Source organism: Dendrobates tinctorius, unplaced genomic scaffold (assembly GCF_039654945.1).
Source record: "Dendrobates tinctorius isolate UK_male_01 unplaced genomic scaffold, ASM3965494v1 ptg000203l, whole genome shotgun sequence".
NCBI classification, from domain to species: domain Eukaryota; kingdom Metazoa; phylum Chordata; class Amphibia; order Anura; family Dendrobatidae; genus Dendrobates; species Dendrobates tinctorius.
The window spans coordinates 312,587-456,765 of record NW_027361870.1 but is presented as its reverse complement, the minus strand read 5'-3'; the positions used below and the strand labels follow the sequence as shown (position 1 = coordinate 456,765).

At 45.0% G+C, this 144,179-nt stretch overlaps 1 protein-coding gene across 1 annotated transcript; it reads left to right on the top strand.

Moving 5' to 3' along the window:
• Positions 1–54,658: 54,658 nt before the first annotated feature.
• On the top strand, positions 54,659–116,414 carry PELI1 (pellino E3 ubiquitin protein ligase 1). The gene is made up of 7 exons (XM_073553761.1): positions 54,659–55,000; positions 92,653–92,789; positions 93,383–93,512; positions 94,632–94,733; positions 95,056–95,253; positions 95,371–95,559; positions 110,530–116,414. The coding sequence occupies exons 2-7, from the start codon at positions 92,719–92,721 to the stop codon at positions 111,094–111,096; spliced, it is 1,257 nt and encodes a 418-aa protein (XP_073409862.1). The 5' UTR covers positions 54,659–55,000; positions 92,653–92,718; the 3' UTR covers positions 111,097–116,414.
• Positions 116,415–144,179: the final 27,765 nt, after the last annotated feature.

Sequence of the window (144,179 nt, the reverse complement as noted above, 5' to 3'; positions counted from 1 at the left end):
CGAACTGTCCGCTCACTACTGAACCCATGCAGTGCGACGTCACAGACTCTAAAAACCGCATGTCTATGGTTGCACGGGTAGTGAGTGTGAATGCCGGTCAAAAGGATGTGGAAAAACACTTGTGTGATTTAACTGTTGATGGCAAAAATGTGGTGGCATTGTTAGACTCGGGAAGTGTGGTGACTCTGGTGAAGGCCAGTCTGGTGTCAGCCCCGTCTGGACCATCAGACAAATTTTCTGTAACGTGTGTGCATGGAGACACCTGTTCGTACCTCACCACGGTCATATGCATTACTACTTCCTATGGGTCTGTGCAACATAAAGTGGGACTCGTCCCGGCGTTATTGCATGATGTTATCCTGGGCCGGGATTTTCCCCACTTCTGGCAATTGTGGGAGAATCAGTTGATGCCCTCGGGTAATAGTGTACATGATTCTTCTCCCAGGGAGCGTGTGGGTCCCGAACCCCTGGAAGAGGTCTCCCCGGAAGACTCGGGGGAAGAGTCTGCGGGAAATGACCTGCAGTTCCCATTTTCAGTCATGGCGGGTGATAATGAGGAGACCGGGGAAGAGGAGGAGGCTGACAGCCGTCCACCTCCCCGTTTGCCGGATTTAGAAGTTCAGAAAGATGACTTCCAAAGCGAGCAAATAAAGGATCCTACCCTTTCTCAGGCTAGGACAAATGTAAAAGTGATAAATGGGGTACCCGTAGAACCTGGCTCTAGGCTGGCATATCCTTACATGGTTCTGGAGAATGATTTACTCTATCAGATAGAGAAAAAGGGGGAAGATACGGTGCAACTATTAGTCGTGCCAAAACCCTACCGGCGGCAGGTGCTGGACCTGGCCCATGGACATGTGATGGGAGGTCACCTGGGAGTCCAGAAAACCACCGAAAGGATATTACACTGTTTTGTTTGGCCAGGCATGCATCATGATATTCGTGTATATTGCGAGTCTTGTCCTGACTGCCAAGCCTCTGCACCTAAGCCCCGGTTCTGTAGCCCTTTGGTACCCCTACCTATTATTGAAGTCCCGTTTGAGAGGATTGGGATGGATTTAGTTGGGCCCCTTCCACGGTCTGCACGTGGACACCAACATATCCTGGTCATCTTGGATTATGCCACTCGTTACCCGGAGGCCATCCCTTTGCGTAACACAGCCACCAAGACGATTGCCAAGGAGCTGGTGCATGTGTTTAGTCGGGTCGGTATACCAAAACAGATACTCACCGACCAGGGGACCCCCTTTATGTCCAGGGTAATGAAGGAGCTCTGCCGATTGTTACAAATCGAACCGTTACGCACATCCGTGTATCACCCTCAAACAGACGGGTTGGTTGAACGGTTCAATAAAACTCTGAAGCAGATGCTGAGAAAGGTGATAGACAAGGATGGGAAGAACTGGGACTATTTACTTCCGTATTTGCTTTTTGCCATCAGGGAAGTACCCCAGTCTTCCACGGGATTCTCGCCTTTCGAGTTATTGTACGCCCGACGTCCTCGCGGACTGTTAGACGTTGCAAAAGAAACCTGGGAGGGTCAGGTCACTCCATTTAAAACAGTGATAGATCACGTCACACAAATGCAGGACCGTATTGCGGCTGTGATGCCTATCGTCAAAGAACACATGATACAGGCTCAAGGAGCCCAAAAAAGAATCTATGATAGGGGCGCCAAGATCCATACGTTTGCACCCGGAGATAGGGTGTTGATCCTGGTCCCCACGGTGGACAGTAAGTTCCTGGCAAAGTGGCAGGGCCCCTTTGAGATCAAGGAAAGAGTTGGTGAAGTAAACTACAAAGTATACCAGGCAGGTAAACGGAAACCTGAACAGATTTATCATGTAAATCTGATAAAGCCCTGGAAGGATCGGTCTGCCTTGTCAGCGGAGCTGGCCCGTCCTGTCTGCTCGCATACCGTACCGGAGGTACGGGTTGCAGAGACTCACTCGGAGCGGCAAAAGACGGAAGTCAGGCAGTTTCTACTTCACAACCAAAAGTTTTTCTCAGAAAAACCCGGGCAGACTATGCTAATGAAACATGACATCGTAACGGAACCTGGTGTCACAGTTCACGTAAAGCCCTACCGAATCCCGGAAGCGCGCCGTGAAGCCGTTTCCCGAGAAGTGAAGGCAATGTTAGAGTTAGGAGTCATTGAGGAATCGCACAGTGCGTGGTCCAGCCCGATTGTGCTAATTCCTAAACCGGACGGCACCATCCGGTTCTGCAATGACTTCAGGAAACTGAATGCGGTCTCAAAATTTGATGCCTACCCCATGCCCCGGGTCGACGAGTTAATAGATCGGTTAGGAAAAGCCCGGTATATTACGACCCTAGACCTAACAAAGGGGTATTGGCAGATCCCTCTGGTGGAGGCTGCCAGAGAAAAGATGGCATTTGCTACGCCGGAAGGTTTATTTCAGTATGTGTATATGCCGTTTGGACTGCACGGGGCACCGGCGACCTTCCAGAGACTGATGGATCGAGTCTTGAGGCCACATAGGCGGTATGCTTCGGCCTATTTGGATGACATTGTCATTTACAGCTTGGACTGGGAGACTCATCTCCAGAAAGTACAAGCTGTGATTGACGACCTGTGGGAGGCAGGTCTAACCGCGAACCCCAAGAAATGTCACATCGGGCTAGAAGAAGCCCGGTATTTGGGGTATGTAATTGGGAGGGGTGTTGATAAGATTCAGGCGGTTCAGGACTGGCCACAACCTGTCAACAAGAAGCAGGTGCAAGCCTTCCTGGGGATCGCCGGCTATTATCGCCGGTTCATACCCAATTTTGCAGCCATCGCTACCCCCCTGACGGATCTTACAAAAGGGAAAGACTCCGTCATGATTAAATGGAGCTTAGCGGCTGAAGAAGCCTTCCATAGCCTAAAACGGGCACTTTGCTCTCAGCCCGTACTGGTGACTCCGGACTTCCGCAGTGAGTTTGTGGTACAAACGGATGCCTCTGATACCGGTATCGGAGCTGTACTCTCACAAGTGAGGGACGGAGTGGAACACCCAGTCCTCTATCTCAGCAGGAAGCTGAATAAACACGAGCAAAGGTATGCAGTCGTAGAAAAAGAGTGCCTCGCCATTAAGTGGGCTCTAGAGGCCCTCAAATATTACCTGGTGGGCCGAAAGTTCAGGTTGATCACTGACCATGCCCCTCTCAAGTGGATGCACTTGAACAAGGAACGGAATAGCCGGGTGACCCGGTGGTTCCTTGCCCTGCAGGCCTACACTTTTACGGTGGAGCACCGCCCAGGGGTACAGATGGGAAATGCAGATGCCCTGTCCCGAGGGCACTGTTTGGCGGGTGTCATTGCTCGACCGGAGTGGTCTGAGCAGAAGGGGGGGATATGTGAGAATCATGTGGGAATAGTGGATGAGGGCAGGTATATCTCGCCCAGATTCCTTTCCTATGTGGCCTAGTCTGGTCAGTATCGCACCTGCTTACTAATGGATATAAAAGGATGCAAGGTGGTTGTGTGAGTGTCTCAGCCTGGGAACACAGAGAGCCTGTCTGTGTGAGAGACACACGTGAGTGGAAGCAGTGCCCACTGCAACTGTGGTTTGGCTGGATGGGAGAAGCCCGCCAGTTGGTAGTTAGGTTGTCCATTGTTTAGTTAGTGCCGGACAGGCAAGGATTTGTTTTATGTTTTATTTCCTTTTGCATTGCTTTCACCGTTAATAAACCTGACCCAGGGTCAGTTATACACGAATCCCAGCTCTGCGCCTGAGTTTCATGCTGAATGCACGTGACCTTTGACCCCAGCAAAGGCGATCCCGGAGTGTTTTATCACAATATATATATATATATATATACACACTACACAGTACCACTCCTCCTGTCCTGTATATATATACACCGCACAGTTTCACTCCTCCTGTCCTGTATACTGGGTATAATTCTCAGCATCTGTATTATTTTGTATATACTGTATTTTCATTGTTAAGGCCCAGCTGATTTCTGAAACTGAAACCATACAGTGAGTAGTATTCTTAAAATCCTTTATTTTCTCCTACTTAGGCCGGTTTCACATTTGCGCTTTATAGCGCAGCGACGGCCTGCGCACGGCCGCCGCTAAGCTCCGCCCCCTGCCGGCTTCCTGCCCGCCCCATCTGGTCATCGCTGCCTACTAGCGCACATGGACGCTTGCGATCTGCGCACCCTATCTTTAGCATAGGGTGCGCAGATCGTGCGCTGGCCGTGCGCTAGCTGGATTTTGCCGTGCACTGCGCACTTTTGAAGGTGCCGAAATGCAACATGCTGCGTTCGGCGCACCTTCAAAAGTGCGCAGCGCACAGCAAAATCCTGCTAGCGCACGGCCAGCGCACGATCTGCACACCCTATGCTAAAGATAGGGTGCGCAGATCGCAAGCGTCCATGTGCGCTAGTAGGCGGCGATGACCGGATGGGGCGGGCACGGAGTCGGCAGGGGGCGGGGCTTAACGGCGGCCGTGCGCAGGCCGTCGCTGCGCTATAAAGCGCAAATGTGAAACCGGCCTTATACAGAACTTTAACAAGTGTAAAGATCGATGTTTCAAATATATTCCCATTTAAAAGTGTATGTACTTATGTACTTTACATGTGCGTCAGGTTAGGCTAGTAAAGAGTAAACCAGATTTATTTGTACTGATTTTACTACGGGGGGGGCGTTTTGCAGTTTGCCTCCTGCAGCAGAGGGGCTAGGTTCACCCCTGTTCACAAGTTTGCAGTCATATAGACTGACAACAGACTCATACCCCTATAAATAACTATGTTGATGCAACAGCGTAGAGAATGTAGACTCGGTGATAACTCAAAACACTAAGAGTTTATTCACTTACAGAACCGGGTGCGGTGCCTGGGGCACAATGTACAAAGGGAAAGGCAAACAATGGAAAGACAGTAAGTTATTTTACAATGGAAATACCACAATTTGGGTATTGACACAATTCTAATCACATGCTTTTACTTTCCTACTACGAATAAACAACTATCACAGTCTATGGTGCATTGGTCCTAATGTCCTAGGCTAAAGTACGTCAGTTAATCTCGTACTCATCAATGTTGTCACCCTATCATTCTATCGCTCTTTCTACAATACTGTTTACTCGGTTCTGGGTACTCGGCTCTGGTTCCTCAGTTTTTGGTACTTGGCATCAGTTCCTCAGTCCTGGTTACTCGGTTTTGGGTCCCTGGCTTTGGTTGCTCGATTCTGGCTACGCGCTTCTAGTCACTTAATTCTGGGTACTCGGCTCTGGATCCTTGGTTCTGGTTACTTGATTCTAGGTCCTCGGCTCCGATTACTTGGTTCTGGTTACTCAGTTCTGGGTACTCGGCTCTGATTACACGATTCTGGGTACTCGACTCTGGTTATCCAGTGCTGGGTATTCGGCTCTGGGTACTCGGCTCTGGTTACTCCGCTCTGGGTACTCGGCTCTGGGTACTCGGCTCTGGTTCCTCAATTCTGGGTCCTCGGTTCTTATTACTTGGTTCTTGGTACTCAGTTCTGGTTCCTCTGTTCTGGGACCTCGGCTCTGGTTACCCAGTTCTGGGTAGTTGGCTCTGGTTCCTAGGTTCTGGGTACTCGGCTCTGGTTCCTCAGTTCTTGGTACTTGGCGCCGGTTCCTGGGTTTTGGTAACTCACTTCTGGTTACTTGGTTTTGCATCCTCGGCTTTGGTTGCTCAATTCTGTTACTCGGCTTTGGTTACTCTCGCTTCTAGTCACTCAATTCTGGTTACTCAGCTCTGGTTACTCACTTCTGGTAATTCGGTTCTAGGTCCTCAGCTCTAATTACTTGGTTCTGGCTACTCAGTTCTGGGCACTCGGCTCTAGTTACTCGGTTCTTGGTACTCAGCTCTGGTTATTCGGTTCTGGGTACTCAGCTCTGGTTCCTCGGCTTTGCTTCCTTGGCTCTGGGTACTCTCGGCTCTGGTTCCTCAGTTTTGGATACTCGGCTCTGGTTATTCAGTTCTGGGTAGTCTGCTTTAGTTCCTCAATTCTGGTTACTTGCTTCTGGTTACTCGGTTCTGGGTCCTAGGCTCTGGTTTCTTGATTCTGATTACTCAGCTCTGTACTGTGTATACATAGGTGTAGGATTAGGGATAGAAGTTAGCATTGAGTTACAGCAGGGTTAGAATAGAAGGGGGCACATTAGAAAATAAATAGGAGTGTTAGTTGGATGCAGGCAGCATAGGGGTTAAACAAAGGGGAGGGTCCACAGAGCAGAGTAGCACAGTGTAGGGAGGTATAGGACGGGCACTTCAGCAGGCTTGCCCAAGGCAAGGAGTAAGCAGCAAATGAAGCAGACTGCCGGCTGTGGGGATAAAGCTGTTATGGCAGTAAAGAGCCCCAGGCAGAAAATAGTGCAGCCGGGCACCAGCTCAACAGGATCCGGGATCTATGACCGGGGCGGGAGCCACTGAGATGGCACTCCCGGCACCTTTCCCTATTGGCACCAGACGAGGGTCTGACAGGGAGCTGGTGACGTTGGCGGCTTGGATGGGACATGAATTGTCCAAAGAGATGGCAGGAATTGCTGGGAGGAAAGGGAGAGAGAGATTACGGAAAGAGTAGAGTCTGCCCGGAAGGCAGGGAAATCGCAGGATACGTGGCTCTTTTTGAATTGTGCTGCCAAGGTGATGAGTGCCCTTTTGATAAGTAAAGTTGAGCTGTTCGAAAAAGACTGTGAATCTGAGGTGTTTTATGAAACTTGGAAACATGGAGCCGGAGTGACAGAACTGGAAGGAACTCTGATAGTAACCGTAAGTGTTCTGCTGCTCACGCTGCATGTGCAGCAGAAGCGACATTGTTATTTATCTGTAGGGCCCCAGGGTGTGGAAACCGTACAGCCCATTGCCACGACTAACACCCTGGCCGTCTAACAGTTACTCGCTTCTTATCACTCAATTCAGGGTTCTCAGCTCTGGTTCCTCGGTTCTGGATACTCGGCTCTGGTTACTCGCTTCTGGTTACTCAGTCATAGGCATTCAGCCCTGGTTACTTGGTTCTGGGCACTCAGCCCTGGTTACTTGGCTCTGGGTACTTGGCTTTGGTTACTCTGCTCAGGGTACTCGGCTCTGGTTATTCGATTCTGGGTACTCGATTACGGTTACTCGCTTCTGGTGCTGGCTGCTCAGCTTTGCTTTGCTCATCTTTTGGTTCCTCTCTAGCAATGGTGGCCATAAGCCAGCGCAACTGCTTCACACATCTGTCATGTTACAGGTTCAGGTCCCAACTCTGCCCTCTTCTGCTCTTCTGGGCCTTTTTTAATTCCTAAATGTGACACAGCTATCACCTGACGTGGTGTCCCCGCTAATACCTTCCTATCAGAACCACAAGCTGGCCTCTTCTGTTCCTTTTGGCGCAATTTCCTTTGCTTACCCTTTTTTTATGGTCTTTGACCAACAGATGGTGGTGTTCACTTACAGACACTCTGTTATACTTTAAAGGGGTTGTCCACTGCTTGGCCCCCAATAAAATAAAAAAGCCTAAATTCACCTCCTATTCGGGAACTGTTCCCGCAGTGTTGCTATCCCCTGAGCTCTCGTACGGTTGTTGTGACATGTGACACCAGCGTCCAATCAGTGCTGGCATCATTGTCCCCTCCTGTTGAATTGAACATGAAGAGGAAGTCAGGTAATCTGCAGCCCGGACTTCCTCTTCATGTTCAATTCAACAAAAGGCAGAGACAGTGACACCATTGCTGATTGAGCACTGAGGTCACGTGTCACAACAACCGCACGGGAGCCCCAGTGAAGAGCAAGTGTCAAGACCATGCGCGGGAATGGCGTCTGCATGGGAAGTGAGCATGGGCTTTATTATTTTATCGGGGCCAAGAGTGGAGGCCTTCTCGCTATTCCATCTCCTTACACCTCAAGCCAGGACAACCACTTTAAAGTTAGAGAGTAAATTATGTGTATACCAGACTACTGATCTGTACACAGAATGCAAATCTGTGCATTCATTGCATTAGTAAGGAATGCTGGGAGACTACCTCTAGAGTTTATTGCTCTCCTCTTACTCAATAAGGTAAAAAACGTTCTAAGATTTACTGCTCTTCATTTTATCCACTTCTTCTACCCTTTGCTGGTAGGAACTTCATGGACATATGTCTGTTTTCCACCATACTATACAATTAAGTCATGGTGTCTTGTCGTTCTTCACTTTGAGTTCTTTATTTTAGAAGTTTTCTATTCTGAACCCCCATTTTTTTTTTAAGCAGCCAGTTAACTCCTCTCCTGGAATGGAACTACTATACACTCCCAGCCAGGGTTTGGCGGCCATGTAAATGAGCTGTACACTATGAAAGATAAATGCTCTCATTACAGTAGAATGACTTTAGATAGAAAAAGCAAGTCAATTGCAAACTTTCTTATTTTCATACTGTAACTAAGACAATTTAAGAACTTGAGAATACCTTTTTAATGCAGAATTTTCACTAGAATAAATTATTACGATAAATTCTTTGGTATATATCCCACAATTCCTGTTATAATCACTAGAATCATAATTATGAGATAAGTACATACCTTTATCATAAGAACAAGTTTTTCCATTTTTTAAATGAATCAGGTATAATGGGGAAAAAAATAAGGTAATGTAGGCCAGATTTATCATTAGATATTTTTTTAAGTTGTTTTTATTTCTTTGACTTGTGTTAATTGTTAAGATTTTTGTGCCAAGTTCTTCAAAATGGCACAAACAGCTCATACATTTTGTGTAAAATAAAAAATTCATTTTATTTTTTTGTCAGCTTGTTTTACGACTGTTTAGTACAAAAAGTCGTGCGTTACACTAACTGGGTAAAATTTGTGCAGACATTTCTGGAATGAGGACTGAAGTACATTTGCTCAAAAATCTAAAAAAAAAAATACCACATTTGTAATTCATGAATTGGCCGAAAACATCTGGAAACCTCAAACCATGCCCACAATGATAAACAAAATAAAAAAACAAACATGTGAACACAGGGCCAGCCTCAGCACTCAGCGTACCCGGGCAAGAGCCGGGCCCCTGGCAAGACGGGGTGCCCACTCACGCTGTCTGGGATACCCGCCACCATGCCCCCCATGCACCGACCCCTTCCTCGCCATCCCAGGGACCCACCGCAGCCTGCAATGAGTCATTGCTGGGATATTCTCTTCTGGCACAGGACCTGTGATGAGGTCACAGGAGGGGAGGAGTCAAGGGTCACATGATCAGAAGCCTCGGTGTCTGCAGGACTCTGCTGTGCTGGTGGTCGTCATGGTGCTGGATGAGGGAAGTTTATGTGTGGGGTCAGGAGGGGTTTACAGGGGGATGTAGCAGAGCTGTGTGTGTACGAAGCAGAGCTGTGTGTGTACGGAGGGGAGCCGCATGTGTACAAGGTGTACCGGAGCGTAGCTGTGTCCACGAGGTGTGCGGAGCAGAGCTGTGTGTGCATGAGGTGTACAGAGCGGAGCCATGTGTGTACGAGGAGTGCGTAGCGGAGTCGTGTGTGTACAAGGTGTACAGAGCTCTTCAGGGAATGCTTCAGATCCATCACCGTGTCCTCCTCCAACAGCGCGAACAGCGGGATCGCCTTGGAATCGGGGATGCCGGCCATGTGAGCGGATCATGATATGGCCTGCATCGGGAGGCTCAGGTGGGCACTACAATGGGAGCCAGGCTGCTATGGTATCTTTATAGAATATTTATTTCTCTCTCTGTCGCTTTCTCTTGCTCTGTTCTTTCTTTCTTTCTCTGTTCTTTCTCTTATGGTAGGGGTCGGGATTGGGGGGTGGACCGCTGCTTACCCTGTCCGGATGACACAGACACCAGGCGATGCAAGGATGAGGCGGAGACAGATTTCGGTTGTAACAGTTCCGGATTTATTTGTCGTCCTCCTGACGACCACAGCCACGCGACGAAGCGACTTTACAGTTCTCTGTCTCCAGGCCCGGGTACCAGCACCTTTGCTCCAGTCGAAGTAACGTCCCTCACGGATCTTTTTCGCTGTGGCTGTCCTAGACCAATCTACCGCCAGCGCTTCACCTGCCTGACGTCATCGTCCAATCGGTACCCCCGGGGCCTCGTCTGTCCTGCGGTCCGTCGGGTCAGGGCCACCCCCCTGACTGTCTCTTCTCTGTCAGTCCCCTGGTCGAGCTCTTCCACTGTTTCCGGTCTTCTGTCCTGAGTCTTCCTTTCCTGAGCTCCTCCTGGGACTAGCCTGTCTGGAACCCCAGCCAGTTTTATTTATCCCCTCTCTTACTGGGGAATTCCCCTCTTGGGTTCCAATCTCCCCGCCCCCATGACTTAGCGTTTTCTTGAGCCATAAGCTGATGTTCAGTCCTGAACTACTCTCCCCTGCCATCTTGTGGTCATTTCTCGGGAATACACCCTCCTATCTACCTTTCCCAGCTGTCACCCTTCTATCCTGTCAATCTCCGTCTCTGGTGCACAAACCGTCCCCTCCTACTGCCAGTCACGTCTGTCCATCAAGTCACCTTCCCCACACTCTAATCTTTTTTTTTTTTCTTTCTTTCTCTCTGTTCTATCTTTCTCTCTCTGTTCTCTTTCTTTCTCTCTGTCCTTTCTCTCTCTGTTCTTTATTTCCTCTCTTTCTCTCTCTGTTCTTTCTTTCTCTTTCTCTCTCTCTGCTCTTTCTTTCCCATCTTTCTTTCTCCCTCTGTTCCTTCCCCTCTTTCTTTCTCTCTACCACTCTGTTCTTTCTTTCTTTCCCCTCTTACTTTTCTCTCTCTCTGTTGTTTTTCTGTCCACTCTTTCTTTCTCTATTTGTTCTTTCTCTGTTCTTTCTTTATTTATTTCCCCTCTTTCTTTCTCTCTCCCTCTCTGTTCTTTTTTCCCTCTTTCTTTCTCTCTCTGTTCTTTCTTTCTTTCCCCTTTCTTTCTCTCTGTTCTTTCTTTTGTTCCTTTCTTTCTCTTTCTCTCTGTTCTTTCTTTCGCTCTGTTCTTTCTTTCTTTCTTACTTTCCCCTCTTTCTTTCTCTACTTGCCGCTGTTCTTTCCCTCTCTCTGTTCTTTCTTTCTCATCTTTCTTTCATACGTACACTACTAGTAAATACCCTCCACATGAACGTGTTTTGCCACAAAGCGTGTGTCCGTGTGGATCAGTCCGTTTTTGGCCGGCACCACGGATGCCACACGGCATGAATCGTGGTATGTGTTAAAGGGGGGGCCCACTGAGACTCTTTCGCCCAGGGCCCTCAAAAACCTGGAATCGGCCCTGTGTGAACACATAAAAAAATAGACTTTAGAAAAAATAATTAAAAGAATAGCCTTTTAAAAACAGCCAATTAAAAGATAGCTAGACTATGAGATTTCACTAGTGTCTTGGATGTATTGTATTTTGTACCATTTTTGTACCCAGTATCATGGCTGAAGCAGATGTGGATTGTCATAATGTTATTTTTAAGCTTCATTATCTACAGTTATCTAAGTTCTTTAGAGCAGTGGTCCCCAACCTTTTTTGCACCAGGGACCGGTTTCAAGCAAGACCATTCTTCCATGGCCCGGCAGGGCGGGGATGGAGGTGTGGCAGGGGCGGGGCTTTGGTCATAAGGGGGCGGGGCTATGGACACGGTTGTAGTGTAGCAGTGCATACTTATAATTAAATAACATTTATAATGTGACAACTCACCATAGGTTTTGAATAAGTGCTCCATCACTCCCTTCTCCCCATCACTGCCATCTCTCCATCATTGCCTTCACCCCATCACTCCCTTCTCCCCATCACTGCCATCTCTCCATCATTGCCTTCACCCATCACTCCCCTCTCCCCATCATTGCCTTCACTCCATCACTCCCTTCTCCCCATCATTGCCTTCACCCCATCACTGCCATCTCTCCATCATTGCCTTCACCCCATCACTCCCTTCTCCCCATCACTGCCATCTCTCCATCATTGCCTTCACCCCATCACTCCCCTCTCCCCATCATTGCCTTCACCCCATCACTCCCTTCTCCCCATCATTGCCTTCACCCCATCACTGCCATCTCTCCATCATTGCCTTCACCCCATCACTCCCCTCTCCCCATCATTGCCTTCACACCATCACTCCCTTCTCCCCATCATTGCCTTCACACCATCACTCCCTTCTCCCCATCATTGCCTTCACCCCATCACTCCCTTCTCCCCATCTTTGCCTTCACCCCATCACTGCCGTCTCTCCATCATTGCCTTCACCCCATCACTCCCCTCTCCCCATCATTGCCTTCACCCCATCACTGCCGTCTCTCCATCATTGCCTTCACCCCATCACTCCCTTCTCCCCATCATTGCCTTCACCCCATCACTGCCATCTCTCCATCATTGCCTTCACCCCATCACTCCCCTCTCCCCATCATTGCCTTCACCCCATCACTCCCTTCTCCCCATCATTGCCTTCACCCCATCACTGCCATCTCTCCATCATTGCCTTCACCCCATCACTCCCCTCTCCCCATCATTGCCTTCACACCATCACTCCCCTCTCCCCATCATTGCCTTCACACCATCACTCCCTTCTCCCCATCATTGCCTTCACCCCATCACTGTCGTCTCTCCATCACTCCCCTCATGGCCTTCTCCTCATGTCCCCATCTCTTCCAGGGCCAGGCTACACAAACACAGACCAACACACACACACACACACAGACATACATGTACACACACAGACAGACATACATACACACACACACACACACCACCTCTCTCCTCTCACCTGCCCGCCGCCCGCGCTTCCTCGCTCTGACACAGCAGCGGCCGCGCTCCTCTCAGTCAGAGACAGGAAGCGCGGGCGGCGGGCAGGAAGCTGGACGGGTCCTTGCAGCTCCGCTCCTGCTATTCCCTCTTGCAGGCAGCGGAGCTGCTTGATCGCTCCCTGGCCGCCGCTAAGAACTGCTGCGCGCCGCCCCAGCCCCCGCTACGCCACTGACCGCCCCTGGCTCTCCTTGTGTCCGCGGACCGGCAAGGGCACTGCAGCGGCCCGGTGCTGGGCCGCGGACCGGCGGTTGGGGACCCCTGCTTTAGAGGCACAAGACTGAACTTTTTCAGAATTACCTTAAGAGAAGGGAACATTTCTTATGTAATGTAATACAGATCTAACAGAATATGACCTCTAAATATAGCAAGTTGTCATTTGGCTCCCATAGGAAATTTCATAAACAAAATGATAGTGACTGATATCTGATATACGTAGTTCTGTCACTTAACCAAAGATGATGAGTGACATCTGATATAGATAATTTTGTAATTTAAACACTGCAGCTTAGACTCAGCTTTGGTGTTCAGTACTGATGACATGGAAAATGTAGCTAAAATGTCAGAAAACAAAGTAGAATAGGGTAATTATCACGCTGATTGTCATTCTTGGCTCTCTCACCTCCAAACGGTGCGTTAAAATATACCTGCAGTGATAAATATATTTATAGAACACTTACTACATCATGTATACTTGGTTTCGCCTATCAGCTATTTGTGCTGCAGATCTCTTGATAGTGCTGAGGTTGCTGTGATCACAAGACTTTATTTATTCAACAGTTTTCTCTATACTGTAGATTCATGTGAATATTTAAGGTTGTGGGCTGTAATAATCATCTAGGCAGGTTAATGATGCAACTATGTTTTATTCCTTACGTCCATGGTCTTACAGCATTTCCGGTTAGATGACAATGCAATACCTCTAGTCTACCAGATCCCAACCCAGGCCGGTAGTTCCACTGCCCCATATTAGGCAATACCCACTGTCTCCCAAATTTTGTTTGGCCCTCAGCTTTTGTATCTCCCACCAGTATAGTCTATAGTCACAGTCTATGTTCCGCCAGACAACAGATACCACGATCGTAGCACGTATATCCAGCTCCACCCAGTGACAACATATAGTACAGTCCCAGCAAGTACATAAAATGGTGTAAATGACAGAGTCCCACCCTTCCGCTGGCTCGCCGTTAATTAAAACATCTGTAACTTCGAGGCTTCCAAGGCCAAGTACCTTAACCAGTGGCACCCCGCTTTTGGCTGGCACCCACAGAGAGGAAGTAGAGGTAAGCTTAGGAAGTATGTGGCCAGGTGACCTGATTGTCCCACCCTGGATTCTCCAAATGTCTTTGAGGGTTCAGTGATGGTCAATGGAGCAGATGTGCATTACTCCAGCTGGGGCTGTGGTCCCTTAAGCTGACGTCCTGTAGAGTTAAATCTGTATTTCTCCAGTTGGAGTCATGGTGATTTGGCTGCTGTTGTATAGAGCCTCCCAAAACAGAGGCAGATCCTCCTTTAATAGTTCACAGCTCTTATTCAGGCATTTTTCCACAGAATTGGGGAAGATGTGAGGAGGTCATCTATCATTGTTTGAGTGTTCAAATAACCTACATAGTTTGTCCTTCAATATTTGCGGAACAACAAGCCTATGTCCCATCCCATGATGACGCCGCTAACATGGTGAAACATGTTGGGAGGACGTCTGTGCTAAAATCTACTGTCCTATTCTGCCAGATATGTGCTAGCATTCCAGGTGCTATACACTATGTGGAGGAAACAGGACCCGTTCCTCCCACGTCACCAATGTGACGTAACTACACAGGTACAGCTCTCCGGCGCCCCCTTTGTCTCTCAGGTCAGTAAGGGAGCTGCACCTAGAGCAAATGGCCACCAGGGAGGATGTCCTGTTACCCGCTGGGTATTCTAAGATTCGTAATCAGAGTAGAAGCATCAGCCCAAGATAAATTTTATGGTTTAATTGCCTTAAGGGCGCTCTAGATAACTACAGAACTATACAGTAAGCTATACAATGGAATTACAGTGGATTTGCAGTCAGAGTAAAATATAACAATAAGGGTACAAGACTTAGAGATATTAAGCTGGAGGTCAATTTACCAGATTGTAGGTTGCATGTGGGTGCCGGGAGCTCTGCAGTCCACAGGTACAAGAATCTTAGTTGCCGGACAGACCCCAAAGCGCGGGCGCTGCTCCCCTTGGCTGATCTGTCCCCAGTTCCTTCTTAGATCATCATCGTCTGGTTCCTCTGTGAGTGTGTGAGACTCTCTGCCATGTGCTGCTAGTTAAGCACGCTAGGTTCCTCCCCCTGTGTCAGAGGGTGGGCTAATAATCTCCACCTTTTAGCTCCCTGCAGAACTTATTCCCAATATCTAAGAAAGGGGGTAACTTTCAACAGCATGATCGGATCAGGACATGAGAGGTACCAGTGAATGCGGTTTGTTTTGCCTGTCGTGTGGAGAACAAACATGACCCCATTGGGTCACTGTGGGGGGCCAATCTATGTATCTCAGGCCCCAGAACTCTCATCACCTTAGGAGTCGCACTGCCAGATGCGCGATTTCCTCAGGGACACTCAAATATTTTTCATATGTCCATAACTCGAAAGATGTGCTCATAATCCATGATCCTAGGATGGAGCCGGAGAGGCTGGGAGAGACAATGGATGTGTATTTCTGAGTCTAGCTGACAGGTATATTCTAATTGAAGCCCCCAGGCCCCTTCCTACCCCATGCTGGCGTGGCTCCTGCTTAAGCTTTGAAGTTCTGTTTTGGGCCTTATCTCATTATCATACTAAAAGGCCTTGCTATTCAACATTGGGCACTAAATCCTACTTTCTTCAATAGGAGCAGTTAAATCCTTTATCACACCTCCCTGTAATTCTTGTGAACTCAGACCAAAATGGACAGGCCAAGCTCAGACGTGAGGCAAGCATTAGGCCCCATATCCAAAATGGCGGCTGCTCCTTCATCACACACTACATTAATACAGAGCAGCAAGCACTTTGTTAAAATAATAATCAAACTAATAAAGGCAGATCGGGGACAAAATTGTATACCCTTTTGGTCACATTTTAGTTTAAAATTAATAGTTAAATTTTAAAGCCTTCTAGTGAGGGTTTAATTTGGGTTCTCACCAATTTGTTAACTCTGCATACGGTTTATCACTCCAAAGGTTTTTTGTTATCCTCAAATTGTATATTGGTTTAGAATGCTATTAACCTGCAGATTGACCCCATATCTGCAGGTTAATAGCATTTTCTGACATGACAGTTTCCCTGTAATATATAAGCATTTGTTTTTATTTTTTTAACTGGAGTTACACAATGAAGCATTGGTGGAAGGTTAAAAAAAAAAGCACCTGTTTTCCTTGGATCTTCATCTGGCCATTGCTTCAGAACAGCGTAGGTGGGCATATGCCGGTGGGACTTTTTGAGATCTGTGCAAACTCCTTGTGGAAAAACAGTAGCAGATAAGAGAAATCTGATGCAATTACTGCATGATCTGAGCAACTATACTGGGCGGTAGAGGGGGACAGCCGAGGACAACCTTTACCAAAGATTGCAGTCATATTTCACATGTTACTTTTCTGTAGTTTATTTTTAAGGTATCTTCAAAATGCCTAAAACTACATGGTATGTTGTAACAAGTTAAGGCTGGTATGTGGCACAGTGATTACATTGTACTGCTATTTCCGATTGGCTGCACTACAAAACTAATAGCATTGTTGGTGCGTGATTATTTTTCTAACATTGGAGCTAGATTAACCTGCTGTATAATGTGATCACTATTGGATAAGAGTCACGTGAAATCGGTACCATACACACTGTGTCCTGTATTTGTACTTGCAAAGTACTTATTATATCCTATGTAAGCAAAGGAATCACATGGAAGACAATGATAGGTTTATGTACAGGAATCTTACATCTCACAACCTAAGGAAACTATTCATTGTTTAACCACTCTTTATATGGGGTATAAATAATTAACGTGTTTGTATGTTTCCCTTATCATAGAACATGCAATGGCTCAGGAACACTCATACCTATCATTTTGTCATTGCACATCATGTGCCATCAGTGATGGTCAGAGGTCCACATGGGCAATACAAACAGTCTGTGGTTAAACAATACTTTGCTCCTTATGTGAATCAATGAGCATTTGGTGCCCAAAACCACGATAATGATACAACAGTTGTCCTTTCTTGGACCATTCTAGGTACGTAATAAACACTATATACCAGGAGCACCCCACGAAACCTGTTGTTTTGGAGATGCTTTGAGCCAGTCATCTAGCCATTACATTTTGACTCTTTTCAGAGTAGCTAAGATTGCTACGTGTAGCGCCCGCATCTCTGCCTGTAGTCCCTCTCTCCCTGCAGAGATATCAGCGTACTCACCGCCGAGGCTCCTGTTCAGGTCCTTCCGGGTCTGCTCCTGTCCGGGGTGCATGCACTCCTAGCAGGTCTCCAGACTCTGTGCTTAGAGCGCGCCCGTGCACCCTTCCTCTTTCTTAAAGCAGCCAAGCGTGTTCCTCTGAAGTGTCCCCAGCCAATAGATGGAGATCTCTTACTATTTAAAGTGCCTCCTCCAACATGGAGGTGTCTGTGCAATGTGTTCCTAACACACTTGTCAGTTCTCAGGTCCCAGTACTGGTATCTTGCCTGTTGCACTCGCCAGTGCTTTCCTCAACAGCAGTTGAGCCAGCTGCACCCACCAGTGCTCACCTCAACGGCAGCCGAGCCAGCTGCACCCGCCAGTGCTCATCTCTCCATCAGACTGTCCTGTCTGCACCTACAGTTTCTGTCATCTTCTCTGCCTGTCTGCATCTGTTGTACATTCCCCTGGGCCATCCCAGCTACCTGTTCCTAGGGGTCAGCTGCCATCTACCCAAGCTCAGTCCTGGAGTAGCACCTCGATCACTTCCCTTGCCTCTCCACAGACCTCTGTGTCGTTGCTGCTGCATGTCCTTGGTCAAATTGGGTGAGGCTCCTAGTCACGCTCATCCATGTCTTCCTTGGGCTTTGGCACAGTGGTTCCACTACCCAACCCGTTACAATTGTCCTTGTGTTCAGTAAGATATTTATTTAAATCATACTTTTCAAAGGGCATGTACTCACAATGTTCAATACCATTGATAGGCACAGTGTCCCATACATTTAAATGCACTGGAAAACCTATTCCAAAGTTATTTCTATTTTCTGTTTTATTTTTTGATTTAATATTTCTATTAATTAACAAAGTAGATGTGGATAATGGTAGACATTTTGCTTACACGTAGCTGTACACTCACCGCACTGCTAGTTGGGCTAAGAGCAGTCGTAGTTAGGCAAGTTTCACATTTGTGAATGGAGGGCTGCAGACTTCCTCCTTGAAGCCCCGTGGATTGCCCCATGCCAGGGCTGTGGGGTACTCGGTTCCCGGGCCGTTGCTTTCAATGGGAGATGTCACGGTAGCTGTGACCCGGTCCGTGGCCCTGGGCGTCCATTGTAAAAGGGGTTAAGTGATGGAATAAAGTTTATGAGTGAATAATAATCGTGACGCCACCTGTGGTGTTCGGCAAAGAAGATGTTAAGCCGACGCTGCAGACAGATCCTCTGGGACAGATGGTGTGGTGCAGCAATGATGGTGTAGCCCTCCACAGGTAGGGCTGTAGTCCCAGGGCAGAGTAGATGAAGAAGATAGGTGTTAAGGGAGAGAGTGTAGTGTCCGGCACCAAGATGTAGCAGTGCTGAGTGGGTTGGCGCAGTAATAAGCGGAGGACACCAGGGCATGTAGTTCCAAAGCTTTACTCACAGTCTGTTGAGCATACAGGTGCCCGCCTCGGTACCGTGTCCTCCAGGTCAGGGGCTCAGCCAACCTCCAGGCAAGATGAAGTACTCCGTTCCAACATATCGCCAACATATGTGCCTTTTCTGAATGTCTCCTCTTACAGCGCCTTTGAATGAAGTACTCCTAGTACTGAGTTACACTGGAGTTCCTCCTGTCAGATGTTCCTATGAACTCTGCTTGTACGGTAGACAGCTGTAGCCTGCTTCGGGGACTCTTTGCTACTAATTCCCGGCTCACTATCGTTGCTGTTGTGCCCCCAAGTCTTGTGTGGGAATAAAGTGGTGACAACTTCTATTCCTCCGGTGTCTGCTGCAGGACCATTAGTATCCGTACAACCTCGGGGACCGGACCCCGGCCTTGCGCTGTGAACTTGGGAAGGGTTCTGCTCTAACCCTAATCTGTAGTCCTCCTCTCCTTATGTTCTGTACTAATCCTTCTTTCTTGTGGAGAGAGTCAGGCTTTCCATCAGTGTCTCTTTCCTGTGCCAGCGGACCCAGGTCACTGAGGTCGGCTGCAGCACTTCCTTCATCCATCCCACTCAGGGGATCTTCACTCTTCCACTCACTCTGTCAGACTGCCTAATTGACTGACTCCTAAGCTCTTCCCGCTCTTTTGGTGCCAACTAACTCCACCCGCCTCCCAGCACGCTTCGTGTTCCAAGCAGGGAGCCACCAAAGGGTGCTTTGCTACACTACTATGTTGTGTGGGATGCAGGTGTTGGAGCGTGGTCAGGTGTCTATACCTTACCTGGATGGTGGGGTACCACACCTCAGGAGGAGGTGCAGTACCTCTGTGGCGACTGAACCCTCAGGGGCGCCACACCTGCCCCTGCCGCGCCTCCTCCTGTCAGCTCCTCCTATTTCTGCATGCGGCTTCATGTGGTTTGTGTACCCTATCTTTAACATTGTGTACGCAGGCCGTGCCGCAGTATGCGGATGCCGCCGCATGCATCGTTTTGATGATGCGGCGCCCGCATAAAATTGCAACATGATGCGTTCTACGCGGGTCGCCGCACCATTAAAACAACACATGCGGCGGCATCCGCATACTGCGGCACGTCCTGCGTACCCAATGTTAAAGATAGGGTACACAGGCCTCATGAAGCCGCATGCAGAAATAGGCGGAGCTGACCGGAGAGGCGCGGCAGGGAGCGGGTCTTCACAGAGGAAGTCCACAGCCCTCTGTCCGCAAATATGAAACCAGCCTTAGCAGTTCACTCTGCGATTTACTCTATTTGCAGCATTGATGTCCATGATAATCTTTTAATGCATGCCTGGTCAGAACTCATAGATAAAAACTCTGCATATGAGATCTGGCTTCACACTCAGATATTTATCAGCAAGACATTCTGTGCTAACAGTAGAGAAAATGTGCAAATTGCTTCTTCAGAGAGGAAGAGGACTTGAACTATAATGTCTATTGGAAGCAGCGATCCTAGCAGTCAATATTGACCCTTTAACGCGCCTTGCCACATGACTGAGGATAAGAAGCTAAAACAGATAATTTATTTACAGACACGTGTTACTCCTCCTGCAAGGCAAGAGATCTGATTTGGCAGCTTGCATATTTCATTTCGAAGAGGAGTGTTGCTTGGCTTATAAGTCTCCTTACCCTGGCATATCAGACATGACACTCACCACAAGGAGAAATATTACCCCTAAGAGTAGAGTAAATCACATTGGTATTGCGAGTCCCAGTGGGCCCATGTTTGCTTTCAAATTTTTCCTCCCTACCTTCCAAGAACTATAACTTTTGTTTTATCTTTAATAGAGTTGTATCATGGCTTGTTTTGTTGTGTTATGAGTTATAGTTCCTATCACCATCATTTTGGTATCCATTCAACTTTTTAATCTTTCTGGGAATACAGTGACAAAAAAACATCATTTCTGCCATTTGACCTTTTTATTTCGGTGTTCCCAGTACCATTGGAACCATGTTCTGATATTTTATTAGTTTGGATAGTTCCATGGACATTGGTATAAAAAAACCATTTTAGATATGTTTTTTAACATTTTATTTCTTTTCTGGGAAGGAGGGGGGGTAAAATGAACTTTAATTTGTTTTTACATTTTTATTAGTTTTCCTATGGAACCTGAACAAGGGATCACTTAATTACTTTTACAATACACTGCAATACTGTAATTTTGCAGTATATTGTATCTATCCCCTATGAAGATATACAAAGTATACAAACATGGCTGACATAGGGCCTAGGGATGAGAGAACGTGCTCGGTTATACTCGGTTATCACTCAAGTATCACGGTGCTCGGATGTGATCGTTACTCAGTGAGCAATGGGCGATCCTCGATGTAAAACTCGAATGCCCACCCGCATCTATGGTGCCTTTTATGAAGCCAATTGCTTACGAGTTACTGTAATCAAGGGCGTAACTAGAACTGATTGGGCCCCATAGCAAACTTTAAAACGGGGCCCCCTCAAAGACACCCCCCCTCAAAGACACACCCCCTTCAAGACGCACCCCCTTCAAGTCGCACCCCCTTCAAGTCGCACCCTCTTCAAGACGCACCCCCTTCAAGACGCACCCTCTTACCGATAATGCATACTAGAGTCACATTAAGTAACAGAATTAGAATTCTGAGGGCGAGGCAAGAAAATCATCAGGCTAGCTGAGTGGCTGGCATTAACTAAGCTGAGACAGTGAGGGCTGCCTGCCTTCCTCCGCGCAAACCGACCTCCAGGAACTACATTTCCCAGAGGTCCATGCGGCAGGCAGCTCTGCAGAGAGCTAATAGACAGCGAGGGCTCAGGGAAGGGGAGGGACTGAACTAGTCTGAAGCAATACACTGGCTGCAGGCAGGGAGGTGGGCCCAATATGTGCTTTGCTCCGCACAGCAGGCACAGAAATGCAGCGTAGGCTGCAAAATCATAGTGTACATTTTTTTCCGCCGGGGCGCCGGATTCCCTACACTACATGCACCAGGCTGGTGGGCCCCCAAGACAGCGTTGGCCAAAGCACCCGCTGGAACGCCGCAGTAATGTAACGTATATACTCGTGTATAAGCCGACCCGTGTATAAGCCGACTCCCCTAATTTTGTCACAAAAAACTGGGAAAACTTATTGACTCACGTATAAGCCTAGGGTGGAAAATGCCGAAGCTACTGGTAAATTTCAAAAATAAAATGGGCCCCATAACATGCTCCATAAAGTTCATGATGGCCCCATATAATGCTCCATAAAGTTCATTATGGGTTCCATAAGATGCTCCATCCAAAAATATGCCTAATAATGCTGCACAGTGAATAATGGTGGCCCTATAACATGATACATAATAACATATGCCCCATATAATGCTGCCCAGTGATTGGTGGCCCCTTATAATGCTGCACAGTGATTAGTGGCCCCTTATAATGCTGCACAGTGATTGTGGCACCTTATAATGCTGCAGTGATTGGTGGCCCCTTATAATGATGCACAGTCATTGGTGGCCCCTTGTAATGCTGCACAGTGATTTGTGGCCCCTTACAATGCTGCACAGTGATTAGTGGCCCCATATAATGCTGCACAGTGATTAGTGGCCCTTTGTAATGCTGCACAGTGATTATTGGCCCCTTGTAATGCTGCAGTGATTGGTGGCCCCTTATAATGCTGCAAAGTGATTGGGCGGGGCCCTGGCCCTTGTAATGCTGCACAGTGATTAGTGGCCCCTTGTAATGCTCTACAGTGATTAGTGGCCCCTTGTAATGCTGCACAGTGATTAGTGGCCCCAAGTTGTAATGCTGCACAGGCCCCTTACAATGCTGCTGCCGCTGCCTCAATTAAAGAAAAAATATATATATACTCACCTCGGCTCCTCCCTGCTGCTGCAGCTGCTTCTCCTCAGCGTTGCCGGCTCTGCACAGTGACTGTTCAGGCAGAGGGCGCCTGCTAACTACGTCATGGCGCCCTCTGACCTGAACGTCACTGCCAGAGGAAGCAAGACAGCAGAGCGATGCGCAGTGGTGGAACGGGGGACAGGTGAATATGGTTCCCCTGAGCAGGGTCGGACTGGAGTGTCTGGGGCCCACTAGGGGAATGGACTCTAGGGGCCCACCCTACAGTTATATGCAAATATCTGTCAGTTGTTATCCCCATTATAGTGGAGCATCAGCTGTAAAACACAGGCGGCTCCTGCACATCTACTGTGAGCCCCTGGGATGTATAATTACAGTAGCTTACATTAATGGGGTTCTTTAGTTAAAACAAGTTATCACCGATCCATGGGCTCCACAGGATAGGTGATCGCTTAGGTCCGATCATTAGACACTGCACCGATTGGAAGAGTGAGGAAGTTTTATCCCTGATAGGACACTTATCCCCATTTTAAAATGGAGTGGCAGGTGGGATATCTGACCGAAGCTCCATTCATTCTCTTTGGGGCTTTTATAAAAAAACAAGTTCCGCCACTGAGGGAATGAATGGATCAGTGATCAAGTCAGACATGCCATTCCAGTCTAATGGGGATAAAAGCTCCACATTCTGCCGACTGGGTCCACATAGTCCGCCATACAATATTATGGGCAACCACATAGTCCACCATACAATATTATGGGCAACCATATTGTCCGCCATACAGTATTATGGTCACCACATAGTCCGCCATACAGTATTATAGGCACCACATAGTCCGCCATACAGTATTATGGGCACCTCATAGTCCAGTATACAGTATTATGGGCACCATTAGTCCACCATACAGTATTATGGGAAACCACATAGTCTTCCATACAGTATTATGAGCACCCACATAGTCTGCCATACAGTATTATGTGCAACCACATAGTCTGCCATACAGTATTATGGGCACCTCATAGTCCACCATACAGTATTATGTGCCCCATATAATGCTCCTCCATACAGTATTATGGGGCACTTGCTCCTTCATACAGTATTATGGGCCCCCTGCTGTCACTTCACCGCCAGACTCAGGGCCTGCTGTCCCGGCCTCGGCCAGTAGGAGGCGCCGGACTATCACATCACCGTCAGACTCAGGGCCTGCTGTCCCGGCCTCGACCACTAGGAGGCGCCGGACTGTCCTATCACCGTCTGACCCGTGGCCTGCAGTCCCGGCCTTGGTCTCTGGGAGGCGCTGTGCTTCAACCCCGAGTGATGGCGGTGATAGTCATGAGGCTCCTGCGCAGGCGTCCGCTGGACGCAGGCTTCGCTCCTCGGTCAGTCATGAAGGGGCTGGTGCATCACCATCCAGCCTGGTCCTGGGGGCGGTCCGGATGACATCATCAGCCCACGGGCCTGTGAGGGATGATCTGATCCCTCAAATACCTTGGGACTGCTCTTGCAGGCCGCCAGATATATTCTTGGTTCCCCTGCGTGTTACTGTGTGTATTACTGTTGACTGACTCTGACTTTTGCCTGGACTTCTGACCCTTCTTCTGTCTAACGATTCTGTACCTCTGCGACTCTACTGGTTTATGACACTGATTTTGGCCTGGATTCTGACTCTGCTTCTGCCTAACGATTCTGTACCTCTGCGACTCTCCTGGTTTATGACACTGACTTCGGCCTGGATTCTGACTCTGCTTCTGCCTAACGATTCTGTACCTCTGCGACTCTCCTGGTTTATGACTCTGGCTTCGACCTGGTATCTGTCTTTGCTGCTGTCTACCGTTTTTATACCTTTTCTGCCTGACTGGTTTAGTCTCGGATATCATTGCCTTTGTGTCCTGTGTTGGAACACCTTTCTGGCGACCGTCCTGCTCTGGTCATTGCTCCTATTCAGACAGCACCTCCTGGGCTCTGCTATAAATCCAGATCCCTGTATAGGGGTAAAGGGTATCAGTGTTTCTCGGGGTGTTGTCTGGCTGCAGCCCAGACCGCAGGCAGACGTTACACCTGCTCCTTCATGCAGCACATTATGGCCCCCCTGCTCCTCATTGCAGCACATTATGGCCCCCCTGCTCCTCCATGCAGCACATTATGGCCTCCCCTGCTCCTCCATGCAGCACATTATGGCCCCCGTGCTCCTCCATGCAGCATACTATGGCCTCCTCTGCTCCGGCACAGCTTCCAGCGAGCATGGTGACGAGAATGATATACTATTAAACTGCGTAGGCGACAACCATGGGCCCCCAGAAAGCTATTTTTCCTCTCAGTGGGACCCCATCAGGTAGCCGGCACTTCCAAGGAGGATGGTGACGTAGTATTAAAACAGCATAGGGGCGACCACCGTTGTGTGGGGCCTGTTATGAATGAGTCACCGTAGGAGGCAAAAACAGAAATACTAGCTAAGTCCAGAAAACCAGAGAAGTTGGCAGCTATCGGATTGCAGACCCCTGAACCTAACAACAACTAGCAGTAGCCGTGGGGGGTTCCAACGGTGCCCTAGACCCCTCGATCACAGCTGGAGAACTACGTATCCTAAAGACAGAAAGGGAAATCTAAACTGCCCCAGAGCAGACCCCAAAGCAATAGGCAGCCCCCAACATATAATGACGGTGAAGCATGATGAAAAAACACTCACACAGATAGAAAGATAGGCTGAGCAAATGATGGGGCCCAAGCTAACTAAATAGGACAGAATAGAAAAGCTGCTGTCTGCAATCCGCCAAAACCCTCTCAAAACAAGAGCCAACAGACTGATAGGGAAAAAACCCTGAAGACGCTAGGCTTCAAAAAGACTATATCAGTACTCAGGTATTTTCTGAAGACAGAGCAAAAAGGAATTCAGCTCACCCAGCAGGGAAAGGCAGAAATCCAGAAAAACAAGGCAAAACAAAACCAAAACACAAATGCAAAAAGTAGAGCAGAAAACTTAGCTTTTGAGGAGCAGGAATCAGACTGGTCTCCAAGAATCCCTCAGAGTAATCACCCGCAAGGCAGAAGGGCGTCGGCTGCCTTATATCCAGTCAGCAATTCCAGTCACCCAGTTATCATCATTCTGTTCAGGTGCTTTGTAATCAGCCTCACTACCTTCCTTCACCAGAAGAGGGAGTTCATCAGACCTCAATGGTGAAGGGGAAAATGAACTCAGAACAGGGGCCCCAGAAACCTATTTTTCCTCTCATTGGGGCCCCATCACCAGGGAGGGTGCAGAGACAGCAGAGCAGCTCACCACACCAGGCTAGCCAGCTCTACACAGGGCAGGCCACAGGGCAGGAGTCAGACAGAGGGAGCCCGGCGGAGAGCACACAATCACACACCACCACAGAGCGGGGCCCGGGCCGGCACTGCAGGACAGTGGTAGTCGAGAGCCGGCAGAGCTGTATGACCGAGGAGGAGGACACTGGACACACTGAGCAGGCTGCAGGGCTGCAGGAGTCAGACAGGGAGCCCGGGAGAGAGCACACAACATTACCACAACCACCACACAGCCGGGCCGGCACTCTCCGGCACTGCAGGATAGCGGTAGTCGGGAGCCGGAAGAGCTGCATGACCGAGGAGGACACTGGACACACTGAGCAGGCCGCAGGGCTGCAGGAGTCAGACAGGGAGCCTGGCAGAGAGCACACAACAGCACCACCACCACACAGCCGGGCCGGCACTGTAGGACAGCGGTAGTCGGAAGTCGGCAGAGCTGTATGACCGAGGAGGAGGAGGACACTGGACACACTGAGCAGGTCACAAGGCTGTAGGAGTCAGACAGGGAGCCTGGCAGAGAGCACACAACAGCACCACCACCACACAGCCGGGCCGGCACTGCAGGACAGCGGTAGTCGGGAGCCGGCAGAGCTGCATGACCGAGGAGGAGGACACTGGACGCACTGAGCAGGCCGCAGGGCTGCAGGAGTCAGACGTGGAGCCCGGCAGAGAGCACACAACACCACCACGACCACACAGCCAGGCCGGCACTCTCTGGCACTGCAGGACAGCGGTAGTCAGGAGCCGGCAGAGCTGCATGACTGAGGAGGACGACACTGGACGCACTGAGCAGGCCGCAGGGCTGCCTGCAGGAGTCAGACAGGGAGCCCGGCAGAGAGTCCACCTCCACCACCACCGTCCACCACCACCACCACACAGCCGACAGAGCAGAGAGAGTCCCCCACCCACCACCACACAGACACAGCCATCAGCCGAGGACATTGGACTAGTCTGTGTCACTGTGTGACTGTCTCCCGAGTCCCGGCCCTAGTGTCCCCTGCTGGACCCTTCCCCCTACTATTTTATACATTGATCGACTGACTAGTCACTAGTGTGACTCACTCACCGGACCCGCTGACAGGAGGGCTCAGGGATTGCGGCAACACTACAGTCAGACAGACATGAGTGGGAGCAGCAGCACAGGATGAGCGCCTACGACATCCTCTGCTCTGTGTGCTGGCGCTGCTATTAGCCAGGCAGCAGCCAGCTACAGGAGAGGAAAGAAACGCGGGACGGTGACTCACAGCCCGCGCGAACCACTGCAGACAGCAGAAGGACCAGGTCACGTGGCGGTCAGGGCCCAGGAGAGTAACTCACCGTCACGTGACCAGACACAAACAGTGACTGTCAGGAGCCGCCGCTGGAGACAGCCAGCCAGGGAGCCGCCACCCGACCACGCGCACAACCTAAAAAGTAAAGTGCACGCGCGCTCTTTCATTTAAAGGGGCAGGATTCAGAAATCTAAAGGGCCCCCCGCGACCCTCAGGGCCCACCGGCGCCGGGCATTTACCAGGTAGCCCGCCAGGCCAGACGGATCCTGCCCCTGAGCCTCCCCTCCGTTATACTCAGTCACCTCTCTCCAGCCTCTGTCTCTTGCAGCCCCCGGCCGGTGCTTGTTCCATCTTCTCAATCCATTCTCATCTCAGTGCTGTTCTACTTCTTCCTGCTTTCAGCGTCCACGTGGTGCTGCGCATTACATATGCGCATATGTATTGAGCCGCTCATTACTTATGCACATAGTTAATGAGCGCACTCTGAAAGCAGGAAGAACTGCGCTGAGAACTGAAGATGGAATAAGCACGGGGCTGCCTGCAAGTGCAAGAGACATGCTAGGGGAGGAGTTGTAGTTAATTGCACTACCCGGGTAGCGCCGATTGGAGCCGGGGACCCGGGCCCCTATATGGGCCGGGCCCCAAAGCAACCGCTTTGGCTGCTACCCCGGTAGTTACGTCACTGACTGTAATGCTGTAGCCATCCTGGTTGTAGCATTACTGTGATTGGCTGGCCATCTGACATCATCAGGGATTATAAAAGAACAGGCGCCACCCGGAACACTGATGCCATTGCACAGCTTTGTGACACTTCGTATTGGAGGGAGAGAGTGGTTGTCTAGGACTGTGGGTGCACAGTATAATGAATCAGAGGCCTGCACTGTTGATTTTGGTGCTGAAGCTGAGCCATCATACTAACAGTCCTTCTAGGTCTGATCGTTTGCTTTGCTGTTTGTATCACACAGTGATGCTAGTCTCTTCTCACAGACAAGCCATGAGTCGGGATAGCGAAAGAGTCCAAGGTCAGAAGCCAGGAGGATACGTCATAAAGAGAAGGAAGAGACAAAAGCGTAGTCAGGCAACGTTTCAAGGTCAGAATACCAGGAGGATAGAGGATCAGATCAGAAGGGGTTAAACAGACGGATAGTCAGAATGAGGTCCAAGGTCAAGCAACAAAATATTAACATGCAGAACACAAGAAACAGAGAAACAAACTACACTTAGCTGAATGTATGTCTGGCAGAGGTCTGGGAGAAACAGCTCAGTTAAGTAGCTTGGCAATTATCTGGGATAATGAACACTTGGAGACAGCCAGCGCCTCCCAGTCTCAGATAGGACAGTTGAGCTGTCGGTGCTTAGAGATCAACACACCCTTTCTGTGATCTCTAAAACTGAGAAAAAGCTTTTAAAAATTTTGAAGGCTTCCATTTCTCAGCTATAAAGTGTTATGTGGTCTGTGAACATTTCCGTCATCTCTAAAACTGAAAAAAGCTTTTAAGCAGCTGCCCCTACCCCAGGCCTTGGAACAGAAAAAGAAAGTTCCCAGCCAACCACCCAAAGGCCCAAATGCTAAAAGGGCACATTTCCAGGGTGCATGCATTAGAAATGTTGCCATTTAGACTGGTAGACACGGAGGATTTCCACCGATTCATGGCGGCAGCCTTTCCTTGGTACTCGGTCCCCGACTGCCACTTTTTCTTCTGGTGTGGCATCCTCACCTTCTACCAGCAAGTTTCCAGGAACATCACCCGTGCCCTTACCAACGCACTTTCTGGCATTGTCCACTTAACGACCGACACGTGGACAAGAGCTTGTGGCCAGGGACGCTACATTTCCCTTACCATACAAAAGAATTTTGTGGATGTCATCCGCGCTGCTGAACAAATGAAAATCTGGAAGTATTGAGGAAAAGGAATAGTGGCTTTATTCAATGCATTTCGAAGTCTATATATGACTTCCTCCTCACATATATGTATGTGGTATTTTCTGCGGAAGAAGTCACATATAGACTTCGAAACGCGTTGAATAAAACCACCTTTTTTTCAACACGTCCGGATTTTCATTTGTTCAGCAGCAATTCTTTTGTATGGTTCCTGATATGGTCAACTCCTGACCCGTGGATCTGCGGCAGCTGATACCTATATGCCTTATCGAGGGGGCACCAGGTGAGCAGTTTTCTGAATAACAGATTCTGAATTTATTTGATAAGACCCTATTTGCGCTTCTTTTCTCGTAGTTTCTTTGATTTACAATTCCCTTACGACACACTGGGTGGACATTGTGGAGGCTGGGGCTGAGTCCAAACCTGGCATGATGCATGTGCTCATCGCCCACTTCAGCCAGAACTTGGAAACTCTGCAGCACTGTCTCAGTGAAGTGGCACCTGGCTCTGCTGAAGGTAATTTGTCTAGGAGACAAACCGTACATCACAGCAGTTACTTAAAGGAATAATAGACCAGACAGATCTGTGGTTTTTGAACTTCCAACCAGGCAAAGTCATATGTTATAATGGGCGTAGCCTGGTGGCGGCTATGAAGCTTGGCAAGCATGCACATGCACCATGCTTTTCCAGAGCTTCTGGTCAAGGTACCCTGCGTCACCACTCATTTCCGCACGTTGGCGACAGCTGTCTCCGCTCTGGTAGTGCTGCAGCAGCGCATGCAAGTGCCAACTCCCCGACTGGTGTGCAACGTCACCACGCACTGAAATTCCACACTGCACATGCTGACAAGGCTTTGTAAGCAGAAGAGGCCAGTGGTTGTGTAACAGCTCCTACACGCTCATCGGTTTTCTGGTCAGCCTCCGCACATAACAAATGAAGAGTGGGCATGGATGTCTGACATTTGTTTGGTTCTCCAAAACTTTGATGACTCCACAAAGATGGTGAGCGTTGATGACACCATAGTCAGAGTAACTATCCCACTTCTGTGCCTACTTATACAATCGCTGCTCACAATTAACCCCTTCACAACATGCGCCGAACATGTACTGCGCATGTTGTCTCCCCCTTTGATGTGGGCGCAGAGCCCACATCTTTCCTGACACATGTCAGCTGTTTTGAACAGCTGACATGTGCTGGAAACAGCCGCGGGTGGAATCGTGATCCACCCGCAGCTACTAACCCGTTAAATGCTGCTGTCAAACTCTGACAGAGGGATTTAACAAGTGCTTCCGGCCATCGGGATGAATATCCGCCCATTGGTGACCCCCGTCACGTGATCGCGGGTCACTGATGGGTTGGCATGACAATCAGAGGTCTCCTACCCGGTGGTTGGCGGTTATGGCAGCTTCTAGTCTCCCATGGAGACTATCGAATCATGCCAAGAGTGAAAAAAAAGTTTTTAAAAATATTTAAAAAATATATAAAAGTTCAAATCACACCCCCCTTTTGCCCCATTCAAAATAAAACTATAGAAAAAAAACTCAAATACACACATATTTGGTATCGCCGGGTTCAGAATCCCCGATCTATCAATGTATAAAAAGTTAACCCGATCCCTAAACGGCGTAATGAGAAAAAAGTCAAAATGCCAGAATTACGTTTTTTTAGTCGCCGTAAAATTGCATTAAAATGTAATAACGGGCGATCAAAAGATCATATCTACATCAAAATGGTATAATTAAAAACGTCAGCTCGGCACACAAAAAATAAGCTCTCACTCAACCCGAGATCATGAAAAATAGAGACGCTATGGGTATAGGAAAATGGCACAATTTTTTTTTTTTAACAAACTTTGGAATTTTTTTCAGCATTTAAATAAAAAATAACCTACACATGTTTGGTGTCTATGAACTTGTAATGTCCTGGAGAATCATAATGGCAGGTCAGTTTTAGTATTTGGTGAACATGGTAAAAAAAAAAATCTAAAAAATTGTTAAATTGCACTTTTTTTTTCAATTTCACTGCCCTTGGAATTTTTTCCCGATTTGTGAGTACATGATATGGTAAAACCAATGATGTCATTTAAAAGTACAACTCGTCCCGCAAAAAATAAGCCCTCACATGGCCATATTGACGGAAAAATAAAAAAGTTATGGCTCTGAGAAGAAGGGGAATGAAAAACAGAAACGCAAAAACAAAAAAGGGCTCCGTCTTGAAGGGGTTAAATATGAAGTTTTGCATGCGGACCAGGTGGGGATGGAGGAAGACATAGCACAGAGAGTTTATAGCTAGACCAACCTCATTTCATCTGCTCACCCCGGATTGGGTAACAATGAGGAGGTGGACGCTGAGGTGGAGGAAGAGGAGGAACAGGAGCTGGTGGCTTAACCAAACAGAGAATAATACCCACACAACCTTCGTCCAATTGGTCCTACGTGGATGAGCCGAGGATGGGAATGAAGAGGATGAGAGGGAGGATGAGGAGATGGAGAGTTGTTATCATGGTGGAGACAGGGAAGTGTTGACTGTATGGAGCTTGGCACATATGGCCAATTTTACCAATTTTATGTACTGCTGCCTTTCCCGTGACACTCATGTTACATTCATCTTGGCCAAAAAAAAGTACTGGTTGTTCACCCTGCTAAACCCATGCTACAAGAAGAACTTTGCACCTCTTCTTCCTGAGGTTGAAAGGTCTTCTAAAATGGTGCTATACCAGAAAGCAATTGTTGAAAATAGGTTGAAAAAATTCCCATCAGACAAAGTGAACAAAGCCAAACTTTTCCACACCACCAGACAGCAGCACATAAAGTGTTTTTAATATTCAATATTTCAAAGTGAACCTGTCAGCAGTTTAGGCCGATATAAGATATGCCCACTACCTTTCAGGGCTTATCGACAGCATTCTATAATGCTGCAGATAAGCCCCCGATCCGACCTGCAAGATAAGAAAAATAAGTTTTATTTTACTCACCCGGGGGGGCGGTCCTGTGTGGTCAGGTCCGATAAATGTCGCAGGTCCAGGTCCGGTGCCTCCCATCTTCTTGCGAAGCCGCCCTCCTGCTTGCTTCATCGCTCCCCGGCATCGTGCTCCTATGCAGGCGTACTTATCTGCCCTGTTGAGGGCAGAGTAAAGTACTGCAGTGCGCAGGCGCTGGGTCTCTCTGACCTTTCCCAGCGCCTGCGCACTGCAGTTCTTTGGTCTGAGGGCAGATAAGTATGCCTGCGCAGGAGCGCGATGCCGGGGAGCGTTGAAGCAAGCAGGAGGGCGGCATCGCAAGAAGATGGGAGGCGCTGGACCAAGCCCTGCGACATCCATCCGACCGGACCGCCAGGGGGGAGTAATAAAACTTATTTTTCTTCACTTGCAGGTCGGATGGGGGGCTTATCTACAGCATTATAAGATGCTAAAATAAAAATAATGACAAAGGGGAAGCTAGGAGGTGGCAGGGAAATCAATATGATAAAATAGAAAATGGAAAACTGTGGAGTGAATAAAAGATAATAACCCTGCAACCAAGAAGCCGGACAGAAGTAGTGACTAATGGACAGTTGGAATTGAAAAGGACAAGAGCAAAAACCGCAAAAAAACCGCAGAGAACCGAACAAAGAGTCCAATAAATTATAATGTAAAACCACAATAGTTTATTCAATTGATCAGGTACAACAATGGAAAAAACATCAATAAAATATTACAATAAGTTTAAAAACAACAAGAACGCACCCAGAAAAAAATACTAAAAAAATTGCTGAAAAAATATATGCACAGCAAAATATACGATAGAAATTTGTGGAAATAAATACAAATATATAAAGTGCTAGTGCAAACGGCAAAGGGGAATCTAGATCATTATTAATACAGTACAAGTGCATTGTAAATATAAAATAAGTGAAAATCATTTAATTCAAAGTGCTCATTGTAAATGTAAAGCAGTCATGTGTAAAGTGCAGCACAGTGTGAAATATATATAGCTGCGCATAAGTATAGTAATGAGAAATATATATGGAAAAAGTACAAAAAGGTAAAATAATTCCCCAACGCGCGTTTTGGCACGCTGACGAAGGCTTATCTCTAATAGGGACATTTTGACGGATCCCTGGCTGCCATGACAATGTCATCTGCACCCTGCAATCATGTGGCAATGGTCAAAAGTGCATTGCAAGTAACATCTTCCCCCATTTCACAACTGACAGCTGCAACCAAGAGGTTAGACTGCTGCTTTCTGAGTTAGCTCCACTCTCAGTAGTTAAATTTGGGTGTCAAGTGTATGGCACAGCGTCTGAGTTTGTTCCATGCAGATATATACAGTATGGAGCAGTTAAGCACTTTCCTTAAGAAGCACCCGAGCCCGCAGGCTACATGTGTTATCACTTGTTCGGGAATGTATTGAATACTGTAAACTATTTCACAGACATTTTTGATCATATCACGTGCGCATTTTCAATAAGAAATTATTACTCATTTATTCCAGATAAGTCACTCAAATTGCACACTCATCAAAATCCGAATAGCTGAGATATGATGTTTTACAGTCTGTAAACATTATATAATCATATTATTAGCACTCCGTCCTGCCCTGCCCATGGTGAATGTTTCACTGATGACTTCATATTATTGGAAACAGGTTGGGTAAGCCTGCAGCATCCTGGGTCCTTCTACTTTACAGGATCTGGAAATACCAGAACTGGAAACGTCACAAACTACCCCACGAGTAATTGAAACAAAAGATTTACAAGCCTGAGCTGTGCGTCTCCTTGACATAAATTGTGACCAAATAATTGTACTTCATCTAATGGAAAGAAAAAAAGCTGACACCCAGGGGAAAAAAACATATCTGATTTTTGGAGGCTTTATTCAGTAATGCTTAATATTCCAAACTGAATTAAAAAAAAAAGTTTTACAAAGTTGATCGGGGGCTGGGTATTTTCCTTTTCACACAAACCCATTGACAGATTAACCAATCCCACAGCAGAAGGTCAGATAGTCGGATCATTGTGAAAAATCCCTTTTAGGCCTTTTTTCGACTTTGGTTTTCACAAAAGAAGAGAATGTACAAATAATTTTTTGTCTGATAAAGGTAACTGAGGATGCCTATGGAAGTGTGCCCTATAGGAGCAAACCATATAAATACTGCGATGACTTACTGTAACTCACTAATAATCAGTCTTCCGTTCACCAACCTGTTGTAATGGCAGCAACCAGACAGACTTATTTTAAAAAGGATCAAAAGTGACCATTTTTTTGGCTCTTATTTTATGCCCACTACTCTTCTGAGTCTTGTTCTTTACAAGACGGCGTGGCTCAAGAAGTAGTAATGCAGAGCAACCTAAAGACATGCCCAGAGAGAATCCTGTTACCCATACCCCCCTTGTAAACACCATAAAGATTAGCACTAAATAAAAAAGCCCATATTTCTGAATCCAACAAAAAAACACAATACTAAGGGCAGAAGTGGGAATGTAATAAGAGCAAGAACTGCCCTCATTAAGTCGAACCTGTAAACTACTATCCTGTGCCAGTCACTGCACAGGTTGCCCACTAACCTCAGAATTACTCTCACCAACAAACTGTGGCATAACTAGAGTCCGATGGGCCTCAGTGCACAATTTGTACCTGGGCCCCCACCTGCATGTTGGTCAGATGTATGGGCCCTCTTAGCATTCTAGAACTTGTAAAAACATGCGTATTTGCCCGCGTTAATAATAATGTCCCCCATCCTGTCTCCTTCCTGTAATAATGTCCCTCTTACTAATCGCTTCCTGTAATATTGTTTCCCATCCTGGGCCCCTTCCTGGTATAATGTCCCACTGTTATGCTTGTGTAGCAACTCACTCGGTTAAAACGGTAACAAACTAAAAACTACAAATGACCCTGACGGTTCCTGTACAGACTAGAGTTCCTAACCCCGCAGTGGTTGCTGCGTGAGCTGAGATAGTCTTGACCACAGACTAGAAGATGGCAGCTCGGAACTAAACTGCCTGAAAGTCTGGTGAGCGCTTCACATTCCTTCTAAAGAATTCCTTTGGAGGGCAGAGCAAAGTGCAAATTACCTACAGAAGGGAAAGTGTGCAGAATTAAAAAATAGATCCCAGAGTGAGTAACACAAAACAAAAAATAAAATATAAAGTATGTATTGTTAGATTATAAGCCGCCTACTTCCTAAATAGAAACAGAAGGTAGGCGCAAAGTAAAGAATAGAAACAGCAAAGAGAAAAACTCTAGCTGGAAATTCTCTGGCTGGTTTTAAGTTATAGCAGAATAGCTGAAAATCCAAATGAACACTATCACCAGCAGAAAATGCCAGCAAGGGGAAAGAATATAAAGCTGCACCCAAAAGGTGATAAGGCAGACAAATGAAAACACATGTTTTAAGCTAAACAGACTGCAACCAGAACAGCAGAACCAAAGCACCCAGAGGTATGTCTGCTGTGGCTCGGCAGAGAGAGAAGCTAATCACAAAACAATGGCTCACGGGTTTGAATCCAGGAGCATGACACCCACATCTTGGGCACCTTCCTGATAAAAAATCTTGCATCCTTGTCCCCTTCCTGGTATAATGTTCCCCATCCTGGTTTCTTCCAGTAATAATATCACAATCCTGGCCCCTTCTTGTAATAATTTCCCCCATCCATCCTGGGCCTCATCTTATAGCAATTTCCCCCATCCTGATCCCTTCCTGTAATGCTGTCCCCATCCTAGGCCCTTCCTTCAACAATTCCCCCTCCATCCTAGGCTCCTTCCTAGTATAGTGTCTCCAATCCTGAGCCCCTTCCAGTAATAATGTCCCTTGTTCTTCCTCAACACATTTTAAAAAGAAACAAACAATTTAATGTCCCCCTCCATCCTAGTAAAATGTCCACTATCCTGAGCCCCTTTCAGTAATAATGTCCCAATCCTGGCCCCTTCTTGTTATCCCTTGTTATTCGAGCACACCGAAGTCACTCGATTAGGACCAGAGCCTGCTTGGATAACACGTTATCCGGGCACGTTCGCTCATCACTAGTAACTACCTTACATGCCTAGAACACATTTATTACAATAAAGAAAAAGTGGACAACCCCTTTAATTCCATTTTTTAAATAGACCCTTAAAAATGTTCTAAATATGGTTCCTTTGAAGTGCGGAAGTGAGATATGTACGGAGTACAATACAACCATCTGTATGAGGGATGAGGCTGGTGTCTGTGAAATCGGGACCGTGCCCGGATCCCAAAACTTGTCCCAACCGACAAGTTTCCTGACCTGAGCTAACTGCATCACAGACACAGTATGGAACAGATATCCCAAGGTCAGGAGACACGGCGGTCCGGTAGGGTATCGCTATCAGGCTCGGTCCTTATTTCATGGACACGTGAGACCCGCCATCCTCTGTAGAACTACATGTGCTACTATACCAGCCTTCAGGACTCACAGATCAGCAGGCAACGTTATCTAATAAAGGAAGGAATGACTTGTGGAAGAAAGCATTGTGCAGAACAAATGTGAAAAGAGATGATTCAGAAAGGGATGGGGGATGTTACTGTTCTGATCCCTCGGTGATGTGTGCCTCTTTGTGACATCAGATCGCTGGATGACATCTGCGGCTGCTGAACTACTGTACTCTGTTCCTGGAAGTGAGATAATTCTCCCACAGCGGGATCTGAGGGATTCTTCATACAGGCGGCAGCTGTCTGTGACTAGTGGGAACCAATCTATTATATATATACAGTATACAGTATAAACAGCAGAAATGCTTCATAAAAGGAACTGGGCCAAAGTATGTGCTACCCCCGAAACTGAAAAAATCCTGATGTCGCCCTGCATTGTGGCTCCAAATGTTGCAGAGTCTGGACCGCCCGAGCAATAGGGGCAACGTGACACTCCTCAGCCTTAATGAAAAGTCTGTAACAGGACCCTCCAACTACCATCTATAATACTGGTGTCGCCTTATAAATAATAATCTTTATATAGCGCTAACATTACAGTTTGCACACATTATCATCACTGTCCCCAATGGGGCTCACAAACTAAATTCCCTATCAGTATGTATTTTGGAAGGAAACCAGAGTACCCAGAGGGAACCCAACACAAACACAGGGAGATCATACAAACTCCTTGCAGATATTGTCATGGGTGGGATTCGAACCCAAGACTCCAGCGCAGCAAGGCTGCAGTGCTATCCACTGAGCCACCGTGCTGCCCATATGGGCAAAGACACCTGCAAAGCCCTCCAGGGATGAGGTGCAATTGTTACCTCTGTACCTTCAATAACTACGTCACGAGATTTCCGCATCTCGCTCTATGGCAAGAAAATACTCATGATCGTGCCATGGCATGTTGGGATATACTGTATAGCAGACATCACAAGTGTTTCTGGGTCGCCCTCCCAGGGCCGCAGGGTACTCGGTACCGGGCCGGTATCGGCGGGACGTGTCACAGCAGCGGTGACCCGGACCGTGGCCCTGGGCGCCCAATGAATAGGGGGATGTTGTGAATGGTGAAATGTAGTTAGATGAATAGTTTGTGACGCCACCTGTGGTGTTCGGCAAGGGAGGTGTTAAGCCGACGCTACAGACAGATCCTCTGGGACAGATGGTGTGGTGCAGCAAGGATGTTATAGCCCTCCACAGGCAGGGCTGTTGTCCCAGGGCATTGTAGATGTGGAAACACTTAGAAGGTGCAGTGTTTGGCGCAGGGGATGTAGCGGTGCCAGGTGGACGGACGCAGGAAGGAATGGAGGACACCAGGGCATGTAGTTCCAAAGCTTTACTCACAGTCTGTAGTGCCCGCTTCTGTGCCGTGTCCTCCGGGTCAGGGACTCAGTCAACCTCCAGGCAAGATGGAATGCTCCCTTCCACACTCCGCCAACTTATGTGCCTTTCCTGAACGTCTCCTCTATAGCGCCTTTAAGTGTGAAGATCTCCTAGTACTGAGTCACACTGGAGTTCCTCCTGACAGATGTTCCCAAGAACTCTATTTGCACAGCAGACAGCTGTAGCCTGCTTCGGGGACTCTCTACTCCTAAGTCCTGGCTCTCTATCCATGTTGCTGTTGTGCCCTCAAGTCTTAGATGGGAGTAGTGCATTTACAGACCACTACTCCACCGGTGTCTGCTGCAGAACCATTAGTGTCCATACAACCTCGAGGACCGGGCCCCGGCCTTGCGCTTAGAACTTCTAGGCAGGGTTCTTCCTCTAACCCACGTCCTCTGTGTTCCCTTTTGCTCCTATGTTCCGTACTTGTCTTTCTCTCCTATGGAAGCTCAGGCTTCAGTTCAATGTCTTTCTCCTTCTTTCCTTTCCCGTGCCAGCTGGCTCAGATAACTGAGGCAGCTGCAGCACTCATTCCTCCATCCCTCTTCCAGGGATCCCCACTCCTCTCCGAGTGGCTTCCTCTCTCCTCCTCACTCACTGACTTGAAATCCTAAACCATCCCGCTCTTTTATGTGTTCTAAACTCCACCCACCTCCCAGCACGTTTAGTGTTCCAAGCAGGGAACCACCAAAGGTGCTGTGCCTCTCTCTAGGCAAAGAGCTGCAATGTGGTTTTGCTGAACTACTCTATTGTGTGGGGTGCGAGTGTTGGAGCGTGGTCAGGAGCCTCCAACTTACCTGGATAGTGGGGCACCACACCTTAGGAGAAGGTGCAGTACCTCTGTGGCAACTGAGCCTCAGGGTCGCCACATTGCACTATGACTGCAGGAAGCGCAGAGGTGGGCCAGGAGCTTGGAAACCCAATGGCTGGGTTTATTGCTAGTTATATGGGCAGTTTATGCCACTACTTACATAGTTGTATGCACTGGGTGGCACTGTGCAAATGTTAAATGATAACAGATTCCCATTAAAGCATCACTCTGGTGTTTTTTTCCTGTTTCTTGCCCATAGTAAAATACTTACAAGCCACCATCTTCTGCTCTTCCTGGTGCCATCCTGGTCTCTCTCTTCCAGCTTGTGACTGCAGCTCCTGACTCAACGTAAGTCAGAGGTAACAGTCACAAGCTCTCAGTGTCTATGAGTCCCTCATACTGACCCCGTTCTGGCTCTCATAGACTTACATTGAGAAATTACTTCTGGATCGCCCATCAAACACTGGAGAAGACTGCAGAAGACCAACTGGAGTGGCGCCGAGAACGGAAGAAGATGGCAAATGGTGAGTATATTACTATAGGCAGGGAACAGACATCAGTGATACTACTCTTGCTAAATTAGGAAGACCCCTTAACTCCAGCTGAATGCAGCCAGGTTTGTCTTTGTAAAGTAAGTGCCAGCTCCTCGGCTTAGTGCACTCTAAATGATCGCTTAGCTCTCCTCTGTATATGGATGATGTTTTGCTAACTTGGTACAACTCCTTTAGAGTTGTAGCATCTGGAACAATAGATGAGAATCTCATAATTGGGACATGTATCTCAAAAATGGAGCTCCATCAGCCACCACCAGGCGTGTAAGCACCACTCTCCAGCCACTTATATGGGATTTAGGAAAATTGTCAAGCAAGATGGCTCATCAATTTTTGGCACTTTATTACCACCAGAGCACTACAGGGCCCCATCTGTGAGCTAGATGTGGGTGCCACAAATGGGACCCTCATCTGTCACACAATTGTGACATCCTGTGGATATGTATATGCCATAAATGTCTCCAATGTGGAACTTTTCTTAAACAGAGTGGAGATCTAAGTAATGACTGTGAGTTTTGAGAATGTGCGGGATAACGTCTGACAAGACGATGGAATGTTCTGTGTAACGGAGAAGCATAGGGGTTGAATACTGTGTCTTTTCAATTGTGCGGTTCCATGGAGGGTGAAAACTGATTGCACATCCTCATTAGTCACACAGTATTAAGCTAAATAGAAAAAGCTGGAAAAGTACAATGTAGGAGAGATTTCCTGCATTCTGGTAAAGGAAATGACACAGGAAGCCATAAGAAATCTGTGTATGTACAGAGCAATGACCCAGAATATCCCTGGTGCAGCACAGCATGTCCGTCTCATCTTACTCAGCGTTACAGCTCTGATCACCAAAAAAATCATGGAAATTCTAGAAATCATACTGTACGAATCGAAAAGAATAAATTCCACCATAGTAAAGTTTTAATGTGAAATCTTAATTCATTAAGCAGCAACACCCAAGTGGAGATGATGGGATACAACCTGAGGTTAATGTATCACTTTACCAATGCTCTTTATTAATGGTAGAGACATCCACAGTAGCGTCGCCACTTCGTACTCCGACACACGATTCACACTAGAGAAATTCTAAGCAAAGAAAAATTAGATTTGGGGATTATAGATGTGTTTTCCTTTGGACCACCATTTTTTGGAAATTCAGGTTGATCCATACTTAAGGGTATGTCACACTAAACGAGATCTCTAGCGATATCGTTAAAGCGACACAGATTTTGACGCAGCAGCGACATCGCTGGCGATGTCGATGTGTGTGACATGTAGCGGCGACGTGGCCCCTGCTGCGATGTCGCTGATCGTGCATGAACGTTCAGGACCATATTTTGATCGTTGGCGTCCCGCTGGTGACCCTGAATCGTTGTGTTTGACCCCTTTTGTGAACGATGGGCGACCTCGTTGGCGACTAATATATGACAGCGGCACAGGCGGGACTAGGTTTCTTTTGTAACGCCCCTCTACTCCGATTGGTGGCCACAACATCACCTCAGCAATAAATGAAAACGTCTAAGTGCGCCCCCATCCATTGTTCCAGCGCGCTTAGTGGATAAACCAACGTTCTGTTTCTAGTCCTTTGTGCGTTGTTGCGAGGATAGTATCGTGTGTGGCTGGTTTTGGATCCTGTCGGAGTCACAACTGCGCTTCATCTGTAATTTCTACCATCTGGAATTTGAATTACCTTTGCAAGGTACATTTTTTTTCCCTTTTTTTTTTACATTTTTAAACCTTTATATACTTTTTGTTATATCTACAGCTGTTTGATACCCTTTGCCGCGCCCACCCCTGCCATTTTAGTTGAGGTAGTCTATTTGTAATATTTGTTCCTCAATAACATTTTCAAAGCTAGCAATCTTTTCACAGCCGCGCCAGCTCCCGCCATTTTTGGCTTTTCAAAGCTCGTTTTTTTTTTTTGGTGCATTTTTCTAAATCACTTTTCTCTTCTTAACCGGGCAGGTTTCACATAATGTACATGTCCACCGCAGAGCGTGTGATTGTGGCGGCAGCTTTACTGATGGAGGGAGATCGACAAGAAGAGGCGCGGGTGGAAGAGAGGCGCTCCAAACGAAAGCGTCGCATGTGGACCAGAGAATGGCTGGAGCAGCGGTCCAAATTCACCCACATGCATCTAGTGAGGGAGTTACAGGAGAAGAATCCGCAGGATTTCCGAAATTATCTACGGATGTCGGAGGAATCATTCAAGCTCTTACTGGAATGTGTGAGGCCACTCATTGAACGGCAGGATACACGGATGCGTGCAGCAGTTTCGGCTGAGGAATGTCTGGCAGTAACGCTGCGATTCCTGGCAACCGGACGTTCAATGAAAGATTTGGAATTTTCAGCTGCTGTTTCTAGATCACTACTCAGCGTGTTAATCCCTGAGACATGCAACGCCATCGTCCGCAGATTACGGAGCTACATGCCTTTTCCAAAATCCGTGGCGGAATGGAAACAAATTGCTTCGGATTTTGAGCGTATTTGGCAGTTCCCAAACTGTGGGGGTGCTTTGGATGGCAAACATGTTCGTATCACGCAACCAGCCAACAGCGGCAGTTTTTTCTATAACTACAAGGGCTACTGCAGCGTGATCCTCATGGCCCTTGTGAACGCCAATTATGAATTTTTAAACGTTGATGTTGGCATGAACGGGAGGGTTTCAGACGGAGGCGTTTTGGAGCACACTATTTTTGGGGAACGGTTGAATAACTCAGAACTGCATTTACCAACCAACATGGACACCACCCAGTGGCATAGCTACTGTTTGTGGCGCCTGGGGCGGTCGAAAAATTTGCCGCCCCTTTGGTCGTTGATAATCCGGAAGCATCCAAAGAGCCCACACTACACTCAAAGATCTAATTTTTAGTCTGCTACTAACTCTGCTGTTATTATTTCTAGACTTTCATCTTCTTGCAGTTCTCTATATACAGTCATATGTAAAAGTTTGGGCACCCCTATTAATGTTAACCTTTTTTCTTTATAACAATTTTGGTTTTTGCAACAGCTATTTCAGTTTCATATATCTAATAACTGATGGACTCAGTTATATTTCTGGATTCAAATGAGGTTTATTGTACTAACAGAAAATGTGCAATCTGCATTTAAACAAAATTTGACCGGTGCAAAAGTATGGGCACCCTTATCATTTTCTTGATTTGAACACTCCTAACTACTTTTTACTGACTTCCTGAAGCACTAAATTGGTTTTGTAACCTCATTGAGCTTTGAACTTCATAGCCAGGTGTATCAAATCATGAGAAAAGGTATTTAAGGTGGCCACTTGCAAGTAGTTCTCCTATTTGATTCTCCTATGAAGAGTGGCATCATGGGCTCCTCAAAACAACTCTCAAATGATCTGAAAACAAAGATTATTCAGCATAGCTTTTCAGGGGAAGGATAGAAAAAGTTGTCTCAGAGATTTAACCTGTCAGTTTCCACTGTGAGGAACATAGTAAGGAAATGGAAGAACACAGGTACAGTTCTTGTTAAGCCCAGAAGTGGCAGGCCAAGAAAAATATCAGAAAGGCATAGAAGAAGAATGGTGAGAACAGTCAAGGACAATCCACAGACCACCTCCAAAGACCGGCAGCATCATCTTGCTGCAGATGGTGTCACTGTGCATCGGTCAACAATACAGCGCACTTTGCACAAGGAGAAGCTGTATGGGAGAGTGATGCGAGAGAAGCCGTTTCTGCAAGCACGCCACAGAGTCGCCTGAGGTATGCAAAAGCACATTTGGACAAGCCAGTTACATTTTGGAAGAAGGTCCTGTGGACTGATGAAACAAAGATTGACTTGTTTGGTCATACAAAAAGGCATTATGCATGCGCTGTATTGTTGACCGATGCACAGTGACACCATCTGCAGCAAGATGATGCTGCAGGTCTTTGGAGGTGGTCTGTAGATTGTCCTTGACTGTTCTCACCATTCTTCTTCTCTGCCTTTCTGATATTTTTCTTGGCCTGCCACTTCTGGGCTTAACAAGAACTGTACCTGTGTTCTTCCATTTCCTTACTATGTTCCTCACAGTGGAAACTGACAGGTTAAATCTCTGAGACAACTTTTTGTATCCTTCCCCTGAAAAGCTATGTTGAATAATCTTTGTTTTCAGATCATTTGAGAGTTGTTTTGAGGAGCCCATGATGCCACTATTCATAGGAGAATCAAATAGGAGAACTACTTGCAAGTGGCCACTTTAAAAACCTTTTCTCATGATTTGATACACCTGGCTATGAAGTTCAAAGCTCAATGAGGTTACAAAACCAATTTAGTTCTTCAGGAAGTCAGTAAAAAGTAGTTAGGAGTGTTCAAATCAAGAAAATGATAAGGGTGCCCATACTTTTGCACCGGTCAAATTTTGTTTAAATGCAGATTGCACATTTTCTGTTAGCACAATAAACCTCATTTGAATCCAGAAATATAACTGAGTCCATCAGTTATTAGATATATGAAACTGAAATACCTGTTGCAAAAACCAAAATTGTTATAAAGAAAAAAGGTTAACATTAATAGGGGTGCCCAAACTTTTACATATGACTGTATATGTATGTATTAGCTTGATGATGCTGGATGAAGACCTAATGGCTTTTAATAATAATTTTTAATAATGTGACAGACCTTACATATTGGATTATATAGAGCCCTGTTTTGTATTACATACCGTCCTGTCTTGTTAGCTGTATAATGCAATGATGGCTGATGGAGCATGGGAAAGCTTCCTTTCTAATGGAGGAGCTGATGGACTGGTAGTTTGGTCACCGGCTCCTCGATCAGCAGTCATTTTATATCTAAAAAGAGAGGGGACTATGTAATAAAAGAGGGCGCTGTAAATAACAAAATTAACAAGAATACACTATGTAAGAGACAGCACTATACATAACAGCAGAGGAAGCTATATAATAAGGGACGGCATCATATATAACTAGAGAGGATGGTACGTAATAAGGGATGGTGTTATACATAATAAAAGAGGAAACTATGTAACTAAGGATAGTGTTATACAGAATTAGTGAGTACACTATATACTAAGGGACTGTGTTAGACATAATAAACAATAATGTCTTCCTCCACCTCCCCCTGTTCCTAAGGCCATTATAAGTCCCCCTTCCTCCTATTCCAATTCCCCACACCCCTCATTGTCCTCCTCCCCTCACATCCCATTATTGTCCTCTCCCCCACCCCATCATTGCCCTCTTCACCACCTCCATCATTTCCTTCTCCCCCACCACTATCTTTGCTTTCTCCCCCACCACTCCCATCATTGCCCATTCCACCACCTCCATCATTTCCTCCTCCTCCACCACCCCCATTTATTGCCCTTTCCACCACCACCGTCATCGCATTCTCCCCCACCACCCCATCATCATTTATTTTTCCCCCACCACCCCATCATTGCCTTCTCCCCATCACCCCCACCCTTGCCTTCTCCCCATCATTGCCTTCTCCTTCACCCTATCACTGCCTTCTCCCCATCACTCCCATCATTGCCTGCTCCATCACCCCATCATTGTCTTCTCCCCATCACTCCCATCATTGCCTGCTCCATCCCCCATCATTGTCTTCTCCCCATCACTCCCATCATTGCCTTCTCCATCACCCCATCACTCCCATCATTGCCTGCTCCATCACCCCATCACTCCCATCATTGTCTGCTCCATCACCCCCATCATTGCCTGCTCCATCACTCCCATCATTGCCTTCTCCTTCACCCCATCACTGCCTTCTCCCCATCACTCCCATCATTGCCTGCTCCATCACCCCATCATTGTCTTCTCCCCATCACTCCCATCATTGCCTTCTCCATCACCCCATCATTGTCTTCTCCCCATCACTCCCATCTTTGCCTTCTCCATCACCCCATCACTGCCTTCTCCCCATGACTCCCATCATTGCCTGCTCCATCACCCCATCACTCCCATCATTGTCTGCTCCATCACCCCCATCATTGCCTGCTCCATCACTCCCATCATTGCCTTCTCCTTCACCCCATCACTGCCTTCTCCCCATCACTCCATCATTGCTTGCTCCATCACTCCCATCATTGCCTTCTCTGCATCACCCCCATCATGGCCTTCTCCCATTACCCCCTCATGGCCTTCTCCCATCACCCCAGGCCCAGGTATTATGGCCTTCTCTCTCCCCATCACAGTCTTCTCATGTCCCCATCTCCTCCAGGGCCAGCCTAACCTACACACACACAGACACACACACACACACACAGACAGACATACACACACACACACACACACACAGACATACATACAGACACACACACACATACACACAGACAGACATACACACACACAGACATATATACAGACACACACACACACACACACACAGACAGACAGACATACACACAGACACCACCTCTCTCCTCTCACCTGTCCGCAGCATCGCCCGCGCTTCCTCGCTCACACAGCAGCGGCCGCTGAATGATGACGTCATTCAGCGGCGCAGGAAGCGCGGCCTCCGGACAGGAAGCATGGCCACCGGGCAGGAAGTAGGACGGACCCTTGCAGCTCCGCTCCTGCTATTCCCGCTTGCAGGCAGCGGAGCTGCTGTGATTGCTCCCTGCCCGCTGCTGCACTCCACTGTGCCTCACTGCCTCCGCGCTTCTCCCACAGAGAGAAATTGCTGCTGCTGCGCCACCCCCACACATGTGCCGCCTGGGGCGGACCGCCCCCCCCGCCCACCTCACGCTACGCCACTGACACCACCGCGAACCTTAACTTTGTGTTTGTGGCCGATGAAGCCTTCCCCCTTCATGTGCATATGTTGAAGCCGTACCCACAAAAGACTTTGACAGAGGAAAGGCGCTACTTTAATTACAGACTGTCAAGGGCACGCCGCGTAGTTGAGAATGCGTTCGGCATCATGGCCAACCACTTCAGGATTTTCCACACTCCAATCAACATGAAGCCGGAATCTATAGACTCCGTGGTGTTGGCCTATTGCGTGCTGCACAATTTCCTACGGCAACGCGATGCTGCAGCTTACAGTCCGCCAGGCTTCATGGACTCAGACAGCAATGGTGACGTGGTGCTGGGAGAATGGCGAGACAATGATCCCGCTATTGCAGGACTTCAACCAGTAAATCTTGGCCGGACCAAGGACGATGCAAAGGCCTGCCGAGACTAGTACTGCCAATACTTCAACGGGCCTGGTGCTGTGACTTGGCAGCATCAGATATAGTTATCATGTTAAACTTTAATTGGTTATCATGTTTAACTTTTTTTTTCTCAAATAAAAAAAAATTCCTTTAAAATTTTATGTTGTGTCATTGTAATTTCTACAATGTGGGAAAAGTGTGTGGATATCGCAAAAGGGTGGTCAGATGGGGAGGAGGGAGTGATGGGGTGTAGGATACTCATTGGTGTGATGGGGGGCAATAATATCGAGAAGGCAAAAAGAGGTTAGAGATGGGGAGGGTGGAGTACAGGGGATAACAAAAAAAGAGGGGTGTGGTAGAGAGGGTGATGAGCAGATGACAAGATAAAGGGTGTGATTGCGGCAGTGAGAGCAGTGGGCGGATGGAAAAATGATGCAAAGCCCACCAACTTGCATCCATTGTACGTTCTAAAAGAGGCCGCTGGATAACAATGACGCATCTGCGTTCCCGTGGGCCGTGACGTCATGACGCAGGGGTGGGCGGCGTTAATGCGGCCTAGAGAAAAAGTACTCTAAAAAATATGGCGTCCAGGCGTTCTGTACCCTGGGGAGAGCCAGAGGTTCGCTTTCTAATCCAGGAGGTCGATGCACGAGATTACAATTGTGCCACACATTCCCGGCCCATGCTCCATAAAAAAAGGGTCTTAAAAAAAATAAGAAGAGGTCTAATGCGCAGGTTCGGTGTGGAGCGCACAACGACACAGATACGCAAGAAACTTGCGGATCTGCGCTACCGGTCCAGTAACCGAATAGACAACATCAGGTCCGCCAACCAAAGTGGAGACGGTGAGTGTTTTTGAAAGGATTAGCCATTTTTTTTAAAATTTTGTTAATTTGTCTATTGACGTGTGCGTTACCGCTTCATAGCCGACATTGCACATTCTGCACAATTATGTGTTTAATTGTTAACACATTGCAAGATGGCATTTGGTTATGCTCGGACCTTGCAAAATGGTGAACTGAAAGTGAAATTTTAAAGAACTTTTCATGTTGTTTTTTTTTTGGGTCACTTAAAATTAAAGATGAACTTCTGTAGTTTTTTAATAAATTTTTTGTCAACTTGTAAAACAAAACTATTGTTTTATTGGTGAGGGTTAGAAGCGCAAATCAATAAGAGTACCATATAACATTATTTTGAAGAACAGGTATACTTGTTATTATAAAACAGCTGTTACCGTAGTTGAAATAACGGTGATGATTTCACATGTTGCAGAACTATATTTAACATGCTGATATCTATGGATTGTTTTCCCTATCTCTAGGACAACCATCACCAGCAAGCCCACCATCACAGGCTGCTGTAACAGCCCCAGCATCTCCGGGGGATCAAGAAGGGTCACCACCTACCCCTTCGCCCGCTGCCAGCCAATCTCCAGCATCACTCGAGGATATTGTCGTGGGCTCTCCATCCGGTAAGTTATGCAATTTTTTTTTCAGAAGAAAATATGAAAATTAACGGAACTTAAACTTTTGTGTTTGGATAGGGTGTAAGGTTGGCGCCACATAATTTTTTTTTTTTCCCCATAGCCGTTGGTGGCTATTAGCCCCTCACCAGAGAATACAGACCCCCCACAATTCCGTAAGTATAAAAAAAAAAACATGTTCCTTTTGTTTGTTGTGTTTGAATTGTTGACAGGTTTACGTTTTCTCATTTCATCAACAGAAATACCCACAGCACAAGCTCTGCTGGCATCTCACCGGCGGATGAGAGCAGCTATGGCTGTCACTCTGGCAGCCATGGACGTGCATGGAGTGATGCTGGAGAGGTTCTTGGCAGGCCTACAAGAGGGTGGCAGTAGGCAGTAATTTTTGGGGGGGTTTTTTATTTAATGTTTCTTTTGGTTAACACAATTGTTTGTCAAGTTCAAAAACAAATTAACAAATATTATATTAAAGTTGATCAGAAATAAACATTTTTATAGTTTATGATTATAAACGTGTCTGGATCTTATTTTGAGTAAAAGATGTTCCTGTGTACGGACATCTTTGTAGTGTTGTCAACCACAATGTCGAAATAACAAACAAAGCAAAGAAAACCAGACGTCTATTAATGTAAAATATAATATTTTTAATAAAAAACACTTTAACAATTTTTAAAAAAACATATACATATAGAAAACCAAACAATTTAGAAAGAATATATATACAGACAAAAAATAATGTAACAAAAAAGTGAAAAACTACAATTGATGGTAATATGGTTCGTTTTCTGGTCCACGTTGCCTAGATGGCGTATAATAAGAAGGTGGAGGAGCAGGGCTTAGGTTGGATTAGGTTGATGGTACCTCCACATTGTTTGCTCGAGAGGCTCTGGATTGGCCGACCAATTGTTTTGCGGCCACAGACGTCTGTCCACGAAAGAAGTTGTGTCAGTGAGTTTTCCGCTGGCAGCTTTACTCAAAACTTCAAGCATTAGCCTTTCAGCGTGTACACGCTGTTCTGGATCCAGTGTTGGCAACTTCTCGTTTGCATAAAACGCAAAGCCTGTCAGGTTATTTGGTGTTGTCAGAACTTTTTTTGCCAATTCGATTAATTCTGGGGTATCCGTGTTGGGGGCCTTCCTTTTTCCACCCGCAAATGCGAGTCGCCTCAGCACAACAGTAGATGGTGCAGATGTGGATGGTGTCTCAACGGTTTCCTCCACTTGCAGTATTTCTATGGTGTTTTGTTCGGGAGTTGAGATGACTGCCTCTTCTGTGTCCTGTGTGAACAGAAAATACATGTTACATCACATAGCAGAACAAATGAATCTTGACACTATAACAGTTAAAACCAAGAGAAAAAATTTATAACGGGAATTGTATCAGAGGTTATTAAATGTCCTGCACCGGAATGTCAAACTGATAGGCCTGAAACGAGTAGCTTGACAAATCAGTACGTTACGTGAAAAAGTGATATTGTGTTTTCATTTGTCCTTTTTTTTTATGCAATTTCTATTCCAAATGGGCATGTACATTGCTATGTGTTGTACAAGAACAGGACTTACATCAACGACAGGGGAGTCCTGCTGGGTCACAGGTTCAGGTTCCAAAAAACATGCCATTTGTCTTGGTACTTCTTGGTCCCTAGTGAAAGAAAGAAGTTCGAAGTACCATAGTTTGGGGACATAAACTTCTTCAGAACCCGCTCCAGACTTTGTAGAGCTCTCTACTTTGTTTAGTTCTTTGCGGTATACAGTCCTGAGAGCCTGGATTCTTTTTTTGATTGACGATTCATCAACTGCCTCATTGGGGTAATGGGTTTTTGTAAGATCCACAAGCTTTTGGTAAGCCTCTTTTTTTAAAAGCCGGTTGCTATAATCGGCTGATTTTATTCGCCATAAGCAAGGCAAGGAGCGGTAGAGCTCGATAAACTCCCGCATGAACTCTTGCTTATCAGCCATCTGCAATAAAAAAAAAGGATTATGTGAGAATGGCACAATACAAGTTACATTTGTTTTATTGAAAAGTATGAAAAATAAAAATGCGTACATAGCCTACAAGTTATAACACAGGTAGGATCATAAAATGAGGGAGTTGGCCGCGGCTGAAGCTAAAATGGCTGCCCCACTAACAAAATGTTGATGGACTACAACAGTGTACACAACTGGGTAAAATGGTGGTGCTGGGCGCAGTAGAAAACAAAATACCAGCCGAAAAAACAAATTAGTGATGGACAACATCGGTTAATACAGCTGCATAAAATGGCGGTGCTGTACGCGGCTGAGGCTAAAATGGCTGCCCCACCTTACAAAAAAAATGGTGATGGACAAGTACAGTGTACACGGCTTGATAACACGGTGGGGCTGGGCGCGGCAAAAAAGAAAATGGCTACCCCAAAAAGATATTAGTCATGGACAACATCGGTTAAAGCTGCATAAAATCTTGGAGCTTGAACCCAAAAAATCCAGAGATAGCTCACAAGTGTTAAGACTGAGGGCAAAAAAAAATAATTTTGTGCTGGGCGCGGCTGAAACAGAAATGTCCGAAAGATGTGAGAGTGGAGGGCGGTGGAAGGGAAACTACCAAGGCTGGTGTATATTAAGACAGATAAAAATATTAAATATAAAAGAAAGTTCAAAAAATGATACACCCAAAAAATATTTACATACGATAAATAAATGCCTACCTTACTATACTGTATATAGATCCAGATGTAATCCGTTAATCAGGGCAAAACACAACAGCGCCACAGAATGGATCGCCACAGGTCACTGGAGCTGCAAAGCACAGAAGAGTAGCAGAACGCAATATGGATCGCACCACTGCGCTCTGGAACAATTGAAGGGAGCGCTACTACGTCGTCCTTCTATTGCGCGGTCATCCAATCACCAAGCAGGAGAGCTGTGACAATAAACTGTCATGCCATACACTGACCACCAATCTGTGCAGAGGGGCGTGGAAAAGGTTGCGCTCTATCACGCCTATCTAGGTCGGGGTCTTTTACAATACATGCAGTGTGACAGGTCCCAACGACCGCCGAAGTCGTTATACAGATCGCTTATCGCTGATGTGAAGTTAATGAGATTTTTGTGTTTGGAAGCTAACTAGCGACCATATAGCGATGTACTAACGATCTCTGCCAGGCCATGTCGTTGTCGTGATCGCTGGTGTGATCGCTTAGTGTGACAGTACCATTAGAGGTTGTGCACTACTTTAGCACTGATGACTTATCCTTAGGATAGGTCATCAATGTCTGATCGGTCGAAGTCTGACACCCTGCACCCTCGCTGATCAGTTGTTCTTGGTGTTGGTATACTCACTGGCGGAGCTGCTCCGTCTTCTGATTGTGGCCTTAGTAGGGTACTGCTCATCTGCCTCCTATTCAAATGGACACTGAGGACAGCTGATCGGCAGGGGTGCTGGGTGTCAGACCCCAACTAATCAGACATTGATAATCTACCCTAAAGGTACTGTCACACTTAGCGATGCACCAGCGATCCCGACCAGCGATATGACGTGGTCAGGATCGCTGGTGCATCACTAAGTGGTCGCTAGTGAGCTGCCACACAGGCAGATCTCACCAGCGACATCGCTGGGGATGGGGATCGCTACTTACCTGTCAGACGAGGCGATCCTGACGTCCTCCCGCGCGCGTCCACGTCTCGCTCGTCGGCGCCACAGGAAGCCCAGCAGGATGCTGACGATGAGAAACGGCCCAGGACGATCTCGCGCGATCAGCGATAACCAGCGGGGGAGCCGGTCGGAGGTAAGTATCACATGTAGCGATATCGCTAGCAATATCGCTGCTACGTCACAAAAACCAGTGACATTATAGCGATATTGCTAGCGATATCGCTTAGTGTGACAGGCCCTTAAGGATAGGTCATCAATGAAAAAGTACTGGACAACCTCCTTATTTTCTTTTTTTTCCTCTTAAGAACCCAAATATTTTTGTTGTGTTGTTATAAGCAAAGTTCCACAATCGAAAATGTTATGGGGAAAAAAAAAATTTGTTCTTGTATCTTTCTAAAGGAGGTGGTGGAACCAAACAGCAAAAAACTTGAACTTTGTAACTGAATTGTCCCTTTAATAGTTAAATCACTAAGGCCGCGTTCCCATCATGAGTTTTTGTGGAGTTTTGGAAGTTGCAGACTTTCTGCACCCATTAAGTAAAATAGATTCCTTGCATTTTTTCAAAAGTATACAGAGAAAATAACTCACTAAAAGCTCATTGTGGGAACATAGCCTAACACTGCGTCCTCTTGTTTCCCACTGATACATTTCTAGAGAAAAATAACAATTTGTGGATAAAAAGCCATTGGTGTGCAAATAACTTAGATTCACAGATAACTAAATCTGAAGGTCCGATTTTAACCTCTTGTGATATTTTACATAAAATGTCCATTGCTTTTTAAAGGGTCTTTCTGTGTCTTAAAGGGGTGTTCCAATCTCCTTTCTTCAGGAGCACATCGCTCCTCTAACTCCCAACTTGCTGCTTGCCAGAGAGCGGCGTGATCCTAAAGATTGACAGGTCTGACCAGCGGCATGGGCGCGAAGCGGATCTGAGCTGTGCGCTCTGTGATGGTCCAACAAAGGCAGCTTTGTCTCTGCATCATCGGAAGAGAGCAGTCACTGAAGCTGGCGGGATCCAGCGATCCGACCAGCTACAGAGGAGTGACTGCAAGTTGTGAAGCAAACAGATTGCAAGAACACGATCCTGGACTAGGAAACCAGACTCTCTCATAGACTGCAGAGGTAGTCGGTAACCTAGGCAATGAGCAATAAACTATGAAATAAGAAATCCCTCTGTACCTGAGATTGCAAAGTTGCTTCTTTTTGCAGATATTTAATAATTTTAAAGTTTGTATCCTGTTAATATATTGCAGCCATCATATTATATAGCACTTTGCACTTAAAATTGCTCATTTTGCCTTTCTACCCAGCTAATTCTTCTCTTTTTCATTAGGTCTATGGCATCACATGATTAATAACTGACTAGCTGAATCCTTCTAACCTCTATGTAGAAACTGGAGGTCAATTTTCCCTGTATGAGTCATAAGTCACTGCAAAAGTCTCTGGCAGGGGGAGGAGTGAGCAGCTGGGACAGGAGCTGAAAAGGGGAATGATAAATGCAGGGACATGAGACTTCCTGTTTCTACAGACAGCAGAGAAAAGAGAAGAATCAGCTGGGAAGAAAGGCAAAATGAGTAATTGTAAGTACACAGTGCTATATAATATGATGACTGCAATATATTAAGAGGATAAAAACTTTGATGGGAGGAAGGATTCTTTAACTTTTTAAGAAGTTTAGACAACCCCTTTAAAACTGATGACTTCTCCTTAGGATTGGTTACCAATACCAAATCGCTGAGGGTCTGACACCCGACACCCCCACTATTCACTCATTCTAAGCTCCTGAGTGGTCAGATAGTGTGCAGGGTCGGACCAGCGCCGCTCCGTACACGTGTAGTGGCCATTCTTGGGTACTGCAGCTCAGCTATTATTGAATAGCAAGGGGGATGTGAACTTGAAGTCATGGAGGTGGAAATAATGTACGGACTACACTTGTTTTAAAAAAATGTATCCATACTAAATATTGTATAATGTATTAATTGTAGAAAGTACAAGAAACTTCAGCAAAACCAAAGAAATGAGTTGGAGCATAAATTGGTGCACATGCAATGCGTAAGAGCATGTTCACACTGTGGCCATAATTTTTTTTCTTGGGTTTTCTCTGTGAAATGGCCACAATGTGATTGAGCTCCTACACATTGTTCATTTACCAACGTATGCTTCGGCTCATTTCTTTGCTTTTGCAATTATTGGCCACTTATGCAGGAGTCGGATTGTGGAAAAATAGAGAAGATGGCACTTTGATTATCGCCTCCATATCCCTGGCGAATAGGAGCAGATCTGCAGTTCACTGCATTCACTGCATACACATGGCACTGAAAACAGCTGATCGGTGGGGTTGTCGGACCCCACTATTCCAGGGGAAGGACATCTATATGATATTGCCCGGGGGAAAAAACAGGTTTTAATGATGTGAGGCCTTATTTTATCATTTCTGCCCTTCTAATTTTCATAAACCCATTGCTTATATTTATAACGGAGGGAGCGGCGCTGGCACTGCCTCACTGGTCCCAGCAATCACATGTTCGCCCTGTGACTAGACTTTTTACGATTCTTCTTTCCCTATAACTGGAGCCACTTTAGCATCTGCAGTTATTGTGACAAAGAAGTCAAAGAAAAATCTCAATAAGAATATTTAGCACGGTGGCTCAGTGGTTCGAATCCCACCAAGGACAACATCTGCAAGGAGTTTGTATGTTCTCCCCGTGCTTGCGTGGGTTTCCTCCGGGCACTCCGGTTTCCTCCCACACTCCAAAGACAAACTGATAGGGAATTTAGATTGTGAGCCCCATCAGGGACAGTGATGATAATGTGTGTAAACTGTGAAGCGCTGCGGAATATGTTAGTGCTATATAAAAAGAGTATTAGTATTATTTATTATTCTGATTGTAAAAGGGGCAAGTGATATAATAAAAATAACAATATAATAATGTAATAAAAGAAATAATAATAATGCCAATAAATATAATACAAATAAAAATAGAAATTAAAAAATGCAATAATAATAATAAAAATAATAATATACTAAAAATAATAAAAATACAAATAATTAAAATAATGTAAAATAATAAAATTATAATATAGTAAACATAATATAATAATAATAATACAAATGATGATGATAATAATAATAGGAAAAAGTTAATTTTGATCAATTAAAATGTCGACTAATTATATACAAAACCCTGATGTAATATCTTGAGATATATCAATATTTCTAACCACATTAGAAAATTGAATTGACTTTGAAGAAAACAGAATTTGTACTTTTTACACACAATTAAAATAAAATGAATACGTTGAACATCTAAAAAAAATAAAATAAAAACAATCAGAAAACTGTACACGTCTTTAAAGCTCAGAATACAACTATAACCGGCTTGAATTAGCAGTAAAATAAATAACAAAGTGATTCACTGTCCCTTTAAATGTTTTGCTCCTGAAACTACATCTCCCATGATGCCGTTCTCTGGCCGTGCGTCATGACGTTGCACGTAATGGTGCTCTCCTCTGTGTTTATGGCCCAGCGTGCTGACGTCACCGCCTAGCGATCCCTTCGCCTCCACCAGCAGTATCTCCGTCGTTGTCGCTGTCGCTGTGTAGTAGTTCCTGCCTTGCAGCCGGGAGTGGTGGGCGCGGAGCTCTGCCGGGCGGCCCCGCTCCAGCCTTGGGAACCTCGGAGGGCGGAGCCCCGTGTTTCTGTCCCTGCCTCGCTGCTATTACTGACCTTATTCCGGGGGAAGCTGCTCCAGAGACCGCCGTCATCGTGACAGCGCCGGGCCTGTGACTGCTGCTCCCGTCCGCTGAGAGGAGCGCCGCACTCTGTCGCTGTAAGTCGTGGAGCCGCCGCCTCCATTGTTACTGAGGGCTTTGTTCTGCCGCTGAGGAGGGCGCACTTTACGGCCTGCAGCCCGATCCCCCCACTGATGCGGCGATTTCTCACTCCTCCCCGGCGGATAGCCTCTGATATTCGCTGCCTTTCTGCACATTTATGGCGCCGTGTTGGACGTTTCAGTGGGGTGACTAAAATCCAACGTGACTAATGGATTTTAGCTGCAGATTTACCGTTCTCTGTGGTCGCCGTATCTGAGCAGGTATCGCACTCTGGGGTAGACATGGCCGCTGCGATGTCTTGCGTTTGCACCTGTCCTGTTTTCTATAATGTCTTTATACTGACGTGATGGTGACCCCAGCCGCGTGTTACGTCACCTCCGTATAAGCCACGTCAAATTTATTTTTTGGGGGGGTGTTTTTTTTGGCCAAAGGCCGCAAATCGCTGCCACATCGCATCCTAACGGGTGTGAACAGGAATCGCGTCGTCTCCTACCACGATGTGCAAGTCACAAAAAGCTGTGACTGGTTGGATTTTTTTAGTTTTTTTTCACGATTTGTGCGTCAGACACTCGCACTAGGCTGCGATCTGTGCCCCTGCCCCAGCCGTAAAAAATGATAAAAAATGAATGCGCTCTTAAGGGGTCACTGTAATCCTAGTAATAACCGCTCATAATGCAGTGATCGCCTCCGTGCCCGCACTAGTGCTGACGTGATCGTTACCGCTGAGATCCCCCGTAATGGGGCACGGTGGGTGGGCTGTGTCATCGTGCATCATCTTTGGGATCTTGGTTTGAGTCGATGTAAAACTTGTGCTTATTTCTTCGCTGGGGATCCGCAAACATTGATTATTCCGCTGATTGTGGATGTGTGCGGTTCCTCCGTAGCATCGGTCAGTGGTCGTCCCCGACTCATTATTGGCTTTTACACGAAGAATGATCCGAGTCAGGATAAATCAGTCACAGCCCGTACACCCAGGCAGCGTCCCGGCACACGAAGGGTTATCGCGCGCATGACAATGTCTGCCCTCGGCTTTTCCCAAGTTGGCTCGTGCTGTTGATCTGGTCCTTGGTTTACGTTGTGTTACAGGGAGGTGGAGGACAGCGATGTTTTGGGGAGGAGGGGGTTAAATTGTGCTTTGTTGATTAATTCGGAGTGTCCCACGCTGCCCCCTCAGTTAGGGCTTACATCTGTCTCCCTTGGCAGGACCGCAAGTCTTTGTCACGAAAGCTGCCGTCTTGGGATTCGGTTTTTGGAGATCGTTCCTGGACGTATCCCCCCTTCCTATCATTCCTGGGGGGGGGGGGGGGCTTTATTTATTTTATGACAATCTAGTTTTATTTATTCTTTAGTGTTTTGGTTACATTTCCTGCTCCTCTTGGTTTTCTTATTTTGACATTAGCAATAAGGAAATGTGAGTAAAATACTGTAATCTGACTGCGAGCAAAACAACGGAGGAATATCACATGTCCAGATTGGAGCGATACTATGGGCTTTTTTATTATACACTTTAATAATTTTTCCCAAGTTCTTATCATATAAAGCTCCCTGTAGTCATTAGGTGGCTGACAGTTCTCTCCTCTAACTACCCCTATACAAAGCGACTGCTCCTGTGTTCTCTGAGAGAGCCGAATACGCCGGTTTATCTGCTGGAGAACAAAAGGATCGGCCTTTGGAAACCCAACCTGAAACCTTCTTCCCCAACAAGATCTGTCAGAGGAGATATAGGAGAACTCCCCCTCCCCCCATATACATTAGATTGTCAATCCATCCCACCAATATCAGTTGGTTCTGCCGATTTTTAGTTTGAGGTAGAGCTGAGCAAAAAGATTTTCAGAGCCCTTGTATAGTTCACAACCACTGGACCGTAGCCTTGCGACCTCCTCCTACCTGCTGGCATCGTTGGTGCATCTTCTAATTAATAGGCATATTGCAATATCATTTTAGCGGTGTGACACGCAGAAGGCCATGCAAAGCCCCTACTATTCAATAGCGGCACCGAGGACTCTGGTCAGGCGACCACAGACTACTGACATGGCCTTTACACCAGGGTCCTATGCCTCATTTTGCTTTTTCCATATTTTGGTGTATGGTACTTCATGTGCTACAGAGTAGCCTTGTGATGTCCAGTGGATCAGAATTCATCAAAAAAGGTTCTTTATACCTCTGTATGAAATCTGAGACGCCTCAAGATGTGCTGGGCTATATAGATGTCTACAGGTGTTGCATTGTATGTACAACTTGGAGGTTGACTCCTTTAGCTTGCTATGGGTAAATATGAGATCATTGATACTTACCCCCCTACCTCTCTTCCCCCGATTGTTGGTTGGTGACATTGCTACACCAGAGTCATCTTGGCCACTACAGACAATCATTGGGTTTAATGTAAATAGCACAAGACCACACTGAGCCCAGTGGATAGACAAGCTTAAGTTAAGGATAGGGTCACACCGTGAAAATCGGTCTGATTGTGCTAATCACAGTGTGATCTGATTTTCTTGAATGTGGACAATATGGGGGGGGGGGGGGGGATCTCCCAATCTTTCTGTTCTTTCAGTCTGTACAAATCAGACTGCACTCTGATGTCACCCAAGTGTGGTACTATTTCTTTTTTTGGAACGGACCCATTGACTTGCATGACCAAGTGTGATCTGATTTACGTGTTCAAATCGTGCATTCATTCTTTTTTTTTTTTGTGTTTTTTTTGTAAATTCTTTCCTCATACATTCTTGGTGTCATGACACAAAATTGGACATGTGCACAGCCGCATAGAATAGCATAGGTCCAAGTGCGATCTGATGTTTTGTCAGGCTTCACTCGGACCGAAAATATGGTCGTCTGCATGAGCTCTCATGGTGGAAAACCATTTTTACATTGCATGTTCTAGGTGGCGTTAAAGGGATTGTCCACTACTTTTTCATTGATGATGGATCATCAAGGAAAAAGTAGTGGACCACCTCTTTAAAGGCTCAATGTTTGGCTAATGGTAGTGGATAACCTTGATTATGTATAAGACCACTATACAGATCAGGGTGAATCAGCGGGTGTGGGGTCCTCTATGCTCTTTATAGATGCCATAACAAAAGATGGCAACTTGGGTTGTCCCCATCCCTACCCTTATTTAAAGAAAAAAGGCTGAGCATTTTCTTGCAAGTAAATGGCAAATAAAGTTACACATGGGAGCGCTTTCCAACATATGCAGCAAATGGGTACTGTAAATGCAATGTGAATAGAGCCTGATAACTGCACTGGATACAAGCTTTATTATAAGAGAATTCGTCATCTTGATGCCTACTTTGATCATCACTACATGCGATGCTTAAAGGGGTTCTTCAGCGCTGCTCACTTCGTACTTGAATGACATTGTGTCTGGAGATGCCTGCCATGATATAACCTCATTAGTGCCAATCACCTTCGCATACAAAATTGAGTGGCATCTGACGACCCCCTCACTCTCCCTTGTGGTGGCCCTGCATAGCTATAACTTACTGCCACGATTGTCACCAGATCACCGCTGATTGCCAGCATGGGGACACCTTATTGTCGTGGAACCCAACATGCCCTGTCCTTGGCCCCTCCAACGTGAATTCCGCCTTAAGGAAGTCTGCTGATTGTGATTGTTTTGGCTGCATTATCCGCGATCATCTTCTACACGTACCGCTGTTATAAATGACGTACATTATCAGACCACAGTGCTGTCATCGCAGCCACATAAAAAGCCGCTGATTGTATAAATGGAAGGTGATTATTGCTTGGCGAGCATTGCCACATAACATAAGATTGGGTTGGGTCTGATCGCTGAATATAAGGAGCATATGACCTTCTGAAATGTGAGCAAAACCATGTAAATGACATTAAGGGCACGTTTACATGTGCCCATCACGGGCCTTACAGGAAGGACGATCAGCTACATTTAACCCAATTCTGCGGTCACTTATCGTTTTTTGACAGGCTGATGAACACTTTAGGTTCTGAGAACATCATTTGATCATCAGCACGTGTGCTGTGCTATGTACTGCTGATAACTATATTTGTTACTGGCATATTCTGATAGTGATAAGAAGGGCTGACATAGGGGAAAATAATGTTTTGAAGTCCTAATTATAAGGCTATATTCACACGTCACAGATTTTCAATTTAATACGTTCACACAGGACCTTTGCTCTGCAAAAAGACAGCATAAAAATCCAGTGTGAAGTTTTGTTTTGCGAAAACATGTGAATCTTCTGCAAATTTCACACTTAACGTGGCGAAGGGTCACATTTTGGTGGTCTACAGCCAAAATAAACCTTTAAATTACCCAACTCGCCTCTGCACCATTTTAAGCACAGTGAGAAATCTTCTTGTAGTTTGTAGCAGAATCGTATGTGAAAATACATTGCTCCGTCTCTGATCGCCCAAGTTCATGGCTAAATCCAAGGAGTATTTTCCATGAGTCGCATGAGATGTCTCTGATGGTTTTCACTGGCAGATGGCTGGACCGTCTTCAGAGAGTTTCTCTGAGAATTGTTTTTAGTACTTATTTAGCCGCTCAACTTGTCTTCACAAGCAATTTATGTCTATGCTAAATTTGGTAAATGAAAGTAGTAATGGCCCCACAATGGAAGAACATCAGTGGGATTCCCCGCCTTTCATCTCGAGCAATTATTGACCCAACAAGGCCTTTTTATGTCAGAAGTTTCCTATGACACTATTTGCTCTGTGCTCAGGCGATATCCATCCTACTCATTGACTGGTAACATGGCTGCTCCAGCATTTCTTTCGAGGCTATATACCGTATTTTTCGGACCATAAGACGCACTTTTTCCCCCAATAATTTTTGGGGAAAATGGGGGTGCGTCTTATGGTCGCAATATACTCCGTTGCTACAAAGCGGTGGTCTTCAGAAAGATGGCCGCCGGGAGCGGCGCATACTCAAATTCAAATTTCGTCAACGAGATCTCGGAAGTCGGAACAAGATCTCGTTGCGGACATCTGAACCTGAGCAGCGGCCATCTTTCTGGAGGCTCCTGGCAGCCATCTGTCCGGAGGCCTCCGCGTCGCAGCAACGGAGCTGCGGGGGGCTTTCGGGCTTTAACGAAATGCCGGCGGAGCCCCCCACGCAGCACAGAGCCCCGACACCACAGAGCACAGGGAGGCTACATTGGGACCACCGCCACGGGACCGCCGCAACAAGATTTGTAAGTATATTGTGACCAGAGCACAGTCACCCCACTTAGAGCACCCCTGCAACACAGAGCACCACCACCGCACCAGCATGGACCACCGAACGACCCCTGTGACCACTCCTCTACCTGTGCTGATCCCTTCGCTGATAAGCTGAATTCAGACTGTAAGACGGACCCCCATTTGACACATTATTTTTTTCCCTATTTTCCACCCCAAAATTTAGGGTGCGTCTTATAGTCCGAAAAATACGGTTATCAAATTGCATTCTTAAATGAAGCTGACCATAGACAGCTGCCGGTCAGTTGGACATATGTCTAAAGCTCTTCCAGCAACTTCCGTTAATTGAAGTCTATTAAAGGAACTTGTCAGAAACTTTAACTTTTTAAAGATAAGCCAGTCATTCCCGTTATGACCCTTCAAAGTGAGAAATTGGGTCTTGCAGTTGTGTGAAAGCGCATTAGGGCGTGACGATGCACTTCTAGCTTCAGGGGAGGCTGCTAGGTAGGAAATGCAGCGTGAGGCTGAGAGGTAGGGGAGGTCATCACGCTTAACAGCATCCTGCAATCGTGTAACGGGAGCCAACAAACGGAACAGCCACCCCCCCCCCCCCCCCCCCCCATAACCCCCTTCCTTTATTGCGCCTGAGAATAAACTGGATGGGCTTGCATCTGTGATTCTGCGCGGTGCCCCCTTCTGTTATTTCTTTTTGCACAGGCATTCGCACACGCAGGGCTGTTAAGGGGAACATGGTGCAAAATCGGCAAAAATTCCCCTTTATGCCTTTGTGGTTGTTGCTCCCTTTGAAGGTGTTTTTTTTTTTTTTTTCTTAAGTTCTGTACATGACCATTCCCCCCCCCCCCCCCCACCCTTCTTTTTTTTTTTTTTTTTTTTTATGTACAGAATGGAGCCAAATTCACCAGCAGACCCAGAACTTTCCATTCCATAGGTTACATACTTTTAATTTATGGGCTGTTATTTGACGTCCCAGCCCTCTGTAATGAACAGTGCTTGGCTTGGCTTCTGAGATTACAGCCTCGCTTCACAGGACAACCTTGGAAGGCTTGTGCGTGTATATATGTGTATGTATAGATGTTACTATTACTATACTGTTTTTTTTCTACCTTAGGCCTGGTTTACATTCGTCAGTGGCTCTATTGGGGCTTACATCTGAAGCCCTGGAAGCTGGATTTGGACATTAGCGTTGATGGGGCCACTGACTGATGCAGACGGAGTCGCATTGTGCTCCGAAAATGTTATCCAGCAGAGCTACAACGCAACGTGAAAATAGCCTTAACTATGAGAATGACATTTGTATTTAGAGTATACCAGTTGGGTTGCTTGACAGGGTGCGGATCAGATCTGGATGAGTGTTTGGTACTGTTGGTGTGATTGCGATCCATGCACAATGATCTTCAGAGCGGATACATCATGTAAGGAAACAACGTAGAATGACCCGCCTTATGACTGACGTACACGATCGCACTTTTGTATTAGGTCGTATATGTTAACTGTGACCCGTTTCCTTCCTGTCTGACAGTCACTTTTTTTTTTTTTTGCCTCCTTGGAGAAAAGTTTCTTTTCTGTTCATGAGAGAGATTTTGCTCTCCTGTGCCTGAATGCAGTTTATAGATCAACCACAAGTTTTAGTGCAGAACCGTAAAGTGCCACTCCAGTATCATAATACCACACTCAGCCTGAGGGCAATGGCTGTACTCAGGTAGAGTGTGCTATTATAGCTCCATCTGATTCACTTCAGTGGTGCTAAACTTCAATACCAGGTACGACCATGGACAAGAGTGGCGCTATTTTTTGGAAGAAATCAACAATATTTTTGTAAACTTGGAACAGCCCCATTAATGACTTTCTTTCCCCCTTTTCTTTTTGCCTGTAATTACATATGAGTCTGTTTCTTTCGTTTAATGACATGGGGAGTTGCACATCTACATATGACAGTAGATGAAGTTATAAGGTTTAACTTTTTCCTCATTAGTAAATCAGGGGCTTTCCTACAGTATTACATTATCAGATGTGTAATACATTATACCAGTATATAATGCAGCCACTTAGAAGCTAGGCAGATGCATCCGCTTCTGAAGGGTTAATCTTACACCTGCCTGTAGTTCTGGATTGAGTGCAGACAGTCCCACAACACACTGAGGAGGAGCTGTGACCAGATTCTACCTCTGTTGTTGCCTCTAGCCCCTCATGCTGATCCATAGTACAGCAGAATCCATGTTCTCTTCTTACATACGGTAACTACATCAAGCATGATGTATGATTCCTGCATAGATCTCTCCTGTTTCCATGCTGCAAAATCCCAGTCTTCCCCCAACACTTTGTTGTGTCGCAGTTGAGATGCAAGAAGTCTCATTTGGGTATCAAATAGTGAGACAACAGAGAGCCCAACTCAGGTCTGTTTTTCTTAGTTTTCCTAAGTATATACATTTTGAGAGGTTTTATATTTTACATTCCATTTACTTCATGTAGTTTCTTTTCATGGCTAGCTTGTCTCTTTATCAGTTGTGTTTATTATGGCATTACAGATTCATTAAAGGGGTGTTCCCATCTCCGAAGATCCTATATCATTATGTAGGTGGTGTAATAATAATAGCAAATACCTCCAATTAGAAATGCAATATAGTTCTTCTGATTCGCTATGCCACCTAAACTACTGTAATGCCCTGCACATGGGGTAAGCGACATAGCGAATCAGGAGAACTATTCCACATTTCTAATTTTAGGTATTTTGCTAATATTTTTATTATACCTTTCTACATATTGGGATAGGATCTTGGCAATGGGAATGCCCCTTTAACGTCCGTCAGATATAAGAATGATGTTCTGTCTACAATACATTGCCCGTTGTTACAGCCCCTTAAGATGCCCACACAAATTAGATGATTGCCGATTTCGATATCACGGACCTGACATCTAATATGGGGTGTCCTGAGTCTCCCCCTGATGGTATATGAAAACACGGTTTTCATTTCCGTATCCTTTTTATTTTCTCGTACGCTCTTGTGGTATAGTGGCACACATTGGTTCTCGTACGCTCTTGTGGTATAGTGGCACACATTGGTCTGGCTGAGGCTTAAATGTGCTCTTTCTTCTAGTGAATGAATCCACATGGGTATACTGATGGCGTACAAGCTTTGCCCGATGCACACGCTAAGCCTGTATTGCTTCTGTGCTGTGACCAGGGCCACGGTTATGTGCACAGAGGACTTTACAGATTGTCATTGGTGGCTGCTGGGCAGATCCATTGCACAAGCACCCAGAATCTAATGATTAGTCCACTTGTGGTGTGTGACCTCTTTACTTGGCTTATATCCTGTTTGAAAGTAATATGAAACCTCTGGATCCGCTTCTGGAGTTTTGCTGCTTTTTTTCAAACCTCCAGGGAAAATCTGAAGGTTGCGTTCCCAGTTTCATTTTAGTAACTTGTCATGCAGTTCCCTCAAGTGTAAAGGGCCTGTCACACTAAGCGATATCGCTAAGTCTGATACTTACCTCCGACCGCTCCCCCGCTGGTTATCGCTGATCGCGCGAGAACGTCCTGGGCCGTTTCTTGTCAGGCGCTTCCTGTGGCGCCGACGAGCGACGCGTGGACGTGGGCGGGAGGACGTCAGGATCACCTCGTCTGACAGGTAAGTAGCGACCCCCGACCCCTGCTATGTCGCTGGTGAGATCTGCCTGTGTGGCAGCTCACTAGCGACCACTTAGCGAAGTACCAGCGATCCCGACCAGCGATATGACGCGGTCAGGATCGCTGGTACATCGCTAAGTGTGACAGTACCTTAAGATCTGGAAGACATTGGCCATTTGCTGTAGTAAAGATGTGAGGCTAGTTTCACATTTGCGCTTTATAGCGCAGCGACGGCCTGCGCACGGCCGCCGCTAAGCCCCGCCCCCTGCCGGCTCCCTGCCCGCCCCATCCGGTCATCGCCTCCTACTAGCGCACATGGGCACTTGCGATCTGCGCACCCTATCTTTAGCATAGGGTGCGCAGATCGTGCGCTTGCGCAGATCGTGCGCTAGCAGGGTTTTGCTGTGCGCTGCGCACTTTTGAAGGTGCGCCGTGTGCGCTGAAATGCAACATGCTGCGTTCGGCGCACACGGGCGCACCTTCAAAAGTGCGCAGCGCACGACAAAATCCTGCTAGCGCACGATCTGCGCACCCTATGCTAAAGATAGGGTGCGCAGATCGCAAGCGCCCATGTGCGCTAGTAGGCGGCGATGACCGGATGGGGCGGGGCTTAGCGGCGGCCGTGCGCAGGCCATCGCAGCGCTATAAAGCGCAAATGTGAAAATAGCCTAAGACAAAGAAAAAATTGCTGGTTAACAAAATTAAACGGATTGATCATGAACTCCTCTTTTATTTTAAATAAGGCAAGGGCACCGGGTGACAGGCAGACTAGTCGTGGTAATATTGGCACCTCTGTGTCCCCCTTATAAAGCGCGACAATCATTGTGATTGATTCCCATGCATACACACAGTAAAGCTGTCCTGAGTGGTGGGACGTGCCTTATAAATATCGCATGTAAGGGTAGTGCATCCTCCCCTCCTCCTCCCATCCCTTGGGTCGTTGATTGACAAGCAACCATGTAGGCACACATACCGGGAGAGGCGGGAGTAGCTCCCCTTATAGTTTTAAGCCTTGTGTTTTCTTTGAGCGTTCCTGTAAGCCAAAGTACTAGATCGGCGTCTTAAGCAAGAACTACAAAGGGAGCCATCCAATGGAAAAGTGTTGTGTGTGTTTTTTTTTTTTTTTTTTATATAGGAGTGTCCCTTAAAACAAACCGAAAATCGCAGACTGTTTCTTTCTCCAGGATTTGCAGTTCCTGTCTGTGGAGTTCTTTCTTGACTTCCTCTAGTTTAACACAAGACGATCTCCCGCTTCCTGTTGGGTCGGTGTCTTCCAAAATAAATGTGTCTGCGCTCGGGTTTCATGTCCCGTTCAGACCAGTGTGGCTCAGTAACTAGGTCAACGAATCAGAAAGCTGCCCCCTTCTCAGATCGATTGTTCACATCTGAGGATTAGGCAGGCATTCTTAGCATGATTTGTCTTGGTTTGTGTACACGGCTGCTCTCCAAATCCATGTACAGATTTGTTCTAGGGTCAGAGCGGCTTATTCCTTGCAAAACAGTACTGTACATGGGTTTTCCTTTGGCAATAAAAGCCCTTGGTGTGTGTGTGGGGGGGTGCAGACATTTTAAAGAGCCAGATGCTTAAATTTATGTAACATCCAATAACAATCCATTAAAAGTCTTTTTCCATTAATGAAAAAATATACACTAGAATGGGGTCCGCCAGTCACCGTCTCGCGTTCAGCTCTCTATCCACTCTGGAATTTCCAAAATCGGTGGAGCACGAGTGGCCTCCCCTTAGTTCATATTAGCTACCAGATATATTTTCCAAAGAGATGAGGGACCCTCACTTATCAGACATTTAAAGCGTTTCTTTTGGGTATGCCATATATGTTTAAGATGCGAACAACCATTTAAAGGGATTTTCTCATCATTGCACATGGGTAACATTGTAAAGTGCTTGTATAAATAAGTAACTTTGCAAACCAACTTTTATTTAAAATCTTCTCTGTTCTCACGAATGGAGGGGTTTTTAATTCTATTTACTAGCTTAGATCAGGAGTACAGCACTTTGCCCTTCAAGCTCTATAGCATTGGTCTAAGGGGTAGCATTTCTCCTTGTGGAGAGTGACATGCCAGGCTAAGGAGACTTATAGGCCATGCATGCATGCCCCTATGGAAAATAAAATATGCAAATTACCTCTTCAGAGAGGAAGAGGACTGAACTCTAGTGTTACATATTGGAAGCAGCAATCCTAAAAGTCAATATCGACCCTTTAACGCAGTGGTCCCCAACCTTTTTTGCACCAGGGACCGGTTTCAAGCAAGACCATTCTTCCATGGCCCGGCAGGGCGGGGATGGAGGTGTGGCGGGGCTTTGGTCATAAGGGGGCGGGGCTATGGACGCAGTTGTAGTGTAGCAGTGCATACTTATCATTTAATTATAACATTTATAATGTGACTCAACTCACCATAGGTTTTGAATGAGTGCTCCATCACCCCCATCCTTGCCTGCTCCATCCCCCATCATTGCCTTCACCCCATCACTCCCTTCTCCCCATTATTGCCTTCTCCATAACCCCATCAATGCCTTCTCTCCATCACCTCCATCATGGCCTTCTCCCATCACCCCAGGCATCATGGCCTTCTCTCCCCATCACGGTCTTCTCCTCATGTCCCCATCTCCTCCAGGGCCAGACTAACTTACACAGACAAACCCGACAAACACACACAAACACACACACACACACACATATATATTTTATATTATATATATATATATATATATAATATACACACAGACACCACCTCTCACCTGTCCGCAGCATTGCCCGCGCTTCCTCGCTCTGACACAGCAGCGGCCGCTGAATGATGACGTCATTCAGCGGCGCGCTCCTCTCTGTGTCAGTCAGAGACAGGAAGCGCGGGCGGCTGGCAGGAAGCTGGACGGGTCCTTGCAGCTCTGCTCCTGCTATTCCCTCTTGCGGGCAGCAGAGTTGCTTGGATCGCTCCCTGACCGCCGCTACACATGAGGGCAATCTAGGAATTGCTGCGCCCCGCCCCCGCTACGCCACTGACCACGGCTAGGAGAATCAGCTGCTGCACCACCCCTGGCTCCCCTTGTGTCCACGGACCGGCAAGGGCACTGCAGCAGCCCGGTGCTGGGCTGCGGGCCGGCGGTTGGGGAACCCTGCTTTAACGGACTTTGCCACATGACTTGGAATAAAAGCCAAATCAGGATCTCAATTTGCAGACAGTGTTTCAGGGTGTAGCCCCTCATCAGTGCAAAGCATGGGATCTGATTTGGCTGTATGAGAGGCCTCTGACAGGGGATTAAAGGGGTAAAATTTCTCCTTGTGGAGAGTGACCTGCAAGGGTAAGGAGGCTAGCAGGCCATGCAGTGCTCCTCTGGTAAACTAAATATGCAAGCCCTATAGCAAAAAGACTGCTCTGACACTGGCCGGAAACATCGATCTGCCCAGCTTTTTGTTTGCAGGATTGATGAGCATTTGGGCAAACGGCGCAACCAAGTCATGGACCGCCCCCGACACGTTAACCCCTTGCACACCGCGATCAAACACGATCGCGGTGTACCGGGGGTTAAAGGGAAGCATCGGCAGGGAGGGGGCTCCCTCCGTGCTTCCCTGAGCCCCCCACGGCAGCGCAATGTGCAGCGCTGCTGCGGGGGGGCTCCTTTCCTGCAGGCCCCCGAATCCAAGATGGCGACGGGGGCCTGCAGGAAGCTGGCTTCCTCAGTGCCTGCAAAGCGCAGGCAAGAGGAAGCCTTCTTCAATGCCTGTGACAGATTGCTGATCTGTCACAGTGATCTGTGATGTGACAGATCAGCGATCTGTCACAGGACAGTGATGTCCCACCTGGGACTATTTAATAAAGTTAAAAAAAAAATTAAAAAAAAGTGTTAAAATAATTTAAAAAAAATCGCCAAATAAATTAGAAAAAAAAAAAAAATATTCCCCCAAATAAATCCATTTTTTGGAAATAAAAAAAAACAATAAAAGTACACAGGTATCGCCGCGTCCGTAACGACCCGCCCTATAAAACTGTCCCATTAGTTAACCCCTTTAGCGAACCCCTTAAAAAATAAAAAACGAAGCAAATAATAATTTATTATCATACCGCCAAACAAAGTGTAATAACGCGCGATCAAAAAGACGCATATAAATATCCATGGTACCGCTGAAAACGTCATCTTGTCCCGCAAAAAAACGAGCCGCCACACAGCATCATCAGCGAAAAAATAAAGTTATAGCTCGCAGAATAAAGCGATGCAAAAATAATTATTTTTTTATATAAAAGTTTTCATTGCATAAAACCGACAAAACATAAAAAAAGACCAAAATGAGGTATCGCTGTAACCGTACTGACCCGAAGAATAAAACCGCTTTATCAATTTTACCACACGCGGAACGGTGTAAACGCACTCCCCCAAAAGAAATTCATGAAACGCTGGTTTTTGTTCATTCTGCGTCCCAAAATTCGGAATAAAAAGCGATCAAAAAATGTCACGTGCCCGAAAATGGTACCAATAAAAACGTCAACTCGTCCCGCAAAAAATAAGACCTCACATGACTCGGTGGGTCAAAATATGGAAAAATTATAGCTCTCAATATGTGGTGATTCAAAAACTATTTTTACAATAAAAAGCGTCTTTTAGCGTGCGACAGCTGCCAAACATAAAAACCGCCATAAATAGTAAATCAAACCCCCCGTTATCACCCCCTTAGTTAGGGAAAAATAAAAAAAATGTATTTCCGTTTTTCCGTTAGGGTTAGGGCTGAGATTAGGGTTAGGGGTGTGTTGGGGTTTGGGTTGGAGTTAGAATTGGGGGTTTCCACTGTTTGGGCACATCAGGTGCTCTCCAAACGCAACATTGCGTCTGATCTCAATTCCAGCCAATTCTGAGTTGAAAAAGTCAAATGGTGCTCCTTCCCTTCCAAGCTATGCCATGCGCCCAAATAGTGTTTTACCCCCACATGTAGGGTATCAGCCTACTCAGGACAAATTGCAAAACAATTTTTGGGGTCCAATTTCTCCTGTTACCCTTAGGAAAATAAAAATTGGGGGCAAAAATATCATTTTTGTGGAAAAAAATGATTTTTTTATTTTCACGTCCGAGCGTTATAAACTTCTGTGAAGCACTTGGGGGTTCAAAGTGCTCTCCACACATCTAGATAAGTTCCGTGGGGGGTCTAGTGTCCAAAATGGGGTCACTTGTGGGGAGTTTCAATAGTTTAGGTACATCAGGGGCTCTCCAAACGCACATGACACCCGCAGACCATTCCATCAAAGTCTGCATTCCAAAACGTCACTGCTTCCCTTCCGAGCCCCGACATGTGTCCATACAGTAGTTTTCTCCCACATATTGGGTGTCAGCGTACTCATGACAAATTGGACAACAACTTTTGGGGTCCAATTTCTCCTGTTACCCTTGGGAAAATGAAAAAATTGGGGACTAATTGATCATGTTTGTGGAAAAAATACGATTTTTTTTATTTTCATGCCCTGGCATTATAAACTTCTGTGAAGCCCTTGGGGGTTCAAAGTGGTCACCTCGCATCTAGATAAGTTCCTTAGGGGGTCTAGTTTTAAAAATGGGGTCATTTTTTGGGGGGGTTTCCACTGTTTAGGTACATTAGGGGCTCTCCAAAGGCAACATGACACCCGCAGACCATTCCATCAATGTCTGCATTCCAAAACGTCACTACTTCCCTTCCGAGCCCCGACGTGTGCCCATACAGTAGTTTTCTCCCACATATGGGGTATTGGCATACTCAGGACAAATTGGACAACAACTTTTGGGAAAATAAAAAAATGGTGACTAAAAGATCATGTTTGTGGAAAAAATACGAATTTTTTATTTTCACGCCCGGGCATTATAAACTTCTGTGAAGCACTGGGGGGTTCAAAGTGCTCACCACACATCTAGATAAGTTCCTTGGGGGGTCTAGTTTACAAAATGGTGTCATTTGTGGGGGGTTTCCACTGTTCAGGTACATCAGGGGTTTTCCAATCGCGACATGGTGTCCGATCTCAATTCCAGCCAAAAACGTCAAATGGCGCTGCTTCCCTTCCGAGCTCTGCCATGCGCCCAAATAGTGGTTTACCCCAACAAGTGGGGTATCAGCGTACTCAGGACAAATTGCACAATAACTTTTAGGGTGCTGTTACCCTTGGAAAAATAAGAATTGAGGGTGAAAAGATCATTTTTATGGAAAAAATATGATTTTTTAATTGTACCGCTGTACGTTATAAACTTCTGTAAAGCCCTTGTGGGTTCAAAGTTCTCACCACATATCTAGATAAGTTCCTTGGGGGGTCTAGTTTCCAAAATGGGGTCACTTGTAGGGGGTTTCCACTGTTTAGGTACATCAGGGACTCTCCAAACGTGACATGGCGTCCGATCTGAATTCCAGCCAATTTTGCATTGAAAAAGTCAAACGGCGCTCCTTCCATGCTGAGCTCTGTCATGCCCCGAAACGGTCGTTCCCCCCCCACAAATCAGGTATCAGCGTACTCAGGACAAATTGCACAATAACTTTTGCAGTCCAATTTCTCCTGTTACCCTTGGTAAAATAAAAAAAATTGAACCTGAAGTATTTTTTTTGTGGAAAAAAAAAGTTAGATGTTCATTTTTTTTTTTTAAATATTCAAAAAAATTCCTGTGACGCACCTAATGGGTTAATAAACTTCTTGAATGTGGTTTTGAGCACCTTAAGGGGTTCAGTTTTTAGAATGGTGTCACTTTTGGGTATTTTCTATCATATAGACCCCTCAAAGTGGCTTCAAATGTGATGTGGTCCTAAAAATAAAATGGTGTTGTAAAAATGAGAAATCGCTGGTCAACTTTTAACCCTTATAACTTCCTAACAAAAAAAAATTTTGGTTCTAAAATTGTGCTGATGTAAAGTAAACATGTGGGAAATGTTAGTTATCAAGTTTTTTGTGTGCCGTATCTCTGTGATTTAAGGGCATAAAAATTCAAAGTTGGAAAATTGCGAAATTTTCAAAATTTTTGCCAAATTTCCGTTTTTTTCACAAATAAACACAAGTTATTTGAATGAAATTTTACCACTAACATGAAGTACAATATGTCACGAGAAAACAATGTCAATCACCGGGATCCATGGAAGCGTTTCAGAGTTACGACCTCATAAAGGTACAGTGGTCAGAATTGTAAAAATTGGCCCGGTCATGAACGTGCAAACCACCCTTGGGGGTGAAGGGGTTAAAATTGATCCTTTAATTTATTATGTGGCCAGGGCTCCAAGGCATTGTCACACACTAGACCAGGGGTCCTCAAACTTTTTAAACAGGGGGCCAGATCACGGTCTCTTGGACCATTGGTGGGCCGGAATATAGTTTTAAAAAAATTAGCACCAAATTCATATGCACACTGCACATATCTTATTTAGAAATCATAAAACAAAATAGGAACAAATACAATATTAAAAATGAAGAAGTAAAGTTAAATCATCAAACTTACTGATTCTTTTGGGTTCTTCGAATATCCTACACTTCGAGTCAATTTTTTCTCTTTCTTGATATCATTGTTTCCTATGGATTCAAAATTGCTATTAGTAAAATACCAACATATATACAGCGCTACAAAAACAATATACCAACAATAAAATTGCCCATACAGATGCACTGCCCAGCAATGCAGCCTGATCAGTGCCCATCAATGCAGCCTCACCAGTGCCCATATTGGTGGAACTCCACTTTTACCTCAGGCTCAGACTAGTGTGGTGCACGAATCACCAAGAGGCAGCATTGGTCCCTAAAAGGCAGGTAAATGTCCCCAGTAAGCAGCACAGGTCCCAAATAGGTAGCACAGGTCCCCAATAGGCAGGAACAGGTCCCCAATAGGCAGGAACAGGTCCCCAATAGGCAGGAACAGGTCCCCAATAGGCAGGAACAGGTCCCCAATAGGCAGGAACAGGTCCCCAATAGGCAGGAACAGGTCCCCAATAGGCAGGAACAGGTCCCCAATAGGCAGGAACAGGTCCCCAATAGGCAGGAACAGGTCTCCAATAGGCAGGAACAGGTCTCCAATAGGCAGGAACAGGTCTCCAATACGTAGCACATCTCCCTAGTAGGCAGGTAAACATCCCCATTTTGCAGCACAGGTCCCCAATAGGACCCGGAGTTAAAAAAAAACAAAAAACCAGTACTCGCCTATGTCCCCCACTGTTCTGAAGAGGCGCCCGCTCGTCTCAGTCTTCTTCCGGCACAGGCGGCGTGACATCATTAGGCCGCGCAGCCGGCGTGATGACAATCACGTGGTCTGTGTGGTCTCTGCTTGAGGGCTTCACAACGCCTTTCCTCGGCGCCTCATCCCGCCCGCGAGTTTGCACTCTAGTTCTTTAGTGGGCGTGTCAGGGGGGGTGGCAGTGTTTGTGAGCTGCAGCGCTGATTGGTTCATCACGGCTGCAGCGCTGATTGCACCGCCCTCACTGCCGTGGTGAACCAATCAGTGCGGTTAATGTCAGCCTGGCCAGGGGCCGGGTAAAAGTCCTTCGCGGGCCGCAGTTTGAGGACCCCTGCACTAGACACTAGCGATCCCTTCTTTTAGCCTACGTCAGAGGTATACAATGATGGATATCCGATTGTGAAAAGGTTGTGTTGTGTCCAAATATGTAGGCTTTGGATGAGATATCGACCATAGGCTTCTACTGTAAAAAGAAAAATGGCATACCGCACTGTATACATTTCTTTTACTGTTCTGGGAAAGCATGGTAGATTTCGTGTTCCCGTACAGTGTGAATAGTGGCCGCAGTGTGAATAGTGGCCTGTTATGAGCTCATTCTCTCCTCCACCAGTTGAGAGTTCTCCTTCCGTTCTCCCTCTGGTGGTGACAGGAGGTAGTGAGGTTGGTTTAATTGGTAGTGATCTGCCACCTGATGAGGAAAATAATGATTGGATCTCTGGAGTATCAGACTGGATATAAGACAGCTGACGGCCCTATCCTGTTGCTGGTGATTCAGTCTGCTTCTCAGGTCTTGGACTCAGCTCTGTTCCAGTCTTCTCAAGTTAAGTTTGTTTTTGCTAATGTTCACACTTGCTCTTGTTGGTCAATTCAGTTTTTTTGTGTGGTCAGCCAGCCAGGCTGGGCTGTGCTGAATTTCCACTCTTATTTATCTGTATTTGCCAATTTGCCTTTTTTTTGTCCCTTATTTGATTGGCCTCTTTTTGCTCTGTCTCAGAATATTTCAGAGTGCTGATATAGTGGGAGAAGTCTAGTGATTTCAGGGTTAATTTTGCTATCAGTTGTGTTGGACATTATTTTTGGTAGGGTTTTTGGCAGATTGCAGACAGTGGCTTTCCTTTCCTGTCCTTTCTAGTTAGTCGGGCCCCATCGTTTGCTCAGCCTATTTTCCTGCCTGTTTTTGTGTTTTCATCTTGTTTCACCGTCAATACATGTGTGGGGCTGTCTTTCCTTTGGGGTCTGCTCTGGGGCAGTTAGTTTTCCTCTCTTCCTGCTTTAGGCTTATGTAGCTCTCCGGTTGTGACAAGGCGTCTAGGACCAACGTAGGAACGCTCCACGACTGCTGCTTGTTGTGTGGTTAGAATCAGGGATCTGCAGTCTGCATAGTTACCAACTTCTCTGGTTTTCTGAGACTTAGCTTTTGTTTTTTTTCCTCGGTGACCCATTCATAACAGTGGCCGCAGTGTCAATAGTGGCCTATGGTCCATACTCAGTTTACACCTCCAACCTGTAGGAGAGAGCAGTGAGCATAGCTTTATTACAGTGGGAGCAGGCCATCGATTACCTCTAATTTTAAGTGATGAAGGGATTCGTAAAATCAAGCTGCTGTATGTTGTCTTTTTCTATGTCCATCCTCTCTCCATTATTTGTAATGTTTGGGATACAAGCCACTTGTCGTTTATCTGATTTAGACATGAAATGAATCCCCCCTTTGTGGACATTCTTGCTCCCGATGACGACGAGGAGTATCACATGACGGCGACAGGCTTGTGTTCCTCGTGCTCCCTGCCGGCTGTCTGTGCGATGTAGGAGGTGTGTGTGTGTGCGAGGAGCTGCTGCCGAAGTCGTGCATCCATCCTTTCACTTCCTTTTGAAGCCACAGATGAATGTGTGGCAGCTCCCGAGCAATGAGTCAGATCACAGGCTGTCTTATTGGTTGCGGGATGCTGTTTACCTGTTTTGCATAGTGCCTACCCACCCGTCTGAGTCAGAACCCTCGCCAAACACATAAGTAAAAGAAAGCAGGCAATCAGGACATTGTGCGTGCCAGCAGGCTAGCAGGAGGACTGCCACACGTCGCTCTGGATTGTACTGCTCACTTCCTTTCTGAGTGCTTACAGAGGTAAGTGAAGGCATCCGCCTACCAGTTCTGTAGGTTTTCTCAGGTCCGGCATCGCACATAGGCTCACCGAGATGTCAATAAAGTCCATGTAGAAATTGTCGGAGTCTTCACTGCCTGCTTGAGAGAGCTGACCATCTGAAAGTGAAGTCTGTCTCCCCCTGACTTTCTGTGCATCCAACACTCTGAGTGCTCATATTGTTAATGAAGTGTGGGAAAGTGTGTAATTGGGTGCTCTTCTGGGTTCTGTCTTTTCTGATTGTGACTTAGGAAATATGTTTTCCTTTATCATGAGGCCCTAGTGTTGTCCGTGACGGATGAGGCGACATATCGGACACTTGCCATAATTGTATAGTATGAGTATTGATCAGATCTGGGTATAAATGGGGGTACACTTGTCAATATTACAATTATACCTACTGCCTCATACTTTGCCCACCCTCCTCAGGGAGATCTGGTCATATTGGTTGTCGCCCAGCTTTCCCTGGAGCGATGGCCTTTTACCAAGAGAAAAGGACAAAGCAATGATTTATACTGTCTTGTTTTTGTTTTGTTTTTTATTTCCAGCCTGCACAATGACTTGGCTGATATCTTGCACATGTATTTCATGTTGTACACTGTCATTACTACCTGCCGGGCAGATCTGCAGGCAGAGTTTCCTCTTAGGAGCCTGTAAAGGGGTTCAGCAAACAGCTGCATGGTCTCTGCGGTGGGGGGGACAGATGGCTTCATTGCGGAGATCCTCCCACATTTTGCCACCTGTCACTGATTTTTCCAAGGTGTAAATTCAGGCAGTGGAGATAATCTGGAGCTGAGCTCTGCGTCTCTTCTAAAGGTTTACATTCCTCCCGGTGACGTCCGGCCGCTCTCACATCTATAGGGGAAATCCCAGACTATTGCGCATGTCAGATTGTGCTTAAACCAGGAACTTGTCGGATTTACTGAAGTGCGTTCCTCAATCCAAGTGTTCATCAATCTCTCCAGCATAAATTCTTACATTTTGCTTTTTCTGTAACAATTTCTGCAGCCAGATAGTATTACATCTAGGTCTGCACGGAAAGCTTTAAATGGGGCACCTTTGCATTTCATTTTTTTTTTCACCCATGCAGTTTGAGGTATGTCCACACAGGACAGAGACACAGCAGAATCTCCACGTGCTGATTTCATTGCAGAACTGTTACGGATTTCCTTTCATGCTCAGCATTGCAAAAGCTGAAATCGGCAGTGAAAAAGCATAAATTCGCATGCCATGGATTGAAAATCTGTATCGTAGGTAATCGCTGTCGTGTATGAGATTTTTGATTTTGTCTACTGCAGATTTTCAGCCTGCAAATCTAAAGCAGAAAAGCCCAAAATTTGCTAGAATAAACCCTGTTGTGCCGGAAATCACACCGAATAGAGAGCTGTATCCACATCCAGTGAAAGTCTAATACTGTTCCTTTTTGGGTCAAATACTCTGGAATTTAAGCAAGGGGGACACGCTCCTAAAATGCTATTAAACTATAAAAAGGCTACTATGAAAAAATTACACGTGACATATGACAAGAACATTGCCTTGCCAGATGACTTAGATTGGCCCAAAAATATGATGAAAAGCAATTGCGAATTGGTGCTAATCGGTCAATTTTTGTTTCTGAGCATGACTGGAGAAGAGGCAGCACGTGGTGGCCTCCATAATTGGTACATACACAGCCAATTCTCCACTAATGGTAGATGGGGTCCTGCTTGTCCACATCACCACAACAGGAGAGACATTTATCACTTTACCCCATTCACAGGTCGGAGAGCCGCCTATCTGATTCCTCATATCCTAAGATCCGAATGGGGTGTTTCTTCTTCGTGCCTTTTTGGTTTCCCGTAGCGGTCGAGCTGATGTCAGCTGGTTATACGATGGCATGCACACACAGATCAGATGGGTTTCGTCACGTGTTCAGCTCGCTCTGTCTGTGGTGGGACAATGACAGAAAGTGTGTGATGTGGGCCCCGCTTTGTAATGTGGGCATTCTTCTACTTGTTACGTGTGGGTTTATCTCTTTGGTTCTGGTGCCAGCTGCTTTAAATATCCATCTTATTAATATGTTCAATGTTCCTGGCAGCCCACACATCGATCTGAGATACGGCAACGTAATGTGGAGGAAGACAGCGCGTCTTCATGACGGGGCGTCAGCTGTTCGCTTCAGCTTTCATACAGGGGGGCGATACGTTTTACAGAAGATGGTGTCATATATTGGGGTACATTAGAGGCTCTGCTGCTGCCTTTTTTTTTTTTACATAAGTCCTGGTTCGCATATGTCTGACTCATGTCCCTGATTACAAAACTGATCCAGTTGGGCCCTATGAGGTCATTTCTGCAGTGAGATAGAAAAGAGTTGGGTACTGCTATGGTCACCAAACTGGTGCTAATGTTACACATCATCTGACTTGCTAGGACAGAAAGTATGCAGGTGTCAAGATGGAAGATTTTTAGCAGCTGTCTGAAGGATGGTCAGTGTTAAAAAGTATTATCAGTGTCTTATGGTCCCAATACACAAGATGAAAATGGGCCGATGAATGATTGGTTCTAAGTGGCTCAAAACACATTAAAAACTACATCAATTATTATTATTTTTTTTTTTTTTTGCAAATTTTTTAGCTGTGTTTTGAATGATTACCATTTATGTAGGTCGGCATTTGTGCCACTGAACCAGCTGATGATTGTCCGTTATGATTTCAACTGGCCATTTCGTTCAACTTTATATAAATGTGTGGACTCGCTTAGACTCCTCATTGCTGTGTTCCTATATCTGAAGCTTTCTTCTTAACCTCTCTTTGCGTTTTGACATCATTATGATCCCGGATTACATAGTCACTCAGAAGTGGACACGTCACTGCTCGCTGCAAGAACAGCACAATCCTCTTCTGATGTAATGCTTATTGTGAATATGTCAGTTGTGTGGTTAGACTAAAGTACCACTCCGGAATTTATTTCACCATCAGATGGGTATCAGTAATATTCCCTGTGTGTAGTAAAATACTTATTGGTTGCAGTCTTCTACTGTTTCCTGCACCGCTCCAGTATCTCTCCGCCATCTTGTGACCACAACTTTGACTGGTCGAAAGTCATTGCCACTGATTTTTATCTCTCTTTAATGTAAGTCGTTATGAGTCTTCTAGCCTTACATTGAGTAAGGAATAAATTCTTGGACTTTAAGTGCGCTGCCAGACAGATTCAATAACCACACAAGGTTAAAAAAGTTAACCCTTTAATCCCTACGCGTTTCGAAGCATAACGCTTCTTCAGGGGTTGATGTATCAACCCCTGAAGAAGAAGCGTTATGCTTCGAAACGCGTAGGGATTAAAGGGTTAACTTTTTTAACCTTGTGTGGTTATTGAATCTGTCTGGCAGCGCACTTAAAGTCCAAGAATTTATTCCTTATTGAACTGTGGTGCGGTTCCGCTGTGGACCGTTGGACGTGCAGCAGGCTGACTTACTATGCAGGCTTTACTTTCTCTTTGAGAAAGTGAGTATAATACTTGCAGTATTTGTACATTTTACCCGGATAAGACCCTATTGTGCTTTTGTTTCAACCCTTTAGTGAATATAATTAGCCTTACATTGAGAACAGATTTCCAGTCCTCACAGTAAACACTGACGTAACCCAGCCAGTAACACATCTTGTTGCAGAAGAGTACTGGAGCGGCACTGGGAACAGCTGAAGACTGCGACTGGTGTGTTACTACACACAGGATCATACATTACTGATACTTATCCAGTGGTGAAATTAACCCAGATGCTGCGTACTGGTTAACGCCTGCAGTGTGAAGCACTTCCAGGCCTATCCTTCCTAGTAATTATTTCTTATTCCCTCTTAAATTTTTTTTCTCGTCTTTCAGAGACAAAAGCTCCATTTTTGCTATTCATGTACTGACGAGTGCAGTTAAAGTGGATGTCTGGACTTGTAAAAGTCTGGCATATAATACAGCTATAGCACACACGTGTCAGGGTTCCCTGTCACTGATCCAACTGACGACCATTGCAGTCAGCCTGACGTGGCTGCTACCAGGGAACATAAAGTTGCATTCAGCCACGCAGATTGCTGCTCTTTACTTACTGCTGTGTGCTTTGCTCTACATTAAGGCCCCGTCTCACTAAGCAATCTCGGTAGCGAGATCGCTGCTGAGTCACAACTTTTGTGACGTAACAGCGATCTCACCAGCGAGATCGCTATGTGTGACAGCGATCAGCGAGCGGCCCCCCTGCCGGTATCGCTGATCGCTGGAAGAAATCTCTGGACATTTCTTTGGTCGCTGGTCTCCCGCTGGCCAGCACGCATCGCTGTGTGTGACAGGCGGGAGACCAGCGATCAGGTGTAAAAAATAATAAAATAAAAAATATAGTTATTCTCACCTTCCGATGTCCCGTTCAGCCATCCTGCCTCTCTCCACGCTCCGGTCCCAGTGATCCTTTGCACGAATGACCGCGAGACTTTGTTATCCCGCGAGACTGTGACATCTCGCGGTCATTCGTGCAAAGGATCACTGGGACCGGAGCGTGGAGAGAGGCAGGATGGCTGAACGGGACGTCGGAAGGTGAGAATAACTATATTTTTTTATTTTGATTCTATTTTTTACAGGATGGCCAGCGATGCCGGGCGCTCGGCATCGCTGTGCTGATCGCTGGTGAAGCTGTCTGTGTGACAGCTCACCAGCGATCACATAGCGACTTACCAGCGATCCTGACACCTTGATATCGGTGTCGGGATCGCTGGTGAGTCGCTTAGTGTGACGGGGCCTTTAGTCGCTGATGGCGCGGGTAATGGCAGTTGTCGACACTGATAGAGGTTTAGGTATTGTGTTTTTTTTTTTTTTTCTTTTATGGCACTGTACATGTCATGCTACGGATATATGTAAGAGCAAGAAATGTAAATTGCACACACTTTTTTTTTTTTTTTTTTTTTTTGTTTCCCTGTCTGCCACTACCATAGTGGCCAAAAAAGACAGCACGGCCTCCGTCATGTAATGAGCGCCTATAGATTTGTGGTGTCTGCCTTAGAACTTTCCTGGTGTCCTAAAGGAACGTGCCTCAATTTGGTAACGGGGAGTGCCTGCGGAAAGTGCCATGTCTTCTAGGCCTTCACACCACCCTCTGCAGGCTGTACTAGGAGCAGAATACAGACTACCTAGAAGAACTAACATGTATGGTGGCCTACCTATTTCCTGATGGTTGATGTGGGAAAGAAGAGATAGACATGTTTAATTCTTGTCCGATCCTTTCTTTCTTAGAGAAGATAAACTGTTCTTGGCAGCAGCTTATCCCCCTCTCCCCATTGAGAACACATACTCGGCAGGCCCAAACATTCGTGTGTATTGGTGTGTCGGAGGGATGCCTGGCCTGGTGTCTGGTCAGGTAACCTCTGTGCATGTCCTGGGTTAGCAGATCAGCCATTCAAGTCTGTGGTGTCCATTACAACTGGATGCCACACGGAAACCATCCATACACTTTTTTTTTTTTTTTTTTTTGCAGATGCAAAAACAGGCACAATTGTGTGCATAAGACTTTAGATTGATGGCTATATAAGATGTATGGCTGTCTGTAGTGTGTATTTGAACCAGTAGTAGCTATAGTTACTAAAAAATATGAAATGTAGATTCCTCTAAGTCCATATTTTGTTACCAAGACCGTTTTCGGATTACAAAGTGGTATGATTTTATTGTAAAGTAATATGTGGTATAATCTTAAAAAATCACTCCCGTGTGTGTGTGTGTGTGTGTGTATATATAATATGTGTATATATATTTTAATTAAGTGTCTTTATATATGCGTGTAGTGTGAGTGTGTTAATATACTCTCCTACCTCCACTCTCTCCCGTGTCCAGTGCCGTTCTGCTCCTCTTCAGTGACATCACCGCAATTGCGACTATCTGGTTTACTCTATCTTCTGTTTGAGCCAGAAGTCTCTTTTACAGTGTAAACCTATGGCGTCTTGCTCTGCCACTTCATATGCTTACATTGTAAAAGTCACTGCAGAGCGCAGTGTGACCCGGAGAGTCTGCAGAGCGGTGACGTCGCTGAGAAGAGGAGAAGACCGGCACTGGACACAGGAGTGCGCAGCGGACGGTGAATGTATTAATACGCACACAAACGTTACAATACATTCATTTTTTTTTGTGAAATAAGTGTGTAATGTGTGTGTGTGTGTGTATATATATGTATAATATTATATATTTGGTTTCATATAAAAAAAAATATACTTTAACTTTAGGAATTGTATTCCTCATATTTATGGTGGTCCTCATTTTCATAGTTTTAAGGCCCCTTTTTACCAGCCTATAATTTGTCATAAGAACGTGGATGCTCATTGGTGTATGTAAACATGCTGACAAACAAGCTAACTGCTCATTCAGAATAGGCCATTTATGTTGATTCTATAATGAGCGTTGTTTGCCATACACCTCCCCGTGCAAACAATAGGCAAACTGTAGACTGAATGAGCACATTGACTGTCCCCATGCAATTTGCATCAGTCTAGGTAAGGTGTGTTTAAAACGAATCTGTTATCAGGTTTGTGTTAACCCTATCTGAGCGCAGCATGATGTAGGGACAGAGATCCTGATTGTAGAGAGAGATAGCTTAATGAGATGCTTGTTGCAGTCTTGATAAAATCCCTGTTTTATCTGATGCAGACCTACCAGTCCTCTGAATGCTGAGCTCTGTAGCCCCACCCACACTATTGATTGGCAGCTTTCTGCCAATCAGTGTTGGGGGCGGGGTTATACAGAGCTTAAAAATCTGGAGGACTACCTGGCTTCAGGTTTACTAGTCCTCTAGAGAGAATCTTAGATTGATTAAAAAAATCAATGAAAACTACAGCAAGCAGCCCAGTAAGTGACACATCGGTGTAATCAGGGTCTCTGTCCCTACATCATGCTACTCTCAGATTGAGTAGCAAGCACCTAGTGTCAGCTTTCCTTTAAACGAACACTGATCCACATGTCTAAGGGCCCCGTCACACATAGCGACTCACCAGCGATCCCGACAACGATATCAACGTGTCAGGATCGCTGGTGAGTTGCTACATGATTGCTGGTGAGCTGTCAAACCGGCAGCTTCACCAGCGATCAGCACCAGCGACGCCGAGTGCGCGGCGTCGCTGTGTTCGTTAGTTACCAGCGCGCTGATGCAGGGAGCTGGTAACTGAGGTACACATCGGGTTTCTAAGTGACGCACGTCCCTTAGATACCTGATGTGTACGTTAGTTACCAGCTGATTGCTGGTCTCCCGCCTGTTACACGCAGCGATGCGTGCTGGCCAGCGGGAGACCAGCGATCAAAGAAATGTCCAGGGCTTTCCAAGAGCGGTCAGCGATACCGGCAGGGGGGCCGGTCGCTGATCGCTGTCACACACCGCGATCTCGCTGGTGAGATCGCTGTTGTGTCACAAAACTTGTGACTCAGCAGCGATCTCGCTAACGAGATCGCTTTGTGTGACGGGGCTCTTACAGATAAACTTATCTGGAGCCCATCTTTCCCAGGTAATCACTGTCTGAAGGAGTCAGTCTCAGATAATGACTCTGCTGGTCCCCATTGCAGACAAAGCATTGAATCAACCTCTTTTACATAGGGGTACTTCACATATAGCGAGATTGTTAGCAAGATCGCTGAAACGTCACAGGTTTTGTGACACAACAGTGACCTCGCCACCGATCTCGCTACGTGTGACACACAGCTGCGACCATACCCCGCTGCGATCTCGCTGATCGTGCTCAATGTCCTAGGCCATTTTTTGATTGTTGGTGTCCCGCTGGCCAGCATGCATCGCTGTGTTTGACACCATAACAACAACAACGATCTAACTCATTGAAGCACGCCTATCGAGGTCTGAGTCGTCAGAATAGCTGCTGTGTGACAAGGTCCCAACGACCGCCGAGGTCTTTACACGGATCGCCGTATTGTTGCTGCGTCATTGAGTAGATCTGCCTGTTTGATAGCTCACTAGCGACCATGTAGCGATGCACCAGCGATCCTTGCCAGGTCGTATCGTTGTCGGGATCGCTGGTGCGTCTGTGTAACGGGACACATAGTCAATGATTTTCATACACTGCAGAGATTGTATTGTACAGTGGAGGATGCTATTAAGGCGACTGTTGGTAGTTTTTGTTTATTTTTGGACTTTAGTGACCCTTGAAGACCTGGATGTTACCACACATGAATATTGAGAGCAGGGCTTGTGTATATGTTGGCTTAATAAAGGATCAGGTGCAGACGTCCATACACAGTGCTGCCTCTGTGAGCTTCTGCGTAGAGCCGTAACTCCTGCTGGAAAGCAGCGAGCTCTGTGTGTCTTCCAGAACTAATGAGTTTACCTTCTAGGAATGACTGCAGCGTCTCTTACCTTAGTTGGTCTTCACTGCCGTTACGATGGGTAAAACCTAACAAATGCCGCCTTTTTATAAGTGCCAGCTATTGGCTTCAATATAGAGGCTTTACTGTGCATTGTGGACTAGACTTAATCAGAGCATTGTGTAAGGTTGTGCAGAATCCGGCACATCTGGGGCTTCATTATTCACGAACATCATTATTCAGAAAGAGCTGTAGATGCGCCCTACACCTGGATTCTAAGTCGCTTGCACTCGATATATGAAAAAGCAATATATTGTATTGCGTTGGCATTTGGCTTGAATATGCTTTTTCTCTAGTCACCCTCCATAACCGCACCATAGGAGGATCACTACCCACCCTAATGGGGGACAGGAAGCACATCCTCTCTCTAGTGGTTTTCCTGTCCCTATGGGGCATAAAGAGGTCCTCCTGATGTGCTCTGTGGCCGGTGGCAGAGCCTCCTGTATACCTGGAATTCGAGCCGGACAGCGGAGAACACTCGCTGCACTTTCATCCTCGCTTGCTGCTCCTGTCTCCTTCAGGCACAAGACTGTGCCATACGTCCTGCGCCTTTGGACATAGTGGAATGGCTGGGGGCCTCCCTGAACTCCCCCAGCCTTACTGCTCCCTCCTCCGTCACGTGCGTTTCGGGGTGATTGTCTTCATTCAGCGTTGCAGCCAGATCTCATGGAGGGGACTCAACGGACAGTCTCTCTGCTGGCGAGTGCAAGGGATCCTCCCTTGTTTTCACATTCAGACCAGAGGGAGGAGTATCACCGGTGGGATGAGGTCGCGCTGGGTCCGGTCACTCGGATATAAATGCCCTGGACAGAAGACACCCTAAGTTGTAGAACCTATCCATTGGGCTTCTTGAGGGTTTGTTAGCCCAATGCTAACCCAGTCCCAGTAAGTTTCCTGGCAATGGTAGGTATTTCTTTTTGGTGCAGATTGTATTTCTTTAGCCTAATCTTCTTCCTTCTCCCCTCTCGTTCAGGGGAACAAGGATTCTGCACCAAAAAGTAAAGTTAAAGTGGCAAGCTGTAAATGTGCAAGTTGTGCTAGGAAGCTTTCATCCTCCCATAGGAAACCACTATGGCAGGAATGCACGGACAAGGTCGTCAAAGAGGAACTGCCTTTCTTAATGGAAGAAATTAAGGGGATGGTTCGCCAAGAAATTGAATCTTCCCTCTTTTTCTCAGTCTGCATCCTGAACTACTTCAGGGGCTATAAAGAGGAAAATTAGTCTAGAAGACTCAGACTCAAACTCTCAGGGAGATCGTGTGTCTATCCCCGAAGAAGTGCTGGAAAAGGGTGAATTAACCTCAACCCCAGACTTGGCCTGGAGAATAAGAAATATTATTTCTCATCTGAAGATATGGAGGAACTCCTTGCATCAGTAAGGAATGCTATTGAAGTGGAAGAAGGGAAGACCTCTTGACCGTCCAGGACAAAATGTTCGGGGAATTCATGTGGTGCTCTGATTAGGTATTCGTGTATGGCTTCCCTCATTGACTTGCCCCCTATTTTATATGATTAATATTATATACTGTATATCTTGGGGGTGGAGGGGAAGAAAAACCCTTCTACGGGCAGGCGGTGGACCTGCTCTGCCTTCAGTCTGATCTCATATGTACTTTATTTTTATTTATTAAATTCTTTGCTGTTCTCCTGATGTTCCTAAAAAAAAAAAAACGCATTTGAAAATGTTGCCGGCCATGCCTGCGTAGTAGCAGCTATTGGTGATCCGACAGCTGCTACTTAGCCAGCAGCGCCATCTTGCTAGAGAGAAAAAAAAAATTCCTGCCACCAAGATGGCGCCGCCTGCGCAGTAGCAGCTATCGGCGATCACTGATAACTGCTACTGCGCAGGCAGCGCCATCTTGGAGGAGTCTTTTGGTTGCAGTGAATAGAAAGATGGTCTTATATATTCATAGCTTTAACCATTGACTTCTATGGTAGTTCCTAAAACAGCTGAGTAAGTGAATGTAGTGAGTCCGCCATACACAGCCACCCCTCCACTCCCTCCCTCCGCTGGTCCTGTTCTCGAGAGACCTGCACATCCCAGCGCCGGGGTCTGCACCTATCGGTCATGTGTAATATATTGTCATTATGCTGTGACACACGGCTGCTGTGATGTCATGCTCTTCTGTCACTTGAACTCATCGGCTGATGACGAACTGTATGCGGATGTAACTCCTGAGTGATGCGCCACCCCAACGGTGTGAGATCATAAAATCTTTGTTTTGAGTCAGTAGGGCAATGTGTGTACACTCCCAGATAACCTCTTAAATGGCCACTGATGTTTAACACACTGCTTAAATCAATCGTAGAAGAATCCTAATATCTTGTCAGATATTCTTCTTTCTCCACTTATGACATACTGCTGAACCCCTCAAACGCATTGGAAAACTAAAATCCTTCTTGACGAGACATGTAGGCATAAGAGGTTGAATATACAAGTAGCCTCTTGAGCGAGAAAGAAGACCGGATCCTTAAAGTCGCCTATTGGAAGTAGCAACCTTTAAAAGTTAATATTGACTCTTTAAAGGGCTTTGTCACATGACTCAGTTTCTGGTTTGGTTTCTTAGTCCCAAACCATGTGCCTGCAAATAGGTTATGTGTTACATAGTCATAGGAGAGCTGAAGTCCCTCTTGTCTGTGTGTGCTGGGTATAGGAGACAGATCAGTTAGTGTCAACTCACTAGCTCAGAGTCAAACGAAAACAATAGAGCGAGTCTGCCAAGGGGAGAAACTGATGCAGAATGTAGGATACATGTCAAATCGTGGGCAGAACAAGTGCTCTTTATGTACAAGAGCCATTTAGACATACACATCTTCAGGGGCCACAGCAGTGTTCTGTTTTTGCTTTACTAGCCTCCATATTATAGCTGAGACACCAAAGCCCACCAAAGACACATTATCCAAGACATGCTAACTAAAACTTTGTGACTTGAGTCCTTGGTCCTAGCTGCTGTAATCCGCTATTAAGCAGTCGCTGACCAGCGCTGCTACCGGATATATCTGCGTGGCCTCTTTCTGTTAATGGCAGGTCCTTTTCTCTGTCGGGATGTTGGCGAGCTCTTTGTACAATAATATCCCAGATAATGTCCTCCAGAGCTTTATGTTCCTTCCCATGCTGAATTAATGGCACAGGTATATAATTGAACCACACATCACATCCTCCGTTTTTACGAACATGTCGCTTGTAATGAAGCAGCCGGGGTGCATTGTCAGGTCTGAATCATGGTTCACGGGAGCCTGTAATGATGGTGCAATAACTCCCACTTCTCCATCGCTCTTTGTGCCACAGACGTCTCTTGATTTATTGCAACCAACTAAGTTTATGTCTCCCGTGTCGCTGCTGCCGGTAGTTACAGTTGCTATGTTCTGGAAGTTGGTTTGACACCGCACTGAGGAAATGTGAGCCCAGAGTTTCCTTGCCAGATCCATGCAGGGCTATTCTGCCTTTCTGATTAACCGTTTGCATGTTGCAGATGAGGACGAATGTCAAGGTTACATCTTTAAATTCTGTTGGTCTCAGGACAGGAGTCATTACATATGTGAACTATCGCATATGTGACATTGATGGCTTCCAAAGATGACAGCAAGTACCGAACGTCCAACCTCCCCCCTCCCCCATGGACATGTCTTCAACAATGGGAAGGGAGAAAGTCATCGCTGGATGCCATGATTTCCAAAGCTGTAATGGAGACCCTGCTGAGAAGCATCGAGGCTGGACTGTGCATCTAAATGATATAGTGGGTGATGCATGATATTACACCCAGAACATTGCATTTAAGGGCGCGTGTCTTCCAAATAAAACAATAAATTGACCATGGTATGGCAGCACACATCCCTACAGCTCCATAATGCCATATTCATGCACTATATGGACAAAAGTATTGGGACTCTGCCACATTTACACCCGCAGGAGCTTTTCACCTCTTTCTATATCAAGAGGCATTAATATGGAGTCAGTTTCTTCCTAATTATAACGGCTTCCACTTACCAGTTTTTGCTTATTTTTCCAGAACAGCATTTGTAAGTTCAGATGCTGATGTTGGAGGAGCCAGCCAGGCTCACGGTCTCTGTTCTAGATCATCCCAAAGAATGTTTCTTGGGGATAAAATCCAGGCTCTGTGCGGTTAGTTAAGGTCGCCACCCCATAGAACTTGTTGCCTTTACTCCTGTGCTCCAGTGTTGGCGTGCTTTATACCACTCACTCCGGTCTTGGCATTGTGCTTGGTGATGTAAGGCTTGTATGCAGCTTCTCAGCCATAGAAAGGCCTGAAGGAAAAAAAAAAGTAATCTCCAGACAGGGATTTTTTTTGTCCTGGTCAATTCCAGGGGGAGTTTGGAGTCAGGGGAGTGTTGGTGACCTTTATGCTCTCTGCTCCTCCACACCTATTACAGGACCTCGCTGGTATCGGTGAGCGCTTTAGGATGAGCCATTCTGTCACCAATGTAGAGGCAGACAGCACTGTGGTGGGCCGGATGTTATACATCGGGGGCAATGACCGTATAAGAAGCTCAGTGATAAGAATCTCTGGCTTTAGTGCAGCCATGGCTCTGCCCATCGATTGTCGTCCTGCCTTCCCCAGTAACCTGAGGTTAGTAGTAATAACGATGTATACATTATGAGCAATGTTCCCGTCGCCATTGCTTGCACAATGTTTGGTGAGGGCTCTTCATTTTGGGAAATACCCGGAATAACGTGTCACTGCCTGATGTGGAAGCGGAGAAACCCCTCTCCTTTCCCCTCATAACCAGCCCTTTTTAAAATATTTTGAGGAATAGTTTAGATAAGGTCAGGAGCGCTGGAGAACAAAACGGTCCATGTGGAAAGCGAGACCTACACTATATACGTTGTGTTATGGGTTCCGCTCTTCGTCCCTGCGCTGCTTTTTATTTCCTTTGGCGGTATGCAACCTGCGATACCTGAATTTTACATGTCTATTGCGAGAAAACTGGAGTGCAGGGTCTGTAGGATGTCTGCAGAGATTAAAGATGACACATCAGGCTCCGTTACTGTCAAGGTTACTAATTTAAGCTCTGACACAATCCAGAATGTAATCTTCATGCCTCCATGTATAATTCATATTTCATTACTATGAGATGCGTCTCACCCAGGCCGAACATCCGGGCCGGCCGTCATTTCACTACATCTGCCATGGATTTAATGAAATAACAGCTAAACTCCTCAATTATGTTGGTTCTGTACCTTTATTTAAAGGCACAGTAACCATAACCCACAAATCGCCCATTACATAAGCGCCCTTTTATTTAAGCACTGCCTAGAACAAGTTTCTCTGTCATTCTGCATGTGATGTGAGATCTGGTCTGATCTCTTACATGGACCCAAGTCATTATAGTTGGTCCCTAAATTTTTTTTCTTTTCCCCTCGAATTTACATATTCTAGCACTTAAAGGGGTATTCCCGTCTCCAAGATCCTATCCCAATATGTAGTAGGTGTCATAATGTTAGCAAATTATAAATGTATAGTTTTTCTGAATTGCTATGTCTTTCCTAATTTGCAGGACTTTAGGAATCCATGGTTACTACCACTATCAACTAGCTAACTAATTGTAACTATATCAGTGGTCCTAACCATGGATCCCTAAGATCCTGCAATGCCTGAACATGAGGACATAGCTAATCAGAAAAACTATACCACATTTCTAATTGAAGGTATTTGCTAATGTTATTACACCTACTACATACTGGGAAAGGATCTTGGAGATGGGAATACCCCCTTTAAGCACCTGTTTTATAAGTGTCCTTTGTGGAACACATACAGAAGGAGTGCTTTTAACTTTATGCATCAAATGGCCAAGTTCTCCAAAAAAATGACATAGTTGTCATGGGAGATTTCAACTATCCAGACATTTGTTGGGAATCTTTCTCAGGCAAAACTAACAGGTCAAGGAAATTCTTATCCTCTCTTGCTGCCAACTTTATCTTCCAAAAGTTAGGGAAGAAAACAAGGGGAACTGCTACCTTGGATCTAATCCTTCTAAACAGGGAGGAAATGGTTGAGGAGGTAAAAGTGGCTGGGACCCTAGGAGGTAGCGACCATGCTATTTTAGAATTTTGGATAACTAGAGGAGGAAGACCTGTGAAGACTGAGACGTCAAGGTTAGATTTCAGAAAGGCAGATTTTAAGGGATTCAGAAAGAGAATTGGAGGGATCCAATGGCTGCATATCCTTAAAGACAAAAATGTCCAGGAAGGATGGGAAATCTTGAAAAATGAAATTCTCAAAGCACAATTAACAATTCCGAAAAGAGGGAAGAATAGGAAGCATTTAAGGAAGCCAGGATGGATGAACACAGAACTTAAGCACATGCTAAAAAGGAAGAAAAAAATGTTTCTAAAATGGAAAGAGGGAAGCATATCTAAAGAAGAATATAATGCTGTCTGCAGAACCTGCAGGGCACAAATCAGATTAGCTGAAGCTGACAATGAATTGAGGCTTGCAAGAGATGTCAAAAGCAATAATAAAGGATTTTGGGGATATATCAAAAGTAAAAGAAAAGTCAAAGATGCTATAGGATTTTTACAGGATGAAAATGATGAAATGGTATGACAGGATGTTGAGAAGGCCGAACTTTTAAATTCCTATTTTGCATCTGTTTTCTCTCAGAAAGGAAATGTAACATTAACTGTTCTTCACTGTCCTATTAAGGGAATAGAAGAATCCAGGATATCTATAACCAGATAGTGAGGAAACGCTTAGCTAACCTAAATGAATTCAAGTCTCCAGGTCCAGATGAATTACACCCCAGAGTACTGAAGGAGATAGCAGAAGAAATTTTTGAACCCCTCTCCATAATCTTTGAAAATTCTTGGAGAACAGGAGAAGTCCCAGAAGACTGGAGAAGAGCAAATGTTGTTCCTATCTTCAAAAAGGGGAAGAAGGTGGACCCAGGCAACTATAGGCCGGTGAGTCTGACTTCTATACCAGGAAAGATCTTTGAACAAATTATTAAACAATATGTATGTCAGTACCTGGATAAGAATGAAGTGATTAAACAGAGTCAGCATGGGTTTGTAACTAATAAGTCATGTCAGACTAACTTAATTTCCTTCTATGATGGAATCACTGATTGGGTGGATCAAGGAAATGCTGTAGATATACTATATCTTGACTTCAGCAAAGCATTTGACAAAGTATCTCATACAATCCTTACTGAAAAATGACTAAGTATGGAATGGACAAGGCAACTGTTAGGTGGATTCATAACTGGCTTAGTGATCGGACCCAAAGAGTGGTCGTAAATGGCTGCACATCCAGTTGGAAGAATGTCTCAAGTGGGGTACCACAGGGCTCTGTCCTGGGCCCTGTATTGTTCAACATCTTTATCAACGATTTAGATGAAGGAATTGAGGGTAAACTGATTAAATTTGCTGATGACACAAAGCTTGGAGGGATAGCTAATACTAGAGAAGAGAGAGAGAGATTATTCAAAAAGATATAAATAGTTGCTGCCCACTGCTCCAGTTTAACAGAATGGTTTTTAACAGGGAAAAATGCAAAGTACTACATCTGGGCAATAAAAATGAATAAAGCATATACAGAATGGGAGGAATAGGGCTAAGTGACAGCACATGTGAAAGACTGGTATACTAATAGATCACAGACTGAATATGAGTCAACAGTGTGATGCAGCAGCAAAAAAGGCAAATGCAATTCTAGGATGTATTAACAGAAGCATACAGTCTAGATCACGTGAAGTCATTATTTCCCTCTACTCCTCTTTGGTCAGACCTCATCTGGAATATTGTGTCCAGTTTTGGGCACCAAATTTTAAAAAAGACATCAACAAACTGGAGCAAGTTCAGAAAAGAGCGACCAGAATGGTGACCGGTCTGCAAACCCTGTCTTATGAGGCAAGGTTGCAGGATTTGGGAATGTTTAGTTTGCAAAAAAGACTGAGAGGAGACTTAATAGCTGTCTACAAATATCTAAAGGGCTGTCACATTGTAGAAGGATCATCTTTATTCTCATTTGCACAAGGAAAGACTAGAAGCAATGGGATGAAACTGAATGGGAGGAGACACAGATTAGAAATTAGGAAAAACTTTTTGACAGAGTGATCAATGAGTGGAACAGGCTGCCATGAGAAGTGGTGAGTTCTCCTTCAATGGAAGTCTTCAAACAGAGGCTGGACAGACATCTGACTGGGATTATTTAGCGAATCCTGCTTTGAGCAGGGGGTTGGACCAGATGGCCCAGGAGGTCCCTTCCAACTCTACGATTCTATGAGTCTATTTATGATTTTACGGTACATGGCTTCATCCATTCTCCCATTGATGCGGTGTAGTAGTCCTGTGCCCTTATCAGAGAAACACCCCCAAAACATAATGTTTCCACCTCCATGCTTGACAGTGGGGATGGTGTTCTTTGGGTCATAGAGAGCATTTCTCTTCCTCCAAACACGGTAAGTTGAGTTAATGCCAAAGAGCTCAATTTTTGGCTCATCTGACCACAGCACCTTCTCCCAATCACTCACAGTATCATCCAGGTGTTCATTAGCAAACTTCAGACGGGCCTGCACATGTGCCTTCTGGAGCAGGGGGACCTTGCGGGCATTGCGGGATTTAAAACCTTTCCGGCGTAATGTGTTAGCAATGGTTTTCTTGGTGACTGTGGTGCAAGCTGCCTTGAGATCATTAACAAGTTCCCCCTGTGTAGTTTTAAGCTGATCTCTCACCTTCCTCATAATCCAGGATACCCCACGAGGTGAGATTTTGCATGGTGCCTCATATCGATGTCGATTGACAGTCATTTTGTATTTCTTCCATTTTCTTACTATTGCAACAACAGTTGTCTCCTTCTCACCCAGCATCTTTCTTATGGTTTTGTAGCCCATTCCAGCTTTGTTCAGGTCTGTGATCTTGTCCCTGATGTCCTTATACAGCTCTTTGGTCTTGCCCATGTTGTAGAGCTTAGAGTCTGACTGAGTCTGTGGACAGGAGTCTTTTTAAAAAAGTAACTATGTAAGACAGCTGTCTTTAATACAGCTAAGGCTACTTTCACACTTACGTTAGGAGGCGCAGCGTCTGCTCGGCGTGAAGCTCCGCCCACTGCCACGCCTCATCCAGGCTGCTCTGCCTATGGGCGCATGACGCTGCATGCGACCTGCGCACCCTATCTTTAGCATTGAGTATGCAGGCCGTGCGCTGGTATGCGTTTGCGGCCCATGCATCCTTTTGACGGTGCGCCGACCTGCGCCAAAGGCAACGTGTTGCATTTTGGTGTGGCCGGCGCATCGTCAGAGGGACACATGCGCCGGCAAAAGCATACCTGCGCACAGCCTGCATACCCAATGCTAAAAATAGGGTAGGCAGGTCGCATGCAGCGTCATGTGCCCATAGGCGGAGGAGGCGCGGCAGGGGGCAGAGCTTCACGCCGAGCGTACGCTGCGCCTCCTAACGTAAGTGTGAGAGTAGCCTAACGTGTTGATTAGGAGTGACTAACTGGTCTGTAGGAGCCAGAACTCTTAGTGATTGGTAGGGGATCAAATACTTATTTCTCCCTGCAAAATGCAAATTTATATAATTTATACAATGTGATTTTCTGGATTTTATTTTTGATATTCTATCTCTCAATGTTAAAATTAACCTACTCTTAAAATTGTATACTATTCATGTCTTTGTCAGTGGGCAAACTTACAAAATCAGCAAAGGATCTAATAATAATTTCCTTCACTGTATATCTATATATTACATGTGAAAAATGTAGGCAGCACTTCAATAATAGAAAATTTGAAAACTTTAATAGCCCATAGTGACGCCAACCTTTCTAAAGCTTCTTGAGGGGTCCTAAATTGGACAGAAACATTGCTGTCACTATAGGCTATTAAATTTTTCACATTTTCTATTTTGGGAGTGCTGTGTTCATTTTTGTACATAATATTGGAGGATTGTGTGATATATACAAAATATAAATAAACTTTTTATTCCACGCATAAAATATATATCTTTTCATTTTTTTTATTTTTTTTTTTAACCATGTCATTTTCTGATGACACGTGCCCATTAATATTTTAGTCTTATTTGGCTATGTCCGATGCCCTGTATGTTTTGTCTTTAGACGCTTTGTGTTTTATATGCAGTAATTTATATGGAGCGGCTACATGGTTAATAAATGTGTACTTAACATTTTTCTTTTTATTTCCTTGCAGACTAAATAATGAAAAAAGTGCACCAAACCTCTTGATAATACTGGAGTATAAGTAACAGCCACTCTCATGTTTTCTCCTGATCAAGAAAACCACCCTGCTAAAGCACCTGTGAAGTATGGGGAGCTCATTGTACTGGGGTGAGTCTCCTTATATTACTTATGTATGTAGTACGGTAAGTTATTGGGAAATATAGGAGACAACAATCAGATCGGAGTGGCTCTGATGGTTGGGATCTCCACCGATCACCAGACTTGTCCGCCTTCCTTCCCTGGCTGTAAGACCGCAGCCTTTAGGAGTTAAAGGGAGTCTGCCCTTCCTCCTTCAAATGGATTTTAAATGAGCTGTAAGATGGTATAGGGGACTTGGCACCTATAAAAAAAAAAAAAAAAAAAAAATTTATACAAGCGCTGTACATATTACTGTTAGAGTGATCACTGACTAACATCTATTCTGGGGGGTGAAAGACTCTCTAAAAGGTGCGTAGTGGCCATGCGCTCATTCTGACCACCTTTACACCAGAATGCCTCTGAGGCGATGGTCCAGACAACGCAGTCCTGTTTCCGGTCAACATTTGGGATATCGGCTTAATAATGAATAGCACGTCTTGAATCGTTGACTTCAGCAGTTGTCAGTCAGATTTCGGTGCAGGAAGAGTCCGCACTTTATAAAGTAGGAATGTTCCTTTTTGTATAACTTTATCTTGCGGTGGTTTTTTCTTCATATTCTGTAGGTACAATGGCTCTCTACCAAATGGAGACAGGGGGAGACGGAAAAGCAGGTTTGCTTTACTGAAAAGACTGAAAGCGAATGGGGTGAAGCCAAGTACTGTTCACATTGCCTGTACGCCGCAGGCAGCAAAGGTGACTGCTATTACTTACCCGGTACAAGCAGCGGTGTCCTGTAATGCAGTTATATATACACCTTCCCTTCTTTCCCAGCACAGCCTCTTAATGCTAGGGTATATTCTGTTTCTGCATGCACTGTGATTCCCAATGACCTGTATTGGTGCTGGCATGACGGCATCGGTCGGGTGGCAACATTTAGTGGTGGTAGATTTACGTAGCGTAATCTGTATTGTTCAGTCCTTGGAGAAGGAGCAATGGAGAGGTCTGTCGGCACCTGATCTTCCACTGTCTGTAGACATCAAAGGTGCATGTGCCCGAAGATCTGGTTTTAAGCACTACTATCTACCTGTCCTGTGCTCCCTCCTAAGCTTTTAAAGGCTCACACACACCTAAAATGAGTCAGCCGAACTCTCCAGTTTTGACAGCACTGTCTATCTGATGTGTACGAGGGTCTTTAGTCAGGAGGGAAGGATCAGGCTGTTTGGATTTTAACGCCTAATCCTTTTGCTTTTAGGGGAAACTAGCCAATGATAAAGGAGTCTGGAAACAGGTTTTTCCTCTCTCCCTGTTGTAAATTCATTAGTGTGTTCGGCTGAGTCAATTGATCTTGTGTGGCCGGCAGGGATCTCATGGTTACTGCAAACTTAGAAGGGTCGTGCCAAGTTTGGATGTTATCTCTTGTCAATGTAATATGATAGCTACGGTCTGATCGCTGTGACCCCTGCCGATCTTGAGATTGTCTGACCTGGAGCAGTGGCCGATTATGTGCAGTCATTCTTAATAGGAGTGCCGAAGACCACCAAAACGCTGCGCTTGGCTGTCTGTTTGTCCCGTGAGGTGCTGCTGGGTGGTAGGGGTTGTGCCCCCCCCCCTTCTGCTGGGTGGTGGGGGTTGTGCCCCCTTCTGCTGGGTGGTGGGGGTTGTGCTCCCCCCCCCTTCTGCTGGGTGGTGGGGGTTGTGCCCCCCCCCCCTTCCGCTGGGTGGTGGGGGTTGTGCCCCCCCTGCTGCTGGGTGGTAGGGGTTGTGCCACCTCCTGCTGCTGGGTGGTGAGGGGTTGTGCCCCCCTGCTGCTGGGTGGTTATTACGCTGGGTAAAATATATGGATCTCTAATATGTGATACTCCTTTCTTTTAGGCAATAAGTAACAAGGACCAGCACAGCATATCTTACACTTTGTCACGGGCACAAACTGTGGTTGTAGAGTACACACATGACAGCAACACAGACATGTTCCAGGTAAGTGTCTGGTGAATGTGCTGGATGCTATTAGTAGTCACCCAGCATCCGTTTTCTTTTTACAGCTGTATAGAAGGTCCTGATTCCAGCACATTTTATATATCGGCCCAAATATAACTTTATTCTTAAAACTAGATTATAATATTTCCCTCTCTAATTAAGCATATCAGTAAACCAACCCTTCATGCTGGGATGAAGTTTATTCTCTACAGATATTTCTTTGTCGGAATTGCTAATAATCCCCTAATTATCCTGATAAACAGCATTACGCTTATATCCACAGCTTCTCCTGTTTCCTATCTCTGTTTTAATGTATTTCTAGATTGGAAGGTCGACAGAAGGCCCTATTGATTTTGTGGTAACCGACACCGTTCCTGGAAGTCAGAGCAACACAGATACGCAGTCCGTTCAGAGCACCATCTCGAGATTTGCGTGCAGAATAATATGTGAAAGAAATCCCCCCTTCACTGCAAGAATATACGCTGCGGGCTTCGATTCGTCAAAGAATATTTTTCTTGGGGTACAGATAAAAAAAAAAAAAAAATCAAGACATGTTAATCTTTTTTTTTTTCTTTTTTTTTTTCATTACGTATTGAAGCATGTTGATTGCTTTTGGCTTTTCTCCCCTTTTTAACAGGAAAAAGCTGCCAAGTGGAAGACTGTAGATGGACAGATGGATGGGCTAACAACAAATGGTGTCCTTGTTATGCATCCACGTAATGGTTTTACCGAGGACTCGAAGCCGGGGGTCTGGAGAGAGATATCTGTGTGCGGCAATGTGTTCAGTTTGAGAGAAACCCGCTCTGCCCAACAGAGAGGAAAAATGGTACGTGCGGCCCGGTAGGCACTTGAGCGGTCTCCCGGTAGGCCTGCATATACTACTGTAAAATACACAAATGTTTACTTGATTAGATTTCTTGCAGGGAAAAAAAGGGGTCTATTTTCTCACGCCATGAATATATTTATAGCACTTTTCAAGCGAATTTCATCTTGTCAAGCTCAGAACACGCTGTTCCTCTTTGGGAAAAAAAAAAAATGGGAATACTGGATGATGATGATGATTCATCGTAACATGTTTTCTTTTATATAACTGGGCTGTTCTTTGACAGATTGAGTTGCAAAGGCCTGGCATATCAAGTCATTTCTATTAACCACTAGGCTGCTGCTTTTAAGATCCACGGCTCCGGCATGTTGATCAGATCTTAGGCGAACATGGCACTGCTCTGATGTGGCGCTTGTATCGTAAGTGTGGGATTATAGCCCACTGTAGACTTAGAAATAGCTCCCATTCCAGAAGTTGTATGCCTCTCTTCTTTTGCTTTTAGTGGTGTAACTTGTGGCTTCTGGACCCAATGCATAATGTGTATTAGACCTATATGGTTTCCATTTATTAAAGTGGCATCATATGCAGTAAAAGTGACTTAAAGGTTTATTCCCCCAAAAAATGAAGTTATCCCATATACATAGAATAGGAGCTAAATAATGTCCTTAAAGTGCTGTGGAATTAATGGTGCTATATAAATGAGTAAAATAGATAAATAAAATGGATAAATAATTTGCTGATCACTGAAGGTCTGACAACTAGGACCCCTAGCGATCCCGAAGACAGGGCTCTGCACCCCACTTGCTGAATGCAGTGGACGTGTGCATGCATAGCGTTTGCTAATAGTCTATGGGACTAAATGCAGTGCTCTGCAGCCCCATAGACGACCCATAAAGCACGGGTCCCGTGCATAGAAATGAGCAAACCCGAACTGAAAAGTTGGGAGTTAGCACCGGACACTATCCGGTACAAAACTCCGAACACTGACTTCTCCCAGAAGTCCATTTTAATGTTTGGAGTTCTGTGAGAGTGAGAGATTTTCCAAATACAAAGTGCGGGTCTACGTTGTTTTCAATGGGGTTCTGGTATCCTAAGTGAACTTTGAACTAAAGTTCTGGTTGTGTGCAAGAACCCGAACTTCAACGGATCCACTTATCCCTAGTTGTGCATGTGCAGGATGAGGTTGAACAGCCCCGTTATGGGTGTTCCCAGTGATCGAGCTCCCAGCAATCAGCCTTTTAATCCCTATCTCTTTCATGGGTGATAATTTTTTTTTTTTTTTTTTGGAATAACCCTTTAAAGTTGCCATACATAACCATTAGTGATGAGCGAACGTGCTCACTAGAACGTGTTACCAGAGCATGCTTGGGAGCTATCCGATTATCATCAGTGTGCTCGGATCATAGACAGCCGCAAAACATGCGTGCATTGCCTAATGAACAGACAATCCCTGCATGTGCTGTAGGCGTCTTCCGCCGCAAAACATACAGCAGCAGGGACTCGAAAATATACGAGCATGCCGAATATACACAGATAACACCTGAGCTTGCTCATGCCATCTGAAATTGTCAACTTTGATGGGCCTGACCACAGCCATCTGATGTGTATGAGGGACTCCTGGCTTCATATGCCAGAGGAGAGCAGGGATAAATAGTTTAACTGGCCAACGCTTCTTTTTTTTTTTTTTTTTTTTGTTCTGAGGGAAGATGAGCAGCTGCAAGAAGTTTCAGGTAGCTGCTTTCTCCCCAAAGAAAACACATTAACACTTTGTTGAGCATTTAAGTGTTTTTTGGGTCGCTGGCTGTTGGGTGAATGAGCTTTTGGTTCGCTTTCATTAGGGCTGGGTCCCACCTCACCAGTGCACCCTTTGTACCTACACTTCTAGTTGTATTAATTGATGTGTCTTCTAGTTGTTGCACGATCATTAATTTACGGTCCGCGCTACTAAATTTCTTGCCTATCTAGCACTGTTACGTTAAACATATATGTGAGCGCTCTATGCACTCGGCTTCTAATTGTTCCAGACAGGATCATTTCTGGTATGCCGCATCATACGCCTTTAGTGATAAGTCCCGTATGACTAGAATTTGGATGATTCATGGTCTTTGGGAAAGGCAAGGTTTACAAAGGCCAATATGAAATCACCGTTTATCAGGCGCACATCCAGATAATGACCCCAGTGTTGAGCAGAGCTAGGTATTTATATGGTGATGCTCTGCAAAGTTGGGACGAGAAATTCCTGCGAATTCCCTGCCAAGCAAACTACAGTAACTTTAATCCTGCTGCTTTCATCAAGAAACTCCTCTATAACCAGTCACACAGGGCAATTATTGCAATCTAACATTGTGTAATTCCAGCCCAGAGGTCACTTACTGTTGATTTCGACCATGAATTAGAAGACCTTTTTCTACAATACCCATAGTGGGTTAAACTTGCAGATAGATTTTACTTCTGCATAAGTAGAGCTTGGGGTGGGGGCTGTAAATGGTGTCTGGCATCTAGCTGGAAAGGACATATGGAAAATGGCATTACAAACTGCATGCTGCTCTCAGCCGACCCATCCATTGTGCAGGAATGGAAGACTGTCAGAGCCGCACACAGTTATGCACAATAATGTTCTTTTCAACTTTAAAGAAGCGTTTTTATTGTTTAAATCTGTATGTGATGTAGTGTGTATTAATACTCTCCTACCGCTGTTCTGCTCCTCTTCTAAATGACACCACCACTATGTAGACTCCTCCGTGTTGTTCTGCGTGACCCGGAAGTGACTATCACAATGTAGTAACATAGTTATTAAGGTTGAAGGAAGACTTTAAGTCCATCTAGTTCAACCCATATCCTGTCCTAACCTGCCCTAACATGTTGATCCAGAGGAAGGCAAAAAAAAAAACCCCATGTGGCAAACAGTAAGCTTCACATTCGGGAAAAAAATTCCTTCCCGACTCCACATACGGCAATCAGACTAGCTCCCTGGATCAATGCAATATTAAGAAAACTAGTGTATATACCCTGTAATATTATACTTTTCAAGAAAGGCATCCAGTCCCTTCTTAAATTTTAGTAGGGAATCACTCATTACAACATCATATGGCAGAGAGTTCCATAGTCTCACTGCTCTTACAGTAAAGAATCCGCGTCTGTGAGTATGTTTAAACCTTCTTTCCTCCAGACGTAGAGGATGCCCCCTTGTCCCCGTCACAGGTCTGAGTAAAAAGATCATTAGAAAGGTCTTTGTACTGTCCCTGCATATATTTATACATTGTAATAAGATCACCCCTAAGCCTTCGATTCTCCAAACTAAATAACCCCAAGTGTAATAACCTGTCTTGGTATTGCAGACCCCCTAGTTCCCTAATAACCTTGGTCGCTCTTCTCTGCACCCGCTCCAGTTCAGCTATGTCTTTCTTATACACCGGAGACCAGAACTGTACACAGTATTCTAAGTGTGGTCACACTAGTGACTTATATAGAGGTAAAATTATGTCCTCCTCATGAGCATTTATGCCTCTTTTAATGCATCCCGTTATTTTATTTGCCTTTGCAGCAGCTGCCGGACACTGGCCACTAAATGTGAGTTTGTCGTCCACCCATACACCCAGGTCTTTTTCAGTGACAGTTTTGCCCAGTGTTTTACAATTAAGCACATTATTATTTATTATTATAGCGCCATTTATTCCATGGCGCTTTACATGTGAGGAGGGGTATACATAATACATACAAGTACAGTAATCTTAAACAATACAAGTCACGACTGGTACAGCATGAGAGAGGACCCAGCCCGCGAGGGCTCACAATCTACAACGGGATGGGTGAGGATACAGTAGGCGAGGGTAGAGCTGGTCGTGCAGCGGTTTGGTGGATCAGTGGTTACTGCAAGTTGTAGGCTTGTCTGAAGAGGTAGGTCTTCAAGTTCTTTTTGAAGGTTTCCATGGTAGGCGAGAGTCTGATATGTTGTGGTAGAGCGTTCCAGAGTAGAGGGGATGCGCGTGAGAAGTCTTGTATGCGATTGTGGGAAGAGGAGATAAGAGGAGAGTACAGGAGGAGATCTTGTGAGTATCGGAGGTTTCGAGCAGGTAAGTACCGGGAGACTAGGTCACAGATGTACGGAGGACTCAGGTTGTGGATGGCTTTGTATGTCATGGTTAGGGTTTTGAACTGGAGTCTTTGGGTAATGGGGAGCCAGTGCAGGGATTGACAGAGGGGAGAGGCCGGGGAATAGCGGGGGGACAGGTGGATTAATCGCGCAGCAGAGTTAAGAATAGATTGAAGGGGTGCGAGAGTGTTAGAGGGGAGGCCACAGAGCAGGAGGTTGCAGTAGTCAAGGTGGAAGATGATGAGGGCATGGACTAGGGTTTTTGCAGATTCTTGGTTGAGGAATGTACGGATCCGTGAAATATTTTTGAGTTGAAGTCGGCAGGAAGCGGAAAGGGCTTGGATATGTGGTTTGAAGGAGAGATCAGTGTCAAGGATAACCCCGAGGCAGCGAGCTTGTGGGACTGGAGAGAGTGGGCAGCAGTTTACTTTAATGGATAGGTCTGTTGGGGGGGGTCACGTGAGATGGGCGAAAGATGATTAATTCTGTTTTGTCCATATTAAGTTTTAGAAATCTAGCGGAGAAGAAGGATGAAATAGCAGACAGACATTGAGGGATTCTGTTTAGTAGGGAGGTGATATCTGGTCCAGAGATGTAGATCTGTGTGTCATCAGCACAGAGATGATACTGAAAGCCATGAGATTCTATGAGCTGTCCGAGGCCGAAGGTGTAAACGGAGAAGAGCAGGGGCCCTAGGACTGAACCTTGTGGGACTCCGACGGATAGGGGGCGCGGTGAGGAGGTGGTGTGCGAATGGGAGATGCTGAATGTCCGGTCTGCTACTTATGACGCAATCCAAGATAGGGCCAAGTCTGTGATATCAAGAGATGAGAGGGTCTGTAGTAATAGGAAATGGTCCACTGTGTCAAAGGCAGAGGACAGGTCCAGGAGGAGGAGGACAGAGTAGTGTCGCTTGGCCTTGACGGCTAGTAGGTCATTGGTGACCTTAGTTAGGGCAGTTTCAGTGGAGTGGTGTGGCGGGAAGCCGGATTGCAAGTGGTCAAGGAGGGAGCAAGAAGAGAGGTGGGAGGATAGTTCAAGATGGACGTGTTGTTCCAGTAGTTTTGAGGCATAGGGGAGAAGCGATATAGGACGATGGCTAGATACAGAGGATGGGTCAAGAGAGGGCTTTTTGAGGATAGGTGTGATTGAGGCATGTTTAAAGCTTGAGGGGAAAACACCAGTTGTTAGTGATAGGTTGAAGAGATGGGTTAGGGTTGGGATCAAAACTATGGTGAGGTTTGGGATGAAGTGGGATGGGATCGGGTCAAGTGCACAGGTAGTGAGATGTGATCTTGAGAGTAGAGTGGAGAGTCGATCTTCTGTAATGGTGGAGAAGTTGGTTTTGGGGGAGGAGGGCAGGGCAGGTAGGAGGAAGGGCACTGGGGGTTATTGACCAAAACTGTCTCTGATATTAATCTTCTTGAAAAATGAGGCAAAGTCTTCAGCTGAGATGAGTGGAGAGGGAGGAGGTGCTGGGGGGCGGAGGAGAGAATTGAAGGTGTTGAATAACTGTTTAGGGTTGTGAGACAGGGAGGATATGAGAGATGAGAAGTAGGTTTGTTTTGCTGCAGCGAGTGTGGCCTTGAAAGTAGTGAGGGACTGTCTGAATGTGATGAAGTCCTCATTGGAGTGGGATTTTTTCCATCTCCGCTCAGCAGTCCTAGAAGCCCGCCTCAGTTCTTTGGTCAGACTGGGGTGCTAGGTCTGTCTGTTGATTTTGCGAGTTTTGGTATGTTTGAGAGGGGCAACTGATTATACATCTTATTCGTTCTACCCAAGTGCATGACCTTACATTTATCCCCATTAAAGCACATTTGCCATTTATCAGCCCAAGCTTCTAGTTTACATAAATCCTCCTGTAATATAAAATTGTCCTCCTCTGTATTGATTACCCTGCAGAGTTTAGTGTCATCTGCAAATATTGAAATTCTACTCTCTATGCCCCCTACAAGGTCATTAATAAATATGTTAAAAAGAAGCGGGCCCAAAACTGACCCCTGTGGTACCCCACTGCTAACCGTGACCCAGTCCGAGTGTGCTCCATTAATAACCACCCTTTGTTTCCTATCCCTGAGCCAGCTCTTAACCCACCTACACATTTTCCCCTATCCCCATTGTTCTCATTTTATGTATCAACCTTTTGTGTGGCACCGTATCAAAAGCTTTTGAAAAGTCCATGTACACCACGTCCACTGCATTCCCTTGGTCCAGTCCTGAACTTACCTGTTCATAAAAGCTTATCAGATTAGTCTGACAGGAACGGTCCCTTGTAAACCCATGTTGATATTGGGTCATGAGGTTATTCTTCTCCAGATACTCCAGTATAGTATCTCTTAGAAAACCCTCCAGGATTTTACCCGCAGTTGAGGTTAAACTTACTGGCCTATAACACAGGTCAACGAAAAAAAATTTTTTTTCTGGTGTCCAAAATATTTTAATGAATTTGGGGTATTTTTGGGGTGCTGACTCTGAATATGTCATCAGTTTTGCCAGATTGGCTCAAGTTTTTGAGATTTTTGGTATCTTATTTATAGCACTTGTTGGTAAATGCGACGCATCATCTCATTAATTTCTTTGGATTAGTACTTGAACTGAGCAGTTCTCAATATAGTTTTGTGTTAATTAGTGTTCTAAAAGTTTGTTCATAGCTTGATTTTTGCACTAACTTTATGTTGTTGTCTGTTTTCCAGTGAAAAGCATGAACTCATCATGAAGAAGTTGTCTTAACGATCCAGACTCATTCTGTTACATTTGTGGTGAATATACACTGCCAAAACATAGAAGAAACATAACACACTTCGTAAAAAAAGTGTATTTTGCCTATTTTGGGGTTATGCTTGGGGACCAAGACAAGTTTTGGGCACCACACATAGTGTGCAAAGCATGTATCGAATTATTACGAAAATGGAGCAAAGGACAAAGAAAAAGCTTCAAATTTGGTGTTCCAATGGTGTGGAGAGAGCCAAAAAATCATCATGATGACTGTTATTTCTGTGCAGTGCAAGTGCAAGGATTCAATAAGCATAAGAAACGAAAATGGGAGTAACATGGAATCTGCAAGAAGGCCTGTCCCTCATTGTGAAGATGTGCCTGTACCTGTGTTTACCATAAATAACAGTCATCATGATGATTTTTTGGCTCTCTCCACACCATTGGAACACCAAATTTGAAGCTTTTTCTTTGTCCTTTGCTCCATTTTCGTAATAATTCGATACATGCTTTGCACACTATGTGTGGTGCCCAAAACTTGTCTTGGTCCCCAAGCATAACCCCAAAATAGGCAAAATACACTTTTTTTACGAAGTCTGTTATGTTTCTTCTATGTTTTGGCAGTGTGTATTCACCACAAATGTAACAGAATGAGTCTGGATCGTTAAGACAACTTCTTCTTGATGAGTTCATGCTTTTCACTGGAAAACAGACAACAACATAAAGTTAGTGCAAAAATCAAGCTATGAACAAACTTTTAGAACACTAATTAACACAAAACTATATTGAGAACTGCTCAGTTCAAGTACTAATCCAAAGAAATTAATGAGATGATGCGTCGCATTTACCAACAAGTGCTATAAATAAGATACCAAAAATCTCAAAAACTTGAGCCAATCTGGCAAAACTGATGACATATTCAGAATCAGCACCCCAAAAATACCCTAAATTCGATGAAATATCTTTGGCACCAAAAATGCTGTTGACCAGTGAATTTCCAAGTTCAGTTTTTGTCCCCTTTTTGAATATTGGCACCACATTTGCTTTACGCCTGTCCTGTGGTACAGACCCTGTTATTATGGAATCTTTAAAGATTAAAAGTAATGGTCTATCTATGACTGCTTCATTCCTGCAGTACTCGGGGGTGTATCCCATCCGGGCCCGGGGATTTGTCAATTTTTGTGATTGATTTTTTTTTTTTTTTTTAAGATGCCGCCGTACTTCCTGCTGGGTTAAGCAGGTGACATTTAATGGAGAATTTTAATCCCTGATCATGTTATCCGTCATGGGATTTTCTGTGTAAATACTGTTGAAAAAGTAATTTAGCATATTGGCTTTTTCCTCATCCACCATTTCACTCAGACTATTTTTAAGGGGACCAACACTATCATTTTTTTAGTTTCTTACTATTTATGTAGTTAAAGAATATTTTGGGATTATTTTACTTTCTCTGGCAATTAAGTCTCTGTCTCAATCTTTGCTGTCTTGATTTGCTTTTTACAGAATTTATTTAATCTTCTGTATTTAGTTAATGCCTCATCACTACCTACTTGCTTTAATTCTCTAAATGCTTTCTTTTTATCTCTTATTGCACCCCTTACAACTCTATTTAACCATAGTGGTTTCCTCCTATTTCTCGCATGTTTATTCCCATACGGTATATATTGTGCACAGGTACTATTCAGGATGCTAATATACATTTCCCATTTTCTTTGTGTATTTTTATGTCTCAGGATATCGTCCCAGTTAATTGCACCATGATCATCTCTCATCCGTTGGAAATTTGCCTTCCTGAAGTTTAGTGTCCTTGTTACCCCTCTACTACACATCTTATTAAAGGATACATGAAAACGTATTAATTTGTGATCACTATTACCCAAGTGACCCCCAACCCTTACATTTGATATGCGGTCTGGCCTGTTGGTTAATATTAGGTCTAGCAGTGCCCCCGCTCTTGTTGGGTCCTGAACCAGTTGTGAAAGGTAATTGTCTCTCTTAGTTGTCATAAACCCATTACCTTTGCTGGAACTGCAGGTTTCTGTTCCCCAATGTATTTCAGGGTAGTTGAAGTCCCCCATAATAATGACTTCTCCTTGAGTTGCAGCTTCATCTATTTGCTTTATGAGGATATTCTCTGTTGCTTCCATTATTTTTGGAGACTTATAACAAACTCCTATCAGTAATTTATTTTATTATTTTTCCCCCCTCCCCTTATCTCTACCCACAGGGACTCTACATTTTCATTAGATTCATTTATATTATCACGAAGGATGGGTTTTAAGGGTGATTTTACATATAAACATACGCCTCCCCCTCGCTTAATCATAGAATCGTAGAGATGGAAGGGACCTCCTGGGCCATCTGGTCCAACCCCCTGCTCAAAGCAGGATTCGCTAAATCATCCCAGTCAGATGTCTGTCCAGCCTCTGTTTGAAGACTTCCATTGAAGGAGAACTCACCACTTCTCGTGGCAGCCTGTTCCACTCATTGATCACTCCTAACTGTCAAAAAGTTTTTTCTAATATCTAATCTGTGTCTCCTCCCATTCAGTTTCATCCCATTGCTTCTAGTCTTTCCTTGTGCAAATGAGAATAAAGTTGATCCTTCTACAATGTGACAGCCCTTTAGATATTTGTAGACAGCTATTAAGTCTCCTCTCAGTCTTCTCTTTTGCAAACTAAACATTCCCAAATCCTGCAACCTTTCCTCATAAGACAGGGTTTGCAGACCGGTCACCATTCTGGTCGCTCTTTTCTGATCTTGCTCCAGTTTGTTGATGTCTTTTTTAAAATGTGGTGCCCAAAACTGGACACAATATTCCAGATGAGGTCTGACCAAAGAGGAGTAGAGGGAAATAATGACTTCACGTGATCTAGACTGTATGCTTCTGTTAATACATCCTAGAATTGCATTTGCCTTTTTTGCTGCTGCATCACACTGTTGACTCATATTCAGTCTGTGATCTATTAGTATACCCAAGTCTTTTTCACATGTGCTGTCACTTAGCCCTATTCCTCCCATTCTATATATGCTTTTTTCATTTTTATTGCCCAGATGTAGTTCTTTGCATTTCTCCCTGTTAAAAACCATTCTGTTAGTTGCTGCCCACTTCTCCAGTTTTTTTTAAATCTTTTTGAATCCTCTCTCTTCTCTAGTATTAGCTATCCCTCCAAGCTTTGTGTCATCAGCAAATTTAATCAGTTTACCCTCAATTCCTTCATCTAAATCGTTGATAAAGATGTTGAACAATACAGGGCCCAGGACAGAGCCCTGTGGTACCCCACTTGAGACATTCTTCCAACTGGATGTGCAGCCATTTACGACCACTCTTTGGGTCCGATCACTAAGCCAGTTATGAATCCACCTAACAGTTGCCTTGTCCATTCCATACTTAGTCATTTTTTCAGTAAGGATTGTATGAGAGACTTTGTCAAATGCTTTGCTGAAGTCAAGATATACTATATCTACAGCATTTCCTTGATCGACCCAATCAGTGATACCGTCATAGAAGGAAATTAAGTTAGTCTGACATGACTTATTAGTTACAAACCCATGCTGACTCTGTTTAATCACTTCATTCTTATCCAGGTATTGACATACATGTTGTTTAATAATTTGTTCAAAGATCTTTCCTGGTATAGAAGTCAGACTCACCGGCCTATAGTTGCCTGGGTCCACCTTCTTCCCCTTTTTGAAGATAGGAACAACATTTGCTCTTCTCCAGTCTTCTGGCACTTCTCCTGTTCTCCAAGAATTTTCAAAGATCATGGAGAGGGGTTCAAAAATTTCTTCTGCTATCTCCTTCAGTACTCTGGGGTGTAATTCATCTGGACCTGGAGACTTGAATTCATTTAGGTTAGCTAAGTGTTTCCTCACTATCTTTCTGTTTATAGATATCCTGGATTCTTCTATTCCCTTAATAGGACAGTGAATAACAGTTGATGTTACATTTCCTTTCTGAGAGAAAACAGATGCAAAATAGGAATTTAAAAGTTCAGCCTTCTCAACATCCTGTCTTACCATTTCATCATTTTCATCCTGTAAAAATCCTATAGCATCTTTGACTTTTCTTTTACTTTTGACATATCCCCAAAATCCTTTATTTCTTTTGACATCTCTTGCAAGCCTCAATTCATTTTCAGCTTTAGATAATCTGATTTGTGCCCTGCAGGTTCTGCAGACAGCATTATATTCTTCTTTAGATATGCCTCCCTCTTTCCATTTTATAAACATTTTTTTTCTTCCTTTTTAGCATGTGCTTAAGTTCTGTGTTCATCCATCCTGGTTTCCTTAAATGCTTCCTATTCTTCCCTCTTTTCGGAATTGTTAACAACTGTGCTTTGAGAATTTCATTTTTCAAGATTTCCCATCCTTCCTGTACATTTTTGTCTTTAAGGATATCCAGCCATTGGATCCCTCCAATTCTCTTTCTGAATCCCTTAAAATCTGCCTTTCTGAAATCTAACCTTGACGTCTGAGTCTTCACAGGTCTTCCGCCTCTAGTTATCCAAAATTCTAAAATAGCATGGTCGCTACCTCCTAGGGTCCCAGCCACTTTTACCTCCTCAACCATTTCCTCCCTGTTTATAAGGATTAGATCCAAGGTAGCAGTTCCCCTTGTTTTCTCCCTTACCTTTTGGAAGATAAAGTTGTCAGCAAGAGAGGATAAGAATTTCCTTGACCTGTTAGTTTTGCCTGAGAGAGATTCCCAACAAATGTCTGGATAGTTGAAATCTCCCATGACAACTATGTCATATTTTTTGGAGAACTTGGCCATTTGATGCATAAAGAGTTCATCCATATCTTCAGCTTGCACAGGCGGCCTGTAGTAAATGCCTACAATGGTGTCCTTTCCATTGTTCTGTCCTTGTATTCTTACCCAAACAGTTTCCACAGAACTCCCAGTCTCTGAAGCTTCAATCTCTGTGCAGATATACGCGTTTCTAACATACAATGCGACACCCCCTCCTCCTTTATCAAGTCTGTTTCTTGCAAATAAGTTGTATCCTTCTAGTCTTGTATTCCAATCATGTGTATTGTCCCACCAAGTTTCAGTGATTCCAATGACATCATATTTCTTTTCCTGTGTTAGTAGTTCCAATTCTCCTTGTTTGTTGCCCATGCTTTGTGCATTAGTATAGAAACATTTTAGTTTGTGATTGGTTTCTCTTTCTCCAATATTTTTATTAATTAGATTCTTTCGTCTTTTTTCTTCCTTTCCAATTCTAATAGCAGAGTTCTCAATAGCATTTATCAGGTGTATGGCTTTTTCTGGTCTTTTGCTTCCCTTCCCATGTTCTAGTTTAAAGCTCTCCTTACAAGTGTAGCAAGGCGACTTCCAAATACATGCTTTCCAGTCTTCGTAAGGCGCACCCCATCTCTAGCAAGTAGTCCATCGTATAAGTAGTTCACTCCGTGATCCAGAAATCCAAATCGTTGCTGACGGCACCATCGACGTAGCCAGTTGTTCACCTGCAGAATCTTATTCCACCTCCTTGTTCCATGGCCATCCACTGGGAGGATGGAAGAGAAGACCACCTGCGCTCCCAGTTCTTTCACTTTCTTGCCTAAGTCTTCAAAGTCTCTGCAGATGGTTTCCAGGTCGTTTCTTGCGGTGTCATTTGTCCCCACATGTAGTAGCAGGAATGGGTAGTAATCTGTAGGTCTGAAGAGTCCTGATATCCTGTCAGACACATCTTTAATTTTTGCACCTGGAAGACAGCACATTTCTCTTGAAGTTATATCCGGTCTGCAGATAGCGGCCTCTGTTCCTCTCAACAGGGAATCCCCCATGACCACCACTCTCCGTTTCTTCTTCACAACATTTTTCTTTCTCCATCCAGGAGGACTCTGAAGGCGTACAAGGTTGCTGTTTGTTGGCAAAGTCTTATCCTGATGTATTTCTTCATCGTTTTCCTGCGTGAGAGCCTGGTACTGGTTTCTGAGCAGTATGGGTGCTGACTGCCTCCTGATCCTCCTGCTTCTCTGGGTCACATGTCTCCATTCCTCTGTTTCTTCAGGTGCACTTCGAATTTCTTCTCTTTCTGTAACATGAAGAGATAATTCTGCTCTGTCCAAGAACTCTTCACCTTCCTTAATGATCTTCAACGTAGCTAACCTCTCTTCGAGATTTTGCAACTTTTCCTCCAACAGGGACACAAGCTTGCATTTGTGGCATGTGAAGTTTGGCTTTTCCACTGGTAAATCTGTGAACATGTAGCAAGAAATGCAGCTCACCAAATGGCTCCTGGCCTCTTCCATCTTGAGATTTCTTAAAAACGATGAAAGATGAGCCAAAATATCGGCGCGCGGTTTTTCCGATTTCCTCTTTTCAGCTGCAACGGCCAAAACCCAGTGATCGTTGAGCTCACGGAGACTCTTCACTTATCCCAGAAGGCACGGGGAATATGCAAATGATCTCCTCAAGACTCTTCCCCTGGTTTTCCGATTTCCTCTTCGCTTATTTGTTCAGTCATTTCTGAACAGACTATAGCCCTGTAAATTAACCGCCCAGTCATGGCTCTCACCCAGCCATGTCTCAGGTATCCCCACCATGTCATAATTATGTTCCAACAACATTAGCTCCAATTCCTCCATCTTGTTGGCGATGCTTCTGGCATTAGTATACGTGCACTTTATGTATCTCTCTGTACCTCTATTCTTAAATTATTAACTGTTCTAACCCCACCCCCCCATGCCACCCCCACCCCTAATTTCATTATTTGTGCCCAGGTCTCTATCTGCACTGTCTTCCCCTCCTATAAAAGGAATACCCTCCCCCCCCCCCCCCCCCCCGTCCATAGTTTAAACACTCCTCCAACCTTCTAGCCATTTTCTCCCCCAGCACAGCCTCACCCTCCCCATTGAGGTGCAGCCTGTCCCTAGCGTAGAACCTGTAGCCAACTGAGAAGTCGGCCCAGTTCTCCAGGAACCCAAACCCCTTCTTCCTTCACCAATTCCTGAGCCACTTAATAACCTCCCTAATCTCCCGTTGCCTCTCTGGCGTGGCATGTGGTACAGGAAGTATTTCTGAAAATACCACCCTGGAGGTCCTTGCTTTAAGCTTGCAGCCTAATTCTCTGAAATCATCTTTAAGGACCTTCCACCTACCTCTAACTTTGTCATTTGTGCCAATGTGCACCATGACCTCTGGATCCTCACCAGCCCCTCCCAGTAATCTGTCAACCCGATCAGCAATGTGTCGGACTCGAGCGCCAGGTAGGCAGCACACCGTTCGACGATCACTGTCTTTGTGACAGATTGCCCTATCTGTTCCCCTAATAATTGAGTCCCCCACTACCAGAACCTGTCTGGCCTGCCCTGCTCTCCTATTTCCCCTCTTACTGGAGCAGACACTCCTCCGGCTTTCAGAGGACATGCCTTGCTGGAGCAGTGCTACTCCTGCACTAACACTCCCCTCATCTGCCAACTTAGCAAACTTATTGGGGTGTGCCAGATCAGGACTAGCCTCCCTGGTGCTCTTCCCTCTACCCCGCCTTCTAACTGTCACCCAGCTAGCTGCTTCATTGTCCTGCAGCTCCAACCTAGCATCCCCCCCCCCTCATCTATCCCATTGAGCGTCTGCTCAGTGAGCAGAAGACTCCTTTCCATATTGTCTATGGATCTCCGTGTTGCCAGCTGCACATTTAGATCCAGTATCTGGGCTTCCAAATGCACAACGTGCTCACATCTTGCACAGCAGTATTGACCCTCGACCGGCTGTTTGAGGGTGCATACTGCTGTGCAAGATGTGAGCATGTAAGTGTATAAAGCATCAGGACGAGGCAACAAAGGCTTTCATTGTATCAGCGCCGTCTGTCTCACGCATAGAGCGTAGAAATGAGACGGCAGGTCTCCGTTACGGTGACATCACTTAGAAGAGGAGCAGAACGGAGCTGGACACCGGAGTAGGCGTAGGTAGATGAGTGTATTGACGCTGACACTACATTACATGCACATGTACACACAGCTAAACAATAAGAATGTTAATGGTTGTGCTTCTTTAAGGAGCTCTTAGCACCCACTAGTTAAATTGTTATCAACGTAGTTTAGACACAGTTGTTTAAAGTGCATTTAACAATGACTTGTTAAAGCGGTTGTCTCAAATATATATATATTTTATTTCCTGCTAAAGAGCAATAATAACCATAATTGTTACAATTTTGCAGGTGGAAAATGAAAGCAACGAACTTCAGGATGGGTCCCTCATTGATTTATGTGGAGCCACTTTGTTATGGCGCACGGCTGAAGGCCTTTCCAGAACTCCAACTGTGAAACACTTGGAAGCCCTGAGACAGGAAATCAACGCAGCGAGGCCTCAATGTCCCGTCGGCTTTAACACCTTAGCTTTCCCCAGCATGAAACGAAAGGACGTTGTTGATGAGAAACAGCCTTGGGTTTATCTAACCTGTGGACATGTGCACGGCTACCACAACTGGGGGAATAAAGAGGAACGGGACGGGAAAGACCGGGAATGTCCAATGTGTCGGTCTGTTGGACCATACGTTCCTCTGTGGCTGGGATGTGAAGCTGGATTTTATGTGGATGCTGGCCCTCCGACTCATGCCTTTAGCCCCTGTGGACACGTGTGCTCAGAAAAAACAACTTCCTACTGGTCCCAGATTCCTCTTCCTCATGGTACTCACACTTTCCATGCGGCGTGTCCATTCTGCGCACACCAGCTTTCAGGGGAACAAGGTTACATCAGACTTATTTTCCAAGGACCTCTAGACTAAGTGGCTTTTGTTTGCTTTTTGTCAGGACTTGCACTGAACACATAAGCTATGATGGGTTTAGTTTGCTTTCCGGCGGACTGTTCCGAGTTACTAGGAGTCCTCAGCAAGTTTTGATCGGAAAGGAAGGAAACTATCGAAGCATGGAGAACAGTGAGAAGAAATAGGAAGAACTTGTCTCTGAGCAACCAGACATTTCAAAAAAACGGGATTATGCAGATCTGATTTAATTGCCTTCATTACTCTTTCTGAATGACCCACCTCAGTATTAACTTATTTTGTGGAAACTGGGGAGAATACAGTCAGCTCAAACTACATTAGTTTACAGTTCAACACACAGTGTAAAGATATAGGACAACTTTTGTACCTAACTTTAGTACGGAAAAATTCCCAGCGACTCAATCAAATCGTCCTACACATTTAACCCGTGAGATTTGGATGCGTGAAGTAGCCCAGGGACAAGTCAATGTGTAAAGTAGCCCAGGGACAAGTCATCACAACCGGACAAAGTTCGGTTATTTAGTTTCTGTCGCGGGTTGCGTCAGGCACATCTTACCATTTGAATCACGTGACGTCCGGAGTCTGAGGGATCTGTAAATACGCAGCTCATCGATGTTCTCTGCGTTTAGTCTGATCGGATGATAGTCGGTTTGCAAATGTTTGCAACATTTCAGGGTTTTATTTATTGTTAGTGACTTTTGATTCTTGATCTTGTAACATTACGTGTTTGTCCTTTTTTTTTTTTTTTTTTTTTTTTTTTTCTTAGCCATTTTGGGGTTTTTTTTTGGTTTTTTTTTGAGCAAGTGAGAACCTTTGTACCATTGTACATTCAGATCTTCATTGGGGACTTTCACTCTTTTTTTCTTAAATTTCCCAGAGCCTACTTCCTCTTGCAATTAAATCCCATGATTTCTGTGTTGCTTCAGCAGATCGTAGAGTAGAATTTATTTTTATTTTCCGCTTGGTTCAATGATTGTGGCATAGCATTAGCTTTACATCCTCATGTTCTTGGCTGGAGAGGTGAAAAAAAAATTTATTGGTGAAGAATTTGTAATCTTGGAGGAAAAAAAATAGACAGAAGCAAATTAATAATTTGCTGACGTAGGTTTTTGTCTTTTTGTTTCTTGGATTTTTTTTTTTTTTTTTTTTGCAGACGCTCAGGAAAAAACTACATGGGTAGCTACACTATTTTCATAATGTAATAAAGAGCAGATGGGTGTTCAGTTTTAGATTTGTGTCTCTTCTGGTGGTTTTGAGAAGCCAGAACCTGAAATCTCATCTTATGCTGACCATACTGATGAGTATAGGCAGATCAGGCTATACGTGGGGGACTGCCCGATCCTTACTGGGGTCCTCTCTCGTTTATTGACTGGGTTGTCCCAAACTTTCTCCATATGAATAGGCGGACATGTTTGGCTGAGCCGAACGTGCATGTTAGTTATAAATGCTTCAGGCTGATTGTTCTCCTCTGATTATGGGCACCTTATGCCCAACATTTACAGGATGGGATGACAGCCATTTTATTTCTTTTTGTAAATGTAGCATATCGATCTACTAGGAAGCCGATTTAAGCGAATTGGATTTAAAAGTAAATGAACACCCTCAAGTACCATTTTTATGATTTTAATAGGGTCAATATTCTGTGCTGATTCATTTCTTAAAGGCGTCCTAGTGCTAAGAACTCCAACAATCGGCAGTAATCTGGGGATCCTGGGCGGTAAGGGCATCTGGCCAAGAGATGAGGATTCTGAACACTGGATCACTCTGTTAAATCAAACTCCTTGGTGGAATACATGCCTTTTTTTTTTTTTTTTTTTTTTTTTTTTTTTTAGGACAAATCTTTTAATATCTCGTTATTATTATTATTGCAGCTTAAAGGGGTATTGCCATCTCCAAAATCCTATCCCAATATGTAGTAATAATTACCAAATGCCACCAATTTAGAAATGTGAAGTTCTTCTGATTTGCTTTGTCACTTACCCCATGTGCAGGGCATTGCAGTAGCTTAGGTATCCATGGTTACAACCACTCGGTGACAGCTGCCGTAAACATGGTTATCGAAGCTAGTGCAATGCCCTGCACATAGGGTAAGCAACATAGTGAATTGGAGGTACTTGCTAATATTATCATTATTATTATTATTATTATTATTATTACTACTACTACACCTAGTACATAGTGGGATAGGATCTTGGAGATGGGAATACCCCTTAACATAACTTCAAATATTCCATATAATCCTAGATTAAAGCGCCCGAACCTTTTGACTACAAAAACAACTTTGTAAAAGAACAGCCCACTGTATGGCTGTTAATGGCAAAATAGAAAAAGTTATAGCTTTTCAAAAAGAGGAGACGAAAAGACAGTAAAAATCCCATGCCTTACAATGGCTCTTGAGAAGAAAAAAAAATGATGTATGAAAAAAGTTTTGTATATGTCCCCCATTGGTCTGATGACAGTCTTGGTCCCGGCAGCTTTACTTCCAGCATCTTTGTCTCTGCCTATACATGGAAAAAAGGGTCTGGCTTTAGTAAGTAGCGCTAGTCATACATATGGTTTTCACCCCCTTTCCGACATCCGCCATACATTTACTTCACACGCCAGGTACGGATGTATGGAACACTCTGAGCCGGCATCATACCTGATGGATACCAGAGATGTTACACAGCTGGCATCTGGCAGTGATCGGCGATCGCTGCCATTAACCCCTTAAATTTCTGTCTGATAGCAACATTTAAGGGATGCTCTCTCGGAGGAGCACTATTCCAATCGCGGGATGCAAATGGGTTGATATTCCTGTGGATCTCAGCCACATGGTGGCCTTTAGCGACTTTGGCCCTGATTTTATCATTTTCTGGGGTTTCAGTCACCTGTCTGATGGTATTTGTTGCTCTTTTTCGCACCAAATTTTTCAAAATGATGCACACGGGTGACTCTTGCCCAAAACAAGAAGTGGGGGTTTTTGTGACTTTTTAGCTCAAAAAGTCAGATTAAAAAATTGCTGGTCTACATAAAATTACTCCACGGTGATACTTGGAGTACAATTGCGTCAACATTTTTACAACTTTTCAAAATGTGACACATTAGGAATCGGCAAAAACTTAGGTAAACTACATAACCCTTCCAACAGCGATAAATATCAAGAAAATACACAAAGGCAAACACCTGGGTTTAGCTTTGTAATGTATAGAACAGGCGATCAAACTATCGCTGGTTCAAGCCCCCTATGGGGACTAAAAAAAAAATTTTTTTTGAATTTGAAGGTTCCCTTTTTTTATTTAAAGGCAAAGCCATAAATAGAAAAAAAAAATTGGTATTGCCAGTCAATAAATCTTCAATATAACAAAATAAAATAAACTCGATGTTTACCGTAATGGGTTAAATAATTAAAGTAAAAATTAAAACAGAATTATCATTTTTCCCGATGCTGCAATTCCTCTAAAAAAAATTTTATACAAAGCAACCAAAATATTATGTGCATATTATATCAATATAACAATATACTTTACAAAGCTATTAAAAAAAATCCTCATATTGCTACGTAGACACAAAAATTAAAAAGTTGACTCTTGAAAGAGATCGAGGTAAAAATTAGCGTAAAAATTAGCACATTCTCGCCTCGGCTTTGTTTTTCACAGATCCGTTGTTTGCAGTTACAAAATTGAAAATGGTCATATGAATAAAGCCTTAATATGAGCGGTTAGCCAGCTTCCTTCACATGCAGAAATGGTCACATGCCTGTATTGGAATTTGAGCTGCCGTGACCAAGGCTAAGGCCATCTTCACAATGTCCGTGATACCCGGTACTTGCTCTGATCACAAGACCCTGCCTGACCATGTTGTATACTGACCTGAACTAACTGCCTCTTTGGCATATATGATGGAGTTAGCTTGGGCCAGGAGGCCCAGAAGTCGGGTGGACATAGAAAAATATATTCTTTTATATTTGTATGACCACGGAGAAAACCATTTTTAATTGGGCTACCATTAAAGGTTCAAATTAGGCTGTATACTTAATTGTCTTAAGAAATTAGCACAGAATTTTGCACGGACAATAGCTGTTTTAAAAAAAAAAAAGTGGAAGCTGGCTTTAAAGCGAATCTGTCACTATGTCGTAAGTGACCAGTTTTCTTATTATATTCGAACTTCTCCCCCATGAGTATTCATTGTTTCCTTAAAATCCACCATACGGTTCCAGATATGACCTTTTTATGTATAAAGTTAATTTTTATTGTCTTTACAAGAGGGCGTGGCTCCCCGTTCTTCGGGTGTGTGGCTCTCAGATCCTCAGGGGCTTGGCTCACACATCCTCTGGGGCGTGTCTTTAGGCTCCTCTGCATTTTTACCCTACTAGTACCGGTTTCTTCTAAAGACCATGAAAATTCTCACTATATAAACAGGCCTATATCTCTGGAACCATATGGCAGATTAAAAAAAGAAAATACTAGTAGTTGGAATAAAATAAGAGCAAAAAGTTGGCCACTGTTGATCTACTTATAGGTCCTCTTTAAGCCAATACGGTATCTATGAGAAGCATTTTTTTTTTTTTTTTTTGCATATTGCAAGAAAAAAATGGCTGGCATCTCTGTTCTAAAATACACTTTAAGCTTTCCACCGCACCCGAGAGCTACTTTGTATTCACAAATGTAAATAACTTTCTATTGTCTTATAGATATATAAATGTGTGTGTAAAGAGTTCATACTGTAAGATTGAGTTTTATTTCTTTTACAACATAATTTATTTTCTTTCACAAGGAGATCTGGCTTTTACTAGCAGAGGTTGTAAGCAAGTTTTTATGGGCATTGGGGTTTGAACGGGTCAATGGGGAACCATCCATGATTTTACAAAAACTTTTATTTAAAAAAAAAAAAAAAAAGATAAAATTGTCTTACTATGCATTTACTTATTGCATAAAAAAAAAGATTGTGATTGTAGTTGTCTATGAAGTCATTTTCTCTTGCTTTTTGTGGCGGCCGTGGCGACCTATTTTGGATATGAATGTTAAATTATGCAATTTCTGGTCAGCATTATTAGTATGCCTTTTGTTTCCAGTTTACACCTGCAGCCTGTACATTGGTGAATGTGTATCCACACTTAAAGAGGTATCAGGAATATCTTCTGTATTAGGTGGAGCATTTTTATTTCACTCATTTATAAAGCATTCCTTCTACAAGAACTCTGTTTTAGAGCTAAGCCATAATTGGTGCCCTTTGTGCAGACGAGCATACTGTGTATGAAACCTACATCGAAAATATCTATGGGGCAGTTACTGAGAAACCTTAAGTATCTTTGCATATTAAATGAATTATGTGAAACTTGAGATTCTACTTTTAAGCGTCCAGTTTTCTTAGTGTTTAAACATGCTGCCTCCTAGGAACTGCTGTAATTAATAAGAGAACTGTAACCTGGCCATACACATTGAGTAACTGGGTCGGAGAACTGTGATCTTCCTCCCTGCGAATGTCCATGTGCCCAACAGAATTTATAAGGCCAAGCCTTCAGTGTGAAACCCTTTCCTATACGTATGCATGTATAAGCCACTAAATATTTCCCACAGGTACAAAAGGATTGGGCATGTCTGAAACCAACTGCTCAATCCTTTTCTTCTGACATCTGCCAATGGGAGACAATTCTGGAGGCTCCCATAAACATTAGATGGTCCACTCTCCGAACCTGCACTCAGGTTAAGCAAATGTTTATCTTCAAGCTGGCTATACATTTTAGATTGTCATCAGAAGGTGACCTACCTGTATCAGATGGTTAATTTTCTGAAGTGTTTTTTGTTTTTTTTTCCATTTTAGTGGGGAAAACTAGTATTTGATACACTGCCGATTTTGCAAGTTTTTCCACCTACAAAGAATAAAAGTCTGTAATTTTTATCATAGGTACACTTCAACTGTGAGAGACAAAATCTAAAAATAAAATATAGGAAATCACATTGTGTGATTTTTTTTTTTTTTTTTTTTTTTTTTTTACATAAATTGCATTTTATTGCATGAAATAATTATTTGATCACCTACCAACTAGCAAAAATTCTGGCTCACAGATCTTAGTTTTTCTTTAAGAAGCCCCCCTACTCTGCACTCATTACCTGTGTTAATTGCACCTGTTTGAACTGGTTGCTTGTATAAAAGACACCAGTCCACATACTCAATCACACTCCAACCTTTCCACCATGGCCAAGACCAAAGAGCTGTCTAAGGATACCATGGACAACATTGTAGACCTACACAACTCTGGGATGGGAAACAGGACAATAGGCGAGCAGCTTGGTGAGAAAGCAACAAGTGTTGGCACAATTATTAATGATAGAAGAAACACAAGATGACTGTGAATTTTCCGCCGTCTGCGGCTCCATGCAAGATTTCGCCTCGTGGGGTAAGCATGATTCTGAGAATGTTCAGGAATACGCCCAGTACTACACAGAAGGACCTGGTCAATGATCTGAGATAGCTGGGACTGCAGTCTCAAACATTACCAATAGTAACACCCTACGCTGTCATGGATTAAAATCCTGCAGGGCACCCAAGGTCCTCCTGCTCACGCCAGCACATGTCTAGGCCCGTTTGAATTTTGCCAATGACCATTTGGATGATCCAGAAGAGACATGGGAGAAAGTCATGTGGTCAGATGAGACCTAAATAGAACTTTTTGGTATCAATTCCATTTGACATATTTGAAGGACGAGTACAACCCTAAAAACACTCTCACCTGTGAAGCATGGTGGGGGAAACTTCATACTTTTGGGGTGCTTTTATGCAAAAGGGACCGGACCACTGCACTGTATTAAAGGGAGGGTGGGTAGGGTCCTGTATCGTGATATTTTGGCCATCAACCTCCTTGTAAGAGCATTGAAGATGGGTCGTGGCTGAGTTTTCCAGCATGACAATGACCCGAAACACACAGCCAGGAGTGGCTCCATAAGAAGCATTTCAAGGTCCTGGAGTGGCCTAGCCAGTCTCTAGACCTGAACCCAATAGAAAATCTTTTTGGAGAGAGCTGAAACTCAATGTTGCCCAGCGACAGCCCAGAAACCTGAGAGATCTGTATGGAGGAGTGGGCCAAAATCCCAGCTGCAGTGTGTACAAACTTGGTGAACTACAGGAAGCGTCTGACCTCTGTAATTGCAAACAAATACCAAATATTAAGTTCTATTTTTCTATCATATTAAATAATTTGCATTTTATTGCATGAACTATGTAAAAATCATGCAATGTGGTTTTCAGGATTTTTTTTTTTTTTAGATTGTCTCTAACTGTTGAAGTGTACCTACGATAACAATTACAGACCTTTATTCTTTGAAGGTGGGAAAACTTGCAAAATCGGCAGTGTATCAAATATTTATTTATCCCACTGTATATGAATATATAATAATTGGGAATACTATGTCACTGAAAAATGAGCACATTGCTAGACTCCTACGTGTATGTCCACATGTCCAGTAATCTTCCATAGAATGGATCCAGCAGTAATCCGTTGGCAAGAAAGTTGCTAACAGTCACAACACATGCAGGGATTACCTAACAGCCCTGAGACATGCAGGCGCGAGGACTCTTAACATATTATTCAAGCAAGCCGAAGTCACTTGATTAGCACCTGAGCATGCTCAGATAACACCTTATCCAAACACGTTCGCTCATCACTATTAAAATATCGCTGAAAAAGCCATTTGGCTGCATTCGCAAAAGCAATTGTACAAAAATATAATTTTTTTTATAGTCTGTCACATAAGCATTATTGTTTTCGGTGAAGCTCAGTTCAGTGGAGTACATACCGAAGATTAAAATTTAGGCCCACTTTTTCCCTTCTCCCATGACAGGACCACATGAGAGGGTGTCTGCCCAACAGGACAGGAACCCTACTGAATGAAAAGGCGGTACCTCTCCTCTGTATCAGTTCGGTTTCCTGTCCTCGTGGATACCTACAGAAGCAAGCGGTACACTTACCTGGGAGGGTGTCCGTGAATTCAGGATGCGGTCCTCGGGTGAGGTGACGCCAGCCAGGAGGTTGCTGCAGCGCCATGCAGGCGGAGACCTCTTGGGTAAATGTCTCCTGCCTGCATGGGTCCCGGGTCTGCGCATGCTGAGGATTGCAGGAGCGTCCTAGCGATGTGCGCCGAGACGCGCTTCCGGGGCTGCGCACGGCCGGAGACGCTGGGGGAGCCAGCGTGGCCTGAAGCCAAGTGCGCCGGAAAGCGAGGTTGCCAGGGTCTGCGCACGCGTGGGACGCAGGAGGGGAATCCGGTGTGTCACGCTGGAGATGGCGGCTATACGGGACTGTGCGTGTGCAGGACTAGGGGAACCCGTACATACAGCATGCCGGATTTAAAACTGATGAGGCTGGGTCACCCAATATTTGAAGAGAAGTGCCCAGGAAGATGGTGGCATTTCCAAGGCAATTCCTAAGGGTAGCTTTATATGTAAAAGGACAACTCTGACATTTCCAGCACAGAACACTGCCCTTCAGTCTGTCCATGGACCCAAGAATCTTCACCAAGATTGTTCTGGAGGTCACACTTACGGGAAAAGGACGTACTGGTAGTACCCAATCTGGACGATTTATTAGTGATCGGCAGGACAGAAGACTAATTTACTACTCAACTAAATTACATCCGAAACACTATCTCCAATCTTGGTTGAATGATAAATATCGAAAAGTTTAGGCTGCAGCCCCTGAAGGTTCAATCCTTCTTGGGGCTTATTTTGGACTCTGAGAAACTGGTCTATCTCCTACAAGAGGAAAAGAGGGACAAAGTTGTAGCCCTAGTATCTGCAGTTTTGTCCAATCCTGTCCCTGAGGAAAGCCATGTCTCTTCTAGGATCAATAGCCTCATGCATTCCAGCAGTACAGTGGGCCCAATGTCATTCCAGGGCTTTTCAGCAGGGTGTCCCAGAAGGGGAAAGTAGGCTGGCTGGACATCTGGAGGGGAAGATTAGGCTTTCCCAGGAAGCAGTAGACTCGATGGCTGGTGGCTGGATCCAGGGAATCTATTGCGAGGCGTCCCATGGTCCCTCCCAATATCAGATGTGATAGTGACAGATGCAAGTGCGGAAGTATGGGGGGGGGGCGCATCTCAGAGACCATATAATGCAAGGGATCTGGTCAGAAACAAACAAACAGTTCCTCAAACTACAGGAAACTACTAGCAATAAAAAACGCAGTCAGAGAGTTCCTTTCTTGTTTAGAAGGGAGCCATGTTCGAATATTGTCGGACAATTGAACTGCTGTAGCCTATATCAATCACCAATGGGACACAAGATCACGGCCCCTAATACGGCTAGCCCTGGATATTCTCCAGGTGATGTAGAAACATCAGCTACAGATATTGGACCTACACATAAAGGGGAAAGAACGAGGAAGCAGACTTCCTCAGCCGGCCAACCTTGAAATGGGGAATGAGAGCTGGATCTATCAGCAGATTGTGAATCTTTGGGGGCAGCCAGAGATAGATCTATTTGCTAACAGAAAGAACAGAACAACGAAGAACTTCTGTTCCTTGAACCCAAGAGAAAGATCATACGCAGTAGATGCACTGCAGATCCCTTGGGATTTCTGACTGGCCTATGCATATTTCCCTCATTAACGTTGATCCCGGCAGTTCTGAGGAAGATTCGGAAGGAGGCGGCGGCGGATGTCATCCTCATTGCTCCTTTCTGGCCCAAGAGACCATGGTTCTCTTGGATGAGGAGAATGTCCTTGGCAGATCCCTGGGTTCTCCTGGATGTTCCAGGTCTCCTCAGGAGGGCCCAGTGTCACATCCTCAGAAGTCAGGTCTTCATTTGACGGCCTGGAGTTTGAGAGGGCGCTGCTAATACAGTGTGTCTGTAAAGTCATGGTGCACTTTTGACGAGTACTAGGAAAGCAACAAAAGATTATAGAAATGTGAAATCTGCACCAAATAAAAGGAAAACCCTCCCAGTTTTCAGTTTTTCAGAATCTGTGACCAAAGTGATACGTGAATATTGGCGCGTTTATAACGAAGCACCACCACATAGGAATAACATTACTCGGTGGGATAAGCAGTTGAAGGAAACTGGCAGTTTGGTGGAGAAGCCCCGTTCTGGTAGGCCATCAGTCAGCTGAAAACTGGGTGGGTTTTCCTTTTATTTGGAGCAGATTTCCCATTTCTATTGTCTTTTGTTGCTTTCCAGTGACTGATCAAAAGTGCACCATGACTTTATGGACACACTGTACAGAGAAGGTTTTCTCCGGCATTGGTAGCTACTCTGATGCAGAGTAGAAAGCCCATAACAACTAGGATTTATGGTAGAATATGGGTGAAATTTTTGGCTTTCTCAGGGCAGTCTTGTGGGTACAATCCCAATCAAAGAGTTCCTAGAATTCCTTCAGAGGGGTATGGAGATGGGCCTGGCCACCAGCACCCTTAAGGTGCAGGTATCTGCCTTTAGGAGCCCTTTATAACTATAACCTGGCGGCGGATAGGTGGGTGGTCAGGTTCATTAAAGCATGCCAGGAGTCTAGGCCTGTGCCAGCCCCAAAAATGCCTCCATGGGATTTGAACTTGGTCCTGGAAGCCTTAATAAAATCACTCTTTGAGCCCATACATGAGGTGCCAGATAAAATGCTAACACTAACAACTGTAATTTTAGTAGCCCTAACATCGGCGCGTAGGGTTAGTGATTTGCAGGCCCTATCCATTAATTATCCTTTCATGCAGATGTTGGAGGATAGGGTGGTGGTGAGGCCACATCCAGCGTATCTCCCCAAGGTGGCCTCCAAGTTTCATAAGAGTCAAGAGGTAGTTCTTCCCTTCTATAGTGAACCAAAGACTGCAGAAGAACACAGGCTTCACACATTACACGTCAGGAGGGCCCTAACACAGTACGTAGACAGAACTAGGCAATGTAGAGTGGATGACACCTTATTCGTATCATTCCAGGAAAGCAGGAAGGGGTGTACTGTTACAAGGGGACCATAGTTAGATGGATAATGGATGCCATTCGCTTAACCTACACCTCTAGCAGTAGTCCAGTTCCTGGAAATTTGAAAGCCCATTTCACCAGGGCTGTGGCGACCTGGACTGAGAGAGCGTAGGTGTCTATCCATGAAATTTGTAAAGCGGCCACATGGTCTTCCCCATATACCTTCTATAGACACTATCGTCTCAAGCTGTCCTCCTTTGTTGACCTGTCCTTCGGGAGGAAGGTATTGAAAGCGGTGATCCCTTCCTAAGGTGCTTTGATCTATATAAATCTCTCCGGTGGTGCTGTCATGGGAGAAGGGAAAAAAATCTAAGTTACTTACCGTTAACAGGATTTTTACAGAGCCCATGACAGCACCCTTATATTCCCTCCACCACTTTGTCACTTGTGTGCACTATTAAGGATGTTAAGAGAAATGTATTTGGTGATGGTTATGCTACTAACTGTCTGGAGGTCCTCTCGTGCTCTGAAACCAAACTGATACGGAGGAGAGGTACCACCTTTTTATTCAGTAGGTTTCTTGTTCTGGTGGGTGGATACCCTCTCTCAGGTGGTGCTGTTATGGGCTCTGTACAATCCCGTTAACAGTAAGTAACTTAGATTTATCGGTCGTCCATGACAGCACCACCTGAGAGAGGGGATCCGCCTTTCAGGAACAGGAAACCTACAGATACAAAAGGGCGGCACCTCTCCCACGCATCAGTTGGTTTCCTGTTCCTAGAGGACGGGACTTCCTTCAGATCGTCCATTATGGAGTCGCCGAGGGATTCCCAGGCCGGCTGACCGACCCAGGTAGCGAGGGGATCTCCTACCTCGGTCAAGCTCGGGTCCCTGGAAGCGCCACAGTGGGGCCGGGTAGGTCGCCATGACTGTGGTAAGAGCAGGTGGAGCAAGGGTCCGGTGGACAGCCGCCTCCATAATGCCGGCACCAGGAGGTATGTATGTCCCGGGCCCCTCCTGGTGCGCTCTCCCCGTGGTCCGGTCTCTCAGGCTTCCTCTCCAGGCCGGCGCGCGTGGGGGCTGTGGCCTTGCCTGAGCCGGTGGCGCCGTGCCGGCTCCCTCTGTGTGCTCCCCGCAGGCCTCAGATGGGCGGCAGAAGTGACGCGGCGGAGGGGGCCGGGGACGCCGGGGTAGATTGACAGGCCCTTACACTCTCCCCCGTCCATACAGGTAGCGGAAGAAACGCCGGACTTCACCACAAGCCTGAGGGACATAATCAGGACAGAGATAAAGGCCCTATCTAAAAAGGATTCTTCTAGGGGAAGAGAATTTAGTTTCTCAGGTTCGGAGTCCTCGACCGCCCTAAAGATCGATGACTCTTCAGATTCCCCGGGCCTCCACTTCGTCTTCTTCGGAGGAAGACTCGAGTCGATTCTGCTTCCCCTTAGACCAGATGGATAAGCTAGTTAAAGCAATAAGGTCCACCATGGGGGTAGCAGAGACAAAACCGGAACTTTCAGCTCAGGACGTGATGTTTGGAGGTCTAGATCCCAGGAAGCGGAAGGCCTTCCCATTAAATGATAAAGTCCAGAGCCTAATAGATAGGGAATGGAAGAGACCTGAAAAAAGGGGCTCCTTACCTCCTGCCTTCAAGCGGAGGTACCCGTTTGACGACCCAGTGGTAAACAGATGGGATAAGGCCCCTAAGCTGGACGCGGCAGTAGCCAAAGCCTCCAAAAAATCCTCCATACTCTTCGACGACATGGCCTCCTTAAAAGACCCACTAGATAAGAAAGCGGGCTCTTTTTTTTTAAGGGAACATGGGAGATGTCAGCAGGTGCTCTAAGACCAGCGATAGCTGCCACATGCATGACCAGATCCATGATGGTCTGGCTAGACCAATTGGATTCCCAACTAAAGGACTGAGTCTCAAGAGCATCTATCCGGAAAACGCTGCCAATCATCCAAAGTGCGGCAGCTTTTTTGGCTGATGCTTCAGCGGACTCTGCGAGGATGGCAGCTAGAACTGCGAGTTTATCTAACGCAGCTCGAAGGGCCCTTTGGTTAAAATGCTGGCCGGGGGATATCCAGGTCAGATCACGACTCTGCTCCATTCCATGTGAGGGTGAATATCTGTTTGGCCCAGTCTTGGATGAACTCTTAGAGAAAGCCGGGGATGATAAAAAGAAGTTCCCCAGTCTACGGAATCCTTCTTACAGACGTCCCTTTACCAGGAAAGGCTATTTCCGTAGAAGGCCATCCAGAGATCAGGGCAGATGGGATGACAAAAGGAGAGGTACAGGTTTCATGTTCGGAGGAGGGGGGCGTCAAGAAGGTCCAGCACGTGACACTAAAAAACCGCCCCAATGACTAGTTGCTCCGGTAGGGGGGAGACTAGCTGCCTTCTACCCAGCCTGGTCCATGATTTCCAATAACAAATGGATACTGGGGGTGATAGCTGCTGGTCTACGCCTAGAATTCGCCCGGGTTCCCCAAGATCGATTTAAGATCACCCCGCTCAGGTCTTCCACACCAGAACAAGCTGCCCTGGAGGCCGAGGCGCATGATCTCTGCCGCAAGAGGGTCCTAACGATGGTCCCAGAGGGAGAAACGGGGAAAGGGTTTTACTCCTCCCAGTTCCTGGTCCGTAAACCAGACGTGTCCTTTAGGACTATAATAAATCTTAAATCCCTCAACGAATTCCTGGTCATACGCCCGTTTAAGATGGAGACCATTAAATCAACAATAAAATTGCAGTTTCAAAACTGTTTTATGGTGGTGTTAGATTTAAAGGACGCTTACTACCATATTCCCATTCATGCAGCTCATCAGCGGTTTCTCAGAGTGGCGGTTCAGCTGGATGGGTCAGTCCAACATTTCCAATATGCGGCCCTCCCCTTTGGGGTGGCAGTCGCTCCCTGTGTGTTTACCAAAGTAGTAGCGGAAGTTATGGCCCATCTACGTGAATCAGACATTCTTGTGATCCCCTACTTAGATGACTTCCTGATCGTAGGGAAAACAGCAAAACATTGTTTGGAACAGCTACAAAGGGCAATGTCTGCCCTAGAGGGGTTAGGATGGCTGCTTAACATTAAAAAGTCTCAGTTACAGCCGGTGAGAGTCCAACAATTCTTGGGCCTGATCCTAGATTCTGAGAAACAGGAATGCCGTCTGCCCCCGGAGAAGCTTGTTCGCCTGCAATATCAGGTCCTGAACGCTTGCAATAACCCCATGTCCCTCAGGAAAGCCATGTCCCTTCTGGGTTCCCTCTCGTCCTGTATCCCGGCAGTCCAGTGGGCACAGTTTCATACAAGAAAACTGCAGGGCGAGGTCTTAAGGCATCAAAGAATCCTCGAGGGTTACTTAGAGGGCCAGCTAACCTTGTCCCGAAACACAAGGGAGTCCCTAGAGTGGTGGCTAGACAAGGATAATTCATCCAAAGGGGTCCCCTGGGAGTATGACATATCCCGCATAATCACCACGGATGCTAGCCCTACCGGTTGGGGGGCTCATATGGGGGAGATCCTAGTCCAGGGCCTATGGGAGCATCATCAGATAGAAATGTCATCTAACCTGAAAGAGATGACAGCAGTAGAGCAGGCAGCTAAGGAGCTACTTGTGTATCTACAGGGCCATCATGTGCGAGTGTTCTCCGACAATCAGGTCACCGTGGCTTATATCAACCACCAAGGCGGGACTCGTTCCAAACACCTGATGAATGTGGCAGAACGATTGTTCTGGCTAGCAGAGCAGCATTTTCAATCTTTAACAGCTCTACATATAAAAGGGAAGGAAAATATCACAGCAGATTTCCTAAGCCGCAATTCACTAAAACAAGGAGAATGGTCCCTAAACACCTCCATCTTCGACCTGATTATACAAAAGTGGGGACAACCAGAGGTAGACCTCTTCGCTACCAGGGAAAACAGAAAATTAAAACAATTTTGCTCCCTAAATCCCAGAGAGAACCCCTTGGCGGTAGATGCCTTTCTGATAAAGTGGGACTTCGGGCTAGCATACGCCTTCCCTCCCCTATCGCTACTCCCCCTGGTGATGAAGAAAATCAGGAGAGACAGAGCAAGGGTGATAGTTATCGCTCCATTTTGGCCCAGGAGGGCTTGGTTTTCTTGCCTCAGGACCATGTAAGTGTCCGACCCTTGGGTCCTTCCGGACATCCCGGATCTCCTATCCCAGGGCCCAGTGTTCCATCCTCAGGTGGCTGGCCTACATCTGACGGCGTGGAGTTTGAACGGACACTGCTGAGAGAAAAAGGCTTCTCCCCAGACCTAATTAACACCCTACTTAAAAGTAGAAAAGTCATCACTACCAAAATCTATGTCAGAATTTGGAAAAAATTCCTGCAGAACTCGAGTGGTCGCTGGCGGTTCGGCACCTGTAAACCAAATCTTAGAGTTTCTTCAGAAAGGTCTGGATATGGGGCTCTCCACTAGTACCCTTAAAGTACAAGTATCAGCCTTAGGGGCCCTCTTTAGCTGCAACATCGCGGGTAATTACTGGATCAGTAGATTCATTAAGGCAGCAGGTAGATCCAGGCCAATAGCGAAAGATAGATTCATGCCGTGGGACTTGAACCTAGTCCTCACGGCTATGACAGAAGCCCCATTCGAACCTATCTCATCAGCTTCCATAAAGAACCTGTCCCTCAAAGTAGCCTTCCTGGTAGCTCTAACCTCAGCTCGTAGGGTAAGCGACATCCAGGCATTATCTAGACGTCCTCCTTATTTACAGTTCAAGGACGATAGGGTAATACTCAGACCTGATCCGGCATATTTACCTAAGGTAGTTTCCAGCTTTCATAGGACACAGGAGATAGTCCTTCCATCTTTTCTCCCTAATCCAGCTAATGAGAAGGAAAAGAAGCTTCACACCTTGGATGTTAGGAAATGCCTCATAGAATATCTGGCAGTTACCGATCTCTGGGGAAAAAAGATAATGCCCTGTTTGTCTCCCATCAAGGCCCTAGGAAAGGTTGTAGAGCGTCAAAAAATACACTAGCCAGGTGGATTAGAGAGGCGATTTCAGTAGCATACACCTCAAAGGGCAGGTCGCCACCCTGGAAGCTGAGGGCGCATTCCACCAGAGCCATGGCGACCTCGTGGGCCGAGAGATCAGAAGTTTCCATTGACCAGATATATAAGGCGGCTACTTGGTCCTCTCCGAGCACCTTTTTTAGTCATTACAGGCTGGACTTGGGTGCTTCCACAGACCTCTCCTTTGGTATAAGGGTGCTGCAGGCTGTAGTCCCTCCCTAAATAGGTTTACTCTCTGTAATTCTCTCAGGTGGTGCTGTCATGGACGACCGATAAAGTCTTAGTTACTCACCGGTTAACGGTGTTTTTCAGAGTCCATGACAGCACCCGTATATTCCCTCCCTTTAGTTTAATTTGGGTGTGCACTTCTTCCTCTTGTATGTACACTGGTAAGGAATAGTTGTGTAAAAGTATTGTATATAAATTATGCTATTAACCATTGTGGTCCTCTTGTGCTCTGTAATCCAACTGATGCGTGGGAGAGGTGCCGCCCTTTTGTATCTGTAGGTTTCCTGTTCCTGTAGGGCGGATCCCCTCTCTCAGGTGGTGCTGTCATGGACTCCGAAAAACACCGTTAACCGGTGAGTAACTAAGACTTTTTCTTGCTGGTTGATACTTCGGAGCTGAGCTTCCTATACACAGTACATGGAGATGTGCTGTTCCGGCTCCAATCATTACTTCCTACCAACCGCTGTAAAGCTGAAAACGAATGAACCATGGGTGTACTGGATGTTGGACCCTCACAACTTGATATTGATTACCTATCCTAGCGATATGATACTCCTAACACTGGACAGCCCCTTTAAGACCTGTTGGTAGATGGCATCTGCAGGGATCCATTATCTCAAACCATTTGTGGTTTTCATCCTGTTTCTCCCCAGTTCTTGAAAATCTACAACTCCCTTCATGCTCTGATCGAAAGCGACAGGTTGGAGATCACTCTCCTAAATTATAGGCTTGTGCTCCCTTGGAGTGCTTATGCAAACAGATTATCATCTAAAGCAAGCCTGCCAAACATGCCAATATCGGTGAGATTGGCGAAAAGTCGAATGTGTATGGGGGCTTTTCGACTCTTCCTCAATGATGTTGGTCGAGAGAAGGATTAGGACTGTTGGATTTTCAAAGGCCGATCCTTTTGTTTCTCCCCGGAGATAATCCGAAGCCAGAGAATTTTGGAAGTGGCTCTGATAGAGTACACAGAAGTGTTTGGCCAAAATGAGGTAGATGGCTGACTGCTATCTAATGTGTATGGGACTTTACCAACTTGATTTTTTTTTTTTTTTTTTTCTGAGCAGCTTTGCAAAAAAAAATCACTGACAGACAACTTTAACTTGCAGGCGGGAAGGTGCCCTGGGATATTTGGCCCCGCTAAGTGCCTGTACTTTGAACTGTAGTCTGAACAGTCATTCTGTGATGAGTCCCTTTTAAATTATTATTTTTTTTTTTTTACCTTTTACAACACCTCTAACACCACAAAGTATGATGGATTTGGGATTGGATGAGTCAATTATAAAGCCAATGTTTAAGATCTGGAGATCTGAAAATTCCATGATTCATTTCGATGATCTGCAGTTGCCAAAGGCGGTTCTATTTCATAACTGCAACCTACCATGTGAATGATTAATGTCTTATAAAGCATATATTAAACATTATCCTGATCATTTTCCTATCTAATCTTCTGCTCATGAGTTATATAATGATATGCTCAGCACAGTGGCAAGATTAAAGAAGATATTAAGAATCATTACAGTGGCATGTAATTGTTTGGACTTCCCTGGTCAAAATGACCGTTTTTGTGAACAGTTAAGCAGGTTGAAGAAATAGGTCTTTCAGAAATTAAGTTTAAAGATGACACATTTTCTTTGTATTTTTTAGGCAAAAAAACACAATTTTTATTTTTTTACATTTCAAAAAGGAAAATGGGCGATGCAAAAGCTTTGGCACCCATGGAGATATGTGTGCTCAGGCAAGGTGATACAAATTTTCCAGCTTTATAAAAACCCTGTCCCCTCTAACCTTGTATCAAAAACAAGATTTGCTTTACTTATTAGCTTTTGAACCACCCTCCTATGACTCATTAATAATCCTGTTTTAATTGGATTAAGGCTGGTTTCACACTTGCGTTTTTTTTCGCGGTATTTTAGCGCTAAATAGCGCATGCGGTTTTTTTTCCTATACTTTGCATGGGATGCGCTTATGTGCGCATACACATGCGTTTGTACGCGTTTTTCCGCGCATGCGTTTTTTTGCGGTATGCGCTCGGGCGCACAAAATGCATCCTGTTGCATTTTTTGGGCGTCCGACTTGCCTCAAAAAAACGCATGCGCGCGCAATGCGTTTTTTTACAGCAAGACACCCATTATAAGTCTATGGGTGCGCATATGTGCGCATTGGCATGCTTATGTATGCGTTTTTTTGCACATGCGTTTTTTTTGTTAACCATGGAATTTAGGGGTTTGGGTTAGAGTTAGGGTTAGTTAAGGGGGTTTAGGGTTAGGGTCAGGGTCAGGGTTAGTTAGGGTTTAGAGTTTGGGTTAGGGTTAAGTATGGTTTGGTTAAGGGTTAGGGTCAGGGTTAGGTTTAGGGTCAGGGTTAGGGTTTGGGTTAGGGTTAAGTATGGTTTGGTTAAGGGTTAGGGTCAGGATTAGGGTTAGGGTTAGGTTTAGGGTCAGGGTTAGGGTTAGTTAGGGTTTAGGGTTTGGGTTAGGGTTAAGTATGGTTTGGTTAAGGGTTAGGGTCAGGGTTAGGGTCAGGGTTAGGGTTAGTAAAGTCATGGTTTGGGTTAGTGTGAGGGGCCACCTAATAGGGAAAAAACGCAAACGCGGTAAAAACGCACTAAAAACGCATACAAACGCATAAAAACGCTGCGTTTTTTTCATGCATGCTCATAAAAATGCTTGAAAAAAACGCAGCAGTTGTATGCTTTTGTATGCGTTTTTTCAATGCGTTTTTTTGCGGGAAAAACGCGCTGCAAAAAAAATCAAGTGTGAAATTAGCCTAAGGTGTATGTTAATATATATGATCGAGGAAAGTGTTCCCTGATTTAGACATATCCAGCAGTGGGATATTTTCCTCATTAAGTGACTGCATTAGAGCAAAGTCAATGTGACAGTTTTGGCAGAACATGTCTAAAGTGTATGGGACTGTGCCTAAAACTGGCCATATACTTGAGTTGGCTCTCACAACTTCCCCATATACATGTGCTCCGCTTTGCCGATAGTTTGTGTTCTTCACAGGGAGAGTACTGCTGCCTGTCCGAAACATGAAGCATCATCTATTGAAATTTCAATTGCAAGTCCCATTTCTTCCTCCCTGAAGAGACAATTTGCATATTTCATTTTCCAGAGGAACATCGCATGGCCTTATACAGTTGTGGCCAAAAGTATTGACACCCCTGCAATTCTGTCAGATAATACTCAGTTTCTTCCTGAAAATGATTGCAAACACAAATTCTTTGGAATTATTATCTTCATTTAATTTGTCTTAAATGAAAAAACACAAAAGAGAATGAAGCAAAAAGCAAAACATTGATCATTTCACACAAAGCTCCAAAAACGGGCCAGACAAAAGTATTGGCACCCTCAGCCTAATACCTGGTTGCACAACCTTTAGCCAAAATAACTGCGACCAACCGCTTCCGGTAACCATAAATGAGTTTCTTACAATGCTCTGCTGGAATTTTAGACCATTCTTCTTTGGCAAACTGCTCCAGGTCCCTGATATTTGAAGGGTGCCTTCTCCAAACTGCCATTTTTAGATCTCTCCAAAGGTGTTCTATGGGATTCAGGTCTGGACTCATTGCTGGCCACCTTAGAAGTCTCCAGTGCTTTCTCTCAAACCATTTTCTAGTGCTTTTTGAAGTGTGTTTTGGGTCATTGTCCTGCTGGAAGACCCATGACCTCTGAGGGAGACCCAGCTTTCTCACACTGGGCGCTACATTATGCTGCAAAATTTGTTGGTAGTCTTCAGACTTCATAATGCCATGCACACGGTCAAGCAGTTCAGTGCCAGAGGCAGCAAAGCAACCCCAAAACATCAGGGAACCTCCGCCATGTTTGACTGTAGGGACCGTGTTCTTTTCTTTGAATGCCTCTTTTTTTTTCTCCTGTAAACTCTATGTTGATGCCTTTGCCCAAAAAGCTCTACTTTTGTCTCATCTGACCAGAGAACATTCTTACAAAACGTTTTAGGCTTTTTCAGGTAAGTTTTGGCAAACTCCAGCCTGGCTTTTTTATGTCTTGGGGTAAGAAGTGGGGTCTTCCTGGGTCTCCTACCATACAGTCCCTTTTCATTCAGATGCCGACGGATAGTACGGGTTGACACTGTTGTATCCTCGGACTGCAGGGCAGCTTGAACTTGTATGGATGTTAGTCGAGGTTCTTTATCCAACATCTGCACAATCTTGCGTTGAAATCTCTTGTCAATTTTTCTTTTCCGTCCACATCTAGGGAGGTTAGCCACAATGCCATCAGCTTTAAACGTCTTGATGACACTGCGCACGGTAGACACAGGAACTTTCAGGTCTTTGGAGATGGACTTTGTAGCCTTGAGATTGCTCATGCTTCCTCACAATTTGGTTTCTCAAGTCCTCAGACAGTTCTTTGGTCTTCTTTCTTTTCTCCATGCTCAATGTGGTACACACAAGGACACAGGACAGAGGTTGAGTGAACTTTAATCCATGTCAACTGGCTGCAAGTGTGATTTAGTTATTGCCAACACCTGTTAGGTGCCACAGGTAAGTTACAGGTTCTGTTAATTACACAAATTAGGGAAGCATCACATGATTTTTCGAAAACAGTGCCAATACTTTTGTCCACCCTCTTTTGTTTGGTGTGGAATTATATCCAATTTGGCTTTAGGACAATTCTTTTTGTGTTTTTTCATTTAAGACAAATTAAATGAAGATAATACCAACGAATTTGTGTTTGCAATCATTTTCAGGAAGAAACTGAGTATTATCTGACAGAATTGCAGGGATGTCAATACTTTTGGCCACAACTGTAAGTCTCCTTACACTGGCATGTCAGGCATGTCATTCTCCATAAGGAGAAACATTTAATACTTAGACCCCAGTCAGATGACTCTCGTACAGCCAAATCAGATCTCATGCTTTGCGCTGAGGAGGGGCAACACCTTGAAACACTTGTCTGCATATTGAGATTCTGGTTTGGTATTTATCTTAAGTCATATGAAAAGGCTCATTAAATGGTCGATATTGACTTTTAGGATTGCTGCTTCCAATAGGCACTAGATGTTAAAGTCCTCTGAGAAGAGACAATTTACATGTGTAATGATCTAACATTGCATCATACAGTATATCTTTAGGATTTGTGACTGTAATATAGATGATACAAGGTGTATATTAAGACCTTTTAATGAGGTCATCAACTATGAGACCGAATTCAGATGTCCATAAATACATGGGCCGAGTAAGGTCTATCAGGACCGGCCACGTGTTTCATGACTCAAGCTCATCAGTCTTATTTATGAGATTGTAGAGAGGCTCAGAAGACTCTTGGCCATCACGATCTGAACTCGGGGTTTCATGGATGATTGGCTTGTGCCTTAATTGTCTAATTGTTTTCTCATTAAGTTTATATGCGAGAAAAATGTCCACAAAATTTGTCCTGATTTTTCAAAAGAAAATGTAGCTCCCAGCTTAGCTTTCGTGAAGATTTGAAGAAGTATTGGATTTTGATAGAAAACAATTTCAGTGGCTTCCCCCACAGAAAATATTTCAATGAAGCTGGCAGCTCATTCCAGCACAGAACTGAATTATTCAATGATTATTTACAAGACTCAAAGTAATAAGGTAATAGAGCGGATACAAGGGAAACATCTGATTAAGGCCACATGATAAATGGTATGATTTTTATCCGGAAGAATCTAAACTATCATCCGCATTCCATCTGTGTGTCATCCGTATTTCTCTATTTTACATCTGTACATCCTATTAGGCAGGTAATAAAATTTACAGTCTCCTATGTTAATAATTGTTCACATAAATCAGATGCAATACGAATGATCTGTATGGAATCCATTTTTGTTTGCACACATAAAAATTTGAATAAGCAAGTCTCATCCAAAAAATGTAATGGAATAGGTCAGTGTGCTGTCCATGAGCCATCTGATTTTACCACGAACAGAACATGTATGTATAATACTAACAGGATATTCTGCACCAAAATAATTTGGGCTTCCATTGAAAGGTCTCTACCCTGATAATCTAATGCTCTATTAACCCCTTTCTGCCATGAGACGTACTATCCCGTCCATGTGCCCTGGGACTTAATTCCCAGGAACGGGATAGTACGTCATAGCGATCAGCGGCACCCACGTGGTGAGCGCCGCTGATCTCGGCCGGGTGTCAGCTGATTATCACAGCTGACACCCGGCACAATGGCACTCCCGACACATTAACCCCTTGCACGCCGCGATCAAACACGATCGTGGTGTACAGAGGGTTAAAGGGAAGCATCGGCAGGGAGGGGGCTCCCTCCGTGCTTCCCTGAGCCCCCCACGGCAGCGCAATGTTCAGCGCTGCTGCAGGGGGCTCCTTCCCTGCAGGCCCCCGAATCCAAGATGGCGACGGGGGCCTACAGGGAGCCGGCTTCCTCAGTGCCTGCAAAGCGCAGGCACGAGGAAGCCTGCTGCACTGCCTGTGACATATCGCTGATCTGATCTGTGACGTGACAGATCAGCGATCTGTCACAGGACAGTGATGTCCCACTTGGGACAATGTAATAAAGTTAAAAAAAAAGTGTTAAAATAATTTAAAAAAAATCGCCAAATATATTAGAAAAAAAAAAAAATATTACCCCAATAAATTCATTTTTTGGAAATAAAAAAGAACAAAACAATAAAAGTATACATATTTGGTATCTCCGCGTCCGTAACGACCTGCCCTATAAAACTGTCCCATTAGTTAACTCCTTTAGCGAACCCCTTAAAAAATAAAAAACGAAGCAAAAAATAATGATTTATCATACCGTCAAACAAAAAGTGCAATAACGCGCGATCAAAAAGACGCATATAAATATCCATGGTACCGCTGAAAACGTCATCTTGTCCCGCAAAAAACGAGCCATGACACAGCATCATCAGCGAAAAAATAAAAATGTTATAGCTCGCAGAATAAAGTGGTGCAAAAATAATAATTTTTTATATAAAATAGTTTTCATTGCATAAAACCGACAAAACATAAAAAAGACCTAAATGAGGTATCGCTGTAATCGTACTGACACGAAGAATAAAGCCGCTTTATCAATTTTATCGCACGCGGAACGGTGTAAACGCACCCCCCAAATGAAATTCATGAAACGATGGTTTTTGTTCATTCTGCGTCCCAAAAATCGGAATAAAAAGCGATCAAAAAATGTCACGTGCCCGAAAATGGTACCAATAAAAACGTCAACTCGTCCCGCAAAAAATAAGACCTCACATGACTCGGTGGGTCAAAATACGGAAAAATTATAGCTCTCAATATGTGGTGATGCAAAAACTATTTTTACAATAAAAAGCGCCTTTTAGCGTGCGACAGCTGCCAAACATAAAAACCGCCATAAATAGTAAATCAAACCCCCCGTTATCACCCCCTTAGTTAGGGAAAAATAATAAAATAAAAAAAATGTATTTATTTCCATTTTCTCATTAGGGCCAGGGTTAGGGCTGAGATTAGGGTTAGGGGTGTGTTGGGGTTAGGGTTGGAGTTAGAATTGGGGGTTTCCACTGTTTGGGCACATCAGGGGCTCTCCAAATGCAACATTGCGTCTGATCTCAATTCCAGCCAATTCTGCGTTGAAAAAGTCAAATGGTGGTCCTTCCCTTTCAAGCTCTGCCATGCGCCCAAACAGTGTTTTACCCCCACATATGGGGTATCAGCCTACTCAGGACAAATTGCAAAACAACTTTTGGGGTCCAATTTCTCCTGTTACTCTTAGGAAAATAAAAAATTGGGGGCAAAAATATTTTTGTGGAAAAAAATGATCTTTTTATTTTCACGCCTGGGCGTTATAAATTTCTGTGAAGAACTTGGGGGTTCAAAGTGCTCACCACATATCTAGATAAGTTCCATGGGGGGTCTAGTTTCCAAAATGGGGTCACTTGTGGGGAGTTTCAATAGTTTAGGTACATCAGAGGCTCTTCAAAGGCAACATGACACCCGCAGACCATTCCATCAAAGTCTGCATTCCAAGACGTCACTACTTCCCTTCCGATCCCCGACGTGTGCCGTTACAGTAGTTTTCTCCCACATATGGGGTATCAGCGTACTCAGTACAAATTGGACAACAACTTTTGGGGTCCAATTTCTCCTGTTACCCTTGGGAAAATAAAAAAATTGGTGACTGAAAGATCATGTTTGTGGAAAAAATACGATTTTTTTATTTTCACGCCCGGGCGTTATAAACTTCTGTGAAGCACTGGAGGGGTCAAAGTGCTCACCACACATCTAGATAAGTTCCTTGGGGGGTCTAGTTTACAAAATGGTGTCATTTGTGGGGGTTTCCACTGTTTTGGTACATCAGGGGCTCTCCAAACGCGACATGGTTTCCAATCTCAATTCCAGGCAAAAACGTCAAATGGCGCTGCTTCCCTTCCGAGCTCTGCCATGCGCCCAAATAGTGGTCTACCCTCACATATGGGGTATCAGCTTACTCAGGACAAATTGCACAATAACTTTTAGGGTCCTGTTACCCTTAGGAAAATAAAAATTGGGGGTGAAAAGATCATTTTTGTGGAAAAAATATGATTTCTTTATTGTACCGCTGTACGTTATAAACTTCTGTGAAGCCCTTGTGGGTTCAAAGTTCCAACCACATATCTAGATAAGTTCCTTGGGGGGTCTAGTTTCCAAAATGGGGTCACTTGTGGGGGGTTTCCACTGTTTAGGTACATCAGGGGCTCTCCAAACGTGTCGTCCGATCAGAATTCCAGCCAATTTTGCATTGAAAAAGTCAAACGGCGCTCCTTCCCTTCTGAGCTGAGCCATGCGCCGAAACAGTAGTTCCCCCCCACATATCAGGTATCAGCGTACTCAAGACAAATTGCACAATAAATTTTGCAGTCCAATTTCTCCTGTTATCCTTGGTAAAATAAAAAAAATTGAACCTGAAGTATTTTTTTGTGAAAAAAAGTTAAATGTTCATTTTTTTTTAAAATATTCAAAAATTCCTGTGAAGCACCTAAAGTGTTAATAAACTTTTTGAATGTGGTTTTGAGCACCTTAAGGGGTTCAGTTTTTTGAATGGTGTCACTTTTGGGTATTTTCTATCATATAGACCACTCAAAGTGGCTTCAAATGTGATGTGGTCCGTAAAAATAAAATGGCGTTGCAAAAATGAGAAATCGCTGGTCAATTTTTAACCCTTATAACTTCCTAACAAAAAAAAATTTTGGTTCCAAAATTGTGCTGATGTAAAGTAAACATGTGGGAAATATTACTTATCAAGTTTTTTGTGTGCCGTATCTCTGTGATTTAAGGGCATAAAAATTCAAAGTTGGAAAATTGCGAAATTTTCAAAATTTTTGCCAGATTTCCATTTTTTTCACAAATAAATGCAAGTTATTTGAATGAAATTTTACCACTAACATGAAGTACAATATGTCACGAGAAAACAATGTCAGAATCACCGGGATCCATGGAAGCGTTTCCAGGACAGTGGTCAGAATTGTAAAAAATGGCCCGGTCATTAACATGCAAACCACCCTTGGGGCTTAAGGGGTTAAATAATGTTTTTCGTTTGTTTGTTTTTTGGCTACTGTGGCTTCAAAAAGAAAAAAAAAAGTGTATTCATCTGTGTCCCATTAGCTGCACCCTATAAATTACAGAATGTAGTTTGATAATAGACATGAAATTTTGATAGTCCACCTCAGTCCAATATATAATACATTTTTTCTCGATTTAGAGTATTACTAGCTGAAAAGCCCGGCGCTGCCCGGGCATAGTAACTAACTGTGGTTAGTTATAGCAAATTATAATTATCCTCCATCCCATAGTCCCGTGCCCATATACCCATCATACATATCCTCCATCCCATAGTCCCGTGCCCATATACCCATCACACATCCTTCATCTCATAGTCCTGTGCCCATATACCCGTCATACATATCCTCCATCCCATAGTCCCGTGCCCATATACCCATCACACATCCTTCATCTCATAGTCCTGTGCCCATATACCCATCATACATATCCTCCATCCCATAGTCCCGTGCCCATATACCCATCACACATCCTTCATCTCATAGTCCCGTGCCCATATACCCGTCATACATATCCTCCATCCCATAGTCCAGTGCCCATATACCCATCACACATCCTCCATCCCATAGGCAACCATTATGACATCATCATGAGCGGCGGGGCTTGCAGCCTATGATGACATCATCGTTGCCATGGCAACCATTATTACATCATACTGAGAGGCGGGGCTTGATACACACACACTTTTTCCCCATTATGTAGATAGGGGCAAAATTGTTTGATGAATTGGAACGCGTGGGGTTAAAATTTCGCCTCACAACATAGCCTAGGACACTCTCGGGGTCCAGACGTGTGACTGTGCCAAATTTTGCGACTGTAGCTGCCCGGGCATAGTAACTAACTGTGGTTAGTTACAACAAATTATAATTATCCTCCATCCCATAGTCCCGTGCCCATATACCCATCATACACATCCTCCATCCCATAGTCCCGTGCCCATATATACCCATCATACATATCCTCCATCCCATAGTCCCGTGCCCATATATACCCATCATACATATCCTCCATCCCATAGTAGAGTGCCCATATACCCATCACACATCCTCCATCCCATAGTCGAGTGCCCATATACCCGTCATACACATCCTCCATCTCATAGTCAACCATTATGACATCATAATGAGCGGCGGGGCTTGCAACCTATGATGAATCAGCGTCGCCATGGAAACCATTATGACATCATAATGAGGGGCGGGGCTTGATACGCACACACTTTTTCCCATTATGTAGATAGGGGCAAAATTGTTTGGTGAATTGGAACGCGCGGGGTTAAAATTTCGCCTCACAACATAGCCTATGACGCTCTCGGGGTCCAGACGTGTGACTGTGCCAAGTTTTGTGGCTGTAGCTGCGATGGTGCGGATGCCAATCCCGGACAGACATACATACACACATACATACTGTACATATATACATACACACATTGAGCTTTATATATTAGATGGTAGCTGATAAAAATCGAAAATTCCTCTGTAAAATACAAAAGGGTGAATAATTTGTGAAAATAAAACATTTTCTCAAATTTGCTTTATTTCAAACTAGAGGTAGTTTCCAAAAACAAGAAAGCTTGTGGTAAGTTTTACGACGCCCTATCTCTCTCCTCTGTATTTGGGTTGGATCCCTCCAATTTTCTCCCTTGACTTCCATGTTGCTTTGCCCTTGTGACATCATGCTAGTTGGGAACCAAGGAATCGGATCCAATGGTGCAGCCATGAAGTTAAAGGATTAGGTATGTGCATAACATGAAGAATCCAGGAAATGTTAGAGCTAGATGACTCAATTCACAGGCGCCTGGTCCAGCAGTCACATCAATAGTCAATGGCCACCAGACTGGAGCTCTGGGAGCTGCTTAAAGGGAATCGGTCACCCTTTTTTTCGAGTATCAGCTGCCGGCATTGACATCAGGGGCTTATCTACAGCATTCCATATTGCTGTAGATAAGCCCCAGATGTAACCTGAAAGAAAAGAAAAACATGTTATATTATACTCACCGGAGGAGGCGGTCCGGTCTGACGCCTCCCTTCATGCGATGACGTTTTCTTCTTCCCATCCTGCAGTGGCTCCGTTGCAGGCACACTGCTCTGCCCTGTTAAGGACAGAGCAGAATACTGCAGTGCGCAGGTGCCAGACCTCTCCCGAGGGCAGAGCAGTGTGCATGCGCTGGAGCCACTAAAGGATGAGGAGAAGAGGACGTCATCGCATGAAGAAGGGAGGCCCCGGACCGGACCACCCCCTCTGGTGAGTATAATCTAATGTGTTTTTCTTCTCTTTCAGGTTACATCAGGGGCTTATCTACAGCATTACAGAATGCTGTAGATAAGCCCCTGATGTCAATGCTGGCAGCTGATACTTGAAAAAAAGGGTGCCAAATTCCCTTTAAGGTCTCCCTTAAAAGCTCCATGGCTGCTGCTCAAGTCTTTGGAGCTGCGTTCTCTGAACAGATGAAGAAGGCTGGATGAAAAAGACTGGGATCGTCGTGGGATCTCCATATTATGGATTATGGTGGACCCTGTGGATTATTATTTTTATTATTATTCTAACTGAGGACCCCATTTTTCATAACCATCAAAGGGAAAGCAGATAATTGGGGGCTGCTATTAATAGGTTGGAAAGGTCCATGGATATTGGCCCCTTCCCAGAATAATAAGACCAGCTCACAGCTGTTTGCTTTTTCTTGGCTGGTTACTAAAAATAGGGGAACCTCAAGTGTTTTTTTTTTATTAATTTACTAGTATTTTTCTTTAATTTTTTAGTAATAAACAACTAAATGAAAAAAACAGCGTGCTGGCCCCTTATATTTAGTAACCAGCTAAGGGAAAGCAGACAGCTGTTGGCTGATATTAATAGGCTGGAAATTCCAATGGTTATTGGACCATTCCCAATCTACAGACCTACTGATGACTAACCATTCCTGCTAATACATGTGGGGACAAATGACACAGGAAGAAACGACCTGGAAACCATCTGCAGTGACTTTGAAAACTTAGGAAAGAAAGTGAAAGAACTGGGAGCGCAGGTGGTCTTCTCTTCCATCCTCATGCTATATTGAACTGCTCCACAAAAATGGGCAAACATGGGAGGAACCAGGGTGGGATGGGGTGTGACTACATCCACCCATCAAGGTCAGGAAGAGTGCCAATGTTTCTTATGCTGCACAGAAGCACATGTCTCTGATAACATGTGCTGAATTCTTTAAGTGGCATGTGCCTCTTAAAGTGGTGGTCTAATCCATATAAAACCATTTTTAAATATCTATAAGCTTTAAGCACTTTTACAATTAGCTTTATTATTACATTTTCTACACATCTCTTTATCCTTATTGACACTAGCCACAACTCAAGGACAAGCCGTGAGGCAAGATAGTCAAATGTATCAGGGTACGATACCAAGAGGTCTCATCATAAGCCAAAGGGGAAAGACAAAGGCATAGTCAGGTCACAGTCCAAGGTCAGAATATCAGGAAGATATCGGATCAAAGCAAAGGGGTTAGGCAAACGGATGGTCAGAATGAGGTCTAAGGTCAGGCAGCAATAGATCAACAAGCAGAGCACAGAAATCCAAGCCAAACAGCACCACAGAGCAAATGCTACAGTTGACAGAGATCTGGGACTAACAGCTTAGCTAAGTAGCTGGGTAATCACTTAGAACAGGGAATACCTGAAGAGAGCAGAGCACCTCCTAGTCTCAGATTGGACAGCTGAGTTGTCTATCAAAATACCGACAGTTCATCTCAACTCTGTACTAGATTGGAAGACTGAGCTGTCACTCACTGTGTCCAAGACTCGCCGAGCGGAGGAATCGTGACATTTTGATTTTTCACATATGTATTTTCTTAACTTCCTGTGATGTTTTGTATGAGAAGAGTATTACAAAGGTCGTCACAGGAGACTGAGGCTGCACTCACTTCTCTGCAGTGAAACAGGACATCATCAGCGTTGTGTTCACTTACCACAGCTTCTATCCTCTGATCACATCCTGGTTCAGTAGAGGTGATTAAGGCCGGTTTCACATTAGCGCTTTTTAAGCGCACGCACGGCCGGGGGTAGCTCCGCCCCCGAGCCGGCTCTCTGCCCGGCGTGCCCGCCCCTTGCTTGTAGCGCCGCCTACTAGCGGACAGCGGCGCCTGCGATCGGCGCACCCTATCTTTAGCATAGGGTGCGCAGATCGTGCGCAGGCCGTGCGCTAGTTGCGCTTTGACCTGCGCTGCGCACTTTTGACGGTGCGCCGTGCGCGCCAAAATCCGAAAAGTTTGATTTTGGCGCGCACGGCGCACCGTCAAAAGTGCGCAGCGCAGGTCAAAGCGCAACTAGCGCACGGCCTGCGCACGATCTGCGCACCCTATGCTAAAGATAGGGTGCGCCGATCGCAGGCGCCGCTGTCCGCTAGTAGGCGGCGCTACAAGCAAGGGGCGGGCACGCCGGGCAGAGAGCCGGCTCGGGGGCGGAGCTACCCCCGGCCGTGCGTGCGCTTAAAAAGCGCTAATGTGAAACCGGCCTAAGAATTGGCCACATCTTCAGTCACCCCTGATGGCGTGATAGATGCTGCAGAGAAGTGAGTGCACCCCAGCCTCCATTTGAAGTTAATATCATACAAAACGTCACAGTAGGTAAAGAAAAAAACACATATAGTAAATAGCAGGATAAGAAGTGTAGAGAATTTAATAAAGCAAAATACAAAAGTGATTAGGGGCTTAAAAATAATTGTTTATAAAGGGCATTATCGGTATCAGAGCACCCCTTTTATGAATTTGGCACATCTTATTTCTGCTCGTCTTTCATTTAGATTGCCATTATATACACTAGTATGGCGCTTTTATGTCTCACCCCTTGGTGACCTCGCTCAAATTTTATGTGGTTCCAATTTCGTGGCTGAGTTGCTTTGATTCCTAAATGCTTCTACTTTTCAATAACATCACTCACAGGAAGAAAGATATTTCACAAGCTGAATTCTTACACTGGTCACATCTTAGTACAAGACCAGGCAATAATTCAGTCATAGCATGATGGACATTAAATTACTTGTATTAAATGGTAACTTCAAGTCTCAGAGAGACAGAAGAGTCTGGGAGTATAAATTTATGACAACTTTTGACACCCTCAGTGCAGGAATGAATGTGTCGCATGGATTTCTGTCTTTTTACATCAATTAAGGAATTTGCTCTTCAGACCTTTTGGGGTCATCACACAACACAGAACCAGGGAATCAGAGGGCAATAAAACTTTCACACTACTTCTCTATGAACTGTTCCAATATTTATGTTTATCCCTCTCCCGTAATGACAATTCTTCTTAATGTCACGTGTCTTATCTATTGCATTATTTCTGGGCTGTTTTGTGTATAAATATGTGATTCTTCAGATATTGTATTAGTCCAGCCTGATGAAGAGACGTGAATAGACTCGAAAGCTCGCAATGTGTTACCATCTTTTCAGTTAGCCATTAAAAGGTATCAACTACTGAGGACTCTCAATTCTAAATATTCTTCTATCTACTGGCTAACACGGTACAAAGATATATATGTTTCCCTTATCAATGTGTTATTAGGCACTGCCCTCTGCTCCATCCCCCTCTCACCAATACTAATGAAAAGGTAAAAATAGACTGTATGGATCATAACTGATATCTAACTGATGAAGGCTAGTCAGCCAAAAAGTGTTGTGTTTATGTTTTATTAAGTTTTTTAGCAACCCTTGGCTAGGTTTTTAAAATTAAACATTTCAATCCATCCATACAAGTGGATCCTCGATGCATCTGAGCCTGTCCTTCTGTTTCTTTGCTCTTGGAACCATTCCCAGGAATTATTCACACGCTGGCATCAATCCACCATCAGTGATCCATATTGGAGTCACTTTCCTTTCACAGTTGTTCCTGCTTGCACAACTCCATGAGGCGAGTTTAATCATTCACAACCCACTTTGTTGTTACACTTTTAATATTACAGTTTGATAGTGCTCCTATTTTCCCCCTCTTTCTTCCCAGAATTTTTTATTATCAAGCAAGATAATTCAGTAGGTTTATCTGTATTGCGATAGTACATCTCAAACAAATCGACGGTGTACCTCAACTTCCTTCCAAACCACATGACTACTAGTTCCATGAGGTTACATGGCCAATAATCCAAATTCAAATCCACTAAAATAGTACCAGTAAATCACAGGTTAACCTTGATGCCTTGAGTAAAAGCATTAGATAAAAGTCGTCTGAACCCGCCGATTTCGCAGATGATCATCTATGTTTAAGGGGGCTTCCTGACTGTCCCCAACAGATTATGTTGTAGGATGCATTGATTGGAATCCAATCGCTCCATCATTTTGTTCAGTGAGAACACAGCAGAGTAAAGCGTTTTAATGTATGGGGCAGATGGGAGCGCTAGCTGTCAGTTGATACTTTAGCCAAAAGCAGCTTTATGACTATGTGCAGCTTAAGGCATGGGTCAAATGCAGAGGAAAGGTCCAGGAAACATCTAGAATCTTAAGGCAATGTGCAGACGTTGAGTAAATGGATGTTCCATTTTTTATGAGTTTTTGCTTTGCTTTTTTTTGACTGATTTGAGTGAGATCAATGGTGAAAAATGAATGGACATGCAGCAGATTATTTTCTCCACCAAACCTGCAAGTCAAAAATACTCGATGTATGTATGACACTTCAGGTTTCTCATTCACTTTGCTGGCATCAGGATTGCTTCAGGTTTTGCTAGCAAAAACGCACCAAATCTGCAACGTGTGCACAATCCCTAAATCCTTATGTGACCTATGTCAGATGCAATTGTATGGATATGGCATAGGAGGTAAAATGGCTCCATAAATGGCAGGTGTGGCCAGTTGGGCTTCTTTAGCTTAGAAAAAGATGCCACAGAGGTGATCTGATGTATAAGTATAAAGATATGTGTGGTCAATACAAAGGACTGGCACACAACGTATTCCTTCATGGGCTTTAGAAAGGACCAGGGCAGATTTATTACATGTATAGGAAAGGTGATTCCAGCATCAAAGTAGGAAAGGATTCTTTACAGTTAGGGTATGTTCACACGTTGCGGATTTTGATGCGGATCCGCGTTTTTTGGCGCGTGGATTTGCATCAAATCCACAGTGTAGTGCACAGGCAATGTTAGTCTATGGTAAATGAAGAATTGTTGTGCAGATTTTTTTTCCCCACAGCATGTAAATTCTTTTTGTGGATCCACAGCAGTGTTTTCCAGTCTGGCACATATCTCTCTCTCACAGATCCAATACCACCTAACAAATCCACACACCAAAAACGCATTAGAATCCTCAGGAAATCCGCTTCAATTCCGCAAGAAATCCGCAAGCGTTTTCACCTGCGTTTTCTGCCAAGAGATGCGGATTTTGTGCAGAAAATTCTGCAGACTAATCTGCAATGTGTGCA

Excerpts from the sequence above, each read along its gene's own strand:
- PELI1 (XM_073553761.1), top strand. The coding sequence starts at position 92,719 with ATGTTTTCTCCTGATCAAGAAAACCACCCTGCTAAAGCACCTGTGAAG. Across the intron at positions 95,254-95,370 it reads CAAAGAATATTTTTCTTGGG|GAAAAAGCTGCCAAGTGGAA; the intron begins GTACAGATAAAA and ends CCTTTTTAACAG. Across the intron at positions 95,560-110,529 it reads CCCAACAGAGAGGAAAAATG|GTGGAAAATGAAAGCAACGA; the intron begins GTACGTGCGGCC and ends ACAATTTTGCAG.